The sequence below is a fragment of the Acomys russatus genome, chromosome 26 (genome assembly GCF_903995435.1).
Source record: "Acomys russatus chromosome 26, mAcoRus1.1, whole genome shotgun sequence".
Classification (NCBI taxonomy): domain Eukaryota; kingdom Metazoa; phylum Chordata; class Mammalia; order Rodentia; family Muridae; genus Acomys; species Acomys russatus.
In genome coordinates this window covers 7,513,460-7,657,296 of record NC_067162.1, presented here as the reverse complement: position 1 = coordinate 7,657,296, position 143,837 = coordinate 7,513,460, and the positions used below count along the sequence as shown (strand labels likewise).

Genomic DNA, 143,837 nt, shown 5'->3' with positions numbered 1-143,837 from the left:
GGTTCAGACGGTAAATGTTGACGTTAAATGCAGGGTTAAACCTCCAGAGAAGTCTGGGTCTGGGGCTGTAGCTCGTTGGTAGCCTGTGCACCTACTGTGTATGCACAACGCCCTGGCCTAAATCCCCGGAAGTGCATAGACTCAATGCAGTGGTGTACACCTGTCATCCCAGCACCCGGCAGACGGAGGCAGAAGAATCGCAAGAATCCTCTGCCACGAGGCAAGTTCAGGGACAGCTAGGTACGTGAGAGTCTGTCTAATAAAAGGTAATAATATGACAATAAGACAAGGAAGTATCAGAGAAGTTTGGGTTCAGACTATGAGCCTGCTACTTGCTAAGTATATGGCCGTGAGTCTATCACTGCCGCTTCGTTGGCCTCCAAGTCATCAAGTGAATAATGCAGAGAGCATATGGCTTACTAGACTCCATGAACAGCGTGTGCTCCCTGGCACAGTCATGGCAGTTAGTGCTCACTCGGGGTGAGGATTCCGATCTGCATACATCTGTGTGTGACTGGTGCTCCCTGGAATCGCCACGTGCAAGGCCTGCATGGACCTTTGGTTCTATAGTACCGGTGAGAGCGGAAACTAGCTAGTGTTCGGTGCTGCCTACCTGAGCATTTGGCGAGGCATGATTCTGAGCTAGAGGGGAAGAGAACTTCACTGATTTCCTCTCCACCAGGGGCATGTGATGGCACACTGAGGGCTTAGAACAAAGACTAAGAGCTGTGATCTTGGACTTTTAAAAACAACTATGAAATCATAAAGAGCTTTCCACTGTAAACTCATGCCAGATGACATCGACTAAAATGTGTCTGTGTGTACGTGTGTCCGTCTGTCTCTATGGGAAAGAGGTAAGTGGAGAGTGTGGGGGTGGGGGTGGGGGTGGGGGTTGACCTCGGCATCTTCTTCAGTTTTTCTCCAGTTTATTTTTTGAGACAAGGTCTCTCTCACTGACCCTAGAGCTCAAAGGCTTAGCTGGCCAGCAAGGCCCTGGGACCCTCCTGACTCTGCCTTCCCAGGGCCTTCCCAGTGCTGGGGCCATAGAGGTACACTCCCAGATATAGGCAGGAGCACCAGTACTTCCGTCCAAGACCAGTCCCAGCTTCAAGAATTTGAGGCCAGCCTGAGCTACATTGAGACCACATCTTCAATAGGTTTCTACACAAACAGATTATTTACGGCCAGCCAATCCTGGCTTCCTCACACTGGTTTTGATAAAGGAAAAGTTGAGGGCTCATCTCACTGAGCTTAAAGATAAGCTCTGCCTTTCATTACTCAGTAAACATGTGAGTTTCTCACGAACTATTCACAAGACTTTCACCAAGATTTGTGCTTCCCTGGGTATTATACTTTGGCTGCTGAGCTACACAGTAATTTACAGCCATCTGACTGCAGTCACCACCCCCCCTCATCCCCCCACCCCCGCCTCCCCGTGTGACTAACAGGAAGGGAAGTTTGGCAGCAACTCTGCTCTAATGAATGAAAAATGCAAACCTTGCAGATCGCTCTGCATCTCAATCCCCAAGAGACCTGCTGCAGACACATTTCCAAAAAGCCACTTTTCCAAGATGCAATTTATGCCTTCAGAGGTTCCTTGTAGACCACCCAAAACACACAGGCTTTATCAGCCAAACAAACATACTGATTTTTTTTTTTTTTTACAAAATGAAAGCAAGAAGTACTGGGGTGAGAGGCCTGATGGGAAATGGCTGGTCCTACGTTGTCATTCTACATTGCACAGGGTCAGGGAACTGACCTTTCTGTCCCCACACTGCTTCTCCACATGGCACCACAGGATCTTAAAGAAGTGAGACTTAATCTTCATTGTTTCCTTACACAGTGAACTCTTGAAGGGAGGAGAATCAGATTTCCCCTCAGGAAACACTACCTCTGAAATCTCGTCGGTGGTAGCTACATGTGTGGTTTTTGCTGTTGTGTTTCTGGTGGGCTTAAATTCAATAAAGCAGAGAGTGTGGGATGCTGCTGGGTAGTGGAAGCCTCCTTTTCTGTAGGAAAAGCATGCTTTCCTAGAGCCAAGGACACTACTTACCCAAGAGTTGGTGTTATAAAGTGGAACTGCATTGTCAGATGTAGAACACAAATCCAGAATCTGTAATTCAACACTGTGGTCATATGAGTTTCAGAATGTGCAATCTTTCCAGGTTTTGATGGTTTGGTTCAGTTTTTAAGTTTGTATGTATGTGTGTACTCTTTTGTTTTTGTTTGTTTGTTTGTTTTGCGACTTCCACAATGTCTCCCTGGCTGTCCTGAAACTCATGACATGGGCCATGCTGGTCTTGAAATGATCCCCCTGCCTTTGTCTTCCAAGTGCTAGAATTACAGGCATGTACCGCAATGCCTAGCTTCATTTATATTTCTATTTTTTGCGATAGGATCTTGGTAGGTAGCTCAGGCTGGCCTGGGAATGTTCTTTGTAGCCTCAGCTACCCTTGAACTCAGCATCTTTATGACAGCCTCTGAGTGCTGGGACTGGGGCATGCACCATGGCACCTGGCTTCTCCGAGGTTTGTAGAGGGTTCACATGGACCATATGTTCTATATCTAAGAGAAAAGGGGCCATCACCCCATAATCAAACAGTCATCTTTCTGCTACTATGACAAAATACCTGAGGAAATCAAGTTAAGACAGGAACTACTTATTGGTTCAGAGTTTTGGAAGCTTTAGTCCCAAAACTCTGCTGTTCCCCAACCCATGGTGGGGTGGAACATCATGGCGGGTTCACCTCATGGCAGCCAAAAGGACAGAGGAGAAAGAAGAATCCAGGTTCCCAATGACCTAGCCTCCTGTGACGGGACTTTACATTGTAAGTGTTTCCATCCCTCCCAACAATGCCATAGTCTGGAGACCAAGCCTTGGACACATAGGCCCATCCAGGACACCCAGGACACTAACAAACACTACTGTGTTAGTCACGTTTCCTTCATGGTCCCAAGATGTCCAAGGACAGTATCCTTCTGCAATGCTAATGAGGCAGGGGGTGGGGAGGGGGGGAGTGGAGATTGTTCCTCGTGTTCTTAGCACAGATTGCTAATTCCTTCCTAGTAGTGCTAAGAAGACTTCTTCCAGATTGTGTTGTTCAGATCTAGACCCCAGACATAATCCAATTTTGTTTCTTTCACCAGGGAGTGGAGAGAAACGTCTCTGTGTCTTGCGTCTGGAGTTGCACAAAGAAGGGACCCACTTTGGTGAGGATGCAGCTGAACATAGCATCCTAGATGCTAGGCCTTCTCAAGTTGATAGTATCTACCATCATACAAATCAAAGAAAGGCCTTAAAGGAGTTAACACTCTGTGTGTGCACATGTGTGCGTCCATGTATGTGTGTGCATGTATATGTGTAATACGGGCTGTGTGCACATTACACAGTTGATAGTATCTACCATCATACAAGTCAAAGAAAGGCCTTAAAAGAGTTAACACTCGGTGTGTGCGTACATGTTTGCACATGTGTGTATGTGTGTGTGTGCATGTGTGCACGTGTAGATGTGTGTGTATTATGTGTGTACATGTGTGTTTGTATTTATGTGTGCACATGTGTGCGTCCATGTATGTATGTGCATGTATATGTGTTATATGGCTGTGTGCATATGTGTGTATGTGTGTATGTGGTGTATGTGTGTGCATGTATTTTTGAATATGTGTGTGCATATGTCTGCATATGTATATGTGTCTCTATATATGTATGTCTGTGTATATTTGTGTATCCATGTATACATGGAAATATTTATGCATGTGTATGTACATGTACATGTATAGGTAGGTCTATGTGGGTATGTATAAGCATGTGTACATCAGCTGAGTAGAGTAAAGGCATCACAGATGAGCGAATCACAGACCAGGAAATGTGTTCATCACAGATCTGTAGCACAGAGCCAGCGTTTGGAGGCTATATTTGGAATACACCTGCAAGGGAGCTCAAAGTACAGCTTTGCTGGCTTGTAGGGAGCCCAGAGCAACTGAAACGACTCCTTCCAAAGCCAAGCCATACTGGGGGAGGCCAGCATCTCACCTAAGCTCCTCAGCAGAGGCAGTGGTGTACACCTAGACATGGCTGAACTATGCCCCTTGAAATTAGAAACCCAAGACTGCTCACCCGGTGTCACTGGCCCCACTGCTGAGAGCATTGGAGGGGAACTGGTGATGTTCCAACCCTCTTTGCAGATTCTCTTCCATCTGTGTAAGAACAAACAGCTCCCCCCCCCTCCTTCTCCACCCCATACTTTAATAATGTTGTAACATGATGCAAGATTATATTTTAGGTTTATGTTTCCTGGTGGCAGCTGGAAGACCTCTTAATATCCATCTTTAAAAGGCTTGGAAATAGCTTTGTGAGACAGGCTTCCTGTGGACCCAAATCCACCCCACAGGGTGAAGATTCTTACAGCTCCATCAAAGAGGGTGTTCCCTTCCGGGAGTCAGTGTCCTTGCCTCTTCCTGTGCTTCTGTAGCCCAGATCTCACACGAATGCTGCCCAGCCCCTTGGAGATTTAGGTAAACTTGGTTTGAACTCCCAGAGTGTGTGAGCACAAGGCTCCTTGAGATGCATCCAAGGATCCCTGGCGTTTTAACTTCGTGGCTTTTTCCATCCATCCTCTCGCATCTGTTTCTGTCATCTGACTTTTGTCCCATTAAAAGTTGAACTGTGTCCCTCAAGGATGAGTTGAGTTCTAGCCCCCTGCTCCTCAGAATGTGGCCTTATTTGGAGGCAGTCCAGTTACAGCACAGTCAAATTAGGATGAAGTCACAGGTCGGGCTCTAATCCAGCTTGACTGATGTCCGCATAAAAAGGGGAATGTGGGCACCAGAGACAGACACACATGGGAAGAGGAGATAAACAAAGAGGCCCAGGGAAAAGATGACCGCATATAAAGACTGAGTAGCTGAGGCTGCCAGCGGGGAGAAGCATCTTCCCACAGGGAGTGGCCCCACTGCTACCTGGCTGCCTCAACTTTCAGCCTCCGGATAGTGCACTCCCATTGCTCTAAGCCATGTAGGTGCTGATGCTCTGTGATAGCAACACTGAGAATCTAATACACCCGCTCCGCAGGGCTGGCCTTAAAGCTCTGCTCTTGCCTGGAAATATTAGCCTTTTGTTACTGGTTTGTTTTGTTTTGTTTTTTGTTTTTTTTAATCCCAAAGATAATCAACTTGAAAGAAGAACGTTTTATGGTCTCAGGTGTTTCATAATGACCTGGCCATGTGACTTTGACCCTGCGGTGATGTGAAACATCATGGCAGGGAGTGTGTGGTAAAAACAAAGCTGCTCACCTCACAGCATCTAGGAGGCAAAGAGAGAGACAGGCAGAAACCGTGGTCCCAGCATTCCTTTCAGGGTGATTATCTCCAATGGCCTGACTTGACAGAATCACCTGAGAGACCGCCTCTGGGCATGTCTGTAGGGGCTGATATACCCAGCAAGAGCGAGACATCTTGATTATGTTCCTAGATAGGAGAAGAGCCACCTCGACTGTGGGCGGAGTCACTCCCTAGGCCCGCAGTGCTAGACCGTGCAGACTGTGCAGAGTGAAGAAAGTAAGCCGAGCAGTAGCCACACTCATTACAATCTTCTCACAGTGGATACAATGTGACCAGCTCTTCCAGGCTCCTGATACCTTTGTAATGATAGTTATTAACAACCATGCTGACAAAGCCACTTAACGTGTTAAGACATGTTGACTGATTGGCTAGACCGAGAGCAGGTCTGTGCCTCTGAAAAGCCTCTTGGTTCCCAAGCTCAGGGATACAGTTTCTAAAGACAAAAACCACAAAAATGCCTAAGAGTTAGATAAGAGTCAGAATAACCTTGAAAATGTTCGTTCCTGGCAGAGTATAGTGATTATTTTAAACATCGCATGCCAATTATTTTGGTTAATAACATCTGGACCACGGTCAAGGCCATGGAAATCTCACATGTGTTACCAAGAGAGACATGACTGTTACGTAGAGGGGGTAGAGAGTGGAGAACTGTCTAAGACAACGCAAAATGGGTCAGAATAGGATGATGTTGCCCTAGTTGTTTCACCTTCCTCACCCTGATGAACTCGGCCTTGAACTGGGAAATAAGACAGACTCTTTTCTCCCTTTCGTCAGAGTGTTTTCTCACAGCAACATGAAAAGAAACTAAGCTAGCTCTCCGCCTGCTAAAAGGTCTACCACATCCCCAAAATTGCCACAGGCTTGGGGCTGCAGTCAGTTCCCAGTACCCACATCAGGCAGCACACAGACGCTGATAACTCCAGCTCCAGGGGAACCAATGCCCTTTGCTGATAGTTGTGCGCACACGCACACACACACACACACACACACACACACACACACACACAGAGATAGAGAGAGAGACCAAAAGACAGACAGACAGACTCACACACACACATACACAGACAGACAGACAGACACACAGTGAGACAGACAGACACACAGAGAGACAGACATACACACACATACACAGACAGACAGACACACATACAGAGAGACAGACAGACACACAGAGAGACAGACAGACATACACACACATACACAGACAGACAGACACACATACAGAGAGACAGACAGACACACAGAGAGACAGACAGACATACACACACACATACACAGAGAGGCAGACACACACACACACAGAGACAGACAGACACACACACACAGAGAAAGACAGACAGACACACACACACACAGACATAAGTGAACAAACTAAAATAAATTTTTAAGTGGTACATGCTGGTGTCCAAAATCTTTAGCACCCAAGTCTTTGGGGGACATTTCAGATCTGAATCAAAGCACCATGTCTCCCTTGTTTACCACCAAGAGGAACAAGTGCACAGCCCCATGTGCAGCTCCGCCTTCCCCACCCTGGGGTTCGGGTAGCTACTTAGACTTGTACCTACAGCTTTCTCCACTGAAAGCACAAAGAGTCAGCGTGAGGATGGAGGTGTTAGAGCAGAAATGGAAAGAGCAGAGAGCAGAGCTTTCCTCAGGACTCAAGACTTTTCTATCTTAGTTATTTTTCTATTGCTGTCATAAGACACCATGAACAAGGTGATTTATAAAAGAAAACATTCAATTAAGGGGCTCATGGGTCCAGAGGGTCAGAGTCCATGACAATCATGGCAAGGAATATGGCGGCAGGCAGGCATAGTGCTGGAGCAGCAGCCGAGAGCTTACATCTGATCCACAAGCATGAGGCAGGGGGGAAGGAGGGAGAGGAGGAGGAAGAGGAGAGGAGAGACAGAGACAGAGACAGAGAGAGAAGGAAAGGAGAGGAGAGAGGGAGGGAGGCAGGGAGGGGGAGAGAGAGGGAGGAGGGAGGAGGAGAGAGAGGGAGGGAAGGGGAGGGAGAGAGAGAAAGAGAGGGAGAGGGAAGGAGGGAGAGAGAGAGAGGGAGGAAGGGAAGGAGAGGGAGGAGAGAGAGGAGAGAGAGAGGAGAGAGGGAGGGGAGAGAGAGAGAGAGAGAGAGGAGAGGAGAGGAGAAGGGGAAGGGAGGAGGGAGAGAGAGAGAGAGAGAGAGAGAGAGAGAGAGAGAGAGAGAGAGAGAGAGAGAGGTATTATTGTTACTCAAACACCACAATTTCTGAGCCACAGGCACTGGCTTGGCCACAGCAGACCCAGGACTGTTCCTACAGGGAACGCCACGTGAAAGAAGTAAACATAGTCTTAACATGAAGCACTGCCCCAGATGCTCTGCTTTTCAGTATGAGATATAGCTGCCAACCATGGGAGGCTACTCCAATCCCCACTGAAGAAAAGCCCTTTGCCTTTTCTCCTCCAAGTGAAACTGCACTAGGAGAAGGCAGATCCGGCGAGGCCACGGGTGACCATCCGCACCAGTCAGTCGCTGCAGGTGCATAGCCGTGAGCTAAGCCAGCTTCAGGCTCTTTTACTCAGATGCTTACTGCTCTTTGCTCTCGTCTCCTACTCACAGCACTTCCTTCCTCTAGGTCCCTTCATGGAAGATGGAGCTCCAGCCATCACACCTGTATCACAGTCAGGTTCTAGTCTCTGCAAGGGCTCTCTACCTGGAGCCTCGACTCAGGGAAGGCAAGATGGCACAGCCACCAAAGGCACTTGCCATTAAGCCTGATACCTGAATTTGATCCCCAGAACCCACATGATGGAAAAAAAAAAAAAAAAAAAAAAAAAAAAAAAAGAACCAACTCTCGAAAGCTGACCTCTAACTTCCGCATGGGCCAAACACAAAATAAACAAATGTAATTTAGGATATGATTTAAAAACACTCTGTCTTTCAACAAAACAACAGAAGAGACTGCACATGCTGGCAATCTCAGCCTTGGAGTAGAAAAGACAGCTGGGTCCCTGGACCTTGCTGACCAGCAAGTCTAGCTTGCTGAGCTCCAGGCCAGTGGGACACCTTGTCTCACCCAATGGTGGATCATGCCTGAGAATTGTGACACAGATTGTCCTCTTCCTTCCACATACACATGTGCATATGTAACCTCATATATGTGAACACACACACACACACACACACACAGACAGACACACACACACCCCCCGAGGTTTTTCGTTTTCTTTTTCAAGAAAGGGAATATAAAAACTAGTTAATGGTTCACACTACCTTCCCTCCTTGGTTCTGAGTTCAGACAGCCCTGCAGTAAATAAATATTTGGTTTAATTTCCTCTAAAGGAGCCAACCTGGGCTACATAGCAAGATTCTGTCTCAAAATAAACAATCAACATACTTCCTGTTAGCTCCTCAAACCGTAAGGCCTAGGACACATTTCCCACACATCCCCTGCCCCCTTCCACACAGTATTTCTGTGATTCTATATCTTTACCTGCTACCTCCATAGCTTGAGCAATCGATGTATGTAGCAGTCTGAATGAAAATGCCCCAGAGAAGCTCAGACACTTGAACAACTTGGTTCCTCCGGGTTGGTAGTGCTATTCGGAGGTGCGAGCCTTGTTGGTGAACGTCCATCACTGGAGGCGGCCTCTGAGCGTTTGAAGAGACCGCTTCACCTCTGGTTTGCTCTCTGCTGGCAGTTAAGGATGTGCACTCTCGACTCCCAACTCCAGTCATTGTGCTTGCCTGCCGCCATGACCCCTCACTGTGATGCTCATGACCTCTCAGCCCTCTGGAACCGAAAGCCCAGATAATCTTTCTTCCATAGGTTGCCTGGGTCGTAGCACTATCACAGCAACAAAAACAGGCAGTGCAGTGCCTCTCTGTAGCAACCTCGTGATGGGCCTTTCCCGAATTGCTTTCACCCTGTAGCCCACTCCCTGTAACAGACTAAGCAAACCCTTATGGTGCAGAATCCCTAAGTTCACCCACATTCATTCCCTCTCTGGCCTGACTCCTGTGATAGTACTACAGCCCAGCCACCCAGGAAGCTTTGTGGTACTTTAGAGTCATAGCCCATCTCTCCTCCTGACCTTTGCATTGCCTACCTCCTGAGGAGATCAGCAAAGTCACTTCTCCAGCCCCATGACACAAGGTAAATCTCTTTGTGTGATCCTCTGAAAAGCCAGGTGAATAAGGAGGCCACCCATAGCCCTGTGTCCAGCAGTCAGGCCTCAGCCATTGTGAGGAGCAAGTCCCTTCTCTCCAGGCTTTGTAAGGAAGGACCTTTGGAGTGGTCAGCCCACCATCTATCAACTGTTCTGTGTCTGCTTTCTTCAGCTCCTCCGTGTGAAACCAGCCTCCTCTGCTTAGCTCTCACCTGCTAGTTTACGAAATGCAGTGTTGCCTGATTCTAGAATTCCAATGAAGGAAGATTTAAAAAAAAAAAAAAAAAAAAAAAAAAAAAAGCTGAGATCTTTAAATTCATTGTGATTTTGCCTTTTGATGGTGGATAGCATTCGCCGTGCTTGGCCGACTGCATCTTCTTCATTGGCCCAGGTGAAAACCTCTCTCCCACATTTACTGACCAGGCGACTGTGGCTCCTGGCTCTTACACACCCGCTTCCACTTCTCCTGTCACAACATTCATTGATGACACTGAAATCTATAGGAGCCATTGGTCTGCACTGAACCCCGGTTCAGGAATAGCTGCCACCCCCAGCAGAGCAGGATCTATAGCTGCCTGGGACTTCCACTCCCAACGCTAACAAAACAAACAAATGAACGGAGAAAATGCAGTGTCCCTTCACTCTGAACAGTCATCTGCGGGCTGGCAAGATGACTCCGTGGATAAAGGCGCCTGCCACTGAGACTGGTGACCTGAATGTGTCAGAAGGAGAGAACCAACTCCTGGAATTGTCCTCTGTGGCCATGCGCCCACACATGTAAGCATGCAAACGTAGGGGTTTTGTGTTTGTTTGTTTGCTTGCTTGCTTGTTTTTCTTTTTGTTTTTAATGAATCACAGCCAGGTGGTGCTGGCGCACACCTTTAATCCCAGCACTCAGCAGGCAGAGGCAGGAGGAGCTCTGTGAGTTTGAGGCCAGCCAGGTCTACAGAGAAAGTTCCAGTTCAGCCTCTGTTTCTTGGGTTCACAGAGAAACTCTGCCTAGGAAAACTGAAATACAAAAGGAATCATTTGTAAGGCCTGACTAGCTGGTTCAGTGGGTAAGGGTGCTATGTCCTACTCCTAACAACCTGAGTTCCATCTCTGGAACCCACATGGTAAGAGAAGAGACCTAACTTATCAAAGTTGTCTCCTGACCACTGTATGAGTGTCAGATGATATGTGTACCCATACACATGTGAAACAAACAAACAAACAAACAAACAAACAAACAAATATAACCCAAGGAAGCAGATACGGGTTACAGTTCCAGTGAGATGGCCTAGGGAGAAAATTTTTGAACCTTTAGAATCCACATGATGGGAAGAGAGAACCCAGTTCCTATAAATTGACCTCTGACCGCCATACATGTGGCACACATATCCATACTAAATAAATGTAGTGTTTTGTTTTGTTTTAAGAAAGACAAGAGAAAGGACTCCAATTCTGGGCCCTGGTATTTCTTGTTCTCTTTGAGACAGGGTTCCCTGTAGCCCAGGCTGGCCTCAAACTCACTATATAAGTAAGAATACCCTTGACTTTTCAATGCTCCTAGCCCCATTTCACGAATGCTGAGATTACAGGCATGGGTTCCATGCCCAGTTTATGGAGTAGTGGAGATCAGACATAGTGCCATGTTTCAAGCCAGGTGGGTGTTCCACCAGTTCAGCTGTGTGGCCAGCCCCAGGACTGCAATCCTTACAGGAGTGAAGGTGAGGAGCTACCAGGGCAGCTACAAGTTCCTTCGGGCTGGTCACCCCCAAAAGCATTAGAGGAGCTGCAAAGATGACTGACCTGTTGTCATCAGTGCCTATGGCTTCAACAGGCAACACCACAACCACAATTCATTAAGAAGTTGTTGGTTACTGCTGTGGAGCAAGGATTAGCTACACGTCGTGGACGTCTTTTATCTGCTGTGGCTTTGTCATTTTCTTGTCACCATGTTAGGTAAAGGGCCCTACAAATTGCGGCAATGTCTCCAGAAATTCAACGTCTTTTATTTACTCTTACCCTGTGTAAGCATGATGCATGTGTTGTGTTGGGGAGGGGTGCCAAGGCAGGCGCATGGAGGTTAGAGGGCAAATCAGTGGGGTCTGGACAAGTCTCTCCATCCGCCTTCCCATGGCTTCAACAACCTGAACTCAGGTTGCCAGCATTGCACAAGTACCTTTACTTCTAGAACCATCTCAATGACAACAGAATCTTAAGAATACGTTATTAGATTAATACATCATTAGATTAATTGGTTGATTCATTAAGTGTGCATGCATGCATGGTTGTGTGTGTGTGCCAGTGCGTGTGTGCGTGTTTGTGCATGTATTCATGTATGTGTGTGTGACAACACAGATGTAGAGGTCAGAAGACAGCTTATGAGAGTCAGAGCTCTCTCTCCACCGTGTGGGTCCCAGGGATGGAACTCAGGTGAAGTCTCATGATGAGCATCTTGGCACATTGAGCTGTCTCATCAGCCTGAAATTTGATAAAGAATCCTTTGACTAAGAAAGAACAAAATAAAGAAGGAAGGAAAGTAGGAAAGTAGGAAGGAAGGGATGGAAGGAGGGAGGAAACATTCTCCCCGACTGGGTAGAGAGAGCAGGAAGGGAGGTGAGGGGGCTAAGCAAGCTGTTTGTTAGGCATTTCCAGGGAAGAACCGCAGGAAAGACATACTCATCTGAGATGTGGAGACAGAAGCCAATAGCATCTGCATCCTGCTTACTGGACACATTTCCAATGAGGCACTCAGATCCGAGAGAAACTGGAAGATGTATCCGAGCAGGTAAGGCCATGGATAATACAAATATTCTCCACCTCGGTGAGGAAGCAGAGTTCTACATGGTGGCTCATAGCTGGAATCCAGACCTCGGGAGGTTCAGGCCAGATGAACGAGTGAGTTCAAGTCCAGCCTGGCTTGCAGGGTAAGAGTCTACCTCAAAACAGATAGGGAAGTGGGAAGGCTACTCAAGGGTGAGGACCTGAGTTGGACTCCTTAGAATCTATGTAAAGCCAGACACAATAGAACTAACATATAATCCTAGTGCTGCTATGACAGGAGAAGCTTGTGGTCCAGCTAGCCTGGCTTACACATCAGAAAAACAACCAAGGGTCCCCATCTCAAACATGGTGGGGTCGGGGGTGGCAGGGGGAGGTGAGGACTCACACTCGAGATTGTCCTCTGACCTCCACAAGCACACTGTGGCATACATGTACCCACATTTACACACACACACACACACACAAACACACACACATACACACACATACACTAAAACAAATATGCCAGGAATGGTGGTGTGTACCTTTAATCCCAGAACTAAGGAGGCAGAAGCAGGCAGATCTTCATGAGTTCAAGGCCAGCCTAGTATACATAGCAAGTTCCAGGCCAGCCACACCACAGATCATAGTAAGGTCTTGTCTCAAATAAACAAATGAGTGGATGAGAGAAAGAAAGAAGAAAGAAAAGAAAGAAAGAAAGAAAGAAAGAAAGAAAGAAAGAAAAAGAAAGGGTGAATGAATATAAAACTAGTAACAACAGAAGAGGATGCCACCCATGGCCTGGCCTGGGGCCTCTCTCCCGAGAACAGGTCCAGGAAGGCAATGGAATAGATGAGTTCATCACTCAAGCAGACAAGGCCAGTTTGGTGCTGAATCTTCTGAAACTGCACTCCCATCTCCACTTCCTACTTGCTAAAGTGAGCTGCAATCCCTGCTAACACTGGGCATTTCACTTGCCTGGCAGATAAGCTGTGCTCCTGTCTACAGAGTCCCTTCATCTTCCAAGACCCAGCTCCATGTCTCTCGTAAGAGCACGTGTTGCTCAGCCAGTTGACAGAAATCCAGATGTTGGGCAAGATCTGATATCCGACGGGACTGTACTAACTCATCACGTATAAGGCCAGGTAGTTCAAACAAGCCACATCACGCAGGCTGGTGAGATAGCAAAGGACTGAAATTTGGATGACAGAAGCTAAAAGAGATGGCTGACACGACGGAGATTTTAAGGCTCTCAGAAGCTCTGAAGGCTAGTGCCAAACAACAGAACAAGTTGTCACAGGTACCCTGGGACAGTGGATTTGGACTCACCTCATTTGGACTGGACTCTAATCCTACTAACTGATACATATCATAAAAGAATTAGCTTTTAGAGCAAGGAAGCCACGTTACTCTGAACTCTGTATGTGGGTGTGTTTGTGCGCGCGTGCGCAGGACTTTTTACATAAAACAGTTAAGGCATTCACTCACCTTCACGTGACTGAGAACAGGTAACTCAGATGTTTCTCACCGCTTCCAGTGAGGCCCGGTTCTTTAAGGTTTCACAGCGTCCCAAACAGCACCACTGGCTGGGGAACAGGTGTTCACTGGCTGGGGAACAGGTGTTCACTGGCTGGGGAACAGGTGTTCACTGGCTGGGGAACAGGTGTTCACTGGCTGGGGAACAGGTGTTCACTGGCTGGGGAACAGGTGTTCACTGGCTGGGGAACAGGTGTTCACTGGCTGGGGAACAGGTGTTCAACACGTGAGCACGTGAGAGACACTTCATATTCAAGCTGTAACATTTCCGTCCTGGTTCCATTTTAGTAGCTATGATAAAATATTCTGAAAAAAAACACGGTTACAAAGAACAAGCTCATTCTGACTCGTAGTTTAAGAGTATAGGCCACCATGGTGGGGGATATCAAGGGAGCAGCTGCAAGAGGCAGCTGGGCACATCACATATCTAACCCGGGGACAAGGAAGGCTGAACACCACTGTGGCTCAGCACCCTTTCTCACAGAGTCCACCAGAGACGAGCACCACCTACAATCAGCAGCTCTTGCCTCTTTAATTAACACAGGCCCGCCCAGAGGCTCACCTTCCAGAGTCTGTGACCATGGTAGTTAACATTATCAATCACAAACTAAAAATAGTAGTCACAGGCAACACAGGGGAATCTGGTCAAGATTGAAGAGATCTGGTTCTCCACCACTCAAGGAATTTCCAGGACAATTGTTCGGCCAGAGCGGTGACTCTCTGCCAACTAGCCTTCTTCTGTCTTGACAGATTGTCCAGGTGGCTCAGGCAAGTGGTGGATGACGCCTCTACCGGGCTGCCAGGAAGGTGAGGTGGGTTATGGTAAGCGAGCTGTCAACCTTTGGCATCAGCTCTGACTTTTTGGTTCCCATAGGGTGCTTGCTTTAAACTATTTTGACTGTCACCCTGGAAACAGAGTGTCTCATAGGAACACAGCTGAATGCTCTGAGGGCTAGAGTCGGGAAACCGACCAGCAGCAGGAAAGCCGGCAGCAGTGCTCCTTCGTCTGTGGGGCACGGCTTCCTGCAGACCATAGTCCATCACCCAGAAACAGGTGACCCTTCTGTGCCAGCTCCATTTGCTGACAGAATGGATTCTGCCTCATATAGGTGGGAGCCAAGTGGCTGGAGTATCCCAGAGTAACATGGTCGCTTGAAACCTTAGCCACAACACAGCAGGGAGGTTAAGGAGACCATTCCATGGCAGGCAAGTCCCCAAACCTCAACTTTCTTGGCCACCAAAGCCTCTTTGAGAAGTTAGAGAAACACACACACACACACACACACACACACACACACACACACACACACACACGTAAATAATTATAATTTTAAGCAAAGGCAGTATGAACCAGAAAGAAGATTTAATAGTTAAAAGCACTTGGTGCATTTGCAGAGGACCTGAGTTTAGTTTCCAGCACCTAAATCAGGCTCCTCACCACTGCCTGTGACTCTGACTCCAAAGGATCTGACGCCCTCTACTGGCCTCATTGGGTATCACATGGATGCCCGTGCACGTAGAGAGCGCCATAAACACATATACATAAATTAAACGTGAATTAGATAATTTACTCCAAAGTTTAGAACAAAAACAGATTCTAGGGTACCAGATGCCTTAGGAATTACCACATTGTCCCTGAATCTCTCCTGGCCCTACCAAACCTATTCTCAGAGCAGAAACAAGACACAAGTCAGTGTGCTTAGAACCCTGTTGAAGGCTCCTCAGCCCAAACAGAGACAGAGCCAAAGATTCTGAATCTGGGCTGGAGACATAGCTCAGAGGACCTGAGTTCAGTTCCCAGCACCCATGTCATATCAGGTGGTTCACAACAGCCTTATGAGGTAAATGAAGGCAGGGGTATCAGAAGTTCCAAGTCACCCCCAGCTAAGAACTAGTGCAAGGAACTGCACAAGCTACATGAGACCCTGTCTCAGAAGATAGTAAGTAATGCCAAGCACCCAGAATAATGCCTGGCTAATACAAAACACTCAGTGGATATTTGCTAAAGGACAGAAGGAAGAACAAGAATGCAAAATCGAAGAAATTAAAATGAGGCAGAGAAGAAAAAAACAACAAACAGCAAAGGAATGTCTAAATTGAGGACAGAATCCGGCTTGAAGTTTTACTGCAAACCTCAGATCAGTACTGGTAGAAATCTTGCTTTCTACCAAAAGCCAGAGTTTGGCTTGTTTTCAACTATTTTATCCATGTGTTGCTTCTGAGACAGGGGCAACTATGTTGCCAGGGCTGACCTTGAGCGGCTGGGCTCAGGGTTCACCTGCCTCGTCCTGCTGGGTAACTAGAACCGTAGGCATGTGCCTCTGCGCTGCTGTTACGTCTGCTCATACTCACCAAGTATCCTCGAAAGCCTGCGGGTGCACGGAAGGAAGACCACCGCAGGGGCATTAATTACAAAGCACTTTTCAACACATGCTATCTCATGGCCTGGAAGGGTAAGACCTCTCCCGGGGTTCCCAAGGACGCCGAAAGCACACGGCCTCAGTCTTACACCTTAGTCCCTCATCAAACATACCTCATTACAAGACCTCCTGGCTCCCGGGTCATCAGGAACTAACTGAAACCTCTGCTCCAATTCCAAATCCTTCCAGAACAAATCTCATTTTCCCAGCACAGATTATCAATTGTTCCCCACAACTCATGGCACCATGAGGGAGAAGAACCGTGACCAAAGAGTCCACCCCGTGGCCTTGGGAAGAGAGGCAGTTCCCAGGGAAGAGGCCTGTAGCCCGAACTGGCTAGTGCCAAGGCACAGCCCACTGGAATCTAACTGCATTTGCGTTCTGAACGACCTAATTGCATCTCCCAAGCAGTTTCCTGTCTGGAAGAGGTTGCTGATTTCTTTGAAGCTAAAACAGGCACAGCCCTCACTTATAAAAATAATAAACAGCTTTCTGAGAAACTTCTGAGGAAAACATTTCTACCACCTGGAAAAGCACTGAGAGAGGCTTGGTCTCCCAGAAGAGGCGTGGCAGAGACCTACCCTGAAACGGAGCTGGCAGCCACACTTGCAAAATTCCACACAAGCAGGGCAGATACAAGGAGCATTGTTTTCGTTAGAGATAAAAGCAGTTTGACAGAAAGAGTAACATTAAAATGCACACACACACACACACACACACACACACACACACACACACACACACGTCCACAGACAAGAAGCTGAGTGTGTCCCAAAAGAAAACGAACCTCAGTGTCAGCTCCCAGCTTCAGACTCCCTGTTCCCTTTCACCTAAAATTCCTGCTTAAGCCCTCTACTGCTTTTCCCATGCAGTTGGCTACTGTTGCTTTGCTTCTTAGATCGTTTGGCGGGGGTAGCCATGCCACCACACAGACATGGAGGGCAGAGGACAACTTGTGCGCCATGGTTCTTTGCTTCCAGCATGTGGGGCCCAGGAAGAAACTCAGGCCTTGGTTGGCAAACACCTGTACCCTGTACCAGCTGGGCCGTCTTACCTACTCCTAGCTCTGTTTTTTAGAACAATTTTGTTAAGGTGCACTTGGTATAGATACATGATATATATACATATATACATATATAGATAGGTAGATAGATATGAAATATATATATATATATATATATATATATATATATATATATATATATATATATGTACACACATTACCACAGTCAAGACAGGGAACATGACAGGTGTGGTGACACATGAGTGTCATTTGGTTTCCCAGTTTCCTACCAACTGGGAAACTGAGACAGAAGGATAGAGTGTTCAAGGCTAGCCTGGTGCACATTGTGAGTCCCTGTCAAAGGGAGGGGGAAGTGGAGGAATGAATATATTCCTTGGGTCATTCCTCAACCCAAGCAACTACTGGTGTACCTCGAGGAGAAACTAGTTAATATTCTTCTAGAATCTCATGAGTGCGATTGTGTAAGCCTGCCTTTATCTTTGTCAGGCTCCTAACCTGCTCGTGGATATTAGATTGTTTCTGTCTTGACGATTCTTAAGATATAAAGGTCACAGCAGGACGTGGTGGTGCATGCCTCCTATCCCAGCACTTGGGAGGCAGAGGCAGGCGGATCGCTGCGAGTTCGAGGCCAGTCTGGTCTACAAATCGAGTCTGGGATGGCCAAGAAAACTTGTCTTGAAAAACCAAAACAAATAAACAAAAGATAAAGGTCACAAGGTTGCCAAGACTTCTCAGTAGGTAAGGACACTTGCCACCAAGCCTGTTGACTTGAGTTTGATTCCTGTGACCCACATGAAGAAGAGAAAACCAACACCTGCAAGTCACCCTTCAACCTGCACACACACACACACACACACACACACACTTTTATATAATATAACCTTATATATAATTTAAATACAATATAAATTTCTTAAAGATTTTTTTTTTTAAGATGAAAGCAACAGATGCCTATGCACAGATCTTTGTATAGGCTTTAGCTTCAGTAGATAGTTGAGAGTAGAACGGCCAGGGCATATGTTTGTAACTTTTTAAGAAACTGACAAAACACCTCCCATTTCACATCCCTCAAGTGGCGGGTTTGCTCCAGCCTGGTCTGTAAAGCAAGACCAGGACAGCCAGTCTTGAAAAAAGATTTTTTTTTTCATTGTTCAGTCTTCTCATGAACAGTTACCATGACCGATCTTCCCAGGCATTCTTATGCGTGTGCAGTGACGTCTCACTGGGACTTTCGTCCCCATCTTCCTAGTGGCTAGAGGCTTGGGACAGATCTTTTAATGTGTTTGTTGTCTGGTTTTGGTGGGCTGTACAAATCTTATCTATTTGAAGTTGGTTTATTTGTGTTCCTGTTACTGAGTTCTTGTAGAAATTTATATATTCTGGGCATGATCTTTTTGTTTTGATTTGTTTTGTTTTCTGAGACAGGGTTTCTCTGTGCTAGCCTTGGCTGGACTTGCTTTGTAAACTAGGCTGGGCTTGAAGTCAGAGATCCACCTGCCTCTGCTTCCTGAGTACTGGGATTAAAGGCGTGCGGCACCACACCCGGCAGGCATCATCTTTTATTAGATGTAATTTGGAGATTTAATTTTGTAGTTTGTGGCTTAACTTTCCACTCCCTCAACAGTGTTTAATGAAGAACAAAGATTTCTTAATTTTTAGGCATACCAATCTCTCTGTCTGTCTGTCTGTCTGTCTCTCTCTCTCTCTCTGTCTCTCTGTCTCTCTGTCTCTCTGTCTCTCTCTCTCTCTCTCTCTCTCTCTCTCTCCCTCTGTGTGTGTGTGGGGGGGGCCTCTAATCTGGGGTGTCTTTGCCTAATTCCATATGGTAGAGATGTAAATCTGCACCTTCCTCTAGAAGGTTGGATTTTCTTTTTTTTTTTTTTTTTTTACAAGGAAGAAACTTTTTATTTGATGAGTCATTTTTATCCATATTATTTATCATTTAATTTACATTGTCTATAATGGTTTCCTATTTCCATACCAATACTGCAAAGATAATGGATAACTCTAAGGATTCATTCCATACCTACAGAAGAAAGACAGGAACAGAAGGTTGGTTTTTCAACCAAGTTCTATACTTGGATCTATAACTGACTGAGTGCACATTCACGCATGTGCTTCGAGGCCTGGATCAAAGTTTGCTCTTTCTGGCTAATTGTTTCAGGATCAATTCTTGAAAAGATCACCCATTATTTCCTTTGAATTGGCTCTACACTTTAGGCAGAATCAATGGATCCTATCTCTGTGTGTCTGTTCCTTGTCTCTGTTTCAGCAGTCAGTCTGTCCTGATGTCAGCAGTAGATTGCATTCCTGGATGTGGCATCGTACTCCTTGGGGACAGCAGGGACACTGCACGCCTTACAGCGGCCTTGAGAGACTCAGGTAGGTAAAGCTGAATCAAAAGCGAGTTGAAGGGTTTGCCAGCATGAAACAGGACATTAACCAGCTTAGTAAAAGGGCTTTTTGTTTGCTTGTTTGTTTTTTGTTTTGGTTTTTGAAACAGGGTTTCTCTGTGTAGCCCTGGCTGTCCCAGAACTCACTGTATAGACCAGGCTGGCCTCAAGCCCAGAGATCTACCTGCCTCTGCCCACCCCACAAGTGCTGGGGATTTTGAACATTTTGAACATTCCCCCCCCCCCACCCTCCACCGTGGGGGGAATGAAAGAAAGGGAAGCATTCAGAGAGGAATAAGAGACCTAAGAGCGTGAGTGTGGGTTTCTCAAAGGAAAGTCACATTTTTGCCATTCCAATAACCATATACAAGACTGTAACGTTCTTGTCTGTTTTTTTTTTTTTAGTGCTATTAAGTTAGTTCTGTGTATGTGTGTATGCATGATGTGTGTGTGTGTGTGTGTGTGTGTGTGTGTGTGTGTGTGTGTGTGCAAATGGTTGGAGAACAGTCTCCAGCATCAGTTCTTGCCTTCCACACAGTTAAGGCAGAGTCTCTCTTTGTCGTCTGTTACTGTGATTGGGTACTACAGGTTCAGGTTAGGTGGTCTGCAGGTTTCCAAACTTCCAGAACATTCTCCTGTCTTCGCCTGCCATCTTGTAGAAATACTGGGATTTCCAACAACTAATCCCCTCCCGCTTTATTACGGCCTTTACAAGAGTTTTAGGGCTCTGAACTCACATGACCCTGCTTCAGTAGCAAGCACTTTTACCCACTGAGTCTTCCCTCCTGGCCCTGAAATTATTATTTTAAGGGATTGCTAAGAAATGTAAATAAGACCACTTGTGGTTCCTGGGGTGCACCAGGCAGGATTACAGCAGATAAGGTAACACCCCAGATCGCAGGCATCTCAGGGAAGGAATAAGTTTTCACTGTAAACAAAACGGATAGTCTTGTTTGTGAGAGTTTCAGAAAGGATCTGGGAAGAGGTAGGCCACACTCCAGGTATCCATATGCAGGCCTCAAGCGTGATTCATTGCTATTGTAAGGTTCATTTTCTTATTTTTTTTTTTTAAATGCAAGAACTTTATTCTTTGGAATGCATAAAAACAAAACAAATGTTGAACTATTTTATTTATTGTAACATTCTTAATTGAAAATATCTTTGCTAAAAGTCATATTGTCTGCATGTAGGCAATTTTCAAAGCAAATGATGCTAACTGTGCTGGAAATCTTGATTCTGTGCTGGTGAAAGCCTTCACTCAGACTCAGGGGTAAGCGGCTCCTTTTCTTTTTCATGGCCCCACAATCCTCCTGTTTTCTCTCCCATCTCAGTTATCTTATTCTTTACCAAAGATGTTTTAGCCTCTCAAGGTCCTTGCTACTCACAATCAGGCTGTACATTTTTGAGGGCGGGACTGTGTCTGAGACGGCGGCTGGTATAAGGATTAGGAATGCCTTGAGCTTGTGGGTTGGTCTCAGGAGTAACTGATGATAACTTAAGGATGTGTTTTGAGTCACAAACTCTATATTTCTTACTATGTTCCTCTTTAATTTCTCTAAGCAATGCCTCCATAGAAAATAAGAATTTATAGCTGTGCACTGGCCGGTTCTGTGTCGCCTTGACACAAGCTAGAGTCATCAGAGGGAAAGGAGCCTCAGCTAAGGAAACGCCTCCATGGGCTCTGTGAGCACTTTCTCAATTACTGACTGTGAGGGGAGGGCCCAGCCCACTGTGGGTGGTGCCATCCCTGGACTGGTGGTCCTGGGTTCTATAAGAAGGCAGGCCGAGCAAACCGTGAGAAGCAAGCCAGTGAGCAGTAAGCCAGTAAGCAGCACCCTCCATGGCCTCTGCATCAGCTCCTGCCTCCAGGTTCCTGCCCTGCTTAAGTTCTGCCAATGATGGACTAGGATCTGGAAATGTGAGCCAAATAAACCCTTTCCTGGCTTTTTGGTCATGGTGTTTCATTGCAGCAATCAAAACCCCCAACTGATACACACTGTCAACAAATTGGTATAGATTTTGGGCATTATCTTCTCAAATAGATATATCATGTATGCCACCCATCTCAGGAGACTCCAGGTACACATGTATTAGCTGCTGGAATAGTCCCCTTTCTATTAATGCTATGTTCAATTTTTTTCCTTATTCTATTATTAAATTCACTAATCTGATATCTAATCTGCTGTTAATCAAACATGGTGCATTCCTTTTTTTGTCTGTCATCACAGCATTCATCTTAGAGATTTGATTTTGATATTTGTAACATAATGTTCCTTATTTTCTGTTTAACATGATGTCATTTCTAGAACTTCCTGAACATGGGATATAGCTACATTTTTGCTCTTGTGGTAGTTTTTCCTCCCTGCCCCAAGCTCCTGCTATAATGACTCAGACTCAAAATACATTTCCAAATACCTTAGCTATACAGCTAGGCTTGTTCACGGGCTAGCTCATAACGTAATAACCTATTTATTCTAATCTAAGCTGTGCCACGTGGCTGGTTACCTCTGCTCAGGTACCATGTGTCTGTCTGCTTTCCTGTTTTCCTGGATGAATCTCCCACACCTGCCACTATCCCGGAATCTTTTCTGTCTGCTGGACATCCCACCTTCTGCTCTACCTTTTCCTATAGGCCGTATTTTTTTTTTTCTTAATTGACAGGTGTTGCGTCCATACAATACACAAGATATCCTGTCTATATTTTGCAATGCTAAGAACTGACCCTCGGGCCTTATACATACTAGGCAAGTGCTTTGCCACTAAGCCACATCCCCAGACCATAACAACTCTTTATGGTTTTTGTCTACTAATTTTTATAACATGTGTCACTTATATTTTACTCTATATAATGGGTATTACCATACAGCTCAGGCTAGCCTTAGACTCACTGTATAGTCTAGGTTGGCCTCAAGGTCATGGGCCGCCTGCACTGAGCTTCCCGGGTGCTGACATTTCAGGCATAACCCACTACACTCAGCTTTCTTCATTGGACCCAGTTGCTTTTTCTCCTCATTTTAGGTCACATTCACCTGCTTGTCATTTCTGAATGGATATTTGTATTAGCTACTTGTCCTGTTGCTGTGAAAAAAAAAACCATCTTAAAGGTGGAAGGATTTATGTTGGCTCTCATTGCAAGGAAGCACAGTCCTTTGTGTCGTGGAAGGCACTGTAGCAGGAGCGAAGGCCAGCTGATCACATCGGCCCGTAGTCAGAGAGGAGAGAGGAAGGGATGCTCAGAGACTGTTCAGAGAGGAGAGAGGGAAGGATGCTCACAGACTGTTCAGAGAGGAGAGAGGAAGGGATGCTCAGAGAGTGCTTCCCTTCTCATGCCCATGGGATGGTTCCCCCCACAGTTAAGGGGATTTTCCCACCCCAATTAACCTATTTTAGACACTCTCTCACAGAAATATAAGCGACTTGTCTTTTCCATGATTCTATATTCTGTCAAGTTGACAGTATCAACCATCACAGTATTAGACACTGTACATTTTATTCTGTTGGATATTTCGTGTTTGTCTCCTGTAAACACATGGGCCTTTGTATTTAAATATATTCACAGAAATAACTTAAACCTAAAGGAAGCTGTCACTACATTTTTAAAGTTAAGACCACAGCATACCTAGCCATGGCTAATTTTATACCACCTTTGAGACAACGTTTGCTCAGAGAATTTTAGAATGCCCTGTAACTTCTGAATTTTTCACCTTTCCAACCTACATGGTTTCTGGTAATCTTAAGTCCTCTCTTCCTTTCTGGTGTTTTGTTCCTAGCATAGTGAGCGTCCCCCATCCTGTGTCATGTCCCCCTCACCCTTCACCCCACCCATGTCTATAGACTGCTATTCAGCTGACAGAGAGGCCATTGGAGAGGGCCTTTCCATGGCTATTTCCTGTTAGGCAACCTGTCTTGCAGCCTTGAAAGGGCATTAGCCTCCCTGAACCTGAAATTCCATTTCCTCAGGGCCTTCTAAGCTCCCTGTGTTGTGGCTCAGAATATCACCAGCAGCAGTAAGCCGAGAGTTCCATTAAGTTCTCCCTGGTTCTTGTCCTGAGGTGGGACTGTCCTTCATTCTTCATGTCCATCGTCATAAAAAATATTTTTTCATGTATTTGGTCTTTCTTTTCTTTTTTTCTTTTGGTGTTTTGAGACAAGGTTTCTCTGTGTCGCCTTGGCTGTCCTGGACTCACTTGATAGACCAGGCCAGAGTGTGCATGTGGAGGTCAAATGGCAATTTGGGGGAATCAGTTGTCAGTTCTTTCTTTTTACTTTACTGAGCAGGGGCTCTCTTGTTTCTCTTAGTGGAGCCAAGAGCATCTTGGCAATCCTCCTGTTTGGTCTCCCACTTGTATATATACCACTGGAGAAGAGCTGGGAGCACAGATCGACCCAGAGTCCGGATTTCTGCTTGGGTTCTGGATATTGAACTCTGGTTGACAGCCTTGCGTGCCAATTGCTTTTATACATTTACCCACCTTTCCAGCCTAGTTTCTTACTCTCCTTGTTTTCTTCTCTTTCTTTCTATTATGTATTTGTGTGTGTGTATGTGTGTTGTGTCTGTGTGTCTGTGTCTCTCTCTCTGTGTGTTGTGTCTGTGTGTGTATCTGTGTCTCTCTGTGTGTGTCTGTGCGTGGGTGTGTCTCTGTGTGTGTGTTATGCTTGCACATGTCCCTGTGTGTCAGCCTGGGCAGCAAGCATCTTAACCACTGGGCCCTCTCACCAGCCCTGATTCTGAACCCTCTTAAAGATGTATCTTACACAGGCACGCCTGCAATCCTAGCACTGGGGAAGAGGAGGCAGAGGGATTGCTGAAGGTTCAAGATCAGCCTTGTCTACACAAATTCCAGACTCTCCAGGGGTACAATGGAAAACTCTGCCTCAGAAAATAAAAATAAACAAACAAATATTAAACAGAAAATTTAAAAGCTGTTTTCTGACCAAGAGATGTTTTCAATTTACTTCTGTCTAACATATCAGTTTAAATTTTCAGGGGTCATTTTTTTTTTCCTGTCTTTCTCAAAGTTTAAGAGTTTTAAAACACTGTTTAGAGCCGAGTGTGGTGGCGCACGCCTTTAATCCCAGCACTCGGGAGCCAGAGGCAGGCTGATCGCTGTGAGTTTGAGGCCAGCCTGGTCTACAAAGTGAGTCCAGGATGGCCAAGGTTACACAGAGAAACCCTGTCTCAAAAAACCAAAAAACCAAAAAAACAAAAACAAAACACTGTTTAGATTGTTTTCATTTCTCCCCACTTTTTGGACCTAAATTTTTGTGGCACCTATTTGTGTCTGTGTGCCCACAAATGTCATGGTGTGTGTGTGAAGGTCAGAGAACACTGGAGGGAGGTGGCCCCCTCCCCGTGCTGTGCAGATCTCTAGGACGGGACTCAGATCACCAGGCTTGGTGCCATTACCCATTAAGCCCTCTCACCAGCCCTTTCTTTTACTTCTTTGTGACACTGATGATCAACTGGAGTCTTGTAGACACTACGTAAACACTACTGTTGAGCTCCGTGACCTTGGTCTCATCTTTAGTTTTCAAACCTACACAATCACCATTACATTTTGAATTTTGGCATTGATTTTTGTTTGCATCATAAGATGAGGTCATGCACCACGACTTTCCAGTATGAATGTTCAGTTGGTCCAATATCATTTATTGAAAAGCTGTCACCCTGCACTCTACTTCACTGTTAATTTTGGCATGAGTCTTTGTCACCTGCGCATACAGTGTTTACTTTGAGTTGATAACAAGCATTGATCTGAAACTGTCATTTAATAACACAGAGTTTAAAAGAAAACAGGGCCCAATAAACATTTTTTGACTGTACAAAATACTATTGCCTATCGAAAATAGGACAATGACACAGTATACGTTTAAATTTATCATATGCCATAATAATTCTATTTGAAATATTCCAAAAGCAAGTGTTTCCTTGTTAAAAAGATAGTTTCCCTTATTTCAACATGCTGTGTGTGTGTGTGTGTGTGTGTGTGTGTGTGTGTGTAGGGTATACTTTAGTCCCAGCATTGGGGGGGGAGGGGCAGGCAGAGCTCTGGGAGTCTGAGGCCAGCCTGGTCTATATTATCTTTTCTGTTGCTACGATAAAACACCCATGACCAAGGCAACTTATAGAAGGAAGAGTTTGTTCTCATTTATAATCTCCATGACATTGAGTTCATGATGGTGGATCAGAGTTATGGCAGCAAGACACAAGCAGGGCGGCAGGAAGCTGAGAGCAGAAAGCAGAGAGAGAGAGCAAACCGGAATTGGCCAGAGGAATTTAATCTCCAAGCCTGCCTCCAGTGACACACTTCCTGCAGCAAGGAGAGACCTAAACCTCCCCAAACAGTGGGACTACCTGGAAGTCAAGTATTCCGATGCTCAACTATGGGGACATTTCTCATTCAAACACACACACACACACACACACACACACACACACACACACACACTTGAACAAAAGAAAGAAAAAAGAAAAGCTGGGAACTGGAGTCCGGTGATAGAGTGCTTGCCTATCCCCCACAAGACTTTGGGGGTCAATCCTTAGCAGCGGAGAAAGGGTGGGCATGGCAGATAACTGCAGCAAACTAGAAAAAACAAGCAAGAGGGAAAGTGAGTTGCAAGCTACCGAGGTCTTCAAGTCTGTGTCTCTCTAAAATCCACCTGCTGAAAGCTAAACAGCAGGACCGTGGGCTCCGCCATCAGGCAGGAGGCCACCAATTAATGCCTTATGAGAGGGACCTGAGGGACCTTGGCCACCTTTGCTCTCTCATGATGCTGCTTTCTACGAGGAATCAGCCCTCACCAGAGACCAACTCTGCTGGGTCGTTGATCTCAGACTTCCCGGCTTCTAAAACATGACGTTCTATCGCTCGCAAGTTGTCTGGCCTGACACCATTTGTTAATGGACTGGAACACCAGGGCACAGCTATGAAACTGGTGAGGCTTTTTGCAGGAGGAGGAAAGGATAGAGGGTCCTAGTTGAGGGGGATGCCAGGCTGTAAGCAGCAAGTTCATGCAGAAGAGGGGGTCTAGATGTCACCTGTAATGCTAGAGAGAAGACTGCCGCGATTTCTGGATGACTTAGTTCCCCGTTGTAATCACATACTTATGCTAATTGTACTTGGATGCCCTCTTCTCCCCCCTCTCTCTCTCTGAGGCGGGGTCTCATGTATTAGGGGACAGCCTTGACTCCCCTGCAACTCTGAGCTTCTGCTCTTTCTGCCTCGACCTCTCCCAGTGCCAAATAACAAGGTGTGTGCTCCTGTGCCTGGCTTTACGTGGCGCTGGGGATCAAAGCATGGGTTTCACACTAGGCTCACCCTCTCACAACTACATCCCAGGGCTGCACTTTTTCTTTCCAAGGACTCCCTGTACCTTATAAACTTTAGATCCCATCATAGAAATGTCTAAGAGCTGGGGGTGGACCTGAAGCCACTCACAAGCATCCTAGAACGCTGTCACTGACCTGACCGTGACTTTGTTGTTTAGGTACAGAAAACAATATAGCAAGGTTCTACTAGAATTGGACTCTTGTGAGGTGTGGGCATGCGATCAAAACTGTGGACCACAGACTAAAGAAAGGAGGGAAATGGCTAAAGGGGAAGTCGGATGGACTACAGTGTCACAGAGAGTCATACACCAGAAAAGCCACCGAGAAGCAAGAATGATGGCAGAGGGTGAAAATGAAAACAAAATGGGAGAAGTGACGTTAAAGTGGGGGCCCAGAGGATCACGAAGGGCCTAAACTCAAAAAGATTCCCAAGTTGGGCTTGTTGGTGCTCACTAGAAACCCTGGCACTGAGGGGTTGGAGGCAGGAGGATCAAAACTTCAAGGTCATCCATGGTGAGGCTAGCCAGGTCAAACCAAACTTAAAGCCCTCCAAGGATCAGCAGTTCGCTCTCTGGATACCCCTGTCATCTCACCCGGGGTGCATGTTGCCCACACACACTTTGTTCCTGTGCACATTCAATCCTTTTAAAGCTCCCAGCAAGCCAGGGGAGGCAGAGGCAGGCAGATCTCTGTGAGTTCGAGGCCAGCCTGGGTCTACAAAGTTGAGTCCAGAACAGCCAAGGCTACACAGAGAAACCCTGTCCCAGTGGGTGGGTGGGTGGGTGGGGAACTCCCAGCAGCCTCAGGACTGGTAGACCTAGAGCTACTTTTGCCTTCTCCTGGCCAAGCTGCACCTGCCTGTCCTGAGAGTTCGGTGTAAACTCTTTAGCTTAGAGGAGTCATTCTCGACCTACTCCTCTCCCCTCTTGAAGGCTAAATCATTTCTCCATTATACGCCCAAATATGTATATATTTTTCTTCCACACCATTTATCAACTAAGTTATAGACATTTTGGAGGTTAATTAACTGTAAAATTTTTCTTTCCAGATTAGAGGAGGTTGGGGCACAAGTCCCCTCTTTTGCATTCGGTATCAGACATTCTGTAAATGTTTGTGTGAGAATAAAGCCCCGCCTGTTCATATGTGATAGCATTTCCCAGCAGGCCAGTTATTGACTTATTCATTTATTTTGTCTTTTTTTTTTTTTTTTTTTGAGACAAGTTCTCACGCTACCTCAGCCTCCTCAATGCTGGGATTAGAAGCCTGAGCCAGCACGCTAGCAAGCATTTTGGTGAACACATATAAAATATGATTCAATACATGACGTGAAGGTGGTGCATAGGTAAAATGTAACTTGGCCCATAGGGAGTGGCACTGTTAGAAGGTACAGCCTTGTTAGAGGTAGTATGTCACTGTGTGTGTGTGTGTGTGTGTGTGTGGGTGGGTGGCTTTGAGGTTTCCTATGCTCAAGCTATGTCCAGTGTGACACAGTCTTCTTCTGCTGCCTGAGTAATATGTGTTGTTTAATACGTGGAGGCATATCTCGTGGGCTCAAACATAAATCTAAGGCCATACTTCTTAAAATTACTTTTTAAAGTTATATGCGTATGTGTTTTGCTTACAGGTAGGTCTATGTACCATGTGCGTGCTTGGGACCTACGGAGACCAGAAGAGGGTGTCTGATCTCCTGGGACAATGTGGGTGCTGGGAATCAAACCCAGGTTCTCTGAAAGAGCAGCCAGTGTTCTTAACCCCACATCCATTTCTCCAGCGTTCGTTGAAACACTTTGAATTCTTTGTGCTTTTTTCTTTTTCTTCTTTCTTTCTTTTTCTTTCTCTCTTTCTTTCTTTCTTTCTTTCTTTCTTTCTTTCTTTCTTTCTTTCTTTCTTTCTTTCTTTCTTTCTTTCTTTCTCACACTCTAGCCTAGGCTGACCTGGAACTCACACCAATCCTCCTGCCTCAGTCTCCCAAGTGCTGGGGTTATAGGTGTAAGCTGCCATATACACTTATAGATTTTTGCATATAGCAATGGAATAACTGAAACTTATTTGAAAAAAAAAAAAAAAACCAAACTCTAGGGCTGGAGAGATGGCTCAGAGGTTAAGCGCACTGGCTGTTCTTCCAAAGGTTCTGAGTTCAATTCCCAGCAACCACAACCATCTATAATGGAGTCTGCTGCCCTCTTCTGGTGTGCTGGCTCACGTGCAGGTAGAATACGGTATAAATAATAAATAAATCTTAAAAAAAGAAAAGGGAAAAAAAGCTTTATTTGAAATTCCAAAAGTTAAATAATACAAGATAGATTAGACGTTTCCATTTGAAAAGGACTTTATGGCAAGAATAGAGGCCATTGCACCTTCTTACATGCAAAGGCGTTTGTCTTATGACTAGCCCAGCACCTAATTTTCTTTTCTTTCTTTTCTTTCCTCACTCCTGCCTCCTCCTGCCTCCATTTCTCCCTCTATTCTTTCTTTCTTTCTCCTGCTCTGACTCCGCAGGTCTGAAACTGCAGGTGTTCTACCAGGCCAGGCTCTCAGTCCTTTTTCTCTCTTTCTCCAACCTACAACGATCCAGATACAGGGCACCTGCCTAACAGGAGTGCTCCAAACTCGGACACTACAGAAACGTGTGATTATCTATTCATATTTTCACATGCTCCTCTTTTTTGACTCAGGATGTCTCTATGTAGTTCTGGCTGTCCTAGAACTCACTTTATAGACCAAGCTGGCCTTAAACTCACAGATCTGCCTGCCTCTGCCTCCCGACTGAGTGCTGGGACTATAGGCGTGAGCCACCACGCCCAGTTCTTTAGCATTTTTATCTGATTATATTGCCTTCTAAAATTTGTTCCAAGGTTTTGTTCCAAACGCACCCATAAATAAGAGTTCTATTACAAGACTGTTGAACCCGGCCCAGGTACAGTAACTATAAAACACACAAGTAGGCAAATAGGGTAGCCAGTTCGATTCTGTTTCCTGTCCAATATCCCAGGGCAGGTTTTAAGCAAATACAAAGCTAACTGGAAGAAATAGCCCGAGAATGGAGTTAGTGTGAGGCTTTATCGTGTCTCAAATACACGCAGCTGAAACACTTTGTTGAGGCTAAGTGATCGCCCTACTGGGCAGAAGGGCTCCTGCCTGGGTCAGGCCCTAGGTGTCCAGGAGGTCCCCCTCGGTCTCCGGGTGTATTGTGGTGGTTCTGGCGCGCTCTGGGTCGGGGGTCACAGCCCTTCTGTCTCTCGCAGCCAGGACCCTCGGGAGTGAGTTCTCCTTCTTGGCTGGGTTATCTTTTCGGGTTGTCAAGTGGAGAAACCCTCTGAAACTCCGGATCGCTTAGTACAAACTGACACCGGCTAGTTTCAAGATGGCAAACACAGACGGAGCCGGCGAGCCTGCCCGCCGCTCCCGCGCTAGCACCGGGGTGGCGCTGCGTTCCCGGGGACCGCCGCCTTCCCTAGTGCGCGGGCCCGGGGCGGCGAGGACCCCAGAGTGCCGGCTGACTACAGATCCCAGGGTGCCTCTGCCATCGCGCTCCCTCCCAGCGCCGGCCCCGCCTCCTCAGCCCTTGTTGTTTTGGCTGGAAGCGCTCCGGAGGAGTTTCAGAGAAAGTCTGGGCAGAAGCTAGAGGCGACCGGTCGTGGGAAGGGGAGGCGGAAAGGCTAAGAGAAGGAGGGCCCGAGCCCTGGCCGCGCCTCCCCGAACCGCCGCGCGCCCCCGGGTGGGGGAGGAGCGCAGGGGACAGGACAGAGGGGTCCCTCCCCGGAGCAGAGCCGCCCTGCGCCTCGTCCCCGCGCCGATCCCCGCCCTCGTCGGAGGCTGGAGCGCAGACCCACCCTCCCGCCACGGACCTGCGACCTCCCGGACGCTCGGCGACGCCCCGAGCCTTGCCGCGGGTCCCTGCGCTCCTTAGGCGGATCGGGACCTGCCCCTGCGCCTGCTGCCACCTAGACGCCGCACGCCTTCCCGGGCACCCTTTTCGGAGCAGAGGGAAGGAGAAGATCGCGTCCCGCTCCGTGTGAAAACGCCAGCGGGCGGAGCGGATCGGACACCGCGCGCGGGCATTGTGTGTGCTCGTGCAGCGTGGGGTCCGCGGCGGGGAGCGCCCGCGGGAGGTCCTGTCCCTAAGGGGCGGAGCGCAGAGCTTCGAGCTCAGGGCTCCTGGTCCGGGCAGAGTCCCAGCCGAGCCCGACCGCTGCCGAGGCGGCGGGACGGCGCGCCTGGCGGCCAGGAGGGTTCACTGAAAGAAGGCCGGCGAGCCCTGCTCCCCGCAGCTCCCAACCGGGTTCCGCTTCGGTCCGCGGATCTGCGGAAGAGAGGCTCGATCGCAGACACAGGGCGCACGGAGCCGGGCCGCCCCGTCGGGGGAATCTGCGAGGTCCTCCGGGCTGCGTGTGCCCGCCGTGCCCGGAGCGCGTCCACTGTGTTCACCGATCCCATCGGTTCCTGGTCTTCGAGCACTCACGGCGTGCACCATGAGCGGCGGCGAAGTGGTCTGTTCGGGATGGCTCCGCAAGTCCCCCCCGGAGAAGAAGTTGAAGCGTTATGTAAGTACAGGTCAGGGCACCGCCGACCGCGGCTGCAGCAGTCTGCGCGCCCGGCTGGCTTGTGCTTGAGTCCTGCCCTCCTCTTCCTCAACCCCTCTCGGCCCACAGGCTCCGGACCGGGTGCGGTCCACTCGCACCCTGACGTCCACTTGGCGGCCAAACTTTATCCCTCCATATTGCAGACCGCCTCCCTTGCACAAGGCCTCATCGCCTGGAGGAGCCCAGGTTCCCAGCTCAAAGCTGGCTGCATACTTTTGCTGTTGTTAATTCCATTTAGCAAGGGTGGGGTGAGATTGGGAGAAGGAGCCTTCTTCTTTTTTTTTTTTTTATCTGCATCAGATTCCCATGGAATTGTTAAATCTCCGCTCACCGAGAAACCGCGGTGGTAGCAGTACTCACGGGGTTCTCGATTGAGTCCGCGCCCACTCTCCTTTGCGCCTCCAGGAGGTGGATGAAAGCGAACCGTGGATGCCAGAAGTGGATCGTGTAGGCAAACTTCTCAAAATATTCGCTCAAGGGAAGGGGGGGGGGGCGTTCGTACGCGCCCTACCGTCTGCTTAGCAGGGTTCACATTTTCGCGGTTTTGCTAGGAGGGACATTGGAGTTTGGCCCGAGAACCTTGGCGGTTTGATACGACAGGAGGGCGCTGGGGGGAGCCTGGCGGCTGTTGTTTGGGAGGCGCGCTGTCAAAGCCCGGCAGAGGGGACAGCTGAAGCCAGCAGGGATTTCTTGGTGTTTGGGATTCTTTTCCCGGGCACCTGAGCGGCTTAAATACTATTTGCGTAATTGAGTCAAGATGCGGATCGTGAGTTAAACTGTATCTTGAAGGAACCTACAGTACTTAACTGGAAATCTGTACCTTCTTCAGGAGTCTGGGGTCTTAAGTCCTCCTCCAGATCGGCTAATTTTACCACGTCTCCCGCCAGGAAAGAAATGACACTTTGACCTGGCACCTGAAGCAAACCGTGTAGCCGCTTAAATAGAGTTTCCTACCTGTTTTGATGTGACCTGTTTCTGGTCGAAGGGAATCGACACCGAGTCTGCATCAGATTACTTACTTGCTTGTATGAACCGCGCAATATTTATTTCAGGAAACTCACCAGCGAGCTTCTGGTTCACTTTCCGCTAGAACTAATTACAGACGAGCAATTTCATTGAAAGATGTGATTCGACAAACTGTCAGAGGTTCCCCGGAGATGTGTCTCCATCTGCCATGGTTTGCCTGGATCTCTTAGTAAAGATGGCAACTTAATTCTAAAAAAGAGTGGTAGTGGCATCTTCAGAATTAGTTGTAAAGAGACGATTGTGTTGCATGGATGGGGAGCTGGAGACAAGACGCTGCTTAGGAAGGATGGTTTTAGGATTGTTGGTGGAAACTAAAGTACAGTATATTTGCTGATAATGCAATTCAGTGCATTCTTTCACAGTAGTTTGTAACTCACCAGAGGTGCTGAGCGCTGTTCTAGACACCAGCCACAAGGTAAGGAAGCACAGGAGGAGAAAAGCCTTGTAGGGAGGAAGTCAACAACACACACACACACACACACACACACACACACACACACACACAAAACGGTCTTGCTAAGGGCCAAAGAAAATAAAAACTGGGCATGTGGTAGATGCCCGTACCACCCAGGACTCAGGAGACAGAAATAGGAAGATTTGTGGCCAGCCTGGTCTCCATAGCAAATTCCAGGCTAGCCAGGGCAATGTCTCAAAAACAAAACACAAACAAAAAAACAAAGTAAGATTTATTATTAATAAAATATTAATAGTACGTATACATACATGGAAATAAAGTGTGCGAATCTGTGTTTATGTGTTTATGCATATGTACATGTACCATTCGTTGACCATAGTAATTTTCTCTCAGTAGGCCGAACCCTGTCAGGTTCTGAGTCAGGGACGAGTGGGCACATTCAGCACGGTGTAGTGGGAATACAGCAGCAGTCTTCTAAATGCAAGCTCAACTTAAGTCATGGCCTTTTCAGTCTGTACTCTCTGTGAGTCTGACTCTTAGCTGAGAATTCAAGGAAGAAGAACCAGTCCGAAGCAGGGTGCTGAAGAGCAAGCCCCAGGCTTCGCTCCTGAGTAGCCATTCAAGTTTAGGAGACAACAAAGTTAAGTGTCTGTGGGGAAAGTCAGCCAGAATGCAGAGCGCTTTTTATCTGCATGGCCAAGTTGGGTCGTGTGCGTCTTGATAGATAGAACCCATTCAGGAGAAAACTCTGAAGCCAAGGGTTTTCTTGCTAGTGTTTTCTCTCTCTGTGTGTGTGTATGAGTGCATGTGTGTTTTGTGAAAGGATGCATGCATGCACGCATGCGTTGTGGTGGCCAGAGGTCAACCTCAGGTGTGTCATTCCTCAGGCACCATCCACCTTGTTTTTCTCAGAGTCTCACTGGCACCTGGGGCTCACTGATTAGGGTCAGCTGGCTGGCTAGTGCCAGCCAGGCATTCTCCTGACTCCGCCTCACTAGTGATGGGATCACCAGGTGCAGCTCCATGCTTGGCTTTTTACAAGGCAGCTGGGGTGGGACTGAGTTCCTTGGGCTTCAGTGGGAAGCACTTTATCATGTGAGCCATCACTCCTGCTGTCTAGTCTTTTCTTTACATGTTCGTGAAGGAGGTGAGGGTGGCCCAGGATGACAGGAGACAGGTGACTGCCAAGAGGAGGACGTGAGGGACTGCTATGTGAGATGTATCTTGTCAGGTTTATCCCCCAGATTTGGCCTCTTCAGATTATTGAAACTTTAACTTTGGTATCCGGCTTTGTTTTTCAAAAAATAGTTTTGACCAGAGAGGGTAGAGGCATGGATACATGCATTTTTCTAGTCTTCTTTTTTTTTTTTTTTCCTTTTACTGATTGCTAATGGTTTATATTTTTTCAGTCTTGTATGTGTGTGTTTATGGGGGTGGAACCTAAGCCCTCGAGGCCTCACGCATAGTTGGAAGTGTTCTACAACTGAGCTTTCACCTCTTTGACAATTTTATTGTTGTTGTCATTTTTTTTTTTTTTTTTTTTAGTTGACAGGATCTCACTGTATAGCCATGGCTGGGCTGGAACCTGCCCTGCTTTTGTAGATCAGGCTGGGTTGGAACTCACAGAGATCTGTCTGCCTCTGCTTGCCGAGTGCCGGGATAAAAGATGTGTGCCATCATGCCTGGCACTTTTTTTTTTTTTTATTTTTTAAGTTTTAGCCTTTATTTATTTAGTGTGTTCATGTGAGTGTGTGTATGTGTGCACACACCATTTAGGTCAGAGGACAACTTGTGGGAGTCTGTTCTTTCTTTCCCCCTATGTGGGTCCTGCTTATCAAACCCAGGCGTAGGGGCGAGGGCTGTCCCTCTGGGCCATCTTTCTGGCCTAATAATGCTATTTTAATGAGCATTTGCAGCATGAAGAGCTTATCTTAGATGCTTGTACTGTAATTATTAAGTGAGACTTCAGGGAGTTTGAGTATCATGGTTCTGTTGGAAAGTGTTGCCTTGGGACTTTGACACTTGTCTCAGTGTTTGCTTACAGTACTTTTAGAGTAGTCCAAACATTGATTAAGATGATTGGTAAGGTCTGTAAGTGACAAAAAAAAAAAAAAAAAAAAAAAAAAAAAATTAGGGTTAGGGAGATGGCTTAATGGATAAATCATGTTGCCTTGTTCACGAGTGTGAGAACTGAACCCCAGAACTCACGTGAAAAGCTGGGCAACCTGTGATTCCAGCTGTGGTGACCCACACATAGCACACTCAGGGCCAGCTGCAGCATTAAATCAGCTGTAAATGGCAAGTCCTCCACTGAAGGAGGTTCCTTCTTTGATAAATGAAGTAGACAGCGATTGGCAGAGACATCTAATGTCACCTGTGGGCCCGTACACACCCCTGCACATATGTGTGTGCCCCTATGTGTGTGCCCGTCCAGCCACAACCATGCATACCACATGCACATGCAAAAAAAGAAAAATTGTATTGATGTCCTCTTTAAAGCCATCTCAAATTGTGACCCCTGACTAGTTCCATAGGGCTGTAACTTCCGCGTCTGCTCTCAGTCACTGCAAACAGCCTCGAGTTCTTCTTCACTTGTCCTTGTGCTCATCTGACAGAGGAACATTCCTCGAGCTTCTCAGAGAGAAAGAGAGAGAGAGAGAGAGAAAGAGAGAGAGAGAGAATGTGAGAGAAGAAGGGAGGAGACTCCTGAGTCTCGGAAGTAGGTTCTTTGGTCATTTCTTTTCCGTCTTTCTGTATGAAAGGGTGAGGACCGGTTGCATGCTCCGTTTCCTGGCAGCTTCTTTTACAGGTTTATTTCCAGTGGAGGTGACCATCACCACTCAGTTTGGCTGAAGGACCTCCAGAGCATAGTGACCAGGCCTGTAGGGATGAGTGGACGCCTGCTACTGTGTACTCAAAAGTCGTGCTCAGATTTCTTCCTTAAATTTAAGTCTGCAAGACTGAGAATGTAGCTCCGCTTTGCCTGGTGTGCAGGAAGTCCTGAGTGTTTGCTCTCCTGCGCTTCTGAACCAATCGTGCTGCCTCAAGCCTGTAATCCCAGCACTTGGGAAGCAGGAAGAGGCAAAGTTCAAGCCCAGTCCTGGCTGAGGGAGAAGGGTCGGTGGATAAGAGCACACCTGATGGCCTGACTGTGATCCTTGTGAGGAGAGAATTGGCTCTTGAAAGCTGACCTCTGACCTCAACCCAAGCTCTATAGCACAGATACCACACACACACACACACACACACACACACACACACACACACACACACACACACACACACACCTCTAATAAAAAAAATAAAATTACTAAGGTAATCCTTACTAGTTGACTTGAGGCTTGCCAAAGCAAGGTCTCAATTTTTTATTATTATTATTTTTTAATGTTTTAACTGTTCTCTTAAACATTTTTCTTTGTGTTAGCAGCCATATACATTTTGGTAGGTGTTCAGATTTCTGAGGACTTCTTTTCAAAAGTAATGGTGAAGGTTATAACATCCAGAGTGCACAGTATATACACCTGACTACTTCAAAGAACAAACCCAATAAAAAGTTGGGTTTTTTTTGTTTGTTTGTTTCTTGTGTTTTGTTTTTTTAAGCAATGGTGAAATTTTCATTAGGATTTGAAAATTTCACAGAAATAAATGTAAATGAGTGAATAAAGACTTGCTTCAAGCCAGCTGGCACTCACCAGAGCTCTGCAGGGGGAGCTTCCCTGTGGCCTGCCTCCAGTCTGGACACCCATCGAGGCCTGCTGTCGGCTGTGGGCAGGTGTCCACGAGGCAAGGAGCAGGTGTTCCCTTCTCAGTAGCAGAACCTGCCCGGGAAGCCAGAGCTATCCCTGGAGCAAGGCCCCCGGCCAGTTCTTGGGTGGGTAATCTGTCACCCAGCTTGAGCTCTGCCTGCTGCAGCTGTCAGTTAACAGGACAGTTTTTGTCTGGACTCTGGGAACACGTCTCTAGTTCTGGAAGTGAGCCTAGAAACAGAAATAACCTCTCTCACTGGGTGGGCACCTGACATCTGACATGGAGGAGGGAGCTGGTGCAGCATCCTCCTGGCTCAGGGATCCCCTAGCGTGTGTGCTTAAATTGAAGGCCAGGGTCAAGCTCTCCAGGCTTCCCTCACACTGAAGTGGCACAGCTCCTCTTCTGATTGGACATTTTTCCTCGTTATTTCCAAGTTGGTGAATATTCACTTCGGACTCCCCTGCTGTTCCACCTTTTGAAGTGTGGTGGGACCAACGCCTATTAGCACGGGGCCCTTTAACAGTAATTATACTAAGCCTTCCTACTAGTTAATGATAGTTATTCTTTTGTTGTGCCTGCGCAGAATGCTAAGTTGTATAAATAAAGCTCTCCCGTTAAGCTGGCCGGATCCCTCCATCAGACTGTTAACTTTTGAGGATTCCGAATTCCTATTTGGGAGCTGTATCTTTTTGGATGGTGGTTTTGTGACCGCTTTTTAAACCCCAAACTGGATCCTTTTTCTCCTTCTAAAATTGTAGAACCCGAAAGAAGACACGGGTACTCAATGGGACTGCAATGACATTCAGCTTTTCCAAGAACGTAGTTGGGAGGTCGGGAAGGGTATAGGTACATGCAGAGAAAGAGAAGAGCTCAGGACAGAGGGACTAATGAAGTGGAGGAATAGTCATGTGTTTTCTGGAACAAGAGGTGGTTTCTTGGAGAACTCAGGCCCTACTTTTCTTTGCTCATTTTACGGCCAACCTGGCAACTACAAACTGCCCTGACATCGGAAGGTGTGTCATGTGCCATGCAGATGGGATTGTCACAAAGCCAGAGGCCATCTAGTGGTCTCTTTCCAGCCAGTTTAGATCCAGCCAGTTTCCGGCTTGGCTAGCCCACCCGAAGAGGAACTTCTGTCATTTAGACACTCTGTTCCTGAAGGTAAAAAGACTTAGGTGACTCACTTAGGCATCTGTTGGGACTACAGGTTTAGAAATCTGCTGCTTAAAAGAAGATCATTTTTGGTGTGGGGATGTATGTGGGTTAGCTGACTGAGTGAGTGTCTGCTTAGCATGCCCGAAGTTCTGGCACTGCATACAGCTGTCAGCTGGGCACGGGGGCTGGGGGGTGGGTAGTGGTGGGGGCTGGGGGGCTGGGAGGGGAGTACACCAACAATCCCTGCGTCTGGGAGGTGGAGGCAGGAGGACAGCATTTGAGACAGCATCACAAGACCCTCCCCCACCTGATCACTGACTTTCCTGAGCCTGTTTCCTTATCTGGAAGGGGAGGAGAAGGCGGCAGAGCTGCAACCAGAGCATCCTCATCGTCCTCAGAGGGAGCTTCTTGCTAGGCCTTATTGCTTGTCTCTGATAGTTGTGAGAACAGAGTAGGATTTCTGTGGACTTCCCAGTGTTTCTCTCAAGACAGCAGAACTCAGGCCCACAGCTGGCTTCAGTGCTCACTCGCTGGGCACACCCACAGCCGCACCGGGCTCGGGGTGGACGCTCTCCAGCTTATCTGCTGGTTGAATAAATAAACAGGTATTTCAGGAGCTTTGGTCCTGGGCCTTGTGTGGAATGCTGCAGAGGCACCTGTCCACTCCCTGCCTGTAAGGAGTTTCTAATCTGTGAAAACAACTGTAGGTGCAGGCACACTTAAATCGTTTTACTAAGAGATTGGTTATGCGACTACCTGTGATTAATTGCCAGATGAGGGCTACGGGTTGGAGTTGCTTAAGAGTTCAGTCTGAGAGCAGAGTGGGAAGGGGGCGGCCACAGGAAACTTAGCACCAGAAGTTCAAGCTGCTCCAGGAAGAATTGAGGCACCGCTGTTCTCAGCGGTAGCAAAAATCCTAAAGAAGGGTGGCTTTAAATGAAGAAAGAGGACATGAAAGTGACAAGAAGTGCTGCAGGATGCTTGAGCCTCGTGCCTGGAGTTCGGATGGCTGCTGCAACTTCTTGTTGGAGAAGTTTTTGTTTCTGCTATGACATAATAAGGTTCTCACGGGCACCTAACCACAGCGTGTTTTCTGCGACCCAAAGAAGAAAGGAAGGCAGCAACCTGTGCGCTCACCTGGGCTCATTAAAATGCCAAGGGATCCTATGTTATTTAAAGATTTCTTTATGTCTGTTTCGAGCTAAATAATTCATTCTGGCAAGCCTTCGGTTCACAACAGAGAGGGAGCGTGTTTAGTGGGGAGAAGAATAAAAGAGCTTTTGATTCATTTGCCTCCCGAGCTGCTAGCCTCTAAACTTGGACTTTGGAAGCCATCTTAGCCCAGCTGTGTGAGTGCCAGCCAGTGTTGGAGGGGTGAGCACTGGAAACCTTGGCTGACTGTTGATGGGGTGTGTGTGTGTGTGTGTGTGTGTGTGTGTGTGTGTGTGTGTGTGTGTGTGTTCTCATTTCACATGCCTCGCATTGACATGATGCCTCATTCCCATCAGCCCTCGCTCTGAATCTGCCGCTTGAACTTAGGGAGAAGTCACCTTTCTGTGACTCCTTCCATCTCAGCCTGTGTGTCCACTGAGCACAGAAAACGTAGAGCCGCAAGGCCCTTCCTCCTTTCCTCTGGGACTAGACCACAGATAAAATTAGTGTCCTTTAGATTACGGAGGGAAAAGTGGTGTGTCGTGATATGTGTTTCCACATAGGCCCTTCCCTTGCTAACACAGGGCAGGGGATCAGGAACTTTCCTGAATGGTAGGCAAATGAATATGGTAAGCCTGTAGAATCCCTGGGAGAAGTCATTTCAGGATCGGAGGTGGCTGGGGGGGGGGGGGGATGACCCTGAATCCTGGATTATTCCATACTCACACGCATGGGCACCGTAAATAATACAAGGATTCCTGAACTGAAAGAGAAAGAGTCTGTTGATATTTTAGGCAATTATTTTATCCATCTAGAGGCGGGGGTGGGTGGGGGTGGGTGGGATATCTCCCTATTTGAAAATTTCTCACTTCCAAATTCATAGCGAAGTGGTAAACCTCACAGGCTTTTGGCCGTCCTGCGGCTCCGTGAGAGGCAGGGCCTTGTAATGCATATTTGGTCCTTATCTCGGATACTTTTAGCTCTTGAAGCTTGCTGATTACAACTTGTAGCTGCCAAGTCCTGTCCTGCACTATTATCTGGAACAAAAATTTTCCATGTGGTTTGCCTTCGCTCTGCCACTATAGGGAGAGCGCACGGTGGAGGTGTGCACGTGTAAAGGAGAGAGCTGCTAGAAGGGGTTCCGTGAGTTGTTTCACGTTTTTCCTACTGTTTAAGTCGTCTTTTCCCTGCCCTGGCATGTTTTCCACCAATGTTTGTCCTTTTCTGAACGAAGTTATCTTTCATTTTTAGAACGACGCATTCACTGACAGTGTTTTCTTATGTTCTTTCCCTCCCCTCTCTCCTCTGTCCTCTCTCCCTCCCTATCTCTCTCTCTCTCTCAGCTTTTTGCTTTGAGTTCCTACTTGGCCTTGATATGTGTTTATTCTTTAAAAAAACAAAACAAAAAGCAATGTCCTAAAAGGGAGGTGGGGACCAAATTGCCACATTGTTTTTTGAAATAAAAACAGTATGCTGAAGTCTAAACATTTCTTTTCTATTTAAAAATCTCCCTCATATTTTTAAAGGAAGAAAAATACTAAACTTTGCTTTAACTATACTGTTAAGTGTGTTTCCTTTCCTCCTTTATTATTTATTTTCTTTTGCTTTGACTCAAGTGGCTTAAGTCCAGCTTTGTACGGTCTTCTTAAGACTATAGCACATGGAAAATAACAGTGACAGCTCTGTTTTCTGTTAGGAGAGACTTCTAACCGCTGCTCTGAAGAAAAGCTCTGGGGAAAATACCAAAAAAGCAAACAAGGTTTTATTACATACTCGCATGACACTAGATGAAATTGAATTTATCATAGCATCGCTACATGAAATAAGCAGATAAATGAAATTTTATTTACTTAAGAGATTCTTTACATGTACTTATTTAATTTTCCACGGATGAATGTTTACTGGAATGTATGCACAATCAGCTTGTGGGAGAAACACTCAGATTGGAGTTACGGATGTGTAGGAGCTGGGAACTGAACCTGGGACCCCTGAAGAGCAGCAAGGGCTCCCAAGTGTTGAGCTACCCCTCTCCAGGTATCGTGAGCTCAGTTAGGAGGCCTGTTTTCTTGGACGTGTACTGTGGCATTAGGGATTTTGAGGACTTGGCTCATTTTTGCTATGGTTTCTGTTGCCTTTAATGCTCTGCCTTGCCTGATGCTGTAAAATTGTTTTTGCTAATTTTCCCAAGTCAGGAAAAAGTAAATCTTTCCCTGTTCCCCGAGCCCTCACCCCTCTGCCCTTACCTCGGTGCTGTCCGTGTAAGGCAGCCTAGGCAGCCTGCGTCACCCCTCCTGATACACAGCCTTTAGTTACTAGTGCACTGGGAATGTGGCTGGCCACGTCTGACTAGCGGCACTCCACCCCTGAGGTGACTACCGATTAAAGAATTAAAAACTACACCTCCAAGACTCAGCCTCCCCATCAGCGCTCCTGCCAGAACCTAGTAGCCAAGATTTAGTCAGTGCTGGTTGACATGATAACACTTGATTTGCAGTTGAGAAGTACTCTACTATTTCAGTTCAGCACAAGAAATACTTAGTAAGATACTGCCTTCCGTAATTTGAATTCCGGTGATGGTGTAGGGCTTGGTGACTGCCTCATTCAGTTAGGGAGTTGGACCCTCTGCCTTCTGGTGAAGTTAAAATTGACCTGACAGGGTCTCCGTGATAATTTTCAGGTTTAAATGTATTGAGAGAAAGTGACAGAGTCCTGAGTATTGGAAAAGATGGCTTGATCTCGTGACATATATGTCATGTATGTATGTATGTGTATGTATATATGTATATATGCATATATGTAAACATGTATATGTGTGTATATGTGTGTGCATAAGTGTGTGTGTGTATATGTGTGTGTGTGTGTGTGTGTACACACAAGCCTCTTCATGGGGTATGTGTGTCACCTGCCCCCAAAGAAAAGGGACAGAATCAAACAGGTTCTAGTGAATAGTGTCCTCGGTTCTGTTTCTGTAAGCCATCAGCTTGTCAGGCGTCAAACTTATCAGTGTGCAACACTCCAAACAGGAACCGCAAGCCTGGTGCATTTTCAAGATGGCTGTCATGGTGGCCCGCAGCACACAGTAAAAAGAGTGTGGTTGTTTATTTCATTCACTCCTTCCCTTACTCTTCTTCGGTGTTTGTGGCAGGATATTAATTCCCAGAGGGCAGAGGGCGTCTACTCTTTGTCTGAAGTGTAGCTAACCCCAAACTACTGTAGACTTTTGAGTCTAGAATAAATCACCTTCCTCTCGGTATGGTCTGTGTCCTCTGGCTTTTCATTAAGTCTGTCTTTGATTTGCATGTCAAAAACAGTAAGTATATGGCATAGTCTTTTTCCGTTTGTTTTCCTCTCCTTCCTGCTCATGAAGAGGACTCCAACCTCCTCATTCTGCAGGGAAAGAAAAGGAGCCAAAGATAACAGCTGTCCCACCAGGGTCAGAAGTGTCACGGCTCAGGGACAATCCTGTAGTCACCCAGTGAGTGCTGGGTGTAAGTAAGGCGCAGTGAAAAACTCAACTGTAAGATACTGTAGGCATTTATTAATTCTAGAGGGCTTTTTTTTTTTTTTTTTTTTTAAACTCTGGCTAGCTCGCCAATAATTGAGACAAAGACCTGTTGATTTACTTAACTGGGCAGGTACAATTTATACTGGTTTTCTAAGCTAGTGTGGCTACTTCCTAGTCAAACGTCAGTATTGGTTCTGCGTGGAGGCATCTGCTCCATCAGGCCGTGTCCTTTCTCTCCATCTTTCTCCCCCTTTCCTCTCTCCTCTCTCCCTCCTTCATGGTCCCTAGCTGACACCCAAGCACGGGAACCGAAGCCTCGCTTTCCCTCTCTTCTTCCCAGTTACAGGCTGTTCAGCCTTTCTTTATTAACCGATCAGAGATCATCTGGAGAGCAGAGTTTTCACACCATTGTTGGTGTTCATGAGAAGGCACATGTCTGGACTGCAACTAGGTCTTGGAGCCCAGAAATTAGCATCTGAATGCACAGAGCACTAGACCAACCCCTAACAAGAAGAAACCAAGGGGACACCAAGGTTGTATGCTAATGGAGCATATGGGATGCACTCATACACAGAATCCTACGGTAGAGACGGGGCTGTCAGAGAGTTCAGCACAGACAGATTGGTCCAGGGATTCAGGAAGGCTTCTTTAGGGAAACATTTCTTCAGAGCTTAACTAAGGACAGTTCCACTTTCAAAAGTTGGGCAAGAATATAGTATCCTTTGTTTCATTTCTCCCTTCCACAGCTGCCCTTGAGTTGGTTTTGTGGCTGTGGCTGTGTGGATGTGGCTGCGGACTCCCTCACTGGCCAGAACCGTTTCCACCAACTTCCACCAGGGAGCCCCTTGTCCCCTAGTCTAGGGGTGCACTGTAGTTCTCTCATGAAATTCTTGGGTATATTGAGGGATGTGACCAAGCCCCTTCCTGCATCTTCCTCACACAGGCTGTAGTGTGCGTAAGTCCTAGAGTTCCTAAGAGCTCCAGGCTGGCTTTTCATCCATTGTGAGATTGTGAACTCCTTGAGGGTTTAACACAAACTCTGGTGCCCCATCTCTGACCATGTCCCCTGGATGGGGAGGCCTGGTGGCACTCAGAGGAAGGATAGCAGGCTACCAAGAAGAGACTTGATACCCTATGAGCATATACAGGGGGAGGAGGTCCCCCTCAGTCACAGTCATAGGGGAGGGGACTAAGGGGAAAATGGGAGGGAGGGAGGAATGGGAGGATACAAGGGATGGGATAACCATTGAGATGTAATATGACTAAATTAATAAAATATGTTTAAAAAATAAATAAAAGCCCTGTGCTCAGGTGGGTCAGCTGGATCAGCTTTTAAGAAAGACACTTGCTACCAAGTGTGGTGACTCAAGTTTGATCCCCGGGACCCACATAGTGGAAGAAGAAAACTGACTCTGACCTTCTCATGTGCACAGTGTGACATACATATACCTATAGACATATGTTTAAAAATCAAAAACTAAACAAAGCAGCCCTGCCCCGCCCCCAAGTTCTATGTTTGATGAGAATTCTTAGAAACTCCCAAGTGTTATAACTTGTATGACTTCTGACCTGTTAAGTCCATCTGTCAGTCTTTTTTATTTTATTTCTTCCATGTGCATTGTTGTTTTGACTGCATGTATGTCTGTGTGCCGGGTGTCAGATCCCCTGGAACAGGACTTACAGTTGTGAGCTGCCATGTGGGTGCCGGGAATTGAACCTGGGTCCTCTGGAAGAGCAGCTGCTGCTCTTAATTGCCATCTCTCCAGCCCCTTGTCTGTAAAGTCTTGATGCATAATTAGACGCCCTCAAGTTGTATGCCAATAAGCCGAGGATTCTCTCAGCCTAACTGCTTAGAGATTCTACAGAAGTGCCAAGTTCCTGCAGCATTTCACCCTTTAGACTTGGTCTTCCCGTCGCGTCCTCAGTGTGCCACACCGTCACCCGTCTCCAGTGGCTCCGGGATACAGGTCCCCTCATTCTGTACCTACCGGGACCCAAAACAAACCCTGTCGCCATTTGCCACCTCAGTAGCTCTTGACTGTGGGTCCTCTGCTCCCTTTCCTCTGGAGTGCTTTAACTGTTAACTGGTCTCTGCATCCGGTCTCGCAAAGATCTCTCTGTGAAGGCAGCCATGCAGATTTTCTGAACCAGATCTAATGCTGCCACATCCCTGGTCTGGAGTTTTAGGTCCTGCTGTGTTCCTTACTCTTGGTGGTACCTTGGCCTTTACCCTTGGCTCAGCAGGCTTTGTCATGTGGCATAAGCATAGCCATCCAGGAGACTTGCTGCTACCTTCCTCAGCCAGCCTCTGCCTCTACTTTGCTGGACTTTTGCATTCCCAGTTGTCCCTGAGATCTGTCATTCTGGGATTTTTGCATGTACTCCATCCCCCTGCAGGAATTCTTAGCCTTCTTTTTCTGTCTCTGAAACGAGACTAACTTCTGCTTCTTTCCTCTCTCTGCCAGCCTACCTTGGACTTTGTCACCAGCACAGACTCAATGTGCAAGACTGTTGTGCTGTTGTGTCTTTAGCATAACACTGGTTGTAATTACTTATGTGGCTGTTCATTTTCCCCTCAGACAGCGTGTGGTCTGGGCGGGTAGTAAACCATTGCGTTACATTATGTGTAGACTGTGTGTCTGTAATCTTAGCACTTGGGAAGGTGAAGCAGGGGGATTTCAAGTTTGAGAGCAGAGTGGGACTAGAGGAGTGAGTTTGAGGCTGGCTAGCAATGCGGAATATGAAATCCTTTTGTCAACAAATCAAACCAGAAAATGAAAAATTAGGTAAAAGGTACTTACCTATAGCCTGAAGACCTCAGTTTAATAGAGAAGGCCAGTTCTTGCAACTTGCGAACGTGTATGAATGTACACAGATGGGGGAGGGAGGGGGGAAATAAAAAATTATATTTTGCAATAAAAATACCTCCTAAGCTCAGTTTGGTAAAGAATCACGATCACCAAACACTGTTTCTTTTGTGTGCAATGAGTACACGGACTGTCCAGTCAACAGCAAGGCTTTGCAGATAAGGCCAACAGCCTGCATCAGCTGGTGGAGCAGAACAAGGGCAAGATCACTTGGCTCTTCAGTTCTGTGGCACTTTTGTAATCGCCCAGGTAGCCCACAGAAGCAATCCTAAAGTGTCAGTGTCTAGTCCCTGGGAATAGAACAATTCTCAGAAAATTAGAAGGATATACTTGTTTTTTGTTGTTGTTGGGTTTTTTGTTTTTTTGGGGTTTTTTTTTTTTTTGTTTGTTTGTTTGTTTGTTTTGAGACAGGGTTTCTCTCTGTAGCCCTCCCTGTCCTGGACTCACTTTGTAGACCAGGCTGGCCTCGAACTCACAGCAATCTGCCTGCCGGGCCTTCCCAAGTGCTGGGATTAAAGATATGCGCCATCCCACTCGGCTGAGGAGATACTTAAAAAGTATGTTTACTACCTTTTATATATTTAGGAACAAGAATCATTGATGTTTATGATTTCAAAAACACACTCCGCGAGCTGGCTTACTATTACTAGCAAGCTCATTTCTTGAGATGTTTCCACATAAAGAGATTTGTGTAGGGTTGGGGCGCGGTTGCCCACTGCTGGGAACACTTGGCTGTGTCTGAAGACAGATTTCTGCTGCAGCCTTTGGAGGGAGGTGAGATCAGAACTGAACCACCTTCTGTGGTCACACAGTCCAGTCCCACAACAAACCACAGCCCGGTACTGGCTTGTGAGCATGCCATGGTGAGCTGACCACCCGGAAAGAAATCCTGCATGAGGCTTTGTTGTCACACCTGCGTTATCTGTTGGCTTTCTGTCCCTCTGATTCCACTGGAAGCTGCACTTTAGATGTAGAATTGTGTGGGGTCCCTGGAGTCAAAGCTTTTCTTTACTTGGGTCGAGTTGAAAAGAACAGTCATTTAAGAGGCCGGATTTTGAGCCCTGGAGGTTGTGAAAGGTCTTACTTGCTAGGCAGAACCCCTCTCCATCTGCTGTCCTTGAATCATAGCCTGAATACCCACTTGCCTCACTCTCTGAGCCAGGGCCCAGGCTATTGTTTGGGGGGGCGGGTAGGGGAATGCTGAGTCATTTATTCTTGGTTTTTATCACCTCTTGGCTGGAAGATCGCTGTTCATTGTTCCTAAGCTGCCCAGCTTGTTTACTTTTTATAAATTACATGTAATCAAGCCCTCTTGCAGGTCTGGCTACTGTAATTGGCAGTCGCCACAGAGCCGGGCCAGCAAGTCTGCGTTTGTGCTGACGTCTCATGTTGGGTGCGTGTTCCGCTCGCCCACCCCTCCGGCTGCTATCAGATTAACGAGACACCTAGTGAGAACCTGTTATTGTATTTGGGAGAAATGAAAGGTCTGAGGTAGTAGGGGTCCTCACATTTTCGTGTTTATGACCTCGCCGGTGTCACTTCTAAAGTGAAAGCCTGCTGTTTTCATTTTCTTCCCCCATCTGGCAAGTTTAAGGATCAGTAAAGAGGCCCAGAAACTTTCTAAAAGCAAAACCAAAGACAAGTATTGTCCTGGAGCAATGGCTTGGCCAATCAGGAGAGCTTGCTGCTCTTCCAGAAGACCTGGGTTTTGTTTCCAGCACCCTCATCGGGTGGTTCATGCACTGCAGGTGGCATATACATACACAGACAAATACATGCATACATTTTCCAAAAAAAAAAAAAAAAGGCAAATACTTATATTTTGTGTCTATCTCTGGGGTTTGTGGATGTACATATTTGTGTATGTGCACATATGAGGATACTGGTACACACAGAGCTCTCTAATTATCTAGACTGGCTGGTCCATAGGTCCCAGGAATCCCCCCGCTTCTGATTTTTCCAGCATTAAAGTTATAGGTGTAGAAAAATAAATAAAAAACAGAGTCACAGGTGCACACTGCCAGGCCTGGCTTTTTATTTATTTGTTTTATGTGGCTCCTAGAGGTCTGAGGTCAGGTCCTTTATACCAAGCATCTTACAACTGGGTCCCCTCCTCAGTCCTGATATTAACAATTTGAACAACTGATGATTTGACGTAGGTGGAAAAAATAATGATCTTGGTCCAAAGGGAAAAAAGAAGAAAGAAAAAAATCTAATAAAAGCAAATATTATTTACATTGGGATGGGTCAGTAGAACCAAAGCTCAAAAACATCCCTTTTCTTGTTCCTGGGAGGTAAGGGGAATATGAGATCCTTGGAAATACAAGTGTTTAGTTTTGCCTCCCTTTCCCTCCTCCCTCCCCCCCCCCCCACTCAGGGTTGTGATTGACATCAGCTTATCCCTCCAAAAGGATGCGCTTAAAAGATGACAAATCTAAAAGAGGATATTCAGAATGGCTAGACTATTAAAAAGTACCTAAGCATTGCTAAGACCGGGAAAGATGTGGAGTCAAAGAAGGTATTAAGTTGACATCCATCAGACAAGACTGTGTATCCGTTCAAAGAGGATCCTGACTTGTGGATGGCTTAGAGACGAAGAGGAGAGATGACGGGGGATTAATTCGTCACCCCGAGTTCTGGTTATTCCGGTTATAGGAGCTGAGAGCGTATTATTAAAGTCAGATTTCCTGGAATAGTTCAAAATTCAAGTACTTCCCTCACTGCCTGTTGAAGACACAACTGGCTTGTCCTACTTTTTGGTTTTCAGTTGTGATTGGCTTGGAAGGAACGCCAAACTGGTGGTACTGAGCGATAGAAGTCGAACCTCTTTTCTTTTTTTCAACTATTTTTCATATATATATATATATATATGTATATGTATAAGCCAAAGCCCACAGGCAAGAAGGAGAGTGCGAGAGACCCAGTCTAGTGTAGGAAGTCACCCAAGAAGTGGACCAGGCAAGAATGTGTTCTTAACCCTCGCAGACAGAGGAAGAGCATTTCACTCCCAATGTGGGAAGATGTTTTTTGTTGTTGCTGACACAGTGTTTCCTTCAGAGAACTTTGACGTTCTGTCCAGTTACCTCACCGAGAGAGAGAGATTGACTAAAAATATTAATAATGACTTGGAAGATTTTAAAAATGTGACAGGTGTGACCCACGTTGATTAAGCTGTCCATCTCATAGCTTCACTCATTTGCCACCAACATCTTTGCTTTTCCGCTCACACTGCTCCTTAGAACTCCTGGCGGCACAGAGCCATGCTAACTGCTTTGCCCATCCTCCCCTCTCTTTTCCACCTTCCATCCTCCCTTTCTCCTTCACGAATTTACTCGGGAACACTTCCTCCTCCTAAGGACCCCGCCCACCTGCCTATGAGATCTCCGATCATCTTCATATCTGCTTTGTAAGTATCGAGGATCATTACTGTCATTATGGGAAGTGGAGGCCACACCCGTGCACTGCCCAGAGCCCCAGTGAGTTGGGTCAGTAGCTCCTTAGCTGCTGAAGCAAACGGGAGGGTGATCGCTGTGTGCTGGTGGTGACCCAGAGCCAGCTTCTCCCACCGATGCTGGCAACCCAGGGAGACACCCACGAGCTCCGTGGCTGTCACCCTGCTGTAGGCGCTGAAGACGAGCACAGGGGCGTTTTCCTCTCCCAGGTGACTTCATACATTTGCTTTTGGGTGCTGCTGTGGTCATATGCTTGTTAGATGCTTCTTACTGGCCTTAATAATCCAAGTTTTCTTTTTGGAGCCTACTTGAGTCCATATATATTAAACCTAGAGATGGGGTTCCCAGTGACCCCTCCCCTTATGTTTGATTAGTGCTTGGGGGTAAAGAGCCTAATCAGAGAGTCATCCAAGCACAACTTAAAAGTGCCTATAAACTGGCAGTGAAAGTATTGCCACTTGTGTTATTCTTTTAAGGGTGTAGCACATAGAAAAAAGAGCTATAAGATATTAAGTTAGTGGATTTATGATATTACAAGCTACTAAAGGGAATTCCTCCTCTCCCTCCCCCCCTTTAGACAGAGTCTCATGTAGCTCAGGGGGAAATGTTTCTTTGTTAGGCTTACTGTTGATCTATAATGTGGTTAGCCCTATAGCTACTTACATTTGGATAGACTATGTACACAGACTGATTTCCATTTATACTATGTCTGGTCTCACTGTGTAGCCTTGGCTGGCCTGGAACTCTGGGGTAGATCAGGCTAGCCACAAACTCAAACAAAGGTCTGCCTGTTTGTGTCTCCCAAGTGCTGGGATTAAGGTATGCCATGCCTGGTTTAGGTCATAAATCTTAATATTCCCAGTGTATTTAACCCTTAAAAAAATCTATCTCTATAACCCAGGGACTTTGGCTGATTTTTGGTTTTGTTTTGTTGCTCCCAATGGCGTTACTTTATTCAGTTGTGTGTCATCTGCCTGTCTGTATAAGAGTTAACTGAAATCACAGACTTTGTCTTGTGCTAGTCCAGGCCTGTGTCTATCTTGACTTAAGTTTGCATAAAATGAGTATGAAACTGGAAAACAGCAGAGATGTCAAGTAACTTTTAGGCAGCTAGAATGTATATACTCCGATATTTATTTATTTATTTATTGTGTCAGCAAGTGGGTTTTGTTCCAACTTGGAAAGTTAGTTGTTTGGTGAAAAGCTTGAGCTTGAACCAAGGGCGGTGGGAGCTGGCTCTTTAACACTTCTCATTTTTGAGGTTAAGTTCTTGTGTTGAACATAGCCCTGTCCTCACGCATGATTTCTTGGTTTTTTTTTAAACTCTGAGGTGGTTATTGAAGCACTTAAGTAAAAGAAAGTCATCAGAGAAAGATACAAAGTGCAGGGAGCAGGCCAAGGCACAGCCAGCAAAGGGCCTTCAAACAGGAGGCCCTCCTTAGGACGTGTAAAGGTTGCCTACGCTGGTGCTTGCTTGTAATCCCAACACAGAGGCGGCAGCACCTCATGGCTCCCTAGGGCTTGCTGCAGCCAGCCTGCTTACTATGCTGCTCCAGGCCAGTGAGGCAGTGTCTCAGGAAACAAGATGGATGGTGACTGAAGAATGACACCTGAAGTTGTCCATATGCACGCACGTGCGCGTACACACACACACACACACACACACACACACACACACACACACACACACACAAGATAAAGCCCTATTTTTCTTCCAATTTATATTGTTCTTACCCATTTTTGTTTCTGTTTTTGAGGCAGGGTCTTATTAGGTAGCCCCAGCGGCACAGGACTCTGTCAGACTTGTGGCATTCCTCCTGCTAATGCTTGTTGGGTAGTCATTGCAGCCTTGAACCACTATGTCCAGCACCTCTTTTCCTTGAGACAAAAGTTTAAAACTGTTGTCAGATTGGCCTCCAGCTCCCTGTGGAATCTCATTGCGGACTCCAGGACAGTCTCCGCAGATAGACAGACACTACAGAATGCTGGGGCTATAACTGTGGACCACCGCAACCAGCTTTCTCCCATACTTACTTCTTTCTCTCTCTTTCTTTCTTTCTTTCTTTCTTTCTTTCTTTCTTTCTTTCTTTCTTTCTTTCTTTCTTTGTTTCTGTATTTGAGACTGAACCTTGGGCCTTGCATTTCAAGACTTTACCACTGATTCCCAGCCCCCCCCATCCCCACCCTGTTCATTATGTGAAAAATGAGGCCTATAGGAATTGTGAGCCTAACAAACACTCTGACTACATGACCACGTTGTTCGAGCAGTCAGTTGGACTAGAACTTGGCTTCCAGGTGCACTCAGCCTTCTAGGCGGCTCGAGGCTCCTCCCAGCCTGCATATTCTTCCATCTGCAGAAATTGCTCACTGCTAATCTTTATACACCAGAAAGAGCCTCTTAGGGGCCCCCAAAGCAGGGGCAATATCATATGGTAGTCCAGTTTGCTTCTTTTATTTGTTAAATGTGATTAAAAATAACCAACCACCACATACTGTAGACCATAAAATAGACCGTTTTATATGTTTTTGTTTTCAGACAGGGTCTCCTATAGCCCAGGCCTCCAGCTCTTGGTAGTTTAATGTAGCTGATGTTAGCCCGGGACTATTGATCTTGCAGTCGCCTCCTCCCCTGGGCTGGGATTGCAGGTGTGTGCTACCACGCTTGGTTTCCGGCCACTTAGTGGTTAGTAAAGTTAGTGCTCCTTGTCGCTCTGCAGTCCATCCTGGTATCTCCAGCCAGCCTCCCGTAGGCAGCACACAGCGCTTCCCCAGAAGTCCTGTACAAACACCTTTCAGGAAGATGTGCACCTCCATAGTATTCGTGCTCTCACAGGAGCAAGAAGTTAAACCTATGTGGGGTTTGCCCAGCTGACACACGCAGATGATCTTACTGTATGCTTTTGGAAGTCCCACACACCTTTCTGCCCCTGAGGAAAAATTTCTCCTGATGCTCCATTCAGAGCCGTGTTTAATCTTGAGCAGATGAGAGTGAGTCACCTTAAAGAAGTGAGTGACTGCAGTGAGACCTTCCACCTTCTCTTTAGTTTCTGAAGCTGAACACCTTCGTGTGTGAATAAGGTCTTACTTGGAGACTGCTGTCAAGCCTGAGAACGATGGTGTAACTGACTTCCTTCCTCTTCCCTCTCCCTCTCTCTGTCTCTCTCTTCTTTTCCCTCTCTCTCTCTCTCTCTCTCTCTCTCTCTCTCTCTCTCTCTCTCTCTTTTTCTAACCCGTGCTTTTTAGTTCTACAAATGAAACTGCATAGCTTGAGCTCGGAAATGCAGGCTGTGACTGGAATGTCTGTTCAGACAAGAAAGCAAATGTTTTCCCGAGGAGGCAGGGAAAAGGTGGATGGACAATTTTAGGACAAGCTGCGCTAATTGAGCTCAGGGACTTGTCGCTTTGTGATTTCACTGCCCCCCCCCCCCAAGACAGACTTTCTGTGCTCAGGAGACACTGTAGAATGTGTGTGTCACTGTCAGAGTGACAATCCTGTCATCATTGCACAGCATGAAACATCTACTTCCATTCATCATTTGTAGAATGCCTCTCCTTTCAGTGGACATCAGTGCGGTCCTTGTCAGGGCCCTTGAAATCTCTAGAGTAACTTTAAAGAATATAAATCATTAATGATCCTTTTTTTTTTTTTTTTTTTTTTAACACCAGTAGAGCAAAGTTGAAGGCCAGTGACTGATCCCCAGAAGGAAAACCTGAGCTGGTCCCCCTAAGAGCTTGTCTTAAACTGGCAGTTTCCAGCCAGTGTTGGCCATGCCTATTTTAACCTACACAGTTCCCTTCCCACAAAGCAAAGGAGGAAGGCATGTATGATGCGGGCCCTGGGTTAGCCTTATTAACATAGTTTGAATAACTGTATTGGAATGTGTGCCAGCTTTGCCAGGCATTTGGAGACATGCCAGGCAGCAGTGGGCGTTTCTGACAGGAGTGTAGAGATGTGAGCCTGCAATCTCTCTTCCTTTTTGTTCTTGGAAGGGAAAGATTTTAGAGCATGCCACCAAGGCTATTGTCCTCACTCTTCAAACAACCTGTTTCTCTTCTTGTTTTGTTTTGTTTTAATTCTGTGTAGATTTGGATCTTCTCTTTCTACCACTTTTTTTTTTTAAAGATGAGGTGTCACTGTGTAACTGGGACTGGCTTGCAATTCATTGTATAGACCAACCTAGACTTGAACTTTTGAGTGATTCACCTGTTCTGCCTCCTCCCAAGTGCTGAGATTACAGGTGTAAATGACCACACCCAGATTTTAAATTTAATTTTAAGACAGTATTATGGGTTGGTAATCTGACCATTGTCCAGCAGGTTTGGCGCTTTTTCTGGGAGGAAGACCTTCTTCTGTGAGGTTTTTTCCACCCCCTTGGTTTTTGTTTGTTTGGGTGCATATGAAACCATAAATGCTTGTACTAGGACAGACAGGATAAACTAGGGTCCCTGAAGTCTGATGCTCACATCATAAAGACGCTAGGTTTGAGGCCTGGGATCTGTGTCTTCCCAGATACTTGACATTTCCTTACACATGATCAAGACCAAAACTTTGGGTTCCAATATTAGGCAATTAAAAGAGGAGGCTTCTCTATCTTCATTTTCAGTGCTTTTTTTTTTTTTTTTTTGTGGGGAGGGTGATGAGATGGGACACAGGCGCTTGGTTCCCATCTCGGGAGACAGGTTCTGAGGAGCACTGCTGACCAGAGAGCCTCTCAAAGCCCATTCATTTTGGTTTTTATTTTTTCCCACGTTTATTTCTAGTGAAGGGTGTGTGGGATGACTCTGTGATGAGGCACCTTTTAATCTGTACCCCAGAGTGGTGGTTTCTGTAGTTACGTACCCACTCCTACCGCTTTTATTTTGTGGGTGCGTGCGTGCATGAGTGCGTGCATGAGTGCGCGTGTTGTCCGTCCAGTGCTGGGTATTGCCCCCAGGGTTTCAGGCCTGTGAGACAGGCGTTGTGTGGCTGGGTGGCATTCCCAGCTCCTCCCTGCTCTTTGGGATGCAGTGTTCCTGATTAGAGGTAGCAACTCTGACCTATCAGGCTATGAAATGAATCTGGGTGCCTGTAAGCCCAGCCCTTAGGCCAGGGAGGCAGGAGGATTGGGAGTTTGAGAATAGCTTGGACTGTCTAGACAGACCTTGATGATGATGATGATGATGATGATGATGATGATGATGAGAAGAAGAAGAAGGAAGGTACATTTAGTAGGCTCACGGTGGGGGGGGGGGAATGTAGCGGTTGCCTAGTGCTTAAGAGCACTCGTTGCTCCTGCAGAGGAGCCTGGGTCCAATTCCCAGGACCCACAACTATCTAATCCAGGAGATCTGATGCCCTCTTCTGAGCTCTAAGACACCATGTGTGTTGCACATACATGTAGGAAGAAACACTAAAAAACATAAAAAAAAAATCTGAAAAATAAATTTGAAAATCAGCTGGCTAGAAATGAGGTTCCCCACCCATTGGGGGGGGCTTTACTTTTTCTTTTCTCTCTTCAAAACTGGTTTTTAATACTTGTAGTCCAGGGTGGCCTTGAACTCCTCATTCTCCGGCCTTAGCCTCCTACTTTGTCTTGTGTGTGCCACTACAAGACTTAAATTTTTTTTTTCAATCATGTAACATGGGGTGTCAGAAAGAAGGAAGAACAAATTTGGCTATTGCTATTTTAAAAAGCCTTTTAAAGGAGGGTTCACCTTAGTTGGGATTCAGTTTATCAGATTATCCTGCAGAGAACCCTGAGTTCAGTCCCTAGCTCCCTATAGATTGAACATGGTGGTACATATATGTAATCCTAGCACTCAGGATGTTGAGGTGTAAAGATCCACAAACTTGGGGTTATCCTCATCTACCTAGGGAGTTTAAAGTTAGCCCGGGCTCATGAGACCCCATCCCCCCACTTCTCCAAAAAATCCTTTTAGAATTCAGCATTTAGGGAAGGACTCTGGCCCATTAAACTAAACTGTTCCTCTGTTTATTTACATATTTTGAAACTGGGGACTAGAAATTGGAAAACAATGTGTCCTGGGCTGATATCCCACTCCATAGTAGCCCAGGCTAGCCTCAAACTCTTAACATTCCTTCTCTCACTTCCCAAATGGTGGGATCACAGATGCCAGCCGCTGTGCCCAGAAGCCTGACACTTTTAATAGATATTTTAATGAGCCCCCTGTACTTATATTTCAATCCTAGTTGTATCTAATAAGCTTTTAAGTTTCTAGATTGAAATTACTATATGCCAGGCTCTCTTCTGTTGAACTTCAGTGCTTGACTTAAAATTCTGTCAATATTGCCCTTGATTCACCCATGTGTTTATATGACCCATGTACAATTTACAATTTAAAGGGTGAACATAACTCTGGTTTTTTCCTAACTTTTTACCAGTTGATTTATAGCAGACTGTTAAAACAAACAACAAACAAACACACACACACACACACACACACACAAAAACCCACAAGCCATTGTGATCCCTATGAAGTGATGCGAGTTGGTGACCGCCTTTGACTGCCATGTCAGAAAGTCTTTCTCCTCTTGGTGTGGCGCGTTGTTATTTTGTTTGTGGAGCTTCCTTGCCTTGTGCAGGGATATTTACGAAGCGTTAACAGTCCCACTGCTTTGCTGGCCTCTTCAGCACCCATGAAGGTGGTAGCTGCACAGTCTCCTTTTCAACAAGTACATGCACGAAACTAAAACGGTTCACTCGGGTCATAAAACAACACTAGTGAAACCAGAGCTCTGGCTCCCAGCCAGCATTTAAGCTGATAGCACGCTCCTGAGGGAAAGAAGAAACGAAGCACTGACCATCTCTTCACAATGCCTAACCTCTGTCAGACCCAACTAAGAGTCTATTTAGGAGTCTGGCAGATTTTGCAGACCCAGCTAAAATGCTTTGTTGTTTTCTACATGAGCGTTGCTAGCTTGCAACGGCTTTGCTGATGCTCGTGGATATGCACGCAGCCTTTTGGTTGGCATGTGGGCTTTCCACGGCTGGGTTGTAGAAGCATCTCCAGGACACAAGTGAATCTGTAGAGAGACCGTCTCCAGGTGTAGTGAGCTTTAACTCATTTGGCCCTTGTTCTGACTTGTCCAACCCACGGGCAGCTGGCTCCCTGGTATATTGTATAATTCAGACTGGCTCGTCCTGTTTGGTTGGTTGGTTATAGACTGCAGAGCTGAGTAAATATGCGATAACATTTTAAATGGTAGTAGAAGTTAAACAGTACTTAAAGAGTGACGCACTCCAGGGCAGTGTGGCCAGGTGCCCAGGGACCGACTGCCTCCTTTGGGTCAGTTTCTGTCTTCTCTGAGTTCCAGGAAGTAAGTGGGAAAACTGTAGTAAAGGAACCCCACGTGGATGACTACATCTTCCACAGGAGACAGGCAGCGTGTCATGTCTGATACTGCGAATGCCCTGGGGGCTGAAAGCAGATCGATAATTATGCTGCCTCATGCGTTGCACTCAGGCAGCAGCATTTTCTTCTGCCAGTGGGCAAGGTTGGATGCGGCCTGCTGTATAGGAGACTATTTAGTGGCGGCCGTTTCTGTGTGGCACTGTGCTCCCTCAGTTGGAGGGTTACTTCAGGGTCTCCCAGAACAACACGGTCCCTGTTAGCTTCATGAAGGTCATGTCTTGTCTGATGGGCGAGCCTCTAAGCTCTCTGTAGGACAGCGAGTCCTGCCAGTGTTTTCTGTGTGCTTTCCTAGAGCGGCTCTCTCCTCCATAAGATGATCTCTTCTAGGATCCAGAGTGGAAGTCTCATGGTGACCCTCCCCGACAGGCTCAACTCTCCTCCGTTTAGAGACAAGGGAACTCTTAGAAGGTCTCAATTTAGCAACACCTGTGTCCCCGCCCCCAGTGAGTCACTCTTAGTTTGAAATACCCTAAAAGAGTGTCTCATTTCTGTAGATCTGACAGGTTGCAACTTGCCCGCCAGCTTCCTATGGTTGGTGCTGAGTGATCAGAGAGACAGAGGAGGAAATGGCCAATCCTGTGTGGCCTTGTGCTGATGAGCTAACTGTAAGCCTGGCTTGCAGACAGGCCAGGCCTTTGTGTGGGGAGGTTTCCCCACTCCATCCTACTCTTAAATAGCGAGGAGATGATAAGCCTGTGTGGGTTACATCTAAAACAAAAACCAAAACAAACAGAAAAACCAGTTCTGGAATTGGCAGTTTTTTCAAGCCAACTGTTTTTCTGATTCTGTTTTTAAAAAAAACAAACAAAAAACAAAACAAACAAACAAACAAACCTTATGTTCCTGTTTTATATTTGCTTCCATTATTTAAGATTGAGAAGCTATTCCTGTATCCCCACCACACCAGGGTGGCCCCAAACAATAGTTTTCTATTTGTGGACTTTTTAAACACCTATTTGTGTGTGTGTGTGTGTGTGTGTGTGTGTGTGTGTGTGTGCGTGCTGGCTGGCATGAATGCAGGATAACTTGTGGGAGTCAGTCCTCTCCTTATGCCACGCGGGTTCCTCAGGCCTGCTGGCAAGCGCCTTTACCCACTGAGCTGTCTGTCCTCCTGGCCCTACTTTGCTCTTTCTATGTTCATGAGCTGAGGGTTGGAGAATCTCCATTCATACAGTGGCCCCTTTTCAGTGGCCACCTGCAGAGGGCCAAGTGGGAAATAAGATGAGGGTTAGGGTAGGGAGTTCTCCTGGGACACTTACAAAGTAGCTGCAGCCTAACCAGCACAAGGGATAGCTGGCTGCACGGACTGCTTCTACTCTTAAGTCCCTTCCCCAAACCCTTTCTCTCTCTCATGCTTTAAAAAAAAAAAAAAAAGTTTTCTTACAAGTTGCTTTTTCTCGGAATCCTGATGCTTGCTTTCAGAGGAAATTTTTTTCATGTGCCAAAGTTTTGTTTTTCATGTGACTTCTTGTAGCAATTTGGGTAAAATGTGTTGGTAATAAGCCAAAAGGAAAAATGTAATAAGACAATTATACACAATCTAGCTAGGGTGACTAGGAGACTAACACGCTACCCACAGTGACTTAAGATGAGGATAGCTCAGTTGTAGCTAAAGGTAACATCTGCTCTTCAACTTGGAGCTGCCCGAGCTGCTGCAAAGCTTCTTGTTGTAGTTGCTGTTGTAGCTTTTTTCCCTTCAGGCTGCCTCTGGCCTCCACCCCTTACTGACCCAGTTCGATGGCGCAGCACCATGGCTTTCAACAAGTTTCAGCTCTGAGACTGGGCACGTAGCTCTATGGCAGACTAGAGCGTGTGAGCCCCAGATCAAAACCCAGCCGTACCAAAACCAAAGGAAAAAAGACGGCTTTGGATGGGGGATGGTTTTGGTATAATAAACTGTCAACCACACAAGAATGCTCTTTTAGAAACTATTTTTATTTTATGTGTATGTGTGTCTCCTTGTGAATGTATGTATGGCACATGTGTGCAGGGGCCTGCAGAGGCCAGAAGAGAGGGATCAAACCTCCCCAGAACTCAAGTTGCAGGTTAGGTATGGATGCTGGGAACTGAAACTCAGTCGGCCTGTGAGAGCAGCAAGTGCTGAGCCATCTCTTAGCCACAGATGCTTTTGGAAGAGAGAACACCTGCATCTTGCATCTCTCCACCTGATTGGAAAAAACAATTTTTTTTTTTTAAGTTTTTGCTACTGGGTTTTGTTTTTGTAGCCGAGGCTAGCAATGAAGTCTGGCCTCCATCAGCCTGACCCATGTCATAGCTTCTCACCATAAAAACACTACGGCAATAGCTTCATCCCTTCATTCATGTGGAGAAACCATTCAGAGATGCCAACAACTTCTTGCTCAGCAAGTTATGGACTCTGACTAAGATGAGTCATTGCACGTGATGTGTTTGCTCTGAAAACTTAACAGCGGCTTTGACCAAAACAGTAAGCTGTTGCCTGCTGTGGTGTATCAGTTAAGAGTTGCACTTGTAAGCAACATAAATCTCTGCTTTCGTCAGAAAGGGTTCTTTCCTCTTTCTTTCTCCCTTCCTTCCTTCCTCTATCCCCGCTCACCCTCACCCCTGCCTCCCGCCCCGCCCCTGACAAAGAGTTTTATGTAGTTCTCACTGATGGCTTCTTACTTTAAGTAACTTTTAAATGTACATTTATTTATTGCACAGTGTGTCTGTTGTAGGCACGCCACAGTATGTGTGTGGAGGTAAGCAAGCAGGCAACTTTTGGGATCTCAATTCTCTCCTGTTTTTGCCTTGTGACCTGGGGATTGAACTCAGGTCATCAGGCATGGTGGCAGTCACCTTTACTCAACAAGCTGTCTCTGGGGCCCCATTCTTGCTCCTTGAAATGATTCAAAAGCCGGAGTGGATTTGCTGGGTAGAACCAGTATACACATTTTGTCCATTTTAGGTTGGCGTGGTGGTGGTTCTAAGCCTGTGGGTTTTGACCCCTTTGGCAAACCTCTGTCTCCAAAAAATTATTTATATTACAATATTCATTACAGTAGCAAAATTACTGTTATGAGGTAGCAACAAAAATACTTTTCGGGGGGGCGGGGGGCACACGTCACCACAACATGAGGAACTGTATTAAAGGGTCGCAGCACTACAGAGGCTGAGAACCACTGGGTCAGAGAGTCCAGGAGAAAATGAATATCTGGGGTTTTCAGTTGTGTAGTGTTAATGATTTTCTGACATATGAGGGGGAGTTCAGACAGTGGCTAACCGAGAAGCATCAACCCTATCATGTGTGGCATGTTGGTGACAGGTATCAGATAACACCAAGGAATCACGTCTCTACTATGTGTGGTATGTGGCTGCAAGTAGGAAAAAAAAAAAGAAAAAAAGGATGAGATACAGTCTTATGATACTTTAACTATGAAGTAATAACTGGAGCCAGTGAGATTGTCCAGGAAGTAAAGGGGCTTGCTGTGAAGCCAGGGACCTGAGTTCGATCCCCGGAACTCACGTGGCAGAAGGAGAACTGTTTCCTGCAAGTTGTCCTCTGATCTTTGCCCACCTCACATGTCACCCCACACACCAAAACAATTAATTAATTTGAAAAGCATAAGACTGTTTTATAGTTACAATAATAGTAACTATAAATAGTTAATATTTATAGTTACAACTATATTATACATAATATATATTATAATATATAATATCTAACTATATTATAAAAATAACTATAACTGTTAATAGTAACAAGAGGAACAGTAAAACCAATAGTTTTCAATGTTCTAATAGCAGCCACAAACACAAAAGTGGACACTTGGTTTAATGAATAGCTCTTGTGTGGCGGACAGCTGTGTGGTCTTCAGTGGCAGCTGTCCTGTGCTCCTCAGCCCCTCCGCTTCCTCTGGGTGGAATGCGTGTCCTCACCCGCTTATGTGACCCTTGAACGCCAGTGGGCACCAAGCTGTATAGCACCCAGACTGTACCCTGCTGGAGCTCAGAAGGTTCCACGAGCAATGTGCCTGAACTTTAACACCAGCTGAGCTTCAGCTTCCTTACTTCCTCAATCACTCTATCACTCTGCAGCCCTTCTGAGACCTGTAGCCTTGGGGTAGTGCAGAACCAGGGCGGCCCAGTGACTCCCCGCTGGGAAGCCCTCCACAGAGGCCAGATTGTTTTTCATTGTTGTTTTTGTTTGGCCTTTTCTGGAGTCTTTAAAAAAAAAAAAAAAAAAAACCATCACTCTCTTCTTTACACAGAAGGGAACTGATACTCAGAATAGGTCCCCAAGCCACACAGCTGGAATGTGGTGACAGATTCAAAGACACATGTGTCTGCTTGAAAAACTTGCTCTGGCCTTTGGACAGGTTTTCTCCTCACAGAAATATTTTAGAGGAGTACAGAGATCTCCCTGGCGTAGAGACAGTTTCCATTGTGTCAGCCCTTAATCCATGATGAGTCGAAAAGACCCAGCCAATCCCCAGAAAGTGGCAGGGGGCCACCACTGCAGATACTGGAGTGACAGGCTGAAAAGAGTGTTCCTGTGCTTTGAGTCTAGAGGAGCTTTCACAAGAGGAATTCCATATTTACCACAGGAGAGGAAAGGACCCAACAGAAACGCAGGCTCAGAGGCACCACAAAGATGGAGGGACCATCAAAATGCCGGGCAGTGGTGGCACATGCGAGTTTGAGGCCAGCTTGGTCAACAAAGTGAGTTCACGATGGTCATTACTACACAGAGAAACCCTGTCTGGAAAACAAAAACCAAAAACCAAAAAACCAAACCAAAACAAAAAAAAACCCCAAAAACCATTGTTTCTAACTTAGCAGGAGGAGAGCCATGACAGAGCAGGCTTCTAAAAGGCAAGTGGACCGCCAGGTGCTCAGGAGAAGGTGGGGTGAACTGGCCAAGCAGGAAATTTTACTGATGTTGTGTAATTTCCAGTCGTATTCTTGCCGGCCTTCCCTGTCTAAATCAGCCAAGAGGATCAGTGATTAAAAAAAAAAAGAAAGAAAGAAAGAAAGAAAGAAAGAAAAGAAAAGAAAAAGGCCTACCCTATCTGGTAGACAGGTGCAGTTTTGTGCCTCTAGTTTTTTTTTTTTTTTTTTTAGTTGTTTTCCAGTATGACCACTTTTCTTCCCCTTTGGCCCTGGGGGCTGACTCTCTGACTGCTCTAGCTGATGACCTAGGGTGTTTTCCCGTACTGCATGCTGGCTGGCGCCACATCTGTGGCTGTAGGGCGCCTCCCTTAAGAGTATCTGCTCTCTTCAACTTTGAGGCTAGCCTGCCACCTCCCTTCCAGCTAGCAAGGTAGCAGCTTCCATCCTGGTCTAATCTGCTTGCTTTTCTTCCCTGATGCTACCTTGCAGGGTCCTTGCAATTCACTTCACAAAGGACCGATGATTTAAATGTAGCTCCTGGGCTGGAGCCATGAATGCCTCAGGGGGTTAAGAGCACTGGCTGCTCCTTCCAGAGGACCAGGTTTGGTTCCCCAGCCCCCACATGGAAGCTCACAACCATCTGTAACTTCAGCCCTTTTCTGCCTTCCAGGGCCACCAGCCAAGTGCACACGACACACATACAGACATGCAGGTGAGACAACCAAACATAGAAAACTAAAAAAAGTAATTAATTTTTAAAAATGTGGACAAGTGTGGTAATGCGTGCTTGTCATCCTAGCACTCAGGAGGCAGAAGCAGGTGGATCGCTGTGAGTCCCAGGCCAGCCTGGTTTACAAAGCAAGTCCAGGATAGCCAGGGCTACCCAGAGAAACCCTGTATCGAAAAAAATAAAATAAAATAAATAAAAAACAATGTATCTAGAGTAGTCTAACCATCCTTCTATGGAGAACTGTATGGTATTTGGGCATGCAATAAAAATACCTGTACTCATGGCTCCCTATACTTCTTGGATTTGTGTAATCATAGGTAGAAAATACTTGGAAAACTTTCATCTATACTATAAATGCACAAGTTCTGGTACTTCATAAAATATTTACATTTTTTAGTGCCTAGAAGGAGCGTAGAGATGATTTAGACAGTTTGGGAGGATGTGGGTGGGGTTTACACACACACACACACACACACACTCACCGGAAGATACTAAGGTGTGGTCATAGTGCAGGAAAGAATAAGTATATCCTTGAAAACCACGGGAGCAGCTGCATCTTTGATGGAGCATCCTTGGTGCCTACTGTAAGGTGAAGTGTTCACAGTGGCGCTTTCTCAGCTGGGCTAGGTAGGTGTGGCGCCTTCTTCCCGGTTTTAGATGCAGCCTCAGCTTGTTCCATCCCTATTTCTCTCTAGGGTCATTGCTCTGGGGTCACGGGGAACTCTTCTTCAAATCAAGCGGCAGCTTCCACATTGGCTTGTCCTCTGCCCAACCCCACATCTGTGCCAATCGTTACTTCCCTATGTCATGAAGGTCTGTCAAAAGAGACGGGAAGAGACTCGGGCATAAAACCTCTCCCCACATCTCCTCTTGATGATCTGTTTCTGTTCCCCATCCCCCTTCACCCCATCACTGGGGTGAACAGAGATGGAGAAGAGGAAAGGGGAAGCGATAACTGACTTTTCTGATTCCCCGTTCTCTCTGACTTTTCTGATTCCCCGTTCTCTCTCCCCGTCACTCACCCACCCACTCTGGTCTCACCCCTCTTGTTTCTTAACCCTTCAGATTTTTCCCCCTTCCTTGTTAGAAACTGTGTCTGGCTGGGGTGTGACAAAAATGTGGTTTGTTGAGGCTAAGGGTGTAGTTTGGTATGGACCCTCTGTAGATCATGCGAGGCCCTGGGTTCCTTCCCCAACACCACCAGTAAATGCGCAAGTAAGTAATCTGCCTTGGTGAGTGAGCAAGGAGCAGATTTGGAGCAGTGAGCCATTTCTGTCTGTCCTGGCCCACATGTTCCCCAGACTCTAACCTGAAGGACTCTTCCCTGGAGAGCGCGGAACATTGTTCCCACCAAGCTGGGCATTCAGTAGTTTCTGCGTGGAACATCTGCATGTGTGTGTATGGTGGTTAGTGTCTCTCGGCTGCTGGTGACATGGTGGCAAACTGTGGCGGACATTGTTTCTGTGGGAATGTATATTCTGGGTTTGGTGAATTCATTGCGTCTGAGCTGTGTGGATGAGAACAGTGGGCACCCCCTCGTGAGCCAGCTGTCCAGCGTTTTAGCCACTTCTCATATAGATGAGCAACGGCCATTTCTTTGACCTCTTATCCTCTGAGAATATAAACGGTGACGTTGAATGAATTTCCTTCATCCACCAAACATGGGTCGTTATCTCAAGTGTGTTTGTAGTCTGCCTAGCACATGCTGGATGGTGGTGTGTGAAGGGCTCACATGTGAACAAAGCAGGCTGTATATGCCCTGTAGAGGGCATAGCAGTTTTCACTTAATTAATTGAGTTGAACTCATCATAGCACAGAAGGTCATTTCCAGATGTGACTTGGTGATTCTGTGACTTTTGAACTGCTTTATCCATTTGCCTGTTTTCCTTGACTTAGGTGGTTCTGTTACAAAATTTTTTTTTATATGACAGAGGACAAAAGTGTAGGGACATTCTCAAGTGGCGAATAGCAGTGTCACCCTTTTCAGACCTAAAACTGTTCCTTCTGCCAATATGTAAAACCTAGAAGCAAGCAGTATTTTTATGTTATTTTGTAATATAACCAATTATTAACTTCAAAGTTGTTTGGCTCTCTTAATTTATTGTATTATATTTTATTTATTTTGTGTGTGTATGTGTGTGTGCATGTATGTATGTGCGTGCATGCACGACTGGGTGTGGTGTGTGTATGCATGTGTGCGTGCACATGTGCACGTGAGTGCGCGTGTATGTGTGTATTTTTGTATGTATGTATGTAGACATGCATGTGTATGTATGTTTGCATGTGTGTATGTATGCATGCATATGTGTGTGCTCATGCGCATGTGTATACATCCATGTGAGTGTGTGTGTGTGTGTGTGTGTGTATACACCCATATGAATGTGTGTAGGTCAGAGGACAGTTTTTGAGAGTCATTTCTCTCCATCCACCACATGTGTCCTTGTAGTCAAACAGAGGCTGTGAGTCTCAGGTGCTTTTACATGCTGAGGCATCCACTGACCCATACAGTTGGTTTTTAATTCTAACTTTTTTTTTTTAATCATAAAAAGAATAAAGGCACATCAAGAAAATGACATAATACTAGAATGATAAAGATCCAGATACTTTCCTTTTAAAAATCTGTGTGATGCCAGGCGTGATGGCTCATGTCTTTAATCCCAGCACTCAGGAGGCAGAGGCAGGCGGATCTCTGAGTTCAAAGCCAGCCTGGTCTACATAGTGAGTTCCAGGAAAGCCAGGACTACACAGAGAAACTCTGTCTCAAAACCCGAAAATTAGGGGTTGGAGAGATGGCTTAGCAGTTAAAAGAACTATCTGCTCTTCCAGTGGTCCTGTGTTCAATTCCCAGCACCCACATGGTGGCTCACAACCATCTACCATGTGAGCTGATGCCCTCTTCTGGCCTCCAAAATGTATATGCAGGCAGAGCACTGTATACCTAATAAACAAATAAATCTTTTAAAAAAGAAAGAAAAAAAAACAAACAAAAATATAATAATAAAATAAAGTTAAAAGAAAGAAAAAAAAGTCTATATAGTATTCCACAAGGATAATCTGTGCATGCTAGGAATATTTATTTTGTCTGTTTTTCCGTTTTCTTGTATCTGTGTACAGACTCCAGACAACTGTGTCACTCTTCCGTGTCCACCATCATGTGCGCACACTCACTCGTGCACCATGTCACTCTTCCATGTTGATACAGGAACTTAAAAGACACTAAATTCATTTTTTTTTCTGTTTTTTTTTTTTTTTTTAGGGCAATCTATGTTAAACCCTTAAAGGTTTCCCGTCTTTGCATTCTTCACTCTGCACCCTGTACTCTCCGCACTTGTAGTAGTTTTTGAGTGCAAGGGGGGAGAACTGGCTTTTATGTCAGCTAGCATTTTCTGGTTATATCCACAGGTTTGCCCCCCTAGGGGAAAGAAATAAGATGATTTGCTCTAGTTTTGAAGAAAACAAGAAAAAGGAGTGGGGGCCAGGGCTCTTCCTGTCAGCATGGCAAAGCATTTCTTGTGTTTTAGTACTAAATTGCTTTCTGTGGTCAGATGTGTGAGAAGACGAACCCGTGCGCAGGACCACAGCCCAGTTTGGAAAGAAGGGAGAAAGCTGACTCTCTTGGGGTTCTCTTAGCTTTTGTTTTCCCCGTAGCTGATGGCAAGTTTCTCGGACTCTGCCATTCTTGGAGAAGATGTTGGTTGTGGTTGTTTAAAGCTTGGGCAGCGAGGTAACTATAGAAAGGGCCACTGTGTGGGAGCTCTTTTAAGCCAAACCTTAAGATTCCCCCCCCCCCACCCAGCCTCAGCCTCTGGGAGCCAGCCCCCCTCCCTAGCCTCAGCCTCCAGGAGCCAGCCCCCTCCCTAGCCTCAGCCTCTGGGAGCCAGCCCCTCCTCCCTAGCCTCAGCCTCCAGGAGCCAGCCCCCTCCCTAGCCTCAGCCTCTGGGAGCCAGCCCCCCTCCCTAGCCTCAGCCTCTGGGAGCCAGCCCCTCCTCCCTAGCCTCAGCCTCTGGGAGCCAGCCCCTCCTCCCTAGCCTCAGCCTCTGGGAGCCAGCCCCTCCTCCCTAGCCTCAGCCTCCAGGAGCCAGCCCCCTCCCTAGCCTCAGCCTTCAGGAGCCAGCCCCCTCCCTAGCCTCAGCCTCTGGGAGCCAGCCCCCTCCCTAGCCTCAGCCTCCCAGGAGCCAGCCCCCTCCCTAGCCTCAGCCTTCAGGAGCCAGCCCCCTCCCTAGCCTCAGCCTCCGGGAGCCAGCCCCCTCCCTAGCCTCAGCCTCCAGGAGCCAGCCCCCTCCCTAGCCTCAGCCTTCAGGAGCCAGCCCACCTCCCTAGCCTCAGCCTCTGGGAGCCAGCCCCCCTCCCTAGCCTCAGCCTCTGGGAGCCAGCCCCTCCTCCCTAGCCTCAGCCTCTGGGAGCCAGCCCCTCCTCCCTAGCCTCAGCCTCCAGGAGCCAGCCCCCTCCCTAGCCTCAGCCTTCAGGAGCCAGCCCCCTCCCTAGCCTCAGCCTCTGGGAGCCAGCCCCTCCTCCCTAGCCTCAGCCTCCAGGAGCCTCCTTTCCTCATCCTCCACCATTACGCCTCCAGGCCTATCTCGTCTACTGAGAACCTTGTTACTTCGGCCTTCTTGGTCAGAGAACAGGATAGGACTTGAGGCAGCGTAGGCTGGAGCAAGAGTGGAAAACTGTCTAGCCCAGGTAGATGACTTCTCGAATGGGGCAGCCCTGCCTTCCGCACCGACATCACAGATGCTGAAGCTACCCTGTCCAGTATCCTAAAACCGTGTTTCCTCAGCGTCCAGCTTAGTACGCTCAAAGGGGGCGAGCTTGTGCTCCAGGGGGCATTCCTGAGTAATCTCTGTAAGAGTTTTCTCTGTACTGACTTCTGCTTTTCCTAACCTGTTTGTGCTTGGTGTAGGGGAGGGTGGCATGTGCTGCAGTGTGCAGTCCGTGCACTCCTGTGGAGCTCAGAGACTGTCTTGGGGGAGACAGTTCTTCCTTCCCTCCCACAGAATCCGAGGATCCAGTTCAGGTTATGAGCCCTGTCACCAAGCACCGTCACCCCTGACCCGTCACACCTGGCCATTTTGTTTCTCTCTCCTTTTTGGGACTGCACAGGACAAGGCTACCACCTTGCATTTGTCTTCTCGATCCGTACAGCGTCTGTGTTATTTCTTTCCTGGCCTCACGCAGACTTAACAGCTAGCATGGGCAAGCTTGGTTCTTAGTGCCCAGTGTCAAACCGAGGCATCTTCGAGGGTGAAGACTGCCATGGAGCCAACAGATAGGAAGCATGGCTCTCTGTCGGCGCTAACGGCGGAGACAAAGCAGTTAACCCTGGTCACAAGAAAAAACTGTGGTGTAAATTAGGTTTCAATTCATTCTGACTCAACCAGGTGATATGATACTGTTGGCAAGAAGCTGGGCCTCGGCTGTGTCATCATCCTGCCATGCATGTGAAGAGGTCCTGCTCGCTTGCTTCCCGCCAAGTAAAACTGCTGGACGTTTTAGAGAGACAGCAACCAAGTACCATGTGTTTAGGAGGTCTTTCCATTGAAGCCTTTAAGTTGCTGAAGAAGCCGTCATGTCTCTGGCTCCTGCAGGGTGCTGTGGGCCTCCTCGCCTTTTCGTTCTGATCAAGTTCCTCACACGGCATGGTTTTGGTCCCATAAAAGACTGCTCTGGTTGAGTGTCAACGCACTGTCAGGCCAGTTCCCTGGCATTTTCTGTCTCCACATTTATGCACGTGTGCAGTATAGTAACCTGTATTTCTCTGTCTTAGAGTGAGTTCATGTTTTATTCTCTGCCAAGATCCTGGGGACAGAGGTGCTCTGGGAAATGCAGAGCGGGGCCTCTAGCTTTGGAAGGGACCGGAAACCATACAGCCTATTGTCCTGCAGGGCACTTTTCCCTACCCCGACTCTGAATTTTTTTTTAAATTTTTTAATTAATTTATTCACATTACATCTCAATGGTTTTCCCATCCCTTGTGTCCTCCCATTCCTCCTCCCTCCCATTTTCCCCTTATTCCCCTCCCCTATGACTGTGACTGAGGTGGACCTCCTCCCCCTGTATATGCTCATAGGGTATCAAATCTCTTCTTGGTAGCCTATATCTGCATACTAGCCCAAGGGGCATGTCCCATGAAAGTCTTCACTAACCAGGAAACTGGGACAGAGGGGAGGACATCCTTTTGGGACTTTAGATGAGAGAAGCATGGGAGAATGGTAAAGTTGAAGGAGCCAGAGGATCCTAGAAACCTACATGAATTTTTTTTAATGTGTGTGCGTGTGTGTGTGTGTGTGTGTGTGTGTGTGTGTGTGTGTGTGTTAAAACCAGGTTGCCGCTGTCTGATTATTGGGTTCACATATATTTTACATAATGTGTGGGAATCCTGGCAGATGTGTAGAGGTCAGAGGACAATTTATGGGAGCTGATTCTCTCCTTCCACCATGTGGGGCCCAAGGATCCAACTCTGGATATCAAGTTTGTTGGTAAAACACCCATGCCTGCTGAGCTGTCTCACCAGCCATAAGAAAGTACAAGCTTATATAGACTTATTAATATCCCAGGAAAACTAGTGTCTAGACCTGTTATTCTTTAATGCAAGATACATAATAAGCATTTCCTGAGTTTAAATGAACTGAGCAAACTCACCGCAAACTGGGTTCTGGCATAGCCCTGTGGAACTGTACACTCCCCCCACCCCAAAGAAACCCAGCTTAGTTTTTCTCTCTTGAAAATTGAGATGAGGCTTAGCGTAGAAGCATGAGCTGTGCGTGACTCCTACCTAGGCTTGTTATGTTTTATAAGGGCATTTTGTGTCTTACTAGGTTTTTTCACATGAAGGTAAGAACACCAAATTAAATATTAGCTGCTGTGGTTATTTTAAGACTCCTTTCAATAACTGAAGGGATTTGGTTTCTCACACTTTGTACTTTCTGATTACAAACAGCTCTTAAATGGGTTTATGTTGTTTTTTTCTTCGGAACTTTGAGAGGCCCAGCAGCCGGGGACGAGACGCTTTGGGACTGACATGAAGCAATTCGGAGTTCCTCTTGCGTGTCGGCTCTTTCTGCTTTGATCTTGATCGTTCTTACTCTGTCTTTCCAAAGATCTGCTTGGACGGCCTTTCTCTAGTGAGATCACAGGAGAACATGGCAAGACGCTGTGCCATGGAATGCGCATCCAACCTACGTTTGAGGTAGAGTAAAATTCAGCCAACTTAGATTGAGTTGGATGGTTCTTTCTTCTGTTTGGTTTCATGTGGACCATAGACAGTTCCACCTAGACATAACAAAACTGTTTCTGAGAAGATGTGGATAAATGTCTTTATATATCAGGGAAGGCTTCGGGACAGTGGCTAGTTGACTTTTTTCTGCTCTTCTCATTGCTTTATAGACTCACAGTCACAACCAGGCTCTGGGTCCTCTTTTTCATAACCTCTTTTAAATATTAAACTGGTTATAATCTCTCTGGAAAAACTTTTGGCTATGTATGTTGGTGCTTTATTTGCTCAAAATTAATAACTACAAAGCCTGCCTCCTTGCATTTTGTGTTTGAAATCTCTTAGCAGGGAGACATTTTTTTTTTTCTTCTCAGAACAAATCTTTTGGCAGACATCAAGAAGTTAATTATTCCTACAAGAAATGCCACTTGGAACTTTTTGGAACATTGCAGTATCTATGCTGATCTAACTTTTAAAAAAAAAATGGATTCTGGGTTGGATAACTGCAGAGTCCTGGCAGACATGACCATGTCAGATGTCTTGGCTCAGCCTCAGGACCGAGGGACTTTCCCACTTCTTTTTGTAATCTCCCATCTTAGTATGTGGGAGTTTTTGTGAAGGTTCTTGTGTTTCAGTGAAACACTCAGCTCTCCATGCTGTGCCTGCTGTGAACACTGGGTCTGTGTGTGTCTGCACATGCTCAGAGGACGTGAAAAGAGACAGTGGAGAAAGGCTTCGCTTTGCAACGGTGGTCATTGTTAAGGCCTGGTCGTGTGATCAAGTGATCCTTAACTCCGTCGTCGGTTGCTGAGAAGGTGAAATGGAGCTCTCCATGGACACAGTCCATCATGTGGGGTGGTGAAGTTTACAGTCAGGCCCTCGGTTTATTTTTGTTTGTTTTCTTGTTTTGGTTTTTCGAAACAAGGTTTCCCTGTCTAGCCCTGGCTGTCCTAGACTCACTTTGTAGACCAGGCTGGCCTTAAACTCATAGCGATCCACCTGCCTCTGCCTCCCAAGTGCTGGGATTAAAGGCGTGCACCACCACGCTCGGCCCTGACTCTTGGTTTGTAATGCATCCTCTCCTAATACATGTTGTTGTTCAGGCCAGCGATATGTGCGTCCAAACAGGGTTCAGTGGTAACTTGCCACAGAACTTTGCACCCAGGAGTCAAAATGGAAAACACAGTTAAAAACAAATGAAGTCTGTTTCTTGGAAAAGGTGGCTTTTAGGGATGAACAGCCTCAGCCTCCGAGTGTGTCTTTCTCTATCACCTCCTGTTTCGGGTTCAGGCCTCACATTCCCAGCCCTGGCCTCTCTCTGACCTGGTGCCTTTGGCCTCAGAGAGCCTCACACCACCAGACCCCGGTGCCCAGGGGTCCATCAGAAGAGGGGTTACAGACAGTTGCGAGCCACCATGTGGGTTCTGGGAACAGAATCTGGGTCTTCTGCAAGAACAGCGTTCCTAATCACTCCAGCCCGCAAACCCTTATTTGAAAAGAAGTCATTCAAATATTGATGTTTGTGTCAAGGCTTTAAAATTCAAGAAGCAGACAGAATGGCAGTGCTTAGTGACTAGAAAGTACAGTTTTTTTTTTTCATTGTGGAGTGACTCCACTTGCCAACCCTGAGTCAGTTCAGAGGACATCAGGGTCTTGTCACACCTTCTGTCCACTGTAAGATCAGCACTGACTTTACACAACTAAAGAATTGAGATCCTCGGCTAAGTATGAAGCCAGAGGTGGTCTAACTCTCCCCTGCTCTTGTGACCACAGGGACAGTTAGCAGTGTTTACTAAACAGGACACTTAATAAGAAGTAACATTGTCAAGTAGAACCCAGCTCCTTTTTCTTCACAGTTTACATTACAGTGTCATGCTAATGTTAGAGGGCTTGTGTTCAGGACCCTGTGTGGACGTAGACAGCATTCTAGTGGATCTAGCGTTTCTTTTACTGACTCCAGTTAAGGCTTAGAAAACATCAGTTAACTCCTGGGCTTCAATTCTCAGCTCCCCATCCATCCTGAGCCCCATGTGTCCATATATCATGTATACTCTATCTATCTGTCTGTCTGTCTGTCTGTCTGTCTGTCTGTCTATCTATCTGTCTGTGTATCTATCTATCTATCTCTCTATCTATCTATCTATCATCAATCTATCTACCTAACACCTAACTGTCTTGAACCTGCTCCCCCTCTTAATCCCCTCTGCCTCTGTTCTCACCCCTCACTCTTACTATCAGTCCCTGGCCTTCCTTCTCTACCCTATAAGAAGATTAAATCTTGAATTCCTCTTACCTGTGAGTCACAGGCTCGCTGTGCTCTTGTAATTACAGTCATCAGGCTTTTGATGCCTACTCTTTTTAGTTCAAGATAGTCTTAGCCAAGCTGTTAAATGCAGATAAATTTATATGCTGTCATGTTAGGCAATTTAACCATCCAAAGAGATGTAGACAGAGAGGCAGAACTGTAGAGTGGCCCATTCTGCTAGTTTAAGGCAAACCTACCTAGCAAGCTCACGTAAAATTTGGGTGATTATATATTATACCTTAAGAGATCTGTGTAAAATAGACTATCACTGCTTCTTAGAATTTAAGGAATAAGAAACTTAGATTATTATAAAAGAACTGCTGCTTTTACAAAGGAGTTTAACTTCAGAATTCATTATAGCAGCAAGTGTCTCCATTACCTTTAAAATGTCTAAATGAATTGCTTCTGAGCATTTTGGCAAAGGTCAAGTGTGAAACGTACCATTATTTTAGATGTTTGGCGTGCCATATGACAGACACGTGTAGTCCTGAGCAGCACTACTCGGTGTGAAGGAGTTTCGAGGCATGCAGGGCTTGAGGGTTTATTTGTGTTGTAGTGGAGTTAGCTGGCATCTGCTTCCCTTCTCCCGTGTCCCTGCCCACAGCTGAAGAAGTGTCCATTAAAATATGGGAGACTGACCTCAGCTGCTGACTGAGGGAACCACCCCTTTGAAGAGTTAACCTTTCTGTAGGGGTAGGAACATGGCTTTAGACAAGATGGTTTTAGACGAGAGACCTGACTCCCCAGAGTCTTAATTTTGACCCGTTGCCTGAGCATCAGCATCAGAGGTCCTCCTGTGTCCTGTGATGGGCATCAGCACGTTGCATTTCTTCTGTTTTTATTGTTTGTGTTGTGTGGATACGCATGCACCTTAGGAAGCCAGAGGGGTGTGCTGTATCCCCAGGAGCAGCGGGAGTTCCAGGGAGTTTTGCTTGGGTCCTGGAGAGTGAATGTGAACACGTTGTCTACTGGGAGAGCAGAAAGCAGTCTTAACTGCGGAGCTCTCTCTCTCCAGCCCTGGCCTCCAGCATCTGTTGTTTCTAAAGGGGCTGTGCTAGTTTGGCTTTTGTAACCGGGGTTATTTGGGAAGAGGGAACCTCAGCTGAGAAAATGCCTCCCTTAAGATTGTCTTGAAGGCAGGCCTGTGGGGCGTTTTCTTGATTGACGATTAATGTGGAAGCGTCCAGGCCACTGTGGGAGGCGCCATCCCTGAGCAGGTAGGGATGGGTTATGTAAGTGAGCGAGCCGAGCTAGCCATGGAGATCCAGCCAATAAGCAGAGTGCCTCCCTCTCCGTGCCCGACTCCCTTCACGATGGGTTGCGGTTAGATGTGTAAGCCAAATGCATGCTTTCCTGCCCCAGATTGCTTTGGATCATGGTCTTTATGACAGCGATAGAAAGCCAACTCACACAGGATCTGACATAAAGTGGGCACTCAGCTTCCTGCCCTTCTTCTGTGTGGGCAGACACTACCATCTGGCCTGCAATGTTTCCAGCCCCACAAGGGTTGGGCTGTGATTGTCAGGAGCACCCACTCTGTGAGAGCTGGGTACAGTGGGCTCTTCTGTTAGCCCCTGGAGCCAGACAACCTCCATTCCTGCTTGTGAGGACTAAATTCCCGTTAGTACCTCACTTTCCTCATCTGTAAACTGAGGTCAAACCCGATCGGGCTTTTGGGCAGTCCAGCAGCCTCTAAGCTGTGTAGAGCGCACAGAGCACGCCTGTAGTGCTGTACAGTGAAGATCTTTGTCTTATAGCTTGGTGTGGACCAGCCTTGAAAGTCGCATGGGCCAACAGTAGGCTTTTAAGCAGCTAATAGCTCATTGGAGCAAACCCTTGCTTCCGAACACTTGGGCCTTGGCGGCCTCTTTAACAAGAGGTAGCTGTCTTCTTAGGAGCTGCCCGGCCTTTCATCTCTTACCTACTCCGTGCATCCACTCTGGCTGCCTTTGTTATTAATGTGGAGCGGTTGAAGTCATTGACTTGGGTGAAGGCCAGGCAGCATTAGTGAAGTCATATATTACTTTGCTGGGCTGGTCATGAGCAGGATGGTGGAAGTCAGGGGGCCAGGGCAGCTGCCTCTCTAGGAAGCCCACATGAAAGGTGTGTTTGTTCTCTTCATCATGTTTGAGTGAATAGGTCTGAATCCTTCCCCGGGTCGGTCGCTGTCTGTATAGCTTCCCTACCCGCCCCCGCCGCTGCCCCCGGTTCCCACCCCCACCCCTACCCCCACACGCCCGGCTACCTTTTTCTTCTCTGTTTAGGCGGACTACTGCTGTGTTTGTTATGCATCTTTCTTTGTCTTTTGGTATTTCATTGCAGAAAAGTCCTGTCAGTTTAATGCAGGTAGTATTGTTCGGTGAGACTGGCAGTTTCTGTGGGGACTTCGTAACACACTACGTCAGGTGGGGATTATTAGGTCTGCGTTATTGGTGTTGGCTTTTGTTTTTTTTCCTCTGTTGATGAGATAATGCTATGGAGAGAGTGCTCATTGAAAGAGCCAGTAAGAGCCTTCCTCTGAGGAGTATGATTGGAGCGCACACTTGTTTTCCTACTCTGCTATGGTATTTGGGGCTTTGGGAAAAGGCAGCCGAGTTAAATTAGCCGTTTTCCTGAACTTTCTACCTGCTCTTTGCTGGACTACTCCTTGTTTGGCTCTGGAGAGGTTCCAGGCTTTGATGAGCACAGACGCTCGGGGGACCGAGGCAGTTTTGATGATCTGTTGGCGTCCTGAAAGGAGATATTGTTTGCCTGCCGGGGAAGATAGTCTGGGAAAGAGCACTTGAGGATCATGTGACCCTCAGAGTGGGGCAGGAAGGACCAGGGTGCTCGCCTGAGCGGTTGGTTGAGCTTTTAAGAAATTGTTTTTAGTTATTAATGTCTGAAAATAACTATGTGGCCTCAGATTCTTTTGTTCAGGTGGGAATGGGAGAGATAACATTAACCAGACTTTAACTTTCTTTTATGTTCCTAAATGATTTGAGGGAGGGGTTCCCCTGTGAAAGAAAAACCGATTTGTACTTGACATGCGCTGCTAGATTGTGATACACGTGCACTTCATCAGTACTTCAGCAGGGTTTTCTTTCTTCATTTCTTTTTGCTTTTTGTTTTTTGTTTTTTCAATTCAAAAACAGTAATTGCTAATCATAGTTCCTGGGAAAATTCTGCTCCCATAATGACCACAGATACACAAAAGCTACACACACTGCCTCTGTTTTTGCTGTGAATTTCATAAAAGGTGGATGCAACACTGGTGTGCTCCAGTGGGTCTACACCCTCCCTTCAGAGACTCTGTATTTTGACGTGTTGTGGCACCTGCTTGTTTTTCCTGAGACTACCACTTGAGCCCTCACTTTATGTTTAGATTGTGAACTTTGCAGCTCCAATGACTCCAAGAGACGAGCTTGTACTAGCTAGCCGCCATCTCCATCCTTGATCTTAACACAGTGGAAGGAGAACTCTATTCTTTTAGTGCTGTGGCGTTTTAAATACCTTGTTCTCGTAGAAAAAAATCTGTGTGTGTGTGTACATATATATATATATGTATGTAGGTATGTATATATATAGATATATATATATATATATATATATATATATTATATATATATATATATATATATATATATATATATATATATATATATATATATATATATATATATATATATATATATATCTATATATATATATATATATATATATATATATATATATATATATATATATATATTATATTATAAAACGGACCAGACGTGGTGGTACATGTCTTTAATCCCAGCACTTGGAAGGCTGAAGCAGGGAGAGTGTAGAGTTCAGGTAAGTTTAAGTACACAGTGAGACTTTATCTTCAAAAACTGTGTGTGTGTGTGTGTGTGTGTGTGTGTGTGTGTGTGTGTGTTAGTGAGAGAGACAGAGAGGCGGCAGGGTGGGGGGAGGACTGGGCGTGTAACTAGATAAACCCTGAGTTAAACTCCATACGTACGAAGTAAATACTAAGCCATATTATTATGACAATGTGTTATAGAAAAACTCAAATTCTTCAGTTATAAAGAGGGAAAAAACCATTATTGAACCAGTTATAGACACCTTGCTGTTAAAATGTACAGGCAGTTACTTTCATGTTAATTTTATATGCATATACCCTTTTTCCTGGCTTTTTGAGGCAGGACCCCAGGCAGACTTGAATGTTGACTTCTCCTGTCTCCATCACTGTGTGCACTAGCAGCCCTGGTCATTTTCTTTGTAAAAATAACTTTGAAACTGTTTGGAAATCTGGGTTTCTAAAATATAATATGTGAGCATATTTCCCACATTCAAGACTATTCTTGGCAAATACTATTTAAATAGCTGCATAGTTTTGTATCTGGTATTTTTTTTTTTTCTTGTAAAGAGTTAGAGAAAAATATGCACTAAAATTAAAAAGCACAGTTTGAAGATGTCTCCCTTCTCTTTTCTTTTTAAACACACTATTTTGTTTGTGCATCTGCTCGTGCGTTGGTGCATCAGAGGCTGATGTGGGTACTTCCTCAGTTGCCGTCCACCTCAGCTTTGTGAGAGAATCTTTCATTGAACCTGAAAGTCACAGGTTTCATCACTGGCTGGCCAGGAACCCCCACCCCCCTCACCCCCATCTCCACCCCACCCCCGTTCTGTCCCTACCTCTGTCCGCTGTGTGGTTACAGGTATAACCTGGGTGCTGGGAATCGAACTTGGATCTTCTTACTTGTATGGCAACCATTTTACTGACTGTACCATCTCCCCAGTACCCCTGCGCCTTTTAAACAAAAATGTCAAGGCATTGCCTCATGTAACACAGGCTGCCCCTGAGCTGCTGTTCGTCCTATCTGCGTCTCCCTAATGATTGCTGTGTGGGTATTTTGTCACTTTGACACAAGCTATAGTCGTTTTGGAAGAGGCAACCTCAGTTGAGTAAAAGTCCTCACTACGTTGGCCAGTTGGTTTGGTTTGGTTTGGTTTGGTTTGGTTTTTTCCCCCTGATAATTGATGTAGGAGGATCTAGCGCACTTTGAATGGTGCCACCCCTGGGCTGGTGGTCCTGTGTACTATAAAGAAAAGGCAGGCTGGCGGATCTGGACCCAGGGGGGCCTGCACAATACTGTACCGACCAAGAACAATGCATGCAGTCAACCTAGACCCCCCTGTTCAGATCTAGCCAGTGGACAGCGCATTTTCCACATTTATGTGGAGAGCAGGGACTGACTCTGACATGAACTCCAGTGCCCCCTTTTTGACCACTTCCCTTTGGTGGGGAGGCCTGGTGGCACTCAGAGGAAGGGGAAGCAGGCTACCAAGATGAGACCTGATAGGCTGTGGTCATATGGTGGGGAGGAGGGCCCCTTCTGTCACAGAACTAGGGGAGGGGAATAAGATGAAAGTGGGAGAGGGAGCTGAGTTCCCGTCCAGACTTCCTTGGACGTGAACTATGATGTGGACGTGGAAGTGAAGTAACCCTTTCCTCCCCAAGTTGCTCTGGGGCGTGGTGTTTCATTACAGCAGTAGTCACCCTAACTAGGACACTGGGATTCATTACTCACTTGGAAAAATCACACTCACCTGCTTATTCTTTCCTGATTTTAAAAATAATTAGTTTCAAAGTTTAATTGAGAACATGCAGATTTAATGTTTACACACAGAAGACTTACTCTTTACAAAATTTCTGTAACAAAATGAGCAATATATATATATATATATATATCAGAATTTCTTTATACAGTAACAATTAATTAGAATAATTAATTTTATTTGGTTATTATTCATAGCTATTAAATCAGTAGAATTTTTAAACAATCAACTTTTATCCCCATAGAAACCAACAAAACAAAACAAAAAGCCTCTGAAAGCAATCTTCCCTTTAAATTTGAAGTAAGGTTAGCTGGTTTTGCACCCGGCTTTTGAGGTTATCTACTTGTGAGGTATTCTCGGGGTGTACTTGACTGTCCTTGATCCTCCTGGGCTGTGTTGGACAAGAAAGGCCAGGAATGGCAGTCAAGGAGAAGGAGCCAGATGGTCCCCGTTAAGGGAGCCAAACCTTCAGCCAAGATGCATGCCACACCACACAGACAGGGCAGGAAAATCCCTTCAGTTCTGCAGTGGATTTTGTTCTGCTTAGCAGGTTCCGCTCAACCTGGTGCACTGGTGCAGCAAGCGTCTAAACTGTTAATGTCCACTGGGCATGCAAGGGAGAGGTAATTGCACCAGCCAGTATGTTGGGGAGTGCGGGAGAAGCGGGGGTATGTGGGAGTCGGGTGGGGGAGCAGTCCTTGGGGCTGTCTGATAAAATCCACTGTCCAGCATTCTCCTAGTCTTTTAAAGGAATCTGGGTAAGTTTTGTGTTACTGGTTTAGTTGGCTCTTAAAGGAGAGTCATAATCAAACCAGCCCCTCCTGCCAGTGCATCTTAGTGATGCTGCTGTTCAGTTTGAAAATTGAAACCCAGAGTCACAAAGTATCACATTGCAATCGAGTAAATATTACTCAGGTTTGTTTTTCACCCAGCGGAGTTGATTTGGGCAAAAGAATGTGGTTAGGAACTCTATGTCCCCAAGACATCTGGGCAAGTACTGAGTTTCTTTTCTGAAAGTGACAACAGTGATAGTTTTAAAGGTAAGAGGGAGGTTGCGTATAAGAGCCAGGCACTGACTTAGCCTTTGCAGGTATCAGATGCTTCCATGTTAGAAGATTGTGGCGAGTCACCATATGCCTCTGTGTGGGTTTGTGGTTGGATCGTTGGGTTTTTGTTGAATAAAGTTGGTTTTCCTTTCTGAATCAGTTACAATCTTGTTCCCTAAACTAAGCTTGGAAATGTAATCTCTTTTTTGTGTTTTGTTTTGTTTTGTTTCGAGACAGGGTTACTCTTTGTAGCCCTGGCTGTCCTGGACTCACTTTGTAGACCAGGCTGGCCTTGAACTCACAGAGATCCCGCCTGCCTCTGCCTCCTGAGTGCTGGGATTAAAGGTATGGGGCACCACTGTGTGGCTGGAAATGCAAATCTTCATTAAAAGATCCCCAAAGTCAATTGAACTAAACAACAACAAAAACCCTCCCTCTGTCTTCCCTCCTTCTGTGGCCCTCCCTCCCCCTCTCTCCCCTTCTTCCTCCAACCCAGGTGATTCCACCAGCTTGTTTCTCTGTTTCCTGAAAGCTGCTCCTACCTTCCCAGTCAAACATAGTTTCTCACAGTTTCATTTCAGCTCAAGAAACAGGGGATGATCTAGATTTGCGTGGACCGTTTTCACTCACATCCATTTATCCAGAACAGTCATTTGACCATTTTTATGTTTAATATATAAGATATAAGGCAATAAGATAATAAGGTACAGGCAGCAGATATTAGATATAGGGAAGTTTATTAAATGAGCATGGGGGAAAAGGAAAGGGGGGAGGGGTACCCCAGAGAGAGAGGGGGAGGGAGAGATAAAGGGAGGAGGGGATAAGAGGAAGAAGAAAAGTAAGAGACAGGGGCAAGGCAGAACTGTTCGTTTATATAGCCCTGGGCAGGGCCACACCCCCACTGCAGGTAGGCGATGACATCACAGATAGGCAGACTGAAGCAGAACCCCAGCAACCATGGCTAGCTGCAAAGGAGGCTGTGACACACACACTTTACCACACATGTTCTGTTACCACAGAACAGTGATAAGGAATCAGTGAGAGCTAATGGTGTCGAACCAGCCTGTCACCTGCACTTGTAAATAAAGTTATGTTGGGGCACAACCGTGCCCGTTGGCCTGCGGATGGTCTGTGTGTCCTTTCATAGCACAGCGGACAAGCTGGGGAGTTCCCTGAGACCATGTAGACTTCAAATCATAACATATTTTTACTCTCTTGCTGACATCTGCTAAGGAAAAAAAAAAATGGAGAAATGAAATTGTAGGAGAAGCCACTAGTTTGTGGCACGTTGGCAACATGGTAAACTGTGAGTCATTGCCTTGAAAAGGCACCCCGGGGACCTTGGGCTGTGGAAGACTGGCAGCTGCCAGAGAGGAGAGCTGATGTGCAAGTAATGGTGGAAGAAGTGTCCAGGGTTAGATTTTTGGAGCAAAGGCAGGAAGAAGGTGAAGAAAGATGGTGCAAAAAGGTTGCTTTTGGGGCTAGAGAGATGAGTACTTTTTCCAGAGCAGTGAGTTTACTTCCCAGCACCCGCACCAGGCAGCTCACAGCTGCCGTAACTCATCTTCTGAGGATCCAATGCCTTTCTCTAGCCACTGTGAGTACGTACACACACACACACACACACACACACACACACACACACAATCACAATCATACGATCTTTTTAAAGTTGCTCCTCATGGCAACTACTTTCAAGGTGACATGCCATATTTCAGAGCGGACCCCTATCCCCTCCGCACCTCACAGATAGCTGTATGGTTTTCGCTTGCTTTTTTTCATGATTGAGGCAGAAGAGGGTGGTGCTGGCATGTGAATGGATCCGGAAGAGGATATAGAAGGTATACCTTCCCTCTGCAGCTGGGTTCCTTCACTTCCCCCAACGTAAGGCTGGGCCAGAGAGAGCCATAAGGAGGAACATAAAGGCAGAGTTCCCTGTGAGTGAGGAAATGCTGTCCAGGCCACTTGGGAGGACAGCAGGCTGCCAGGGACCTTACCCACAGCTGGTGTCACGGTCCCTTCATCTCTCCATCTCTCCACAGCCACTAATCAAGGGTAAGGGGAGCTTCTCTTTTGATGGAAATGACAGACCCTGTGGAGGAGCCAGTCTACCTTCCTCCTTAGTCCTTGTAACCAAGCGTATTAGGAGGAGACTAATATAAATAATGAAATGCTTGTTCATGCTAGCAAAGAACTCCAACTATTCACTCATCACTTATTAATTAGAACCTGGTGAGCTTGGCGACAGCACTGGAAAAGCAGGGGGGGGTCCCCACGAAATAATCAGGAAAGATAGTTCTTTCCTGTGGTGGTGCTTCCAGGCCCCTGTTGACAGAGGGGTGCCTCTCACTAAAGGGAGGAAAGCGAAGGGATCTTGGTCCTTGTGCTGTAGTGAGGAAGGAAAGAAAATTAGTGGAGAAGGGGTTTTTGTTTGTTTGTTTGTTTGTTTGTTTTTGTTTTTTCTCAAACTTAAGTTAGGATAACCACTGTGACGGACGTATGAAGGTTTCTGGTTTGTCTTCTCAGTCCATCTGCCGATGTGCATCCAGCAAGTGTGGAACAGTCAGGAGTCAGTAAGTGCTCAGTGTTTGTCAAGTGAATAAATTAGGTGGATTTAGGCGCTTAATTATCGGAGCTTTCTGTAAGATGAAAGGATTTCAAAAAGAAGAATGATTTTTTTTTTTTTTTTTTAAAGAGGAAAGGGCAAAAGGCACCTTCCAGGCGCCCCTCCTTCACCCTGTCATCCTTCAGATGTTCATGTCCCTCTGACATCCCTCTACCCTTTAGAAGTTTGGGAGAGCTAAGGCACACAGTTGGCCGGAGAGCCCCTGTGCCGTGTAACAGCGCCTCGCCACCCTCTTGTTCTAGACACGGATGGCAGAAGGAGTTCATTTTTAATAATCTAGTGTTTTACAGCACTGAACTGTGATGCAGAGCTTGGCCTTCCATGAGCCATAGAATGAATTGAGGGAGTGATTGATTGATTGGTTGATTTTTTTTCCAGACCTGGTTTCTCTGCATTAGTCCTGGCTGTCCTGGAACGCTCTTGGTAGCCCAGGCTGGCCTCAAGCTCACACAGATCCACCTGCCTCTGCCTCCCAAGTGCTGAGATTACAGGATACCACCATAGAACTTATAAACAGTAAAACATTTCCTCCAGAAGCTGTTTCTAGTTGGGCTACTTCTTTCAAGGTTTTTAGTGTTACGTAAATCTGGACCTTAATAGTAAATTCTGGGAGCTGGTGAAATGGCTTAGCAGATAAAAGTGCTTGCCACCACATGCACTGTAGAACACGCCCCCCCCCATAATGTAATAAAAAATAAAGAGTATGCTAAGTGTATTTGTGAAGAAATCAAATATAAACCTCTTGGTTCTGAACTACTGCTTCTAGCCCAGATATGTGAGAGTCCACAGAGGGAAAATCTGAGAGAAACTCTGTGTGGTAGGGAGCTTTCCCTGGGGACATACATTTGTAGAAGTTAGCTGTTTGCGTTTGGTGCCACGCAGACCTGCACTTGATCACTGTACCAGCCTGCACTACCCTCTGTCTTTGAAAACAACAACAACAACTCATGAGACATCCAGCCTGCCATGTCTATTTCTTTATTTCAAAGCAGGGAATAATAGCAGGATTTGTGCTGGAAATGCGTGACTGAGCTCGTCCGTGGGTAACACCTGGAACCTATGATGTGTAGTAAGTGCTGCCACAAACCATGACACCTGCTGCCCCAGCTGCTAGACAGAGACCTCAGCATCCGTGAACCAAAGGGGCTAACACTGCCCCAGCTGCTGCCCTGGCGGGGAGGACATTGTTGTAGTGCAAGGCAGCTTGCCCTTTGCAGAACTTAGTTCCGAGGAGTCCCGTTCTTTCTACCTGTTGCTCTACCTCCCAGCCTCCATCTCCATGGTAGGACCTAGAATGCTCTATGCCTCTGTCCCAGCTGGGGAGCAGAGAGGGAGGACTGGGAAGTCAGACTGCCCACTGACAGAAGGCCTGGACCTAGAAAAGGTACATCTTGCCAAGCTGTGTCTTTTAGAGAGGCTCAGGTCACCTCTCCACAACTGACTGCCAGAGGCTGGGAAGTGGTATTTCTAGCTGGGTTTCTACGTGATCACTTACTGCGTATTCACAGTGCAGGCAATATTTATTAAAACACCATTTCAATATGGATCTAAATGTCGGGGCGAGGAATCACAGAGCTGTGCCACAGGCTCCTGTGTCTCCTGTGAGGTAGAGCCTTTAAATATTGAATTTAAACTGTGAGTAAACTTTGGATTGAGAGAGGAGGGAGGGAGGGAGGGAGACAGACAGACAGACAGACAGAGATCATTCAGTAGAAAGATGCTTGCTGCAGCGACTCAGCATGCCTCAGCCTGCCTGTAATCCGAGAACATGGGGGCAAGAAGATCAAAAGTTTAAGGTCAGCCCCAACTGCCTATGGAGTTGAAGGCCAGCCTGGCCTACATGAGAGCATGCTTCAAAAAGGACCAAATCCAGCAGGCATTAGGATGGCAAGGTGAGCACAGTGACAAGTGTGGGTCGGCCAGGCCCTTCCTCCCTCTCACCCCGTCCACTACCCTAACTGACAGGAAGGCCCGCTTTTCCTTGTGTTGTGTTTGGTGCCTCCCAGACCCTCTTCAAAAGGTCACCTGTGAAATATTTCATAGCTGTTATAGCCCACATCTCCTCCACTCTGCTGTGGAATTCTAGAACTTACTAATTCTCTCTGGCTGTGATTGGCTGCTAGCTGTTGGTCAGTGCCCCTAGCCTCTGTCACTGGTGTATGTGTCACACAGACCCTTTAGCATCTCCGTGTAAGAGAGGACCTGTGGCACTTGTCTCTCGATATCTGACTAATTAGACTTAACGTAGTGTCTTCCAGTGCCATCAATTTTGGTGCCAATCACAGGATATCATCTTAATGAATGAATAATATTCCATTGCATCAGTGGTATATCAATTAAAAAATCATACCAATGAAATTGATATGCCATAATTGTTTAAATCTAGATTGATTTCACATCTTGTGAATTGTGCTGCTGTAAACACAAAGTAATGACAAGGATGGCAACATTAATTAACCCTGATTGTGTGTGTGTGTGTGTGTGTGTGTGTGTGTGTGTGTGTGTTATTCATGTGTTGAAACATTGCACTGTGCCCTCCACATGCATGTGATTATTACATTAATTGAAAAAATGTATTCCTACAAAGTACATGCTTACCACTAATGATTTGATCCTTGCACACTGTCTCCGGCTATCAAATCGTACATAGAATTATCTCAATAAGTAGGAGGGTGAAAACGCTTAGGAAGGCCCTGCTCCCAAGTAAGCCCAACCAACCCCTTATCTGACCTGGCAAGGGCAAAGTACATTGGCTTCTAAAGAAACTTCACAGACTCAGTGCTGTTACTGCAGCGTACTCGAGGGAAGGTGAGGAACGGGCAAAGGGTGAGGCTGATGGTCTTGATTTTTTTGTTGTCGTTAAGATGGCCTCTGTTGTATGAAAGGAGGGCATTGCCCACGTGTTTACTGTGGTTTTCTTTCCCTTGTCGCTGCCCCCCGGGAGAACAGGAGTTGCCGACACAGGTTTCTGCATTTAGAAGGAAGGAATTCAGGTTAGATGTTAAGTAGAAAAGTTAAGCGGCTTGCCTCATGAGAGACAGGCAAATTGGGCGTCAAGGGCTGCCGGCAGATACTGTCAGATGCCAGGAAAGACCTCCGGTTCCTTCCTCTTCCGTGCTGAGAAACTGCTGAAAACAGTCAGAAGGAGTGGGGGGGGGGGGGGGGGGGAAGATGTCTTGTCCTACTGTGTGGAGATTTTAAAACAATCTGTATTAGCTGGGAACTTTGTGTATACGTGAAGCCCCTGCACGGATAAGGGGCGATGTTGAAGAAAGAGCTGGCTGTTTCTAGTTGTTTTTGTTTTAAGTGCCCTCTTGTCTAACTGCTAAAAATAACTGCCGTTACTTTAAACAGATGGCCCCAGTTTAATAGGAAAGAAAGTAGAAGTGAGATAGTTTCTTAGTGTCCATGCCCCACCACCAGCTAAAATTAGCCAAGTTTTATATAAATACATACTTACGGGGAGCAACGTCTAAGGGCGGGCTTTGTAGATGGAGCTGTGTATCCTGGTAGATTGAAAGCCAGTGTAAGTGACTTAATTCAGAACAGAACTTTGCATCTTTGGGTTTAAAAACCACCATTATCATTTTGAGGTGAGGGCGGGAACATGTGCAGAGATTGGAGGACAACTTTGAAGTGAGTTCTCCCCACCCAGTGTCATAATGGGTTCCTCGGGTCACCAGCTGTGTGTGGCAAGCGAATGTCTTTAACTACTGAGCTGTACTGAGCCGCCTTGCTGGTCCAGGACTTCTGGCTTTTAAAAGACATTTAAATTGTGGTAAAATACGTGTAACCTAAAAAATTAATGCCAAAGAGTGTGATGCACTGAGATGGCGAGAGAGCACGCCGAGGTCACTATTTTACGTAAGTATGTCCTCTCAGGTGACCAGGCCGACTTCAAGTTGGTGGCATTCACAGTCCACAGAGATAGTTCTGACACTGCAGATAATCTTTGGAGCCGGGCGTGGTGGCGCACACCTTTAATCCCAGCACTCAGGAGGCAGAGACAGGCGGATCACTGTGAGTTCGAGGCCAGCCTGGTCTGCAAAGTGAGTCCAGGACAGCTATGACTATACAGAGAAACCCTGTCTCAAAAAGAAAAAAAAAAAAAGAAGAAGAAGAAGAAAATCTTTTGATAAGGGAACAACAAGACTGAATCTTCAGTGTGCAGACATGTCAGCAAGTGGTGTTATATGTCAGCAGTAACCCCAAGAACAGTATTAAGACAGAGACATCAAGTCTTATCACAAAACTCAAGGTGGTTGGTTTTTCTTTTCTTCTTTTATAATTTATTTCTATTTTATGTGCATTTATACTTTCCCTGTGTGCACGTCTGTGTGAGGGTGTCATATCCCCTGGAACTGGTAGGTGTGAGCTGCTGTGTGGGTGCTGGGAATTGAACCCAGGTCCTCTAGAAGAGAAGCCTGTGCTGTTAACCACTAAGCCATCTCTCCAGCCCTACCCACCCCCACCCCCAAAGTCGTGGGTTTTTTTTTTTTTTTTTTTTTTTTTTTTTTAAAGATTTTATTTATTTATTATGTATACAGTGCGTTGCCTGTATGAACACCTGTAGGTCAGAAGAGGGCATCAGATCACATTATAGATGGTTGTGAGCCACCATGTGGTTGCTGGGAATTGAACTCATCACCTCTGGAAGAGCAGTCAGTGCTCTTAACCTCTGAGCCAACTCTCCAGCCCCAAGTCGTGGGTTTTTATTATCACTCTTTCTCTCATTTGTGGCTGTTTCATCTGGTTCTTATCTGGGGGTGGTTTGGCCTGTGCATATCCACAGACCACAGATGGTGCTTGGATTTAGATGCTTGCGTTTCTTTACCTGTTCTGTGCCTGTGAGGTTGTGAGCTCTTGGGTTCCAGGGTTGTGGACTGTAAGATTGCCTGGAATCTCATGTAAACTTGCTTCTGCCTGAACTTGGCTCTGTGAAAAGAAGTAGACTGGCCCATAGAAAATAGTAAAACTGGGACTGAGGAGATGGTATCCTCTGTAAGGTGTCGGCTGCACAGGCCTGAGGACCTGACTTTGGTCGCCCAGGATGCTTGTAAAAAGCCCAGGCTTTGCTGAGGGATCTGGGGACCCTGGGGGATTTGGGGGTGGGGGGCGGGTAGGGATGGAGGTAGATTGGATCTCTGAACCTTGTTGGCCAGCTCTTACCTCCCCAACTCATGAGCCTCCGTGTTAGTGACTGGTACACCCTGTCTCAGAAAGTAAAGGAGAGCAGAGGAGGAAACCAGCCAACCTCTGGCCTCCGTATGCACCAGCATGTACACACACTCACATTAACAAGTGCTCACACTAGGATACACATAGCCATCACCACCACACAGGTATATGCCTATACATAAACACACACAAATAATAAAATTGTAGACCAGTGGTTAGCAAAGTGGACGGCTGAGCTGGTTTTTATCTAAGAAAGCTGCTCATTTGTCTTGAAAGGGCCATTAAAAATAAATAAATAAATAAAAAACAAAACAAAACAAAAAAAACTCCAGAAAGATGTTCGTGGTAGTTGTTAGCCTTAACGAAAACATTTGCTGCTCCTCGGAGTCAGGATGCGTGAGGTCAGAGGCGTAGGCTCTCGGCTCACCGCTGGTTCCGATCTCAGTTTTACCATTTCCAGTTTGACTTGGCCAAATTGCTTAATCTCTCTGTGACTTGTTTTCACATCTATAATTGGGAATAATTACTCCCCATCTCATAGGGTTGTGGTGAAGATTAATGTAATATATAAAGTGCTTAGAACAATGTCTGGGATTAATGAGTGCTCAATAAATGTTAATCGGTGTTCCTGTGGTGGAAAACATCATAAAAGAGCTTCTGCATTCGGTCTTGGTGTCAGCTAGTACATGCCCAACCCTTCCAACTGTTTTTGCAATTTCTGCATTGATAAGGGAAGGCTGCTTTTGTTTTAAAATAGTGAATGCTTTACTTAAAAAACAAAACAACAACAAACAAAAATGTAAATCAACTTGAATCTACACTCAAATGTGAAAAAAATGCTTGAAAAAAAAAAAGGAGACATAAACAGAGATACCTTCCAAGTGAAGGGAGGTCAAAGGTCATTTGTGCTGGTCATGTTAACACACACATGGCTGGTCATCTCAGGACTCTGGATGTTGAGGCAAGAGATTGATGCATTCCAGGCCAGCCTTGCCTGCATAGTAGAGACCCTGCCTCAGAAAAGGCAAACAGAAAAGTCCTCCGATGTGCTTCGGGAAAGCAGAAGAAGACATGATGTGAAATGCGAGCTATAGATGAGAAGAGAATGGGAGAGAGAGAGAGGGAGGGGGCATCAGAAGGGGGAGGGGAAGACAGATAGAGGCTTCTCAGGGGTGTCCAGTGTCCACGTCCACATGGATCGTTCAGGGTCCAATTTAATCCCTCCGCTTCCAAGGAATGTGTGACTCCTGTTTGGTTCTTTTCTGTCGAAAAGATAAATTTTCAGCACCAAGTCAAGTAACCATATGCTGTAAATGTCACCTCAGGAATCCCCGCCCCCCCCCCCCATGCATACATAACCATCATACTTTATTTAGTTCTTAAGACACCAGGCTGGCCACTCACAATTGCTGGCTTTGTTTTGGATTTATCGAGACAGGGTTTCTCTGTGTGACAGCACTGGCTGTCCCGCAACTGGCTCTGTAGACCAGGCTGGCCTCGAACTCACAGAGATCCGCCTGCCTCTTCCTCACGCAAAGTGCTGGGATTAAAGGCATGTGCTACAGTTGCTATCATCATTTGATAAACTTTTGAGCGCCTTTGTCGCCTCTGATACCTCTATGTCCTCACGTGGGCTTTCTAGTAGGAAAGGGACAAATGATTATTTAGAAGACTAGAAAATGCTCTTTAAAACTTAATGAAATAGCTCTCTCTCTCTCCCTCCCTCGCTCTCCCCCAACCTCCCTCTCTCTCCCCTCTCCCTCCCTCCTTCCCTCTCTCTCCCTGCCCTCTCCCTCCCCCCTCCCCCTTCTTCTCTTCACTCTTGCTGTGCATTCTGTCTGTGGATATGGGCCTGGAGTGAGGAGTGGCCAAGGATGGGTATTCGGTGCTGTCAGGGGATTGCAGTAATGGCCTCACATGAGGATTGCTCGGTGAAGCGCACATTGATTACCTCATCTTATTAGCTGATGGAGATGGTCGAGAGGACAGGCTTGCAGAGCTTTTAAGCCTGTGTAGCTCCCAGGATCTGAGCCTAAGAGCTTGCTAATTGTCGTTTCCCAGAAGGACCATGGCAAGGGTAGTGGTGGTTTGGTCTGAGGGACCCTGTTAGGGCATTTCCCCATGTCCTTGGGATGGTTTAAGAAAGGCTAGGACCTACAGAGCAACTTGAGTTTTCTTTTGTTGCAGTTGTAGGCTTTTTTTTTTAATCGCTTGTTTTTTTTGTTTGTTTGTTTTGTTTTTGTTTTTGTTTTTGTCCTCCTCTACTAGAATTTGAGTTTGCTGAGGCAGACTTGTGCTAGTTCATTAAAGCGCCACCCTTCCAGCTATGACAGCAGGGGCACTTGTCAGTACTCAATAAATATATTTGTAATGGAGCGAACAGATGAATGGATGAAATAAACATAACCACTATTCCCAACAAAATGCCTCTCCCAGATGGAGGCAGGTTGCCAGTGGCATTATTTTAGATCCGTTTTTGCTAAGAAGAATATTGTCAATTTTGAATGATCTCCATTGAACATGTACGCAGTTGGGTGTGCCAAAGGAAAACTCAACTCAGGCTGTTGAGCGTTCATGATTTTGCAGGGCAAATGACGACTGACAGGATGGCTAGGGCAGCAACCCAGACAGGGAAGGCTTGAACCCGTAACCCCTAAGAATGTCTGAGCGGACTCTGGAAAGTTTGCCGTTCTGCTCCTTGTAGGATGGGAATGCAGCAAGAGCTAAAAGTCTTTAAACTTGTCTTTCAGCAAATTACAAAACGCATTGAACCATTATGTCACGTGTCATTTTTTTGTTTGTTTGTTTTTAAAGATTTATTTATTACTTATACAGTATTCTGCCCACCACAAGAAGGCATCAGATCTCATTACAGGTGGTTGTGAGCCAGCATGTGGTTGCCGGGAATTGAACTCGGGACCTTTGGAAGAACAGACGGTGCTCTTAACCTCTGAGCCATCACTCCAGCCCGTTATGTGTCGTTGAAGGCCTGACTTCCACACATTTTCTTAGGCCCTGGATAGAACAAGATGAACATACTGAGGAGGAAGGCAGGATGCAGGGGTTTGCTGGCTCCTGTGTCGGGGTTATTAGCTCCCAATCCTGAGTGGAGAAGAAGGAGACAAAGGGTAGATTCCAGCAGGACCTACCTGTGTAGAATGCCTAAGTAAGTGTGTGACGGGGGTCGTTGGGGGGGGGGGGCGAGTATTAGTTTTCTGTTGCTGCCGTAAATGACCTGTTGCTATCATAAAATGCTACCGTTGGCAGGGGAAAGGCTTGTTTCTGTTTATGGTTCTAAAGGGATGGTGTCCCTCATGGCAGAGAAGACTTGGTTCCTGGTGGGAGCACCAAGAAACTGAGTGATCACATTGCGTCTTCACTTATGAAGCAGTGAGAGAGAGAGAGAGAAAGAACGGGAAGTGGGGTCAAAATAGAACGCGGCAAAGCGACCCACTTCCTCCAGCAAGACTTTGACTCCCGAAGGTTCCATAACCTCCCCAACAGTGCCACCATTCTGGGCACCAAGTGTTCAAACACATGCGGCCATGGGGGACATTTTCTATTCAAACCACAACAGCTTTGGAAAGGCAACTAATTGGCGAGGTTAAAAAAAAACAAAAAACAAAACAGACTTCCATCCGAGCCTGACTCTGAGAGCATTCGCTGTTGAGTGACATGAGGAAGGTGGCAAGGACACTAGACTAGCAGAGAAGCAAATATAATCCTAGACCTTCTTGGGACGTAGGGAATGTGCATCTATGGTCACAGAGCTGTGACTGCTTTGTTGATTTAAAGTTGATGCAAACTTCAAAATTAAAGGGGAAAATTAAAGGGCGATTAAAAGTCTACATCCAGCCGGATAAGTGGCACACACACTCAGGGAGTGTGGGTCGCTGTGAGTTCGAGGCCAGCGTGGTCTGCAAAATCCAGGGCAGCCAAGGCTACACAGAGAAATCTTGTCTCGAGATAGGGTGGCATAAAAGGTCTAGATAGAGCAGATAGAACTCAGAAGGGCACGAGGAGCCACAGAGAGAGCAGAGAGAAAAGTAATATTACCAGAGAGTTAGTTGGGGTAAGACTGAGGAAATAAGGCGCAGGTTAAGGGTGTGGCTTGAAGCTCACCAAAGGAGGGAAAACCATATCAGGAGAAGGGCAAAGTGAGATACAACACAGGTCAAACGTGATAGGTTACATGTGAGCATGCTGTTTTTCTTGTAAAATATGCTTTCTTTTAAGCATATTCACCATAAACTGACTTTATCCCAGATGTTCCGCATCTACCTTTGGTTTAGGTGAGTTGAGGGGCGCAGGAAAGAAGAAATGCAAACAATAAATGCCACTTTTGAAAACTTCTCTCAAGTCCGGTGGGCAACAGAACGCTGGGAGAGCAAGCATCTAGAAGCACTTCCGGTGACACAGGCAGCCGCCTTTGGAAGGAAGGGAGGTAGTGTGTCCTCCCCTCCCCAAACACAGATGGGCAGAGGATGAGGTGAGGTGAAGAGGGGAGAGGGGTAGATCCAAGCTTAACCAGACAGGGAGACGGGTACCTCCGAAGAGAAAACAAAGCCTAGGCTTACTTCTGCCTTGTGTAGAACTGAGGTGCAAGACAGACACCTGGGACGGCCTGGCTGGGGTGGTGGTGGCGGCGTTGCCTTGGAAGCCGCTTCATGCTTTGACTCTACTCGTGTATAGGTTTAATAGAACAATTTAAGGCAAACGTTCGCATTCGGTGAGTGTTATTTAACGTTCTAGGAGCTTGTTAGATGGTACAGACTCAGTCCGTGCCCTCAGTTTGTTTACAAATTGTGTTTGAGGAGAGGTTTAATTCAGAACCTATAAGAACACTAACCCTGTGTTTAAAAAAGAAAAAAAAATTCTTGGGGTCAGGGAAATGATAACCCGAATTTGATTCCTGGAACTCACATAAAAAGCTGGATGTGTCCGTGCGTATTTGTAATTCCAGCGTTCTCGCTGTGAGATGGAGACAGGAGAATCTCCAGGCTCTGGAGCCAGCTAGCCTGGGGGGCGGGGAGGGGGGGGGCAGCATCGTAACAGAAACAAGAGACCCTGTCTCAAAAACAAGGAGGAAGGTGAGAACAGACTCCCGAAAGTCGCCCTCTGACTGCCACACATGCGCATGAGCACATTTCTAAGGATTCATTCTTGAATAGATGATTTGCGTGGTTCTTTTTTCCCCCCAATATAACTTAACTACTAGGGAGTAGCGTTGGTTCTTCCCTGCGTAGCCCAGTCTGCTGTTACACTATAAATACATCCCTTGCTGCCAATCAGATGTCCAAATGCAACAGCTGCCACTTCTGTGTTTTGTTCTTTGTTACTCATTTTAATGAATAATTTGAACTGACTCCAGAACATGAACTTACACATATAAGCATGCTTTGAGGCTTGTGTCATGTGTTTCAAACTGAGTGATGACGTCATTCTCTAAATATAGTGAATTTTAAGAGAGTGAATTATTTGAGCTGTTTTCCCCTACCATAAATAATTTGGCAGGAAGACAGAGAGAAGAGACAAGGGATAAAACCACTCAAGGAGCTATATCTGAGAATAGAGAGCCGGGGAAACTCGCGTACCTCCTTCCTCCTGATGCATACCTTTTGGGTGGTCTTGGCTGAAATTTCAGCTTTTCTGGTAGAGAGCCCAGGCAGTGACATGCGTTCAAAGGAGAAGGAGAGCTGAACAGGGAGGCTGGTGGCCTCAGCCTTCTCGGTCCCCATCCGTCTTTCGTGGCACAATAGTTGAAAGGCAGGAAAATCCAGCCTTCGTCGTCCTAGCATTTGCTTGATAAATATAAGCTCTGTGTGCCCTGTTTGCCCTGATTTCAGCTGCTGTCCCCTCACTTCCTTCAGAGAAGCTGGCAAGCGTCTTCCAAGCTGATGCTGCATCCTTGCAAGGTGTGGCAAGGCGTGGTCGTAGGTCACAGAGGCTCATCCACTGTGGAACCGGCCGAAGGGCTAGCACCACTGTGCTTCTGTAGAAGGTGACACGGTGCTTCGATGGGAAAATTTTTGTATGACTTTTCTCACTTGACTGTTGTACAGTTCTGAGAAGCAGAACTCCTACTGGTGCCAGAGGAGTTTTCTGTGCCCTTAAGTATATGGGAGGAAATCTAGGACCACCTCTGGAGACAAGAGTGATGGTGCATTCTGGTTTCTTAGGAACAAAGACATTGAGCGACCCATCATTTAAGGCCCGACATTATATCCAGTTCGTGTGCCTCACCTTCAGCCATCGTTTCTCTGTGTTTTGTTCCGCACATGTGCCTCTCGTATAGCTGTGCCTGTCTGTCTTGGGAACCTGTGTCACTAGTCCCCAGGGGTTAAGAGTCTCCAGATGGGCTCTGTATGCCCGCCAGCAGCCCTCTCTGTCATCCCGTCCGTCAGGGACTGCATGTGTATTGGTGGGGATCTCTAATATAAAAGGAGCTGCTGGTTTCAAAAGGCAGCTGTGGTGGAGGATGAGGTCATAGGCAAACCATGCAACCCCTTCTCCACAGAAAGATCCCCACAGAGATAAATGTGCTTCTGGAAGAGCCACACCATGTCGCCTGCTGCTGTCCCCAGCTTGCTTTACTTTGCCTGCACCTGTGGAGAGTGATCCTGTGACCTCCAGAGCCCTGCTTATGGACATGTTTTTAGTTTAATTATTCATGTTTAGGACATACAAAAACCAAAAATGAGGGGCCAGGCTATTTCGGCCTGGATACTAACAAGCCGATGAATTATTGTCTTATCTGTGGAGAAATCCACATAGAAACTAGATACAATCTAAAGATGAGGGCTTTTCCTTATAAGGTAAGGATCACCAGCCAAAGGTGCTCAAGGAAGCAGCTTGCCCAAGGTGTAGAGACCGGGTAGTCACTGGGTCAAAGGTGCTTACCGGGAACTCCAGTCTTCTTCCTGAGCTGTAGAAGATAGAAACAACCTTCCGGTGTATGTTTTGTTTTCTGCCACCGTCCTGTTTGTTTTTCAGATTTGTTTGGTTTGGATTTTTTGCTGTGCAGCCTGTTTTAAGCGGTCCCTGCGTATGCTCCACTAGGGGGCAGACATGTCTTCATTCCTTGCGGCCCCAGACACTTGGGGCAAATCTTTCTACATAGTTAGGTTTCATATAATGATTTTTAGTTTGCTTTTCCTATATTTAAGGTATATTCATATCTATACAAGTTCAATGGCAATTGCTCAGTTCATTAGTACATGATGGTACAGCCATCATGAAGCCACTTAACAGTAGTCACTTATCGGGAACTATCTTGATGCTTAGCGTTCATCTGTGCATGGAAACATTAATTCACTCATTCACGCTCCATTTTGTTGGGTTATCATGTGTTAGGTTTTGAGAGTAGAACAGCAGTGAGGGAGGGCAAGATGTGGGAAGCCTGGAAGCCATTTGGTGAGAGGACTACGCAGTGAGAAAAGAGGTGGGTGGGTGGGTGGGGGGAGGGAGGGAGGGTGGTTCACAATAACAACGGTATTGTAAAGTTTCTAATTTTGATTATTCTCTACAAACTACTCAGAAGAACCAGCCTGCTTGTGCACCTACATCTCAGTGCTCAGGAAGCTAAGACAGGAGGATTGGGGGTTCGAAGCCAGCTTGCACTACTTAGTGGAATGCTGTCTCAAAAGACTGAGGGCTGGGATTACAGCTTGGTGTGGGATACCTGCCTGTCATATATGTGTGTGTTTATATTATTCTTTATATTTACCCGCTAACTTTTCAGTTTTACTATTCTTCAAAGTGAGCTTGATAAAGAAAACAATACCGCTTGCATAACGTTAGCTCAGAATGCTTGCCCGAAACACGGGACAGCCCTCAGAAAAGAAAGCTCCACCCGAGTCATTTAAGAGATGTACACATTAGTAGGTTATCACTTCCAAGTAAAGGACTGAGGTGTGACAAAAAGATTTTCTTTCTCTAATTTTTTTTTTAATTGCTAAATTTTTAAGATTTCTTAAAATTACAGAGGAATAAAAGTCAACAGTATCTGAATGTTTATCTCACAGTGGCACACTGAGAAGATGCTCCGCTGCTCCTGCCAGGGCCTTGGTGAGACTTGTCTTGAGATACCATGTTGGGCAGCGTTAGGGCTTTTGTTGGGAGTATTTTCCCTGCTTTGATTGAAAACACCCTGCTTCTCAAGAACAGAATTAGAAGCTTGGTGCGGCAGCGCACACCTTTGGTCCCAGCACTCAGGAGGCAGAGGCAGGGGGATCTCTTGAGTGTGAGGCTAGCCTGCCAGGGCTAAATAGTAAGCCCTGTCTAGAAAAACAAAAGCACAGGATTAGAATTTGAGTGGCCATCTTGCACATGCCTACACCCGTTGTGCCAGATGGCATGTGGGGACTTGTCATGTGTCTGCTCTCCATGGCTTATCCGTGTGAAGAATGAGGCCAGGGAAAGGGGCAGAGAGCCCTGGGGTGGAGAGTAGGTGTGCTGAGTGGAAAAACACAAGCAGGACATCCTGGGGCTTAGGCCCCTCCATCACATACTGGGGCAGGGGGTTGTTGTAATTTGGAGCATTCTAGTTAAAGGGAGGCAACGTGTCATTCTTGTTCTTTCCTGCCTGCCTTCCCTCACCCCTAACCGACTCCTCCTTCATTCTAGTTAAACATCAGCGATTGCATATTTAATGTAAAAGAGCAAAACATGAGTGTCGGGGGTGTCCTGTGGGATGTCCGGGAGACATCTCCGCAAGCCCAAAGCCAGCCCTGCGGTCTGAACTCGGGGGCTATATTTAGACGACTGTGTGGATCCTGTATTTTTTTTTTTTTTTTTTTTAATGCTGTAAACATGTTGATGTGGTTATTTTTAGCTTTCACAGACTCTAGTGAACTTCTGAGTTGGCCAGTAGACGGAGGCAGTTGTGGCTGTCGCCTGCACCTCAGATACTCCACTTTGTCAATGGCTCTGATTGTCCCAGTTCGTTACCGATGTGTTCAGAGCGTGTTAGCCTGTAGGCTGTCTGGCTTTAACTACACAGTATGGCTGCATGCCGGGGACCGCACATCTGTCTGGTGGGGCGTGTTTAGTGTCTATGAACTGTGTGGCTTTGGCCATGGTTTTGACTCGAGTTGAAGATGCATCAGGTGCTGCCGCTTGGCGGAAGCCTCTAACCCTTTTCTCATCACACCAGCCATGCCGTGGTCCTCCAACAGCGCCGTGTGCCTACAGATCCTTGCTCTTGTTTTTATTATCTTCAGCCCACTGGACTACATTCCTGTCGGCCAAAGGTTATGAGGCGTCTGTGTGGTGAAGAGGGTCATGGAAAGCTGACAGGAAACAGGAAGATGAGGCTCGGTTTGGATCCACAGCATTGAATGGGCGTAGTACTCGCATGTTTTCCAAAGAGTCAATAATAGTCAACAGTCCAGTGTGACCCAATTAAAAAAAAAACATTTATTTATTACTTGTTTGTATGGATATCTGTGTGTGTGTGCCTAGTGTATGTGTGCCTACCACTTGTGCAGGATCCCTTGGCGTTTAAAAGAAGGCATCTTGAGCCAGGCTTGGTAGCACACATCTGTAATTCCAGCACTTGGGGATGCAGAGGCAGGTGAGTCGCTGTGAGTTCGAGGCCAGCCTGGTCTACAAAGTAAGTCCAGGACAGATGAGACTATACAGAGAAACCTTGTCTTTGGGGGGGGGAAAGGCATATTCTTCCCCTGGAGCTGGAATTATAAGCAATTAAGAGCTGCTGTGTAGCTGCTAGGGACTGAGCCCAGGTCCTCCTCAGGGACAGCGTGTGCCTGCACTAACACAGTGCTGGCTGTGACCTGGCCTCACTGTGGCCATCCCTGCCTTATTATCATTGTGAATGCTCCATGCGAAGCTTAAATAAGCATATTTTTATGTTTTGCTGAAAACTGGAAAAACAAACAAACAAACAAAACCACTCATCTTACCCCAGAAATAAATCTTTAAGATTGGATAGATGAACAAGAAATGAAATTGAGAAGTCTTAGGACTTTTTTCAAAAGATAAGTTATTTTAATGTTTTTATTATTATTATGTATATGCGTGTTTCTGTGTGGAGGTTTGTGCAGTTGTGTGCAGATGCCTGTGGAGGCTGGGAGATGGTGATGAGCCCCCTGGACAGGAGTTATATGTGGCTGTGAACTGTCCCCTCTGGGTGTTGAGAGCAGAACTCAGGTCCTCTGCAAGACCACACTCACTCTGAACTTCTGAGCATCTCTACAGCCAGAAGATTAGGAAAGGGGAAAAAAAAAAATCAAGATTGCTTTTTCATCCCTCTTTTCCCCCACCGCATGACAGGGTTTCTCTGTGTAACGTAGCCTTGGCTGTCCTAGGCTCACTTTGTAGACCAGGCTGGCCTTGAACTTAACGAGATCTGCCTGCCTCTGCCTCCTGAGTGCTGGGATTAAAGGCTTGTGCCACCATGCCTGGCTCAGTTATTGTTTCGGCGGGGTGTTTTTGTTTATTTTTTATTTAGGTTTTGTTTTGAGCCTAGGCTATATAAGATTCTATGTAGCTTTGTGTCAACTTTTCCTGGGGAGATAGAAAAAAAAATACTGTTCAGCCCAGAAAGCTACTAACCATGGATGGAAGGATGTGATCTCCCCAAGTCTAGCAGGGTGAACCAGTATGCTGAAAGGATTCCTTAAAGGGGCATGGGCAGTTTGCAAGCACCCGAGCTACTATAAGCTGTCAGTCAGTCTTTGATGAGGGGTAGGTCCCATGAACCCTTGCCTTCCTCTGTGATGCAGTGTCACAGGCCCAGTCTTGTGATAGAAATCTATAGATAATCACAATTGCTCAGAGTTATAGAAGGCGACGCAGTGCCATGCCTAGGGGAACAGCATTTCAGAACAGTAGAGTACGACCTTGAACTTGAGGTGCCTCTGTTTCTACCTCCCAGATGCTGAGAGCACATACATGAGTCAACATGCCAGGTTTTATATGGTGCTGGGTATCCAACTCGGGCATCCATGCATGGTAGGCAATAATGGCTAACACTCTGGCCCTGTCACCACTGCCTCTTTTGGTGGGTTTGAGGCTCATGATGATGCTTGTGCCTTCCGGCTCTGTTCAGCTAGATGGGTTGGGTCTTCTCTACCTGGGCATTTAATCTGCCTCTGCCTTTCCAGGAAGAGGAGCCGTATTACATACTTGCTCTTCAATGGCTGCAAACTCATGCTAGCTTTCAACTGGCTGGATTGCGTTGAACCTGCAGCTGCCTCTTGCCTAGAACTGCACAGCAGGCTGAATGTGGCTCTCCAGACATGGAGTGGATATGCTAGCCCCACCTGCGTCTTCATCCCAGTGTGGAGGAGAGCGAGAAAGAGACGATAACTGTGAACCCAAAGCAGGCTGGCTCTCTTCTTCCCTATGTCCTTGAGCTACACTGCTGCCCAGATCTCATCGAGTTCACCTAGAAAGAGGCATGGTTATCTTTTCCCAGCGCCATCTTGGTCAGAGTAAGAAAGTCTGTAGACATGTGCCAACCGATCGGAAATGCAACTAGATGCAAGCAGGAGTTAGTGTTCACTGGTAAGAGAACACCCCAGAAAGGTCCCCCAAAGTGCTCTGGTGAGAATTAGTACTAGGAGATGACTGGCTTGGCATGTTGGTGACTCTGTTTCCCTGCTAGGAGTCCAAAGCAGAGCGGCCTCCTCACGAACTGTAGTCTGTAGTAAGCAATAGGGAAGTGAAGGCCTGCTTAGTGTAGTCTGTGCCTATCACTCCTTAGCCCGTCCTTCCCCCCGCCGCCCCCACCACCCTTACCCCACCATCATCCCTACCCCCCACTGCCATCCCTACCGCCCCTCAATACCACCCCTAGCCCCCAGGAAAAGCTCTGCTTGCTTTCAGCAAATTCTCAAAGCCAGTTCATGTCTCACAGGGGGAAGAAAAGAAGTTTTAAGTTTTACTGTAGAATTTATACTCCAGCCTTCAGAGAGACAGCAATTTAGCAACTGTGTCCAGAGAGGAAACTGTCCACACAAGACTTGCTCAAGCTCTCTCTAGCTGCTGCGCAGTTTGGTTTGGTAGGGGTGGCTGTTGTCCTCTGGTAGAGCCCCTCACGCTTTCTACAGGTGGCAAACCCGCTTTCATCCAGATGAAGCACGTGACCCCTCATATTTAGAAGTTCACCCGACAGTTCAGGAGCTGGAACGAGCCGTCGTGCTGTAGTTTTGTTTTTTGTTTTTTGGGTTTTTTTTCCAGCATGTTCTTCTGTTTATATTACTAAGCTAAAGTTAGCACAAATAGGGCAAGGCTAGAAAATGGTGACCATGGTTTGAAAACAGGAAATTTTAGGCTTCTGTGTGTGTGTGGAACAGACGGTGGAAGTTCCCACGAGGCCAACTTTTTCCTAATTTAGCTCTAAGAGAGAAGATAATGCTTCCTGGAAAACAACGGAGCGTTTTCAAGCGCACAGCTTTCTTTTGTCCCTGTCCATGGGTAGTTTGTTTTTCTTGATTTCACTTACACTTGAAGCAGTATTTTGGAAATTGAGTAGTTTTGGTGGAGAAAGCAAATCCCTAGGCGCGTACTTTATGTTTTTAGGCATTTAAGCATTTGAGTGTGTGACTTCTGGCTGGCATGGCTTTTGAAGCTGATGAGAATATTATGGGCGTTAGGTGGGGGAAAGGAAGCAGTGCACTCATCTATTTTAGGCGTTCCCAGCTTTGCTTGTTTGTTTGTTTTTAACCCCTGAATCCAGTCCTCAAAACCAAGTCTCTGTCCAAGCCGTTTCCTGACTAGGCTGCTTCCAGATGTGTCCTGGCATTCTATGTCTGAGAGAAACATGAAATTTGTTCACTAATTGCAGACGGACGAGAAAATGGCATTTCCAGGCAACACACACTTTTCGTTTTCTGTATACCGTTCCTAGATTTTTTTTAAAAAGTTATTTTCTTTTTCAAAGCCTTTTTAGGCATAAACTCAAAATATATAACATTTGGAGTTATAAAAGGCTGTTGAGAAGATGCGATTTACTAAAGTCTATAAAACACATGCAGCTTGTAGGAACCTCTCACCTGTGGCACAGAGTCATCACAGTTAACAGTGGGATCTTTTCTCTAAACTTGTGTATGTGCAAACATGACTATTTCAGACAAATAGAGCCATACCTCATGTACAACTGTGCAGCTTTTGTTTTGTTGTTTGAGACAAGGTCTCAACAGTCTAGGCCGGCCTATAATCAATCCACTGTATAGCAGCCCCGTCTGACTGTATTCATGGCCATCCTCCTGCCTCAGCTTTTCTCAGGTGCTCAACTTACCATGAACCAAGCAACTTTCCCCTCCGATGTAACAGTTACGTTGGTGGTATTTTGCATGTGTGTTCTATATTTTTAAAAAACCATTTTATGTATTTATTGTACAGGTGCCACACATTTTAACCATTTTCCTGCCCTTCAACTTCAGTCTAACTCGTATCATTAAAAAATGCAGTGTTCTCAGACAAATGTGATGTCACACGATGTTAATCCCAGCACTCAGGGGACAGAGGCAGCTGGATCCATGAGTTCAAGGCCAGCCTGGTGTACAGAGCAGGTTCCAGGACAGACAAGGCCACACACACACACACACACACACACACACACACACACACACACACACACACACACACCGTCTTGGAAAAAACAAAAATTAATGAAAATAAGATTCAGCGTTCTCGCTAGCCTCCGTGGCCAACAGTGCAATCCCATCACTCGGGAGGCAGAACCAGGACCCATCCTTTACTGCATAGCAAGTTAGAGGCCACCCTAGCTACATGAAACTGAACTCAACAGTCTAAGACCAAATAACAAGGTCTTTATTATCTTCATGGCAAATTTACAGACTTCTGAGATCACATGTAAAGTTTGTACTCTGTCCATCAAAGAACTCTCAGGTCATAGTCACCCCCCCTCCCCAAAATATCAAGTGTGTTGTACTTTTTCTTTTCTTTTCTTTTTTTAAAATTTTATTTTATTTTATTTATTTATTTATTTATTTATTTATTTATTTATTTTGTTTTTTTTTGTTTTGTTTTGTTTTTTGTTTTTTCCCAGACAGGTCTTCTCTGTGTAGCCTTGGCTGTCCTGGATTCCCTTTGTAGACCAGGCTGGCCTCAAACTCACAGCCATCCACCTGCCTCTGCCTCCCAAGTGCTGGGATTACAGGTATGCGCTACCACACCCAGCTTGTGTGTTGTACTTTTAGTAGACTTTCTCCCCGACACCTTCTCGGGAGAATGTGGGCTAATGAGATGTCTGTGGCCATTTGCATCTCATCCCTAGAATCTTTGTTAGGCCTCAGCAACCACCGAGGGTCCCGGTGAATTCTCCTTAACTTCCCTAAGCAAGTAGGGCTGTGGGTGCTGTCTACCAGGAGCACAGCGGATCAGCAAACAGCAGGTGCCTTTGCCAGAGAGGGAGTTGGTGGGCTTGTTTCGTTTTATTTTGAGACAGGGTTTCTCTGTGTAGCCCTGGCTATTCTAGACTCGCTTTGTGTAGACCAAGCTGGCCTCCAACTCACAGAGATCCGCCTGCCTCTGCCTCCTGAGTGCTGGGATTAAAGGCGTGCACTGCTGCCGCAGCCACCACTACCACCACAACAACGTGTTAAGTTGGGGGCTTTTAAAGTGGGTTTTGAAGGAAGTTCACTACTGGGTAAGAGATACCGGTCTGTCAGGGTACAAACAGAAAGGAAATGGAGCGTGGTAGCGTGGAAGGGAGAGCTTGGGACACAACCTCGTTTGGAAGACGTGCGCTCATGGGCTATTGTGTAACAGACACTTGGACTATAGTGACTTTCACACTTCAGGTTTCTTGCTCTGAGATCTTTTCACTAAGTTCACTGGCCTCTGTGGTGATTTCGGTGGGCAGAGAATACGAGGTCATCTTATCAAGGCTTTCAAGACCCTAACAATTTGAGAATTGTTATTGCTAATACAAAAAATAAGAATAAATAAAAGAATGGGCTGGGCTGGAGAGATGGCTCAGTGGTTAAGAGTTCCGCCTGCTCTTCCAGAGGTCCTGAGTTCAATTCCCAGCAACCACATGGTGGCTCACAACCATCTATAATGTGATCTGATGCCCTCTTCTGCAGATAGAGCATTCATATACAATAAATTAAAAAAAAAAAAAAAAAAAGAATGGGCTGAGTCTGGTTGGGGAAGCAGCTCAGAAGCATTTGGACAAAGTGCCAAGCATTTGCAGGCCGGCTGCCCTGTGAACACCACGCATACACCGCGATGGAGCCGACGTGTTGGTACTGTCACCCTAGTAGCTTAGAAGCCTATTTTCAGATCTTGCTAAAGTGTGACAGGTCTGCTTTCAGCTTAGCATAGCCAAATTTACCTAAATGTAGAAAGTGCTTATACCCGCAGTGCTTTTCTTTTTTTCTGTTTTTAAAGAATTATTTATTATATCTTAGTTCTCTTTTTGCATGTACACCTGCAGGCCAGAAGAGGGCATCAGATCCCAGTATAGATGGTTGTGAGCCACCATGTGGTTGCTGGGAATTGAACTCAGAGCCTCTGGAAGAGCAGACAAAGCTCTTAACCGCTGAGCCACCTCTCCAGCCCCAACAGGCAGTGCTTTTCAACTGAAGCTCATAGACACTTCTCGAATGTTTAGAGGTTGAAAGCAGATTAGTTGAATATTTATGCACCACTATCCTCTCCTGACAGTTCTTGAAAAGGCCAGGCAGGTTGTACCCAGACCGGTATCCCTGGCCTGTGTCGCCCGTGGATGGTACGGAGAAGAGGGCTGAGCGAAGTCCTGGGTGGATCCTGTGCCGCGGAACAGCACATGTTAGGGTCAGAGAGAGAAAAGGAGACCCCAGGCGGATGGCAAGCCATTGAGGTGTGGCCAGACGCTGGGAAGATACGGGTCGGGCTATTATGCCCTGTTAGAGAATTTGGGCTCTCTCTTGTAGAAAGTGGGCAACCAGGAAGCAGAGGGAATTGGTATCAGAGTGCAGCACATCTAAAATGTCATTAATATACAGATCTACTCATGTGGGTACGGCATTGTCTATTCGGCTTGAAACTGGAGTAATTACTGTATGTAGGACATAACAGCGACACCGTTAAGTTGTTACCTTATGGATGCAGTTTCATCGTGAAAGTCTAATAGTTAAAATGGTTTTCTCACAAGACTTTTATGTCAAGTTGATCTGAGCATTTGCTTTTGAAGGTTTCAAGAAAACTTATCTGCTTGGTCTGTTACTCAAGCAAGCCTGGAAGGCAGTATACAGCTGTCTCTGGGGCTACCGAGACAGCAGGATAAAAATAGGACAAACATTAAGAATCCCAGATATTTTCAGATAACAAAGACTGATTTGTGCGGGCCTGTTTTGCGCTGGGACAAAACAGAGAAGCCTTTGTGCTGGGATTAGCCAGTGTGCTGATGTCAGATCTCTTGTCAAGCATCGAGCTTTATTCTGACTAAATTGTGCTTTGTCCCACTATCCAGAGAACCTTTGTATCGGCCTCGTTAAAGTGTGAGTTTATGTAATTGCTTTTGTTTGCCCCGTTTCATCGGTGCCAGAGTCAGTGAGAGTGGCTCATTTTGTGACCGAGACAAACATTCACATTTGGACCATGTTAAAAATAAATAAATAAATAAATAAATAAATAAATAAATAAATAAGAGGCAGGTGCTGCCTGGCGCGGTTCTGCATTTCAGGGCTGCAGTTTTCCTGTCTTAAGCGTTCATGTCTCAGAGGGTGTCTACTCAGCCCCGAGTCTCTGGCCCGCTGTGGCCCCTGCCCCTGCAGTTTCTTTTTCTTTTTCTTTTTTTTTTTTTTTTGGTTTTTTGAGACAGGGTTTCTTTGTGTAGCCTTGACTGTCCTGGACTCGCTTTATAGTCCAGGCTGGCCTCGAACTCACAGTGATCCACCTGCCTCTGCCTCCCGAGTGCTGGGATTAAAGACGTGCTCCACCACACCCAGCTCGCAGTTTCTAAAGGCCTTCTGGGTGCTGCTGCTGATGGGAAGGACCAAATGAGGAAAACTGGTTCAACAGGTCTCAGAAAGGGATACTTCAGGCATCTGGAAGGCGCACAGGGAGACTACAAACCCATGTTCTTCTGAGTTTGTAGTTTCCCCATCGCCCTAGCAGTGTCCTGGGGCAGTTATTTACATGTGCTGTTCACGTGTGTGTCCCGTTCAGGGCCTCTTTTCCTCACATAGAGGAAGTTTGAGAAGGTCTGATCTCATTTTAATGAGGCTATAAATTGCATTTCATATCCCCCAAACTGTACCAACTTGATTTCCTTTGGGAATTCTGCAGGTGGCCAAGGAAGGAAAGGCCTAGAAGGTTGGGGAAGAAAACATAGTAGACTTTCAGGAAGAGAACGGACAGAGTTTGGCCTCAAAGACAGAAGACAGACATGATAGTTGATAAGATGTAAGGGAGAAGAAAGGTTAGGAACAACAGTTAAAAGATTGTAGGTGAGGCCGAGGGGATGCTCAGCTGAGAAAGTGCATACGTGCAAGCATTAGGACCTGATGCGTTGGTTCCCCCATAATGAAACCCATGCAAAAAAAAAACAAAAACAAAAACAAAAACCGGGGCATGGAGGTGGGGGTGCCTATAAGCCCATCCCTGGAAAGGTAAAAAGAAGCAGGTGACTGGGGCTCAGAGGCCAGCCAGCCCAACCTCCTTGGCAAGCTCCAGACCAGTGAGAGACAAATCTAAAAAAACCAAAACAAGATCTGCAGTGACTGAGGATGACATTCAAGGCTGATCTCCACTCTTTACATGCTCACGTGCGCATGCACACAGACACACACACACACACACACACACACACACACTTTAAAAAACATTAGGGGACCCATGCAGACCCAGCAGTGGACTTGTCCAGTGTGGGCCTGGTGGCCTTCCACAGCCCAGCAAGCCCGGCAGCCTCCGAGGCCCTCGCTGACATGCAGTTTAGAAGCGGATCCCTGTACTGCTCAGCCTGAGCCATTGGGGAATGGATGAATTATGTTCAATGAATTATGTAGTAAGGCATTTCAGAAAGATTTCCTTGCGAGCCATTAAAATTTTAAAAGTCGTTTCTGTATTTAAAGACGGAGCCTCTTCAATCTGGAAAAATAAAAATCCCTAACCAGAGAGAGGCTCCTGTGGTGGACTTGCACAAACAATCCTGTTTTCTTCTTTTCCACTTCTCCACTGCTGTATCGGGCGTAGTAGCTATGGATGGAGCTCTTTATAGGGCTGGCACAGAGTCTTTCAGAGTCTCGTTGCCCTACCACAGCCGCAAAAGGTGAGAATTTTACAAGAGTGGCCGTTGTTTATTTGAATTAAATAAACAGGTTTTTGTAGTCCAATGCTACATTTGTGTGTATCTGTCACCTTATGAGTTCACTTGTAATGTCCACAGCACCCTATGCTTCCTTCTTCTGGCCACCTTCCATACTTTCTTGAGAAGTATCAATATCTGAAATATTGATGTGAGCAGCAGGGATATGTAGTTCAGTTGATAAGAATGCCTGCCTAAGCATGCAGGAAGCCCTGGGCTTGGTCCTCAGCTCCCCATAAAGCAAGTGTTTACATGCTCATAATCTCAGAACACAGGCAGATCAAGAGTTCAAGGCTAGCCTGAGATACATGAAACCCTGCACGCGCACACACACACACACACGCACGCACACACACACACGCGCGCGCACGCGCACACGCACGCACACATGCGCGCGCACGCACCTTAAGCTTTGCACGTGGGTGTTTTTCAGTAAGGATTACATACAGTTTTGGAAAGATGAATGCCTAACCTTGTATCACTGTTTCTACAAGGCGTCTTGACAGCATTGCTGTGTCCTGGAGTGTGTGCATGGATGTGAAATGTTTCCTGCACTGTTGGCAGCTGCTACACTCCTTGAGGTTTACAGACCCAAGGAGCTTACTTTTCTTCTCACCAGTACCTGGTGCAGTATTTTTGGAATATTCAAGAACTCGTTGACTGGTTAACTCCTAGATTTTTTTTCCTTAAGTCACCTAATTGATATCATTTAAAGTATTTTTAAAATTATATGATATAATTTAAAATATCTCTACCGTAGGAAGCCTAAAGTTATCACCCAAGCTAATCCGTGTGTGAGAATTATTGGAGACTGGCATGGAGGTCGCCTGGGCCCTGTCTGTCACCACATTAGACCCTGTTGTGTTTTTCTAGCACCTTCGTCCGAATTTATTGTAATATTTGGCTAATGCAGAGGCTAAACCCAAAATACCTGCTAGAGAGATGGATATTATATTAGTCATTAGCTCTTTTTGTCATTCATTTTCAGAATCAACCGAAGCTGTTTTTAAGTTGGTATACTACAACGCCTTTTAGTTATAAACTTGCCACATTTGTGTTGCACAGAAGACGCAGAGCACTTGTTATTTTGCTTTTGGTGGTGGTTGTAAGCAGTAGATACTTTCTGATGAGCACACGTCCTTGGGTGTTAATGAAGACACAGGAGTTCTTGAGTTGGGGTCCATCTTCCGTTAGCAGCACCAACACGAAGCTCATCTTGTTCTGATGAGACCATAGAAAACCAAACTCCTATCGGGTGACGGATGGATGGACTCTGAAAACACTGTGCACACGGGGCTGACTTTATCCCCGCTCATTACTGGAAGGAAGTGCGCCATGGATGGGTACCGTTTACTAAAACTAAGCCACTGACGTGCCGTGACACCGAGCAAAGCAAACCATGGGCACATGCGACGCCTCTGCAGGCGCAGGAGAGATGCATGTCTCGGTCCTCCAAGCTCTCAGAGGGCCATCTTTGGGCAGCCTTGTCTTTAGTGTTCATCCTGGCTGTTGATGCGTCTTAGAAGATGACTGAGACATCCCGCATCTGTCTGTGCCAGAGGAAAAGACTCAAAGAGCAGCAAGGCTTAGTTTGAGGTCCAGGGACAGATTTGGAGAAGGGCGGGGGAGGGGTCAAAGGTGACAAGCCTGTCAGCCCCCTAGTCCTGCTTTACCTAATGAGTACAGGCTTTAGGGGAGGTAGTGGTTAAGAGTTATACCCTCCTCTAAAAAAGTATTTCTAGATTTAGTTATTTAATTGTATGGGGTGCATGATTGTTCATCTTATGTGCTCTGCCGTACTTGGAGGTCTTACAATGGGTTGGATCCCCTGGAACTGGCGTTACAGATGGTTGTGAGCTGCCATGTGGGTGCTGGGCACTGAACCTGGGTCCTCTGGAGGAAGAGCACACAGTGCTGTTAACTACTGAGTTACCTTTAAGATGATCCATCTCCCAGCCTTCTTTAGGATTGGCATTAAAGATGTGGAGGAAACAGTGGGTGTGGATCCGGATCATGTGCGCATGTGCATGTGCGGTGCACACACTAGGAAGGGAAGAATGACAGTTCAGGAATATAGGTCTCTATGGTTTGAACAACAGAGTGGCCATTAGAACCACAGCTAATTGCCAGCATCCCATGGAAGCAAACCAGGAAAACATCCAAGCCTATTTCCCTGCCTCCCCATTGTCTCACTCCTGAGAAAACAGAGAATTCCGTGGTTTAAAATCTGTTGGAGTCTGATGAAGACCCACCATCAGTGTTCTTTTGTGTGTAGGGGTGGGGGACAGTGCGCATGTGTGTCAGCTCATAGAGGCTCACAGAGGACATCAGGTGACCTGATCTGTCGCTCTCCACCTTATCCCTCTGATACAAGGTCTCTCGCTGAACACAGAGCTTGGCTGGTGGCCAGAAAAGCACCAGGGCATAGAGATGCACACACAGCCACATCCAGCTTTCTGTATGGGTGTTGGGGACCTAAACTCAGGTCCCCAGAGGTCCCCATGCTTTATAGTAGACTCTTCCCTATCTTCTTTGACATATTAAGATATGGAAAACCATTGTTTTTTTTTTTTAATGGTAAAATAACAGGCTAATTTATCATTTTCAACTAATTTTAAGTAACCAGTTCAGTCTTATTAAATACATTCACATTGTTATACACTTTGACTCCTTTTCTAGCATTTTTCTCTTCTTCCGCTCCAGCGTCACAACCACGATTCTGTGTTCTGTGTGCGGATTTAACCCTGTAAATGTGTCACATAGGTGGACCGCAGCATTTGCCCTTTGTGCGTGGCTTCTTGCACTTATCATGGTGTCCGGCCCCGTTCTTTTGATAGATACGATTCCCCCCCCCCCCCCCCCCCCCCCCCCCCCCCCCCCCACCCCGCATCATTCATCAAAACAGTTTTATATTTGGCTTCATTTGCCGTGTCGTAGGACTGGGACAAGGTACTACAACTTTTTTCTTTTCCCCACACAATGCATTTATAAAATTAGCTTGATAAACGTGCTTCTCCAACAGAAGGTTTGGTTCTGACGGCAGGCGGGTGTTGTGCTTGTTCCTAGGCGTGGAAGAGAAGGTGGTTTGTGCTACGCAGTGGCCGTTTGACCGGAGACCCCGACGTCCTGGAGTATTACAAAAATGACCATGCCAAGAAACCTATCCGGATTATTGATTTAAACTTATGTCAACAAGTTGATGCTGGGTTGACATTCAACAAAAAGGAGTTTGAAAACAGCTACATATTTGACATCAACACCATCGACCGGATTTTCTACTTGGTGGCAGACAGCGAGGAGGACATGAACAAGTGGGTCCGCTGCATCTGTGACATCTGTGGGTTCAATCCCACGGAAGAAGGTAGGTCCAAGGGTTCGCTCTGTTTAACTTACTAAAAGGAGGGTTTTGCCTGCATGTTATGTCTGTGCACCGCATTCTAGCAGTACCTGTGGCAGCCAGAAGAGGGCATCGGATGCCCTGGGACTAGAGCTACAGATGGTTTTGAGTGGGAGCTGGGAATTGAACCTGGATCCTAGAGCAATAGCCAGTGTTCTTCACCAGTGATCCATCCAACAAAACTTTAAAAGTTTTGTTATTCAGTTTGAGCAGTCTCCAACACCACCACCACCACCACCACCACCATCCCACCCCCGCGCCCTTTTTTTTGGCTCTTAGTTTTAGAATGTTACAAAATTCTTGGTTATTTCAGTTATATGTACCAACATTTGGTTTTCACAGTAGGGGTGAGCCTTAGAGCAGGCACTGGCACTGGACTCTTCAGGCAGTCCAGGGAGACGTTCTGCAGGGTTTGAGAGACTTAACTGATAGGGGCCAATATCTAAGAACTGGTCCTCATAAAGAAGATGATGATAGAAAGTTATAAATTTTTGAGTTTTATTAATTTGGGGGGGGAGCATGTGCATGCCACAGTGTGAGTAAAGAGGTCAAAGGACAGCTTGTTGAAGTCTGTTTTCTCCTCCCACCGTGTGAGTGTGCCCTGGAGACTGAATTCAGGTCACTAATAGGCTTTGACCTATTAAGCCACCTTACTGGCTTGAGAACAGTTAGATTAATTTTTTTGCTATAATACAAAGAAACAGGCTCCATGTGTCATCAGTTGTCATCATGACATATGTGTGATCTATGTACCATGATGCTTTGTTCCTGTTGTCCCCCCAACCCTCCCCTACCCTCACCCTTTGACTTCCACAGGAAGTCCTTCATATGCCTTCCATTGCCCTCATTTGCTCCCCCTCCTTTCTGACTCCTTCCCCCCCGCACCTGTACCCCTTCCTGCTTTTATGAAAAGGACACATTTTAAATGACTGTGTACTAAGTGTTTTTTTTTTTTTTTTTTTTTGGTTTTTCAAGACAGAGTTTCTCTGTGTAGCCTTGGCTGTCCAGGACTTGCTTTGTAGACCAGGCTGGCCTCGAACTCACAGCGATCTGCCTGCCTCGGCTTCCCAAGTGCTGGGATTAAAGACATGCGCCACTGCACCCTTGATCTTTAGATGTCAAAATTGGTTGGTTACAGTGTCAGCTTTTGCTTTAGAAACTAGCTTAACAGCGGCATTTGGAGATAAAACCTGAAAGCTGCAGCCACCTTTTTAGTAGCAGAACTCTGAGGTCCTTAAAAATTGGTTACCAAGGGGGCTGGAGAGATGGCTCAGCCGTTCAGAGCACTGACTGTTCTTCCAAAGGACCTAGGTACAAGTCCTAGCACCCACATGGCAGCTCACAAAGGTCTATAAATCCAAGATCTGGCACCCTCACACAGACATGCATGCAGGCAAAATACCAGTGCACATAAAATAAAATAAAATAAAATAAAATAAAATAAAATAAATACTGGTTGCCCATATATTTGGGCTGAGTGAAAGTTTGAAGTTACAGACTTTGTGTCTTTCTAATCATGTGTAAAGGGTAGAAAACTAAGTTAATTTATAAAATCATTATTCAGAAGTGGAATGTATGGTTTACAAGCTAGATACCAGAACAGCTTTGCTAATCACAAATTGCTTGTGTTTGTTTGCTCAGTCACCCCACACACACCATGATTTCAATTTCCCCATACTCCCTACAGCTCACGAACCATATCTAAGTAGAATGGAAATTAATATTTAAGATGTGATTGTTTCAAAAGTTTCACAACTCCTTCCTAGCTGTCTTCCCCACATAGTTACTGTTAGAAATGTATTGATATACTGTATTGATGTATTAGATGAATCCATAGAAAATGATTGATTATCCCATCCCATTAGTTAAAGAGTCAGAAAAGGCCATGCACTCTGTCATTTTGCTTTTTGATATGTTGTAAAACTGCAAAAAGGCTTTAAAACCAGCCACTCCACATCCCCACGCACTTGTGGAGCATAACTTCACTGTATCTAAAGAGTTATATTGAATTCTAAACAACAGAGCAGAGCTTTGTAGCTCTGCTCACAGTTTCATATGACAGAGTAAAAACTGGCATGTCTGCATTCCCCCATTAACTTCACCAGCATTAAAAAAAAGGTGTGTGTGTGTGTGTGTGTGTGTGTTGTTTCTTGTATGTATAAGGGTATTTTTCCTGCATGTATGTATTTGCCATGTGTGTTCCTCACCAGCAGAGGCCAGAAGAAGGTATCAGAACCCGTGGAACTGGAATCACAGATTGTTTTTTGGGGGGGGGGGGGGGGCAGGGAGTTATTTGTTTTTTTATTTCTTTAATGTGTATTAGTACTTTGCCTGCATGTATTACTGTGTGTTCACGTACATGTCTGGTACATGAAGGAGCCAGAAGAGGATGTTGGGTCCTTTAGGACTAGAATGACAGACAGTTGTGAGCTGGGTATTGAACCAGGGTCCTTTGGAAGAACAACAGCCAGTGCTCTTAACTCCTGGGCCATCTCTCCAGCTCCTGAACTACCAATTTTATATGCTCTTGTTTCCAACCATACCTCATAATAGATACTTTCGCCTGAGGTCTGTCCCTAAGCCCTGTGCTTTCCATTTCAAAGGCTGAATATGCACTGTTCTTGTCTCGAAAGCTGGCTGATACCTCGAGACACTTTTTTTGACTCTGTGAGTTTCAAGCCAGATATAGGAAGAAAGAGACTATGCTTGGACAGCACTGTCTGAGAAAAATAAGTCTCCTGATCCCTGTGAGAATAACTAATTTTCCCCTCAAAACAAAAGGAAAGGGGAAAAAAATCTGACCTGTGTTTTGATTCCAGGAATCTCTCAAAATATCATTGCCATGTGTTTTCCGCTGCCCCAGGTGACCACTGCTATTATTGTATATCCAGAACGCTGGCAGGCCGTCCTGTTTTTAAATTCTAGCTCGCTGAACTGTGTATGGTTCCTACTAAGTTTTTTTTTTTGTTTTGTTTTGTTTTGTTTTGTTTTTTAGTGGAGTTGAGGATAGAAACTGGGTTCTTTTGTTTTTCTTGGAAATGTGCAGATTGGCAGGGGGTTTTTTGTTGTTGCTTGGGAGCACCAAGGTGGAAGCTGTTAAATTTGCTAAACAGGCACTGGGAAGTCCAACCAAGGCTGCAGAGAGCTCTCTGGCATCTAGCAAAACCTTCGGGGCTAATTTTAGGGTACGAGCTTAGGAAAGCTGCCTGAATTGCTTTTCTCAAAGAGGCCAGACCATAGCAGTTTAATTTTAAAAACACAATTCTCAGTTTGATATGTTTCTCTTTAGTAAGAACAGATAACTGACATTTAAGGGAAAAAATATATATATATATATGAACCGAGGACGTACATCTGTTAGACGGCTCTGGCCGTGATCTGTGGATCAGAACAGTGTGAACGTGACGTGATGGTGCGTGCCTGTAAATGCCAGCACTTGAGAGGTGGAAGCAGGAGGATCAGAAGTTCAAAGTCATTTTTGCCTACACAGACATAGAAGACCATTTCTCAGAGATAAAAGAAAGTATGTGGGAGCAGTAGTATATGGGTGTCTCCTTTTCTGTTTAAGGATTTATAAATTTCTTTTTACTGCATCTGAAGAGGACCCCCAACCCAGCCCCAACATGATGTCACGCAACTGTCTATGTAATTCCAGTTCTGGGGACCCAGTAACCTCTTCTGACTTCTGCAGACACCAGGCAGGCGAGTAGTGCACACACATACATACAAGCAAATGCCCTACAGGTTTTAAACTCAGATGTTCTCTTGCCTTTGCCTACGGGATGACATAATTTAAGGTATACGTCACCACGCCCAGCTTTCTTTTAACTGTTTTTATTCTTTGGTGGAGGTGGCGGGGCGGGGGGGGGGGGGGGGGGAGGTCGTGGTTTTTGCTTTTTCAAGGCAGAGTTTCTCTGCGTAGCCTTGGCTACTTTGGACTCGCTTTGTAGACCAGGTTGGCCTCGAGCTCACAGAGATCTGCCTGCCTCTGCCTCCTGAGTGCTGGGATTACCACTGCGCCCTGTTTTTACTGTTTTTATTAAAGCATTATTTATTATTACTATTATATAGGCATAGGTTGTCGGTGCCTTGCTTAGGGGCTTTATATGTCCACATCTGCACAAAAATATCCATAAATGTCCTCTAAAGCTCTAATTCAGATGAAGAATTTCAGGATTCACGTTCTACCAGAGAATCCTTTTTCTAGAGAACTCCCCACCTCAAAGTAGATTTGGGATACTTTCAACATCTGCCACCATTCATTAATTTTGCCTGTCGAGAAGTCTGTATAAGCAGGGCCTTCCGTCTTCCAACAGTAAGTCCATAGGCGTCACCATGTTGTCGTTTGTGGCAGTCCTACACCACACCTCCTCATCCCGAGAGCATTCTGTCCTGTGACTGCGTCACTCGATAAGGATCTGTTCAAATGTTGGTAGATGCATGTCTCAATTGTTCTACGAAGGTACGGACATTCTTATGTGCCGTTAAAGAGATGATTTTTTTTTTTTTATCATTTGTGGTGAGCATGCAGGGGCCAGGGAGGCCAGGAGAGGACGCCGTGTCTCTTGTGGAGCTAGGGTTCCTGCTAGGTCATTGGCAGCTGCCTAGTGTGGGTGTCAGGAATCGAACTCAGCTCTTCTGCAGGGGCAGGTCATGCGCGTACCAGCGGCGCAGTCTCCCCAGCCCATTATGTGGTGGGTACCTTTTGATAGACATGAGCCTGTAAGGAGAACTGCCACGTCATAGGATATCTGCAATTTAGCATTTGTAAAATTCACAGCTTCGTGTCTTCCTACCAGCAGTGGGTGACAAAATTCAGTTAGCCCATACCGTTAGTGACATTTGACGTTAGCCAGGGGTGCATCTTGGCCTTCCCAGTGGCTGCGCGCTGGCAACAATGATGGCATTTGTTAGCTTCCTCTAAGGATTAAAAGGCTGCAAGAAGGTTTTTGAAGTGTGTGTGGGACAGAAAGAGACATTTTGTACTTAAAGCACAGTCAACAAGTTGTAAAAGTGCATGGTCGCGAGTCTTGCTAGTTGATGACGCTGGGTTTTTCCTCACTGACAGTGGTTACTTTTGTAGCACCTCTTGCTTGTGTGGAGGGCACAGGACAACCCGCAGGAGCTGTTTCTCTCTTTCCACCGTGTGGGGGGTCCTGGGGACTGGCCTTAGGTAGTGGAACTTGGCAGCAAACTCCTTTACCATTGAGTCATCTCACTGGACCATTAAAATTATATTATATGTTATTTATAATAGGTTCGATGTGACATTTTCATATGTGTCCATAATGTATTTTGATCGTATTCAACACCACACATCCCTTCTCTCTTGCCCCCCAATATTCTTGGGGGTTTTTTTTTTTTTTTGCTTTTTTAAAATATCATTTTAAAATTAATTCATTCATATTACATCTCAATTGTTAGCCCATCCCTTGTATCCTCCCATTCCTCCCTCCCTCCTGCTTACCCCCTACTCCCCTCCCCTATGACTGTGACTAGGGGGGAACCTCTTCCCCCTGTATATGCTCATAGGGTATCAAGTCTCTTCTTGGTAGCCTGCTATCTATCCTTCCTCTGAGGGCTGGCCACCAGGTCTCCCCATCAAGGGGATGTGGTCAAATATGGTACACCCGAGTTCGTATGAAGTCAGACCCCCACTCTCCACTCAACTGTGGAGAGTGTCCTATCCATTGGTTAGATCTGGTTTGAGGTTCGAAGTTTACTGCGTGTATTGTCCTTGGCTGGTGCCATAGTTTGAGCAGGACCCCTGGGCCCAAATCTGCCTGTCATAATGTTCTTCTTGTACGTTTCTAGGACCCTCTGGATCCTTCTATTTCCCCATTTTCCCATGCTTCTCTCATCTAGAGTCCCAATAAGATGTCTTCCCCTCTATCCCACTTTCCTGGTAAGTGGAGACTTTCATGGGACGTGTTCCTTGGGCTAGTGTCCAGATATAAGTGAGTATACACCATTTGAGTCTTTCTGCTTCTGAGTTAACTCACTCATTTTGGTCATTTCTAGTTCAATCCATTTGTCCACAAATTTCGGGAATTCCTTGTTTTTAATAGCTGAGTAGCATTCCATAGTGTAAATGTACCACAGTTTCTTTATCCATTCTTCTACTGAGGGACGCTTAGGCTGTTTCCATGTTCTGGCTATTATGAATAAGGCTGCTATGAACATGGTTGAGCATATGTCCTTGTGTGCTGGAGCATCTTCTGGGTATATTCCAAGGAGTGGAATAGCTGGGTCTTGAGGAAACCCGATTCCCTAGTTTGCATTCCCACTAGCAATGAAGGAGTGTTCCTCTTTCCCCACATCCTCGCCAGCATGTGGTGTCACTTGAATTTTTGATCTTAGCCATTCTGATGGGTATAAGATGGAATCTCAAGAGTCGTTTTGATTTGCATTTCTCTTATGACTAAAGACATTGAGCATTTCTTTAAGTGTTTCTCAGCCATTCAATATTCCTCTGTTAAGAATTCTGTTTAATTCTGAGCCCCATTTCTCAGTTGGTTTGTTTAGTTTTGTGGTGTTTAATTTCTTGAGTTCTTTATATATTTTGGATATCAGACCTTTGTCAGATGAAGGGTTGGTGAAGCTCTTTTCCCAGTCTGTAGGCTGTCATTTTGTCCTGTTGACAGTGTCTCCTGCCTTACAGAAACTTCTCAGCCTCAAGAGGTCCCATTTATTAATTATTGACCTTAAGGCCTGGGCTGTTGGAATTCTGTTCAGGAAGTTGTCTCCTGTGCCAGGTAACTAACCCTTCAACACAAAGCATGATGGCCTAAATAGTGTAAACCAGTACGTAGGGGGTGAAGGGTCGTGTAAGCCAGTCCATTCTTTGTGGATTTACTCCAATCACAGCCTCTCACTCTGCACTGAAGGCTTGCCTGCTAGGAGGCATTACCTTAGCTTTCTAGGTAAATTCCAATTAGGAGTTTGCTCCAGTGGCTTATTAGGGCCTTAATGGATGCTAATTATACTCTTTGTGCATTCTGAGTTAAGATTTTACATGTGTCAGCGAACCTTGAACCTAGCGTTTGTTTCTTAGACACATAGGGAGAGAGCACTAAGTCAGAAATCAAAACAAGGCAGAGAGCAGAATGGTCTGTCCCACCCAGAATAGACAGAAAGTCACATGCCTGTAAGGCCAAACAAACATCTTTATTTGGACCAGTATTGACTCTAGCAGAAATCTTAAGAGGCTATTTAGGTACAGTTAAGTTTTTTGTTTTGGTTTGTTTTGGTTTATTGAGACACGGTCTCTCTGTGTATCCTTGGCTGTCCTGGACTTGCTTTGTAGACCAAGCTGGCCTTGAACTCACAGCGCTCCATCTGCCTCTGCCTCCCAAGAGCTGGGATCAAAGGGGTGTGCCACCACCGCCCAACTACAGTCCAGAAATTTTAAATTTACGTAATTTATTTGCATGTGTGTGTGCGTGTGCATGTGTGTGTGTTCATGTATGACACAGTACAGAAAGTCAGAGAACAATATGGTCTTCTCCCTGACCATGTAGCTCCTGAGGTTGAACTCAGGTGGTTGGATGCTTGGCACATGCCCTTACCTGCCAAGTTATCCCATTAGCTCTGCACAATACAATTTTTATACCCAAACATGCAATGCCAGGTAGACAGTCGACTCAAGACCAAGTAGAATGGCCCAAGAGCGCAGAATGTTGAAGATGGTGCGTTTTTTTCTGCTGTAAAATGATGGTGTTATCTCTGCCCATTTAAAGCCACTGTGTGCCACTGTTGTTGGGGAGTGTGAGGAACTGCTTATGTCTCCCCCTTCATGAGCTTGCCACTCGGAGACACAGGTAAGTCCTGGCATGCTGTTCAGCAAGGCATTTTTTAAAATCGACACTTCTGAGTCCCAAGCCTGTTTTTCAAGAGCTTCCGTGACCCTTCTCACTCATAGGTAGGAAAAACCAAAGGCCAGAAAAGAGGTTGGTCCAATTGTAACCATAAAACGTGGTCAGGTGAGTGTGATTCTCTGCCAGGGTTATTTTCCTTTTCCCACAAGAGTCTCTTAAGTTTATTTACTGTATGGCTACCAAATCTTTAAAAAAAAAAAAAAAAAAAAAAAAAACACTAGAAGAAAAGTGTGTCTGTGAAAACCGTCATCCCCTGGAAGTGTTAGAAGGAGATGCGTGGCGTGCTGCAGTTCATGTGCCTTCATGGGGTGAACTATTGCTTGACTGACTTTCACTTCGTTTCAATGGGAACTTAACACTGAGCTAGGTTGTGCCGTGCCTGTACTGGAGACCTGACAAGAAGAAAGGATAACCTACTTGGAAGACGGCCCAAAGGATGTATTGACCGCTTCCTCCTTTTTCCCCTAAAGTCCAGAAGGACTTATTTCAAGTCATTACTTAATCTTCAGCATTTGAAATTCCCTTGAATTAAATCTCTGCATTTGCAACTGAATCGAGAGTGAAACACGCCACGGCTATAAGTTACCTCACTCTATAATCAACTCCCTTAGACACAGCAACAAGAGCTTATGAGATTATGTGGTATAAATGTTCCCAAATGTATTTTCTGCTTTCATCTCTCATAAATAAGAACTCCTGGCAAAAGGTATTAGATTGTGTTAGACAAGTCATTTTTTAAAAAAACAAAAAGTGTTTCATCAGCCAGCATGGTGGTGCACGCCTTTAATCCCAGCTCTCGAGGAGGCAGAGGCAGCAGATCTCTGTGAGTTCGAGACCAGCCTGGTCTATAAAGTGAGTCCAGGACAGCCAAGGCTACACAGAGAAGCATTGTCTCCAAAAACCAAACCAAACCAACAACAACCAAAAAAAAAAAAAAAAAAAATTTTTTTTTTCATGGAAAATCATAATTTAAAAGTTAGAAAGAACCTCTCAGATGTCACTAACATCCCTCAGGGTGCAGAGAGTTCTCCAGGAACCAACCCCACGCTGCAGATGTAGGCAGATAGGCAGGTGTAGACTTGGAGGGGCCCCTGGCTTTTTACAACTCCCTTCCAGTGGGATAGAAAGTGTGTGTGGCTGAGGCATCTCCCTGGCCCACAGCCTCTGCTGCGCGTGCAAGAGATGCCAGAGAACTCAGGCTTTGACGTTTAAGATATGCCCTGGCATGCCAAGAGGAAGCGTTGTGGGTGCCGCTGCGGTGCGTGCATGAGGATTATAATTAAATACACAAAAGCATCAAAAGTGTGTGCACTACTCTAAGAATACAGAGAAGACAGGTGGCACTAGCCTTCCTCTGACAAGTTAGCAGGACAAATGACATGCATTCCATCAGAGGGGACCTCCTTAACCCTTTTTAGCGCGTTTTACGTATTTTTCTAAAGGCTGAGTTTCACCCAGCCTTCTGTTTGTTCACATCTGGATGTTTGCCTTTTCCTCTGTTACTTACGGCCTTATATCTCTAGGCAGATTAACAGATCACGGTCAGTCAGGGTCCTTAAAATTATAACTTTATGTCAGGAGCTACAGAGGGGTTTTATCTCTAGACGTACAACTTATTTTCTAGTTCTGTCGTTCCGCACACTTTAGCTGGTTTCGTTTATCCTTTCGGAACACGGTCGAGGGATTTGTGAATTGCTTCTTCCCTCGCTGACCACCTCTTCCTGAATTATGTGCACGCTGGCAGGTGTAGTTATGAGCGGGGGAGGCGGGTGGCTCTGCTGCTGAAGATGAGTGCATCTTTACTAGGCTCTGAGTTAGAGAGCCTTTCCCTAAGCCTAGTGAGACCTGGGTACAGCGGGAAGAGTAGACCCAGGACCTCCCTGCAGCGGTGTGGCCATCAAGGCTGCCAGAGTGAGTGTGTCTTCCTGCAAGGCCGGTGTGACCTAGGAAACGCTTCCCCATCATTTGGGGGAAAAAATCCAAAACAAAAGCCTGTCTCTCAAAGTTGCAGAGGTAGCTCCGTGGTTAAGAGTACTGGCTATTCTTGCATAAGACCTGGGGCTGGAGAGATGGCTCAGAGGTTAAGAGCACTGGCTGTTCTTCTGAAGGTCCCGAGTTCAATACCCAGGAACCACATGTACAGGCGTAACGTAGGCAGAACACTATATACATAATCAATCAATCTTGGATGGGGGAAAGGGGGCCCAGGTTCCATTCCCTGCCCCTACATGGTAGCTCTTGACCATCTGTAACTCCAGTTCCAGGAGGTCTAGTGCCCTCTCCTGGCCTCCAAGGGCACCAGGCATGGGTACAGTGTAAGGACTTACATACAGGTAAAACACCTATGCACATTAAATTACATTAACATTAAAAATGTTTTCTACTAAGATCATGGGACATTTTTATTTTAAGTAGTTTCAAAACCAAGTCTTTTTCACGTTTTCATTAGTGTGACCTCACTGAGAATGGGTATTGGTATGTGTGTATGCGTGTGCACATGTGTGTGCATGTGTGTAGAGGCCAGAAGTTGATGTCAGGTGTCTTTCTGTCTGTTTTGAATGGTCGTCTCTCAGTGTCTGAAGCTCAGCGGCAGGGCTGGATTAGGTGGCCAGTGGGCTCTGGGGTCTGCCTGGCTTTTTGTGTGGGCTTTGAGGACCTCAGCTCAGTTCCTCAAGCTTGCATGGCAGGCAGTTTACCAATTAAGCATCTCCTCAGGCCCCACTGAGACTTCTTTCAGGCCCCTGGACTAAAGGAAAGGTGGTCCTTCTTTAGGTGTCTTTGACAAGAATTAGTTATTGTCCGGCTGTGGTGGCGCACGCCTTTAATGCCAGCACTCGGGAGGCAGAGGCAGGCAGATCGCTGTGAGTTCGAGGCCAGCCTGGTCTACAAAGTGAGTCCAGGACAGCCAGGGCTACGCAGAGAAACCCTGTCTCGAAAAAAAGAAAGAAAGAAAGAAAGAAAGAAAGAAAGAAAGAAAGAAAGAAAGAAAAAAGAATTATCATCTAACTATTTTGGTAGTATTTCTTGCTTTGTACTGAGATGATGTTTTGTTCTCTGGCCCAGATTGGCCTTGATCTCCCAAGCAAGAGCTACTTTCCACTTCAGCCTTTAGAATAGCATAGCAGCTATGCACCACCACTCGTGGCCTTAGGTGTCATTTTTTTTTTCTTTTTAAACTAACACTGTCATTGTTTACTCTGGTTTCAGGTACACACACACACACACACAAAATTATCTCTAAACTTTCAAAGTAGTTTAGTCAAACAACAACATATATTAAAACTGTGATGGACTAAAAACTAAATTTCGTTGCAGATCCCGTGAAGCCACTCGCCAGCTCCTCACAAGCACCGGTTGACTCACCTTTCGCTATAAATACAGCGCCAGCCTCCACCCAAGTGGAAGCGTCTTCAGTCACGCTACCTCCTTCTTACCAGCTCATCAGCCTCCCACCACACCCAGACACTCTAGGCCTCCAGGATGACCCGCAAGACTACCTCTTGCTGATCAACTGTCAAAGCAAGAAGCCCGAGCCCACCAGGTACCTGGTCCATGCCGTCAGATGTGTGGGTGTGTGGGGGTGCGTTTATGTATGAGTGGGTGCATGTGTGTGAGCATATTCACGAATGTGTGTGTGTGTGTGTGTGTGTATTTTAAAGCCTTTAGTTTTTAAAAAAAAAAAGCCTTGAAGCTTTCATGGAACCATCTCAATAGGCTGACACTTGAGATATGCATTGTAGGTTTATAATCCTTTGTTAATAATGTTTTCTGTTATCTGAGAGGTCTTTCGTTGGTGGAACACGCTTTCTGCCACCAAGGCAGATCCCAGTTGTACCTACAAGGCTCTCTTGGAAAGAGTCTCACGGTCTTTGTAACGGACTCACAGTGTTACTTGATTGACAGATGTCAGTGACTTGTAAGTGGTGACCTTGCTCCGTTTCTTATGTGATTATAAACCAGCCAAGGGTCATCTTTTGTTTCTGAAGAAGGAGAGGAGTACCTCCTACTAGAAGATTTTGAAAGCAAAGCGATACCATTGCAGTGAGTGTGCTGTAGTTTTGGATCTGTGTGAGAAACTAATCTACAGGTAAAATCCCAATATGGCAAATCCTAGAGGCCAGGCTGACCAAGAGGCAGTGGCAATTCATGAAATCAAATACACTGCTCAAAACAAACAAACAAACAAGCCATGAACCTTTCAAACCTTCCAGCCATGGACCAGCACTGGCCCTAAAGCCTTGACTTACAGGCTTTAAAATAAAAATATATGGGATATATGACTGACCCAGAGGGTCCCAGATGCTTGGTACAAGGTCATCACCACCACCACCATCCCCATCCTATGCTAGCCCTGAAAATACTTTAAGTTGGTCATCTTTGGCGTTTGCTGTTGAGAAGTTGGAAGGCATAAAGTGACAGAGGAGACCGGAAGAAAGTTACTTCACTATCTGAAAAACAACAGTAAAATGAAGATTAGTAACTAGGCTGGCATCCACTGCTGACAGCCCGGCAGTGGCCTGCATACTACACATGAGGGGTGTTTATAAAACAAGGTACTGAGGAGTTAAGCTTTGTTGTTCTTATACTTTTTTCAATGTTTAAAAAAAAAAAAATAATTGTTAACCAGTTGTGGTGGTGCATGCCTTTAATCCCAACACTCAGAGGCAGAGACAGCCTGATCTCTGTGAGTTCAAGGCCAGCCTGATCTACAGAATGAGTTCTAGGACAGCCAGGGCTACACAGAGAAACCCTGTCTTGAAAAAACAAAACAAGCAAACAAACTGATAGTTAGAATAACATTAGACAGAGCACCTGTTTAAAAAAAAAAAAAAAAAATGTAGAACCTAAAAGCCCCAGAAATGGTTTCCGTAAAGCATTCTTCCAAGATTGGTAGAAGGAGCCCAGGAGCATTAGCACTCCACAGATGGTTTGGTCTGTTTGTTATAATGGAGTTTTACCTGTAAGAGCAAGAAAATTGTGTAAGTCCACACTAGTCTATACTCTCAAATTCTAACTTGACTGTGTTTGTTTGCTGTGAATAGTGGAGACTGCACTCCTGTGAGCCTGTTCCCTGTGTGACTAACGGATACTTCACTCCGTAGAGACTCACTGTTACTTTCTGATGTGGTTGGTTTGTTTGTTTGTTTGTTTGTTTTGGGTTTTTGTTTGTTTGTTGTTTATTAAGAAGGCAGATATCAGTGACAGTGTTTGGTGTGTTTTCTTTTCGTGACAGCGCCTTGCATTGACTTCACTGGTACCCACGTCATCACTGCTACAGCAGAAATTGTTCTCCAAATTACTGCGTAGAGACTTTGAGTAGTGACAGTTAGATAACGAGTAGTTAACGAGGTACCCATCACATGCCTGCTCATCCCCTGAGATGCAGTCACCCTGGGAGCTCGCAAGTAAACCTGCTAAAGAAGCCAGAGAGTATAAGCACAGATGTTTATACCTGTGAGCACAGGGGAGGTTGCCTCACACAGCAGGACCCAGCTCGTACGCGTGCCCCTCCAGGAAGCCTGTCTCCAGGCCCGAACATTGAGATGTCCCTCTGGGTGGGTGGGTGTGTGTGTGTGTGTGTGTGTGTGTGTGTGTGTGTGCGCGCGCGCGCGCGCGTGCGCGCGTGCGTCCCCCTCTGGGTATGTGTGTGTGTGTGTGTATGTCCCTCTGGGTGTGTGTGTGTGTCTGTGTGTGTGTGTGTGTGTGTGTGTATGTCCCTCTGGGTGTGTGTGTGTGTGTGTGTGTGTGTGTGTGCATGTGTATGTCCCTCTGGGTGTGTGTGTGTGTGTGTGTGTGTGTATGTCCCTCTGGGTGTGTGTGTGTGTGTGTGTGTGTATGTGTATGTCCCTCTGGGTGTGTGTGTGTGTGGGTGTGGGTGTGTGTGTGTTCACCCATACCACAGTGTATGTCTAGACAACAGAAGACAACTTGTAAAGAAGTTGGTTTTTTTCCCTTCCACTGTATGGGCTCCAGGAACCACACTCAGGCTTGGTAGTAAAGGTCTTTACCCATCTTGCCAGCCCTCTCTGGGTTTTCACAGCATACAGCTTGTAAAATGTGCAAACCTCTATCTTACAGGAGGAGCGTAGGACAGAACACAGTAGTTTTCCCTACCCACCGTTAGAGTCTAGGCTAGTGGGGGCCAGAACCCTTCCCTATGGCTCCTGCATATGTTCTAACTGAAATGCACGCTGTAGAGCAGGTGTGGCTACTTGAGAAATTCTACAAGGACAGCTGGAGTATTGTTTTTAAGATGAAAGAGCTGGGCGTGGTGGCACATGCCTTTAATCCCAGCAATCGGGAGGCAGAGGCAGGCGGATCACTGTGAGTTCAAGGCCAGCCTAGTCTACAAAGTGAGTCCAGGATGACCAAGGCTACACAGAGAGACCCTGTCTCCAAAAAAAAAAGATAAAAGAACCAGGATCCATAGCATAGCTCAGTTGGTACCCACGGCAACCTTGAGGTCAATTCTCAGAACCCATGTGAAGGTAGAAGGAGAGACTCCACAGACCCCACAAAGTTGTCCACAGCCTCTGCTATGCACACTAGTAAGTAGTAGCAAGTGTTATTGGGAGCCTTGATTCTCTGAGATAGTCTTTGGCCTTAAAGTCCCACAGCCACTAGGAATCTATAGGGTTTTCTCTAATTATGTAAGCATTAAAAAAAACAAAACAAAAATGTTTTGAAACTATTGGTGTTTGCTCAGGTGGGCAGGCTGGAAGACAGGACACAGGAGGAAAGCCCACCGGGGAGGGTCCTGTGCTGAGGACGTCACAGAGATCTGCCTGAACTTGGAGAAGACAGTGGGAACAGAGCGAGAGATACATGGAGGGAGGGAGGACTCCATGAGTCTGAAGTCCTCCCTGCTTGCCTGATGGTGGGGAGTCACTGGGCATCAAGCTTCGTGGACCCGGAAACTAGAGTCTGGGTGATGTCACCTCTGTCCCATGCAAGTCAAGGAGCCAGTTTCTAAAAGAAATGGAGATTGCTCTTGGGCACGTGAGCAGTGCAGGGATGTCATAGCAGACAGGAATAACCAAGTGGAAATAGGACTTTGAAGATAGGGGGCTGAGAGTTCAATGAGACCAGAGCCGGCTGCATTCCCCGAATAAGCTGAAAGCGTGAGAAGAATTCTCTGACGCAGCTTGTGCAGCTCTGGCGGCCATACCAAAGTAGAGGCGAGGAACGCACCAGTTCCTAAACAAAGGCCATGAGTAACAAAGCAGGGGAGAGAGAGGGTGAGGAGAGCAGTGTAGTGTGGGTGCTCAGCCCCAAAATGGCAGTGGTTCTGGGGGCCAAATGTAACATACAGAGTCAGGTGTTACTAAGAAATGGACAGAAGCCGGGCGTGGTGGTCCACGCCTTTAATCCCAGCACTCAGGAGGCAGAGGCAGGTGGATCGCTGTGAGTTCGAGGCCAGCCTGGTCTACAAAGTGAGTCAGGACAGCCAAGGCTACACAGAGAATCCCTGTCTTGAAAAAAAAAAAAAAAAAGAAATGGACAGAGCTGGAGAGATGATGGCTCATTGGTTAAGATCTGAGTTCGATTCCCAGCACCTGCTCAGGCAGCTCTAGTCCTAGAGTTCTGACGTCTCTGTGCCCTCCTTGGGTACCTGCTTAGGAGTACATACCTACAGACACATACGTACACATGTGCATACTTTAAAAAATATATATATATGTATACACACACGTATCCAAATACAGGCTTATCCTCAAATGAGGTTTCTTAAGATTGTTAAAAGTTCGTTAGCCCTGCGTCATGTATTTTATTCCTCTTAATAACACAGGCTGAATATCTGTCATGAGAAGGAGAAGGGAAGATACAGACATCTGTCGTCTCCTTGACTGCCTGTCCTCCACAGTTCCCGTTTAGCTTTCGGTTTTGCAGAACAGTTCATCAAGGCTGGTCGGAGAGCAATAGAGGGACTTTATAAACTGGACTGATGCCAGTTTTTTTTTTTTGTTTTGTTTTGTTTTGTTTTGTTTTGTTTTGTTTGCATGTTCTTAGTGCAAAATGCTCTCCCTTTGTCTGCTCAGAGTCTGTGTGTCTGGTCAGTGCTGTGAGGACTGTAGGGGGGGAAAGTGTGGAGTGGTGTACATGCGTGTCTGTGGAGGACAGGACAGGAACTATCGAGAATGCTTCTGGCAGTTTGGTGCTGGTGGGTACGTTGGTTTATAATTAGAAACAACTAAAGGACATTTGTGCTTTTTAAATCTTAGGTATCACAAAAAAAAAAATCTTAACAGAAAAACACGTTTGTATTGCCGAGCTATAGTGTGTGTGTGTGTGTGTGTGTGTGTGTGTGTGTGTGTGTGTGTCTGTTAAAAACTGTATCTTTCTGACTTGACCGTGTTTTATGTTTGTCATTCACAATCTCATTCAGAAGCCGTGTGGACTCTGCAAAGCCCACCTCGTCTGAGACAGACTGCAATGACAATGTCCCTTCCCATAAGACCCCCGCTCCCTCCCAGAGCAAACATGGAGTGAACGGCTTCTTTCAGCAGCAAATGATGTCTGACTGCCTACCCTCCCGCGCTACACCCGTGTCTGTAGACTCCAGCCTCTATAACCTGCCCAGGAGCTACTCCCATGACGCGCTGCCAAAGGAATCTCCGTCAAGTACAGAGGCAGACGGAGAGCTCTATGTCTTTAATACCCCGTCCGGGACTTCGAGTGTAGAGTCTCAGATGAGACATGTGTCTCTTAGTTACGACATTCCGCCAACACCCGGGAACACCTACCAGATTCCACGGACATTTCCAGAAGGCACACTAGGACAGTCATCAAAGCTGGACACCATTCCTGATATACCCCCACCTCGGCCACCAAAGCCACATCCAGCTCATGACCGGTCTCCTGTGGAAACGTGCGGTGTCCCACGTACAGCCTCAGATACCGACAGCAGTTACTGTATCCCTACAGCAGGCGTGCCACCCTCCCGGAGCAATACCATCTCCACTGTGGATTTGAACAAGTTGCGGAAAGGTCAGCTCTGCGAGTTCTGCTCTATTGGGGACCAGTGATAGAAAGCCTGAGACACAGCTGTTGGCGTACTCTTTTTGGTTTTGTTTTGTTTTTTTAGTTTTTCGAGACAGGGTTTCTCTGTGTTAGCCTTGGGTGTCGTGGACTCGCTTTGTAGACCAGGCTGGCCTCAAACTCACAGCGATCCACCTGCCTCTGCCTCCCACATGCTGGGATTAAAGGCATGGGCCACCATCACCCGACTCTGGCATACTTTTAAAGTCTGTTTTTATTTTTGGTTTCTTACATCTCTTTTCTCCTTTTTCCACCCTAAAACCTTCCAACACCCCAACACCAGGTAGAAGAGAAAGAAGAGGCATATAAGTCTCTTTAGCTACTTCCTGCTGTTCAGGGCTGCTGGGTTCCTTGGGGTAAGACCAATCTCTGTTATCAGGATATTTAAAGCCAGCAACAGCAAGCACAGCAGCAGCCGCCTTCTCTTCCTCCTCCAAGCATTCTCCTAGCCCTTCTTCCTCCCCTTCCCCTCCCCCCCCCCCCCCCCCCTTCTCTGCCCTCTCATATCTTTCCAACTGGCAAAGACCACACCCCGCATGAGGCAGTTTCCTGTTGAAAAAGATCACGCGTCCTCCCATGAGGCAGTTATCAGCTGTGGACAAACTGTAGCAGCCCCCATCTCCTATACCTGGGATTAACACAAAGACATGTTTACATAACTGAGTTTTTTTTCCACCACACATGGCTTAATGGGTAAGAGCCTTTACTGCTTCAGCCTCAGGACCTTCGCTCAGAAACTAGCACTCCCTCATGTGTGTAACCCTAGCGATGTGTATGGCACAGAGGCAGGAGGATTACTGGTACTTGCGGGCTGCCAGTCTAGGCTCCGGATTCGGAGAACCATCTGTGTCCGGAGAATGTGGTAGAGAGTGGTGCAGGAAGACACCCGACATCCTCTGGTCTCCACGAGCCATGAAGACACACATGCAAATGAGCCCACGGATACCACATCATTCAGACATAAGTGTACCCGTGCAAGGAAATCCATTTTTTCATGAACAATCCTTTTTCTGGTTAAGTATGGTAGTAAAGGGTATTTGTCCCCGTCTTCTGCATCTCTGCAGCTCCCGCACGGTTCGCCACGGCACCAGTGTCAGAACATCCCTGATGGGGGTGTGTCTGTCTGGGTCTCTGTCTCTCTGTCTGTCTGTCTGTCTGCCTGCCTGCCTGCCTGCCTGCCTGTATGCATGCATGTCTGCATGCCTGTTCCGTTAGAAGGAAAAGCGCTGGATCGCAGCGTCATGGCAGAAAAAGCACGGCCTCGTGGTTTCTTCCCTCGTCTCTCTCCCACTTTCTAGCACTTCCATGGAGGCAGGCTGTCTGAGCAGAAACACTGCCAGCCGTGCCCTTGCCTGTGTCTGGGGGTCACATCTCCCGGGGAGGGGGGGTTGCCCCCTTCCTTCCTCTATCAGCAGTTTTTGCATTTTTGCCTTGGTAGGCAATGGTGCTGTTCAAATCCAGACATTCTTAGGCTTCTCCCTTTTTTCACTCGTGGAGTCTCTGCCCTCTCTGTTCCACTCAGCCAGCAGTGGGCACGCTTGTCAAATTCCATCTCATAGGGCCTGCAAACAAGCCAAAGACCTCGGGAGTGCAGAGTAGGTCTAGACTCCTACATTTTTGTACAAGATAAATATTGTGTGTTAAGCATATTGTCCCCTACTCCCCACCTTCTATTTCCTCCCCTCTCCTCGGTCCTGTTAGCTCCATTGATCTCCTAGAGAGAGCTGTGTGTCTACTTTCATGTTACATATGACCTTATGTATCAATATAAAAAGCTAGTAACCATAAAACATGGTATTCGTCTTTATGCGATTACCTTAATTCTCCTAATATAACTATCTCAACTTCTCTTCTTCTTCTTCTTCTTCTTCTTCTTCTTCTTCTTCTTCTTCTTCTTCTTCTTCTTCTTCTTCTTCTTCTTCTTCTTCTTCTTCTTCCAAATAACATGACTTCATTCTTTGCTCTGTTTTGTTTTTAACCTTTACTCATTCACTTGTTAGGTGTAGGAGGTCGGGAGCCACATTGAAGAGTCAGTTCTCTTCCATCATGTGGCTTCTGGAGAACAGACTCAGGCCATCAGACTTAGCGGCAGCAAGTACCTTTATTTGCTGAGCCATCCAGCTAGCCCAAATTCATTGTTCTTTATGGCTGAGAAGAGTCCCCTTTGGGTAGCGGGGTGCAGTGGCACACACCTGTAATCCTAGTACTCAGGAGGCAGAGGCAGATGGATCTTTGTAAGTTCAAGGTCAGCCTGGTCTGTACAGAGGGAGTCCAGGATAGCCAAAGCTACACATAAAAACTCTGTCTCAGCGGTGGGGGGTGGGGGGGCAAGGGGGCAGGGTTGGGGGAAGAGTCCCATTGGGTATATATACAACATTTTCCTTACCTGTTCTTCTGTTGAACACTGTGTTTTATTCTTAGTAATGCTGCAGTCAACACTGATATGTATGTCTCTGATCTGCCACTCTGAAGTACTCAGGAGTGGTACAATAGTTAGGTCATATGATAGATGTATTTTTACTTATGTACTTATTATTATTATTATTATTATTATTATTATTATTGTTGTTGTTGTTGTTGTTGTTGTTGTTGTTGTTATTTTAAGACCCTCGATACTGACTTCCACAATGGCTGGTCTAGGTTACAGTCCCACCAGCAATGTTTAAAGGTCCTCTTTTGTCCTCATCCTTGCTGGCATTTATTAGTTGGTTTTTTTGGTTTTTTGGTTTTGGTTTTGGTTTTGGTTTTTTTTTGTTTTTTGTTTTTTGTTTTTTTGTTGTCGTTTTGCTTTGGCTTTTGATAGGGTTTTGTTTGTTTGTTCTGTGGTTTTGATTTTTTTTTTTTTAATGTGTTTGTTTAATGACCAACATTCTGGGGTATGGAGAGTCTATTTCAGCTAGTGAGGATCAACAGTTTTTCGTGTGTTAATGGACATTTGTATTCCATCCTTTGAGTACTTGTATGCTACTTTAATTAGCCCATTTGTTGGCCAGGTAGTTTAATTTCTTGTTTAGTTTTGTTTGTTCATGTTTGGTTGTTGTTGTTGTTTTAGTTTATTCTTTCTATCTGTTGTGTGGCTAGCTGGCAATAATTTTCCCCCATTCTTTAGGCTGCCTCTTCACTTGATTACCTGCGCCACTGGCTGTACAGGAGTTCTCTTTTAATGTTATGATGTCTCATTTGTCAATTATTGGCCATGCACTAGGTGGCTGAGGTCCGAATGAGAACGTCCTTTGTCTGCGCAGCAATGTTCTCTCTCCAGTAACCTCAGAGTTTCAGGCTGCAGCTCACATTGAGGTCTTTGATCCACTTGGAGTTGAGTTTTGACGGATGAGCGACTGGGATCTGGTTTTGTTACTGTTCGGCTGGATACCCAGTTTCCCCAGCACTACTTGTTGAAGGGGCTGTGTTTTCTCCAGGGTCAAAAATCATCAGGTGGCTGTAGCTGCCAGGTCTTCCATCTTAGTCTGTTGTTCTATGTGTCTGTTTTTGTGCTAGTACCATGTTTCTCTAAGATTTTTAAAGTCTTAAATCTCAAAAAAAATTTTTTTTCTTTGTTTTTTAAGACAGGGTTTCTCTGTGTAGCCATGGCTTTCCTGGAACTCTCTCTATAGATCAGGCTGGCCTCAAACTCAGAGAGATCCATCTGCCTCCGCTTCCTGAGTGCTGGGATTAAAGGCGTGCGCCACCACCACCTGGCATTAAGAAAAAAAAAATTTTTTTAAGTGCACATGCCCTAAAATCTATATTTCTAAACTTTGTGTTAGAGTGTTGCCAAAAAAAAGGCAAATTAATATACCATAAAAATATTTTATCAGTATATGTTCAGCCCTCCAATACCTATTTGAAATTATATAAAATTATATGCTCCTTCTTTGCTCTCTGTCATTCTGTATTTTCCTCCCTCCCTTTCCCCCTCCCCCTCCCTCCATTTCCCCCCTCCCCTTCCCCCTCCCTTCCCCCCTCCCTTCCCCCTTCCCCCTCCCTTCACTCCCCCTCCCCCTTTCCCTCCCTCCCCCTCCCTTCCCCCCTCCCTTCCCCCTTCCCCCTCCCTCCACTCCCCCTCCCCCCCATCAGTCTCCCCTCTCCTCTTTTCATCCTCCCACAGGAGCTCTGTAGCTCTAGCTCACTAGGTCTCATCCACTCCTCTGTCGCCTCAGTGCTGGCATGGTAGGCACAGCCCACCATACTTAGCCTTCTAACTCTCTTTTCTTTTTTTTTCTTTTTTTTGGGGGGGGCGGGTTTTGGTTTTTCGAGACAGGGTTTCTCTGTGTAACCTTGGCCATCCTGGACTCACTTTGTAGACCAGGCTGGCCTCGAACTCACAGCGATCCGCCTGCCTCTGCCTCCCGAGTGCTGGGATTAAAGGCGTGCGCCACCACCACGCCCGGCCTAACTCTCTTTTCAAAGAGGCCATATGACCTAGTGTAAGTTAGTGAAATGTCAGGATCGAGGTGGCTCACACCGGATACTGCTTCTTTTCCCCCATCTTGTGTCAGACTCGGATGTTCATTCGCCGGCATACATGCGTGTGCTTAACGTGCCAACTGGACACCCTGTTTGATAAGTGTGGTGTCAAGATCGAAGATTGTGTGTGCATGGCCAAGTGTGAGGAGAGAGTGGAGCCCCTGCACACTGGCAGAATGGGAGCAAAAACTGACACGTTCGTTTTGTTTTAAATCCCAGATGCTACTTCTCAAGATTGCTATGACATACCACGGACCTTTCCAAGTGACAGGTCCAGTTCCCTGGAAGGCTTCCATAACCAGTTTGTAAGTATAACTGACCTTTGACCTTGGCACTTTCTGACTCTTCAGACTTAGTAACCCGGGACTGTAAATGGGAACATGAGATGAAACTAACTACAGATCCCATATGAACAGATGTAATCATTGTGTCTTTGAGTGGGGCATTGCCTTTGCTTACTAATAAGAGAAATGTATGTGTGTTTTAGAAAATCAAAAATGTATTGACAGTGGGTGTCTCGGGTGAAGAAGTGGATGAAAACTATGTCCCCATGAACCCCAACTCGCCACCACGGCAACATTCCAGCAGCTTTACAGAACCAATTCAGGAGCCAAATTATGTGCCGATGACCCCTGGAACATTTGATTTTTCTTTATTTGGGATGCAAGTGCCTCCTCCGGCTCACATGGGCTTCAGGTCCAGCCCAAAGACCCCTCCCAGGAGGCCAGTTCCTGTTGCTGACTGTGAGCCACCCCCAGTGGATAGAAACCTGAAGCCAGACAGAAAAGGTAAGGGGGATGTAGCAAGCAAAAGGACTTGGGCTGCCTTTAGCTGTACCTAAAACATGGAACTGGTGTGGGACTCCTCTAAAACACTTCACATAACCTGGGCCCTTACGTGCAGCAACCCTGCTGTTTGTAGATGAGTATCTTCATGTGCAAGTGGCCTTTCCAGGTGTCCCCAATCTAGAAGAGAGCTTAGGATACCCAGAGCAGTGGCAGCGGCAGGCGAGCACTAGGAGAATCTAGAGTGTTCTTCCTAAAGGATGGAGGTGGCTCTCCCGGCCCCTGCCTGACTGTTCCCCTGCGCTGACGTGCGAGACTCACACCTGTCGAGAAAACTGAAGTCTCGGGTTTTGTGTGTATCATTCATTCTCTTGATTGGGTTTGCTCTTGTTGTTGATTTCTGCCAGCTCTTTGCTTTTTTAAAGTTTTGCTAACCAAACCTGACGCTAGATATGACCTCCCTTGCTATTTTGTATAATACCAATTAGATTCAGGATTATAATGCACTTGATGTGAATATTTGAGAGTAGTAAAGCTGCCCATATAATCTCTCTGTTTCATCACATGGTAACTTTAAGTAACAACAGAATCCTGCCTTGGCTCCAGTCTAAGTAGCAGCTTCCTGAGTCCCAAAGCAGGGGAACTTGTAAGACCTGGTCCTCTTCAGCTTTTCAGCCACTTTGGGTAACATCTCCTCAAGTTTTAAAAACTTAGGTTCAAGCCAGGCATGGAAGGCAGAGGCAGATGAATTTCTGTGATTCGAAGCCAGCCTGGGTCTATGTAGTTCCAGGTCAGCCAGAGCTGTGTCTTAAGAGTCTGTCTCAAAAACAAAAACAACTTGGATTTAAATCTTGTAAATGCAACCCACTGTGCTCAGCACACCGTTAGTGTGTGTGGCTTAGTCTTGATAACCAGCTCAAGTTCGAGTCTGGGTGGTAGAGGGATGGGTTCCTGGCTTTTTACAAGGGAACTATGGCCACCTATAGTTTTTTCAGGACATGTAATGTTTATGTAAACTTTGTATTAATGTGGGCTTATATCATTAACACCAATTGTGCTGTAGTAGTGGGAAGCAGAGCCCGAGACTAAGACTACTTCAAACTAAAAGGTCTGGTTTTATTCCTACATGAGAAAGGATGTTTTTCTGCTGTAATGTCTTGTGGGGGCTTTCCTGCATCTGCTCTGTTCTCCCCCTTTCTTTCCGCCTTTCCTCCCTGTGTTTTTTACCTTGACTGGGTTCTGCTTCCTGCACCCTTTGGCCTGTGGCACCTCTCTGTGGCCTCAGTTATCTTCTCCAGATCCTTTCTGTGTCCTTCCCCTGTCAACATCTGCTTTTAATGCCTGCCTAATGGATTTGAGTGGTCCAGGCTGACTTTTCACACCTGCCTGGGTAGCCTGGATGCTGTTGGGGAAATGCCCATCTTTGGTCCCACACACGTGTGAGACCTGTGTGCTTATGTGGCAGCCACAGCCTCCCAGGCAACCACCCACCCTTCCTTCCTGCCTGTGATCTGCAGTTGACTTAGAAAGGGTGTAACTGCCACAGGCTTTTCTCTTTGTCCCTAACTCAGTTAGAAATCTCACTAGTTGGTTTCTTCTTGACACAAAGTGTAAGTGAACATGCAGCGATCCATAATTGGCCCACACACAGGTCACTGAAAGATCAATACAATCGCCTTGTGGACACAAAGTATCGAAGTCCTTTTTGAAAGATTAAACCAGCACATTGTTTTCCATAGAATAGAATAAAGTCGCTTTGGATCACTTTTGGAGACTGTTATTCTTCTAAAAAGTAACCAGACTTGAAAAAGGAGAGAGCCAGGTATATAGCTAGTGTGTGCAGGCTCCTGAGCCCCCACCACGACCACCACCACACCATCGTTTCATTGGCCAGACTGTTTATTTGGCATATTTGCTTAGATACATGATAGCTGAGAAAGAGCACCCAGGGAAGAACATCCAGGGACGGTTTTAACAAGTTGTTAAAGAGACTATTGAAATCATAGTATTAGTAAAAGGGCTTTTACTTTTCATTAGTACTTTTGTGTCTTTTATTTCAATCAGTAGTATACGTGGGAAGATGAATACTTTATTAGCTCACCCTGGGGAAGTCTAACTGTTAAGAAAAAAAGCAAACTTTAAAACCCAGGTTCCAGTCGGAGGGGTCCAGCATTCCAGGGACAGAGGCAGGCAGATTTATGAGTTCCAAGCCATCCAGGGCCACACAGTGGAACCCTGTCTCAAAAACACTAAAAAGGCAAAATGGAAACTAAAATTACAGTCTCACAACTAAGTTTATTCTTGAGTATGGGAACTGGGAGCATGTGTCCCATTAGGCCACGAGAGGGTTCCCACTGTTCAGAGCAGCCGGTAGGTGCTGGCTTGGCTGCAAATTCCGTAGCACCAGATAAATCATGTGAACTGTTATTTCAGTGTCTCTTCTTAACTAATCCGTAAGAAAATCTGATTCGGTCGGGTGTGCTTGGGTCCTCTCAGAGCTTTCAACCAACTGTTTTTGTTGTTGTTGTTTTGTTCCGTTTTTGTTTTTCATTTGCTTTCTTCGGCACAGTCAGTGATATTACAAATGGCAGTCTAGTCTTGTTGATGCCTCAGCTCCAAGCATCAGCTGTCTCAGTGTGTAGTCTTGGCTAGTTTTTCAAATGCTTCCTACTTATTGACGTTGCAGAGGTACAGAGGTGCTGTGAGTGCCAGACACCTGATGTGTGGCTGGGCGCTCACTGTACTAGCTCTGTGGTGTTTTTTTTTTTTTTTTTTTTTGAGCCACACTGTGCATGCATTTAATGAAGAGAGCTTTAAACGTGTTGTAAGAGATCAAAACAAAACAAAAAACACAAAAGCAAAAAAGCAGAGAAGCCACTGCAAGCCCTAGGAGCAGAACAGTTGGAGCATCTGTAAAGCCTTTGTGTTTCTAATAGAAAAGGAATTTTATCAAGTTGGAAAAATTTTTTTATAAACTATCTTTTGTCTGTCAGTCAAAGTAAAAACTGTGAAGCACTCCCAGCACTTGGGAGGCAGAGAAAAGGCAGGCGGATCGCTGTGAGTTCGAGGCCAGCCTGGTCTACAAAGTTAGTCCAGGACAGCCAGGGCTAAACAGAGAAACCCTGTCTCAAAAAATCAAAACCAAAAAACCAAGTAAACCGTGACACAAAAGGTCCTCGCTTAATCGCTGGCTCATCTATGCTCAGCTCCTTCCATCTTTCCTGCCACTCCAGATGTTGGGGCCACCAGTGGTGCAGCATCTGTGTTGTTTTGTCCAGATGTGCCTGTTTGTTATTGCTCTAACTTTTTTTTTAAGTGAGTCCTTGAAGCAGCTTTTGAATAGGATTGAAAATCAGCATGCTTTCTTTAAACTGTATTCATAAGGTAATAAATACATGACTGAGTGACCAATAATACCATAACCACTTCAGTCATCTGCTGAAATTAGCCAAGGTAGCAGCAGCCTTGTGAGTTACTTTTCTTCAGCCCTGATTGTGGGGTGCCCGTTGGAAATAATAGTGTAACTTTAGAGGGGCACACTGCATTACCATCAGCTAATTCAGAGAGTCCTCCTATAGCGTTGAGATTATATGGGCATTACCTGTTAGTGTGGAGGACTTTTCAAAAAGGATTGCACCTGTGTACTTGAAATAGAAACCTCGTGTAATGGCCTTGACTGTATTCGAGTTGAACAACTTCTGAAATTGCTTCAGTATAAAAGCTTTGAGGTTCGCTTATTGTAGAGCTAAGGGCATACCCTCAGGAAATCCCCTTTGCTAGGCCTGGAGTCTCTAGCCCCAAGGAAGAACAAAGTCGCTTCCCTGAGAACCTCACCATCCGGGTTTGGCAGAGAAGGTAGAAAGGCCAACAACAGGAGCATGACTGCCTGGGCAAGGCTGCTGAGGTTGCCTTGTGGCACTCTCAGGGCAACTCCCCTAAGCCACACCTGATGAAGGGAGTAGCGAAGGAAGGGCTGGGGCGAGGGAGAGGGGGCCAGGACTGGGGTGAGGGAGAGGGGGCCAGGGCTGGGGCGAGGGAGAGGGGGCCAGGGCTGGGGCGAGGGAGAGGGGGCCAGGGCTGGGGCGAGGGAGAGGGGGCCAGGGCTGGGGCGAGGGAGAGGGGGCCAGGGCTGGGGCGAGGGAGAGGGGGCCAGGGCTGGGGTGAGGGAGAGGGGGCCAGGGCTGGGGCGAGGGAGAGGGGGCCAGGGCTGGGATGAGGGAGAGGGGGCCAGGGCTGGGGTGAGGGAGAGGGGCCAGGGCTGGGGTGCTGGAGCTGGCTACAGTAAACAGCAGGAAGATCTTTCCCTGCAGAGAGACTGTTGAGAGTCATGGTGGGTGGGCACAGCCCGGTAGGAGACACAAGAACAGAAGGCAGGCAGAATCCCGCACCCTGAGGGGAGGCCCTGATCCAGGCTAGGGAGGTTACACTTTATTCTGAGCACTCTGTAGAGGAACTTTATGCAGACATAATCAGTTGACACTAGATGCCTCGTTCTGATGGAAAATAAAGGACTTACACTTTGAGATGAAATGGTGCAAAAATAACCACACCTGTTTGTCATCCTCCTCAGTGAGTCCCTTTCCCAGGTTCCTAAGCCAGGATAGTGGGGCTGCACTGAAGTTCTTTTTGCCTGGAGCTCATTGTTGACAGGTTTTCTTCAGGACACAGGAATGGACATAGAAACACACAAGAGTTACCCTAATCGTGAAGGCACTTACATGGTATCTGTGTAATGCTTTAAATGCAGCTGAGAAAACTCACTTTTCCCGCCACTCCAGATGTTGGGGCCACCAGTGGCGCAGCATCTGTGTTGTTTTGGTCAGCCGTGTCTGTTATTCTAACGTAGAATTGCCATGGCATGGATTCCAGGCAGGAAGAAGTCCATGGAGATAAGAAAGCAAACCCTCGACCTGGATTCAAAAGATTCTAATTCTGTTAGTACCATCACCATCCTTGTGACTCTTTTATTTTGTTGTTGGTTTGGTTTGGTTTGGGTTGGGTTTCGGTTTTTCGAGACAGGGTTTCTCTGTGTAGCCTTGGCTGTCCTGGACTCACTTTGTAGACCAGGCTGACCTCAAACTCATAGTGATCTGTCTGCTTCTGCCTCCCGAATGCTAGGATTAAAGGCGTGTGCCACCACCGCCTGGCTCCTTGTGACTCTTAGCAGCCCCTCACTTCTCAGTGACAACTTGAATATTTGTCCTAGCCATACCTTCATTGGAAAGCTTGGAGAGGTTTGGGTGAATTCAAACAGTGCCTGGCTCTCCGAACCCCACAGCAAGTGTTTACTATTGGCAGTCAAGGGCCACAGGGAATATCAAGGCAGTCTTTTTTTTTTTTTTTTTAATTTATTTGTTTACTTTATGTATACCAGAAGAGAGCATCAGATCACATTACAGAGGGTTGTGAGCCACAATGTAGTTGCTGGGAATTGAACTCAGAACCTCTGGAAGAACAGCCAGTGTTCTTAACTGCTAAGCCATGTCTCCAGCCCCCTCTCAAGGAAGTCTTACAAAATGTAATTTAGTGAGCTTTGTGGAGAGATGACAAATGTTGACTCATGAAGCAATGACAGGTGATGACAGTGAGATAGCACGGAGAAAGAGCAGGGAGCAGCCTGGCTGGGGCAGAGCACACTGCATGAAAAGGATATGATGGGAAGGGCATCTGGTGACTCTCATGACCCCTAATGACTCTCATGACCCCTGCCATTTACACCAGGATCACCCCTTCACTCCTTGTTGTCTGCAAAAATCACCTCATAGCTGGTATAATTCACTGAAGATACTGGACGCTCCATTCCAGGGACTTACACTCAAAGGGTTTCTCTGTTTGGGTTTTGGTTTTTCGAGACAGGGTTTCTCTGTGTAGGCTTGACTATCCTGGACTCACTTTGTAGACCAGGCTGGCCTCAAACTCACAGCGCTCCGCCTGCCTCTGCCCTCCGAGTGCTGGGACTAAAGGCATGAGCCACCTCACCCGGCTTGGGTTTTGGTTTTTCAAGACGGGCTTTCCCAATGTCTCCCCAGCTGTCCTGGAACTCACTCTGTCCACCAGGCTAGCCTCTGCCTCTCCAGTGCTGCAATTAAAGGCCTTGTGCCACCACTGCCCACTGAAAGCCTCGCTAGTTTTTATACGTGAGATCATCCTGGGCAGAAGCCACCAGGCCTGTACTCACACAGGCTCTCAGCCTTGGGGTGACCTGCTCCTTCTATTTTGATGTGTCTTATTTAAAATGGTTTGTTTTGTTTTGTTTCGTTCATTAGTAGACCAGCTGCAGCTGCTCAATCCTCCCATGCAGCCGTGAGGATTGAGCCCAAGGCCCCTGCTAATGCTGCTGCTTTGAATGTGTGACCCGTTAAGCTCTGGACAGCAATTGCAGTCAGTTCAAGTATGGAGCTAACGTAACGTGAGAAGCCACAGCAAGTTGGCAGCCGTTACTTAAGTGCAGACACAAAGGAGATTTGGGAGAGTGCGGCCTGGCCCAGTGGCGCACGCCTTTAAGTAATCCCAGCACTGAGGAGACAGAGGCAGATAGATCACTGTGAGTTCGAGGCCAGCCTGGTCTGCAGAACGAGTGCCAGGGCAGCCAGGGCTATGTAGGGAGACCCTGTCTCAACAAACAAAGATTTGGAGAGCGCTAGGGAGGAAAGGAAAGCTGTAGTGGGCCCTTCTGGAAGATCATGTAGGACAGCCAGTAGGTTAAACAACAAAGCAAAGATAACTTCAGGAACAGTGTGTGCTGGTTACATATTAGACTCCCATGTGCTAATGGTCTGTGCTGCTCAAATAGGCCACATCGAAGCCCCATCCGTGTGCTTATAACAGTGTCCGTCCCACATCTAAGAACAGTAACAAACGCCTTTCTGCTTGACTTGAGTTGATTGGCTCAGTGTGTAACCGTGAACTACAGGATGCCGTAAAGAGCCCAAACTGACCTGGAGGACTCAAAACTGAACTCCAAAGGATGAGCCACTGGGTTCTCTGTAGAGGAATCCAAGCAAAGGCTGCATTCCTGAGCAGTGGGAAGGCAAAGGAAGCCTCACATGTCCTGTTCAGTTAGCCTCTTTCGTTGTCCGGCTTCCTGAGGCTTGTTAGAGGAAACACATGGCACGTGTTCTTCCTTCCTTTCCTCGAGTGAAGGCAGCTAAGCTGCTGGGTGTCCCCTCTCTCACTCTGCTGTGCCTGGTACGCCGCAGCATGCCGCTTCCTCCATTCCCTTGTCCTCAGCACGAAGTGTGACTAGCCAGACTCGAACGCTGCTGTTCACTAACAACTTTTTGTTTGTGCTTTTAATATGTCACGTTTCTGCACGCGGCTCTGTGCCTTTTTGTGTGTTTGTTTGTTTAACAGAATCCATTTTTTTCCAATTAAAAAATAACATTGTAATAAGAGAGTCTTCTTTTTGCCAATTAGGTCAGAGTCCTAAAATTTTAAGACCCAAACCCCATGGTTTAGAGCGAACTGATTCACAAACCATAGGTGACTTTGCTACAAGAAGAAAGGGTATGTACCTGTATGGGGCATTGGGATTTTTGTTTACTTTTATACTTTTTTTTTTTTATTCAAAAGACGAAAGAGAGAGAGAAAGAAAGAAAGAAGGAAGGAAAGAAAGAAAAAGAAAGGGGAAAGGAAAACTTAAGCAGGACTGATTTTGCAAATTGCTTCCTGGTGTGATATTTCTAAAGAGAATACACCTCATAAAGCACAGTGAGCCTGTGTCCTGACAGGCACCGCAGGCCGGGGAGTACTGGTGTCTGCTATAGTCAGCCTGATCTCCCTCCACATTAGTCAATCCCTTAACGTCCTAGGCAGCAGCACATTGTTTCGCTTCTGCTTATGGGCCGCTGTGAGCCACTCCCCCCCCCCCCCGTTGTCTCCTGTCCTTATATATGTATTTGTTTTCTGTTCTGAAATAGAATAAAAATCATTTCAAGATTTTTTTTTTTTTTTTTTTTTACTATGGCATGGCTTAGAAATTGACAGCTAAATCTTATTAGTCACCTTTTTAATGTTAAAAGGAAAAAAGAAAAGAAAAGAAAAAAGCAACATGGAGAAAAATCACCTTCATCCATCCCAGGATGCTGTTCTGTCTCTAGTTTAAGGATGTAGATGTAACTAAGATTCAGGGCCTATGTCTTCATTGTGCTGGAGCTGTGAGCCTGTGTTGGCTGTAGCACTGAATCGACCACTTTGTGCTCTCGTGGTAGTTATAAGATAGCCAGTTAAGATTATATATCTTTGAACCAAAAGTAAGGAAACCTGGGAAATTGTTTTTTGAAGATTCTAAGGTTTCCCGTGCTCTCTCCATCACGTTTTACACAGATGATTTAATGGCCCCCAAAGATGAAATTCATAAAGCAATGAAATAATGAGAATAGTGCCCAGCAACCTTAAAGGAACCCACACTTTTACATTCTCATTTCATTTATAGCTACAAGATGCATGTCTACATTAAAAAGGTAACATATAGTGGTAGCGCTTGGCCCTTGAGGTGATTGATAGTCATACAAGCATTGGTGCTCTAGCTTTTGTCACTGGGCATTGGACTCTATCACTGGAGATCTTGTCCTCTGTGTAAGACAGATTGTGAGCTGGGAGGATCTTGTCTTGGGAGGCTCTACTCACTGAAAGCTTCTCCTCTTTTTCCTTGCAGTCAAGCCAGCACCCTTAGAAATCAAGCCTCTGTCCGAATGGGAAGAGCTACAGGCCCCGGTCAGATCGCCCATCACCAGGAGCTTCGCTCGTGAGTAAGTGCTCCCGTGAAAACACAGTCAGCACAGCAAGACAACTAAGATTGCTCACTTCAAGGGAAATAGGTCGACTGTAGGACTATTCCAGAAAGAATACGGGCGTGATTGGACACCTGTCCCGCGAGGCTCACGATGGTTCCTTCTTTCGTCAGCTCCTCTAGGTTCCCCCTGTCCCCTCGGCCTGACTCTGTGCACAGTACAACATCGAGCAGTGACTCTCATGACAGTGAGGAGAACTATGTCCCCATGAATCCAAACCTGTCCAGCGAAGATCCGGTAAGTGTAGTCCTCGAACTCACTTCTCTGTCCCTCAGAAACCAGTTCAGCTTAAATGTCCTTACTGTCTGTGCACAGCCAGCCTCACCCCTGTCTTCCTATACTGGAAAAAAAATCAGAGACTTTTTTTTTTTTTTTTTTTTTTTGGGTTTTTCGAGACAGGGTTTCTCTGTGTAGCTGTCCTGGACTTTGTAGACCAGGCTGGCCTCGAACTCACAGAGCTCCGCCTGCCTCTGCCTCCCAAGAACTGGGATTAAAGGCATGAGTCACCACGTCCGTCTCAGAGACTATATTTAAGGCGATTATACTTTTTGACGTGCTATCAAAGTCTAATGCCGGTATCAGCAGGGCGGGAAGCATGGTGGTGTGCAGGAAGGCATGGTGCTGGAGGAGGAGCTGAGAGTTCTACTTCACAATTGACAGGCAACAGGGAGTGACTGTAGGAGGCAACAGGCCCAACCACTAGTGACACACCTCCTCCAACAAGGCCACACCTCCTAATAACGCCACTCCCTATGGGCATATGGGAGCCGGTTTCTTCAAACCACCACAGTCTGTCTGTTTGTGATGGGTTGCCCACACGAGCATGGTAAGAGGTTATTTATTTGATGCTTACCAGCAGCCAGCTACGCCCCTGAGAAATACGACTGCCGCTCTCCTGCTGCCATCAACTGCCTGCCTCTCCTCAAGCCAAGTCTTGGTTTAACTAAATTTAGCATCAGAGACCAGGAGTTCAAGACCAGTTCTCCCCCCTCCCATTTCCGCCCACACACACATACCCAGCCCCACCCAGGCAGGGGAAAGCGTGTCTCCTGAATGCCAGCCCACTGTTTGCTGTTCTGTGTTTCCAGAATCTCTTTGGCAGCAACAGCCTGGACGGAGGGAGCAGCCCTATGGTCAAACCCAAGAGAGACAAGCAAGTGGAATACCTAGACTTAGACCTAGATTCTGGCAAGTCTACGCCCCCGCGGAAGGTAAGTGAGACCCTTGCTCTGCAGACAGCTTGGGCACACCTCTTTGGGGGAGGTTGGGGCCCCCTGATTATTTCAGCTGAGGGACTGTTGCGTCCCAGCAAGCAACAGAATTACGAATGCTGATGAGTTAGTTCGGTTGTCCCTTTGTACAAGGGTGGAAGGTGTACAGCTTCTGCTCGTTGTGGTTGGTGTAGAAATGGTTACTTAACAAATTCGAATGTTTGTCAAGGCTTTTGCTCCCTTTCGAATGAGGAAAGTGTGAGCCGCGCATGGTGGCACACCCCTGTAATCCCAACACTCAGGGAGGCAGAGGCAGGAGGATCGCTGACTTTGAGGCTAGTGTGGTCTATATAGTGAATTCTAGAATAGCCAGGATTACGTAGAAGAGACCCTCTGTAAAAAAGAAAGAAAAGGAAAATATGGCTCAAGCCATGTCCTATTTTGTCTTAAATTTTAATTTCTATTAAACTTACCAATTATACAGTTTTATCATAATAATTAAAAAAGAAAGTTTAACCTATATGTGGGTATGTGCACATGAGTGTAGGGTCACTCAGAGGCCAGAAGAGGGCAGTAGCTCCCAGGAGCTGCAGTGACAGGTGGTTGAGAGCCACCTGACATGAGTGCTGGGAACCAAATTCAGGTCTTATGCAGGAGCAGATGCACTCTTAGTCACTGAGCCCCCTTTCCAGCCGCCATATCACTATTCTTACTACCTGGCCTAAGTCATGTTTTCCTTACAGTTTCCTGTGTGGTGCTCCTTTATTTATCAGCCCCTCCCATAGCTCAGGTCTTCTGCAGTACGTCCTGTACTGTGTAACTGAAGTCTCTTTGTTTTGGAAATGGGTTTTGTTGAGGCCACAGTTCTTTCTACCACCACCATCAGCACCACCACCACAACCACCACCCACCTCCACCACCACCACCACCAGCAGCACCATGACCACCACCACCACCACAACCACCACCCACCTCCACCACCACCACCACCACCACCCACCTCCACCACCACCACCACCAGCAGCACCATGACCACAACCACCACCACCCGCCCACCACCAGCACCACCACCACAACCCACCTCCACCACCACCACCACCAGCAGCACCATGACCACCACCACCACCACAACCACCACCCACCTCCACCACCACCACCACCACCACCCGCCCACCATCACCACCACCACCACCATCACCACCACCACCACCACCACCAGCAGCACCATGACCACAACCACCACCACCCGCCCACCACCAGCACCACCACCACAACCCACCTCCACCACCACCACCACCAGCAGCACCATGACCACCACCACCACCACCACCCACCCACCCACCACCACCACCCTTGTGACATAATTAGATCATTTCCAGTATAATAAATTTGAATTTTTTTAAGTTTGAAAAAAAAATTACTTTTCTTACATACGATGTCGTTATCTGTGCCAGACAAAAGCTCAGTGCAGTCATGTTGACGTGACGTCATCTTCCAACAGAATAAGAGAGGCTGTTAACCATGTTGCAAAGGACGTTGCTGTACTGTTCAGGTAGCCAAGCTCCTGAGGTCAGCTTGACTGAGCCTCTTTACCACAGAGGGACCCTCTTCCACTGTCAACTCTCTTGTTCTGTCAAAGACACCTCTTGCCCATCTCTCGTCTGTTTTCTGGTGACTTTTCATCTGTTTAATTTGCAGTTTTCATGAGAGTGTGTGCAGACGTAGACTTCTTTTCAATTCTCTCTATTCGAGGAAGTTGTGCTATTTACACACGCGCACGTGCGCGCGCGCACACACACACACACACACATAGTGTTTATAACTTTTTCTCAATTCTCAAAAAGTCTGTCACTGTCACTTTATATTCTGCTTCTCTAGTTTTTGTTTTGTTTTGTTTGCCATTTTCATTACCAGACAGTTAGGAATACTGTTTCCATGTCTTAGTATTTTTCTGTCTTGTGGTTTCTATGTTTAATTTTCAATAACTCAGCTCTGTTGTTGTTTGGTTTGGTTTGGTTTGGTTTGGTTTGCTTTGGTTGTTTTGTTGTTGTTGTTGTTTTAGTTATCTTATGTTTATCTCTGGAATGAAATTCTGCTTGATTAGCTCTAACTGACATGAATCTTTTTGTAGTGCTTGTATGTGTGGTGCCCTTTGTGGCTTATCCTTTAGGCTCAGTTCACACACTTCATGGTGCTGACACGGTAATTTCAGTATTTGAAATCCTTGGAGGCCGGAATTGTGTTTACCGTGTCTACCAGCCCATGCTCTTTATAGCTTGCCCCCTTGTGTGTTTATACATTTTTATTGCAAACTCATGGTTGAACACGGAGGACCTGGATTTTCCTCCACAAAACATCTCTAATCGCTTCCCTGGGAGCCAGTTGAGATTACTGCTCTAGGCCCACATCGGTTTCCTTGAGGCTTATCTGGAGCCCTGTTCAGCATCATGCCTCTCGCGACCTCCTCCCCCAACCCTCACTGCACTGTGTCCCTCCACATTCGCGGCAAAGAATGTTGCCCCCCCCCCAAAACCCCCACTTCTCCTCACATCTTAGAAATGGCCTTGAAGTCGAGGAAGCAATACGGAGCACCACCAGCCGTGTGTGTGTGTGTGTGTGTGTGTGTGTGTGTGTGTGTGTGTGTGTGTGTGTTTCCGGCTCTGTGTGTTAAATGAACTATGTTTTCTATGAATCTCATCTGTGATGAGAGTATTAATTTGAATGGTTCTATGTAATTTTAAAATTAAGAGATATCAGTGTCAGGGAGGAGACAAACAGTAGAATTAAACTGAAATAATGTCACTGTGTGTATGTGTGTGTGTGTGTAATTCTAGGATTGCTTATATCTATCAGTCTATCTTTGTTCGTTTGTTTGTTTTTGAGACAGGGTTTCATTATGTAACCCTGGCTGGTGTGGGACTCTATATATAGACCAGGCTGGCCTTGAACTCACATAGTGATCCACCTACCTTACCTTCGCCTCCCAGGTGCTGGAATGAAAGATGTGCACCACCACGCCCAGCATTAGTATCTATTCCAGATCTTGAGTTGTACTCAGAACCACCCTCACAAATAATACTTTTGGGGTAATTCCTTTGTGTGTGTGTGTGTGGTTTTTTTTTTAGCAAAAGAGCAGCGGTTCAGGGAGCAGCATGGCTGACGAGAGAGTGGATTATGTCGTGGTGGACCAACAGAAGACTCTTGCCCTGAAGAGCACTAGGGAAGCCTGGACGGATGGGAGGCAGTCCACAGAATCTGAAACACCCACCAAGGGCGTGAAGTGAAGATACCCTCTGGCCACTGCTGACCGAGGAGAGCTGAGTGGAGAAGATAGGCGGCCGCGTGAAGACGGTTCTCCACTGCAGCCTCTAGCGAGCGGGCGTGCAGGGAAGGACCTCTCAGACATGTCCCAGCAAACTAGATCATGAATGGTGCTGTGTGGTGTTGAATTTGTAACATGTAAATAACGTGGGGAAATAGTGTTTTAGTTCATGGAGAAACATCTGTCCCTAGCTGGCACACCTGTAGTGTTACTGTACTGATGCACTTTCTCATTTAAAACCTTGGCTCGGGTCTTCCCGATCCACCTTAACGGGGCTCCTTTTGGGGGGGGGGCTGTTCTCCTCTCCTACACTACTCTGTATGACAATACTAAGTAAACTGAGCTACTGTTCAATTCCAGAAACTCCGGCAAAGCTACAGGGCTAACACCATTAAAATGAGAAGTAGGCTGACAAATTCGCTTTTCCCCTCAACGTGGTAACCGTTAGCTTAAGCCATAGGATATAGTTGGACTTGTCCTTCGAGGTTTCCCTGACCACGGGGGATAATGTATATACTGCTGTTGAGGTCTCGTTCTCTGGCTTATGTATGCTTAGGTTTTAATAGTAGAACTTTGTTGTTTTTGTTGTTGTTGTTAATTACAGTGTCTAGCGTTCTTTTTGTGAAGGTTCTGCTGGGTAGGATCTTGCACTTTTAAAGACTGACTCTAGTTACACTGTTAAAAGCCCTCAAGTCACCCATGGCATGAATGGGTGAACCACTTCTAACACTTGTTCACATGTATTAAAATGCTATTTGCAGAAGTTAGATTATATGACTAATCAGGTACGTACAGGCCGCTGACACGCTAATATACTGATCGGGTTTAGACAAAGCACTTCAGTTAGGTTTTTTGTTAATCCTAATGTTGGTTTGGAATT

The 143,837-nt window shown here is 46.2% G+C and overlaps 1 protein-coding gene across 6 annotated transcripts; it reads left to right on the top strand.

The window, feature by feature from the left end:
- The first annotated feature begins 31,102 nt into the window (after positions 1-31,102).
- Positions 31,103-142,954, top strand: Gab1 (GRB2 associated binding protein 1). 6 transcript variants are annotated; one of them, XM_051169102.1, is made up of 12 exons: positions 31,160-31,484; positions 107,134-107,428; positions 118,657-118,882; positions 119,302-119,382; positions 123,728-124,329; positions 129,067-129,152; positions 129,335-129,635; positions 137,049-137,138; positions 138,289-138,382; positions 138,538-138,661; positions 139,513-139,635; positions 142,761-142,954. In XM_051169102.1, the coding sequence occupies exons 1-12, from the start codon at positions 31,413-31,415 to the stop codon at positions 142,917-142,919; spliced, it is 2,253 nt and encodes a 750-aa protein (XP_051025059.1). In that variant the 5' UTR covers positions 31,160-31,412; the 3' UTR covers positions 142,920-142,954. The 6 variants fall into 6 exon arrangements, with proteins under 6 accessions (XP_051025063.1, XP_051025059.1, XP_051025061.1 ...); XM_051169108.1 differs by lacking the exon at positions 31,160-31,484 and adding an exon at positions 82,366-82,498; XM_051169104.1 differs by lacking the exon at positions 119,302-119,382.
- The last annotated feature ends 883 nt before the right edge of the window (positions 142,955-143,837 follow it).

What these genes read in the sequence shown, in the direction of transcription:
- Gab1 (XM_051169102.1), top strand. Translation starts at nt 31,413, where the DNA reads ATGAGCGGCGGCGAAGTGGTCTGTTCGGGATGGCTCCGCAAGTCCCCC. An exon ending in AGAAGAAGTTGAAGCGTTAT is followed by an intron (nt 31,485 to 107,133) that starts GTAAGTACAGGT and finishes GCTTGTTCCTAG; the next exon opens with GCGTGGAAGAGAAGGTGGTT. An exon ending in ACCTGTCCAGCGAAGATCCG is followed by an intron (nt 138,662 to 139,512) that starts GTAAGTGTAGTC and finishes CTGTGTTTCCAG; the next exon opens with AATCTCTTTGGCAGCAACAG.